This window comes from Micromys minutus (genome assembly GCF_963924665.1).
Source record: "Micromys minutus genome assembly, chromosome: 14".
NCBI classification, from domain to species: domain Eukaryota; kingdom Metazoa; phylum Chordata; class Mammalia; order Rodentia; family Muridae; genus Micromys; species Micromys minutus.
In genome coordinates, this window is record NC_137983.1 from 23,495,363 (window position 1) to 23,639,541 (window position 144,179).

General features: G+C 42.9%; 1 protein-coding gene and 1 pseudogene across 2 annotated transcripts; both read left to right on the forward strand.

Moving 5' to 3' along the window:
* Positions 1–14,708: 14,708 nt before the first annotated feature.
* Positions 14,709–109,666, forward strand: STOX2 (storkhead box 2; the record flags this gene model as incomplete). Its single annotated transcript, XM_080928704.1, has 4 exons — positions 14,709–14,874; positions 92,763–92,915; positions 102,134–104,399; positions 109,471–109,666. The coding sequence occupies 4 exons, from the start codon at positions 14,709–14,711 to the stop codon at positions 109,664–109,666; spliced, it is 2,781 nt and encodes a 926-aa protein (XP_080784830.1).
* A 32,076-nt stretch (positions 109,667–141,742) lies between these two features.
* LOC308429716 (large ribosomal subunit protein eL19-like) lies at positions 141,743–143,888 on the forward strand (annotated as a pseudogene). Its single transcript has 2 exons — positions 141,743–141,761; positions 143,302–143,888. The product of its transcript is annotated as a large ribosomal subunit protein eL19-like (transcript).
* The last annotated feature ends 291 nt before the right edge of the window (positions 143,889–144,179 follow it).

Below are 144,179 nucleotides of genomic sequence, written 5' to 3' on the forward strand. Positions count from 1 at the left end.
TAAGGTTCGAGCGCTTCTGAAGGATAACCATTGACAAATGCGCAGTGAGGAGCAGGTGTAGAAAAGAAACAGAATGTTTGACTTAGTGTGATAACATGGTAGGCAGAAAGGTACATATATGTTCAGTCCTGGACCAGGTAAAGACTTATCCGGAAAACAACTTTATTACTATTTACTGAGCATAGACTGATTGCCTGGCCACTATTCCAACCAGGACTGTTTTATAGTGAAAGTTGAATATTTTTCTTCTAGAGCCATGGAAGAAGGGGAGAAAAGAGAGTGGATAAACTTCAGGTCATCTAACTAGGAGGTAGACCAGTTGGATTTATATGCTGGTAGACATATTCCAGTTCTTATGCATTCCCTATGTCTTCTAAGCTACACGGAGTTAACAAAGGTTTTGTAGGGATAACAACCCTTGCTGAGCAAAATTCTGATGGTGTTGTCAAAAAGATGTATGCCCGTCCAAGGTAGAGAGACTGCAGCTTGGAGGACAGGAAGAAGGTGGTGCCCTCTTTGCACCTGTACTGTCTGGTCCCCTAAGGAAGCTGGGAAAGCAAGAGAGACTGGAATCATCTAGCAGCATGTGCAATTTCCTCACCCTCCCCTTTCCATGTTAAAGAAACAAAATTGTAGTGATACCTATTCAGTACGCATCTTACAAAGTCATTGCCCTTCTAATTAGGGGTAAAAGAAAGCAGACAGAGTTATCCCCCTGCCCCAAACACACACACACGCACACACACACACACACACACACACACACACACACACACACACACACACGGTGGTGGGAGAGATACACATAGACCCAGACAGACAGACACATAGAGAAACATATGCAGATAGACAGATACATGTAGACACACAAGCACATATACACACACACAAACTTGATCTTATCGCTAATTTCTTTTATGTCCAAAATTTAAATGTACATATTTATCTTACAGAGATGTATTTTTGAACTCCTGTATCTTCCTATCTCACTGTGTATGTGTGTATGTGTGTGTGTGTGTGTGTGTGTGTGTGTGTGTGTGTATGTGTATGTGTCTATGTATACACATGGTTCTGGAGGTCAGAGGTCAGCCTTGGGTGCCCTTACTCAAATGCCAACCTCCTTGTTTTGTGGATATAGAATCTCTTGGAACTCACCTATTTGGCCATCTGGTCAAGGAGCTGCAGATCTTCCTGTTTCTGCCTTGCCTTACACTTCTGGTGGTGGGATTACCACTAGACAGAATTCACTATTATTCTTGGTGTTCTTTCTGTGTGATCTGGAGTTCAGACTCATTCTCTCTCATGGTTGGGAACAATCATGTGAAGGTGCTTGCCTCAGGCCTGACAACCTGAATTCATCCAATGACTTACATGTTGGAAGGAGAAAACTGACCCCTCACCATTTGCCCTGTGACTTCCACAGGCACGCTGCGGCACGTGTGCGCTTGTAGACAGACACACGCAGATAAATAAATGTATTTACTTATCTTAGTTTAGCAAAAAGCACTAATACGGCACTTGACAAAATCTCCTGCAGACTGTGACTAGCTAGTAACCTTCTGTGCGAAAATACCAGGGAATCCAACTTCTGCCACACCTTCCTCTTATATGACTCCAGAACCTTAATATTTAAGCTGTTGAACGTGGGAGAAAAGTTTCAAACAAGCCGTTCAAGTCAACTCCTCAGATGTTATTAATGATGGCAGGGGTAGGTTTCGTTCTGTGTCAGTAGTGGAGATGTTAGCTGCCAGTCAGAACCGTGACCAATCCGTCTGAACATCACCGGAACTAATGAAGACGTTCCGTATTTCCCTTTTATTTTGTGTACGTGTTTTATGTGTATGTGAATGTGCACAGGTGGAGGCCACCGTCCTCCACATTCCCTTGAGTTAGGGCCTGTCAGTCAACCCTGTTTTTCAGCTAGGCTGGCAGCCAGCTTTGTGAACCTTCTGTCTGTGAAGATAAAGGCCACACCAGGTTTTTACATGGGTGCTGGGGATTCGATCTCGTGTCTTCGGTTTTGCATTCTTACCACCGAGCCATCTCTCCAGACCTAGAGATCTTTACACAATCGGGTCTTAAGGATGTAAATACCCGGAGTTCTAAAAACAAGCAAGCAATGAACACTGTGAGTGAAGTTGGATAAGACAGGAAGTATTTGAACTTTGCCTCTTTTAAATTGTCCCTGTAAAATACGTCCTCAATCACTGGAAGCTACACATCGAAGAAATGATCCATCCCTTCAAATCCGGGAATGTAGGAGTTTGGGCTTTTATCAGTCAGGGGAGAAGCTCTGTGCTGGCCTACAAACAGAATGAGAAAAGAAAATGCTCAAGACTGACTAGTCTGTCTGAAGGAAATGTGTGCTTAAGTTCTCCTTCCTTGTGCCCCATTTGTGGAAGTGAGTGGGGTATTGGAGGGCAGCTGGGGTGGGGGCGGGGGCAGGTTGTTGGGGCATCTGAGCAAATCTGTCTCCTAGCATTCTCATGTATGTACGCATAGTGCTTACCTATAAGATCGCTTCAACACTGGAAGGTAGTCCTACTGAGACAACGGTTTGTGTGAACTTCATCACACATGGGGCATAGTAACAGCTCTTATTAGGTCTTACAGAGGCGGTGGAGGCAGGGCGGGGAAACATCCTGGATAGTGAAATTTTAGTTCTTCCATCTCTGGACCAATTGCTTAGTGCCTCTGAGCTTTAGAGGTGTAACTCCCGCTTTTGTTACTTTGTTCAGCTAGGTTGTCCTATTTCTCAAAAGGGTTTATCTTCTCCCCCGGGGCCTCCATAAAGGGTCATTTATGTTTTCCTTAAGTACAAGTGTTGGGAGTTGGTGGGTAAGATCACTTGCCACGCAAAGCATGAGGAGCTGAGTTTGGATTTGTAGTGTAAAATGTCAGGTGTGGCCACATGCGCCTAGACTTCTAATTCTAGTGTGTGTGTGTGTGTGTGTGTGTGTGTGTTTCTGTACACAGGAAGAATGTTGGGCTTTGTTTACCAGCCAGTCTAACCAAAAGATGTAAAGGTTCAGTGAAGAGACCCCGTCCCAAGGGAATAAGGCAGAGTGGTGATAGACCAGGATATCCCATATCTTCCTCTGGCTTCAAGACAACCAAAGACAGGAAGTGGTGTTGGAAGACGGATGTATTTTGTGTTTTGTATCCACAGTGACAGGAGCCCCGGGTGATGTTGCCCTGGGATCTCAGGAGAACAGATATGTGGGAACCTGTGCTTATAGTGATCTTTTAAGTAAAAAGCACAAAGTCTCAAAACTGGAACTGGGAGAATTGCAGGTTAGGGGTGTCTGGTGGCAGCGTGCCCCACAGAGTTGGGGGGTATCTGTGTGAGCAGATTGTTATCTTGTACTTCAGTGGTTCATTTCTCATTATTGTTATGCCAGTGTTTATTTCTGGACTTACCACTCTATTTGTATGTATGAGTGTGTTTGTGTTCGTGTTTGTGTGTGTGTGTGTGTGTGTGTGTGTGTGTGTGTGTGTGTGTGTGTGTATGTATGTAAGGGGGGGTGCACAATGTGCCAAGTGGAGGTCAGAGGACAACTCTCAGGAGTCAGTTTCTCCTTCTGCCCTGTGTATTCTAGGGCTCACACTCAGGTTGTCAGGCTTGGTGGCAGGATTCTTCACCTGCTGAGCCATTTCACCGGTCCCATCCTAATTTTTTTAATGAGAGAGGGAGGCAGCCATGAATATATTTTCTACGATGGAAAAATCCCCTGGCAGTGTTGTAGCAAAATATGTTAGGGGTTTGCTGAATATAAATACAAAGTATGCATTTTTAAAACATGAAATGGTGAAAGTCACACACACACTCGTTTTTTGGTTTTGTTTTTTTAAGTACATCAAGGTCAGTATCAGTCATGATTACCCAAGGGACTCACAGAACCCAAGGGATGGTGACGAGTCTTTGCAGGCCGGGTGAGGGAGGAACCTTAGGGACCGTGAAGAAGCTATGGAGAAAGTCTTGCTCTGCTTCTTAGAGCTTGGCAGGATAAACAAATGCTAATCTCTGCATTTCCACAGCAGAAGCCAGAGATGTAAAAAGAGGAGGGCGGGTTTAAAGTTGTCAGCCATGTATCTGAGGTAACTGAATTTCTTCCTCTTCTGCCGTCTCTGACTTCTGTTTTATCTTGTCTCATTCTCTAGTTCAGAGAGAGAACATGGTGCTGGCCATTTGGGCCTCAGACAAACTGGGTTTCTCTAGAGCAGTGGTTCTCAAGCTTCCTAACGCTCCGACCCTTTAATAGAGTTCCTCAGGTTGTGGTAACCCCCAAGCATAAAATTACTGTTGTTGACAATGCATAACTAATTTCACCGCTGTTATGAATGGTGACACCAGTATCTTATATGCTGGATAGTCTTAGGTGACCCCGGAAAGGGTCGTTTGGGTGCCTCTTGTCTCACAAAGGGGTTGTTACCACACGTTGAGAACCATGGCTCTAGAGCAACCCTGTTCTTTGTGGGAGGATTCTGGATTGCTCCAGGCTTCATAAGAGATTAAATTATGTGTTATTTTTGCTTACCCGAGTTAATATTTGCTTCTTCAAATATGTAGATGTAGCTTCAGTATGAGCCAATATATGAAAACAGCATTTCAAAAAAAGACAGATTTTTTTTTTTAAATGGTGATATATGGGGCAGGAAAGATGGCCTCATTGCTAGCAGGCTTGCTCTGCAGGTTTGAGCCTCTGTTTTCAAGTTTAGAAAAAAAGCAGGAGTGTGTTAGGGTGAAATTCCACCGCTGGCTCTGTGGCACACATCCCCAGCCTTATCTTTGAACATCGGGGCTCAGTGAGAGACCCTTTGTCAAACGGAGTTCCAAAGAATAATGCCTGAGGTTGAGCTCTGACTCTACACGTATTTATACACACATACACACGCACCCACACATGCATGTACATCTGCACACACATACACACATCGGAAGAAATAAACGTGACTCAATTATATATGGGCTCACAGGGCATACATGAAAAAAGCAAAAACTGTTGTCTTTGAGTTAGGGACTCTTCAGATTTCATTGGAAATCAAATAAAAAACATCCATTTATTGCGTGAGAGCAGGACACAAAAGGGTCACACCAGTGTCCTGCATGCATGTGCTATCTAGAAGAAAACTTTTGGGACTCAGCTCTTTCTTTGTCAGGGATTGAACTCATGTCCTTAGACTTGCTTGGTGGCAAGCTCCTTCACCTGCTGAGCCATCTTGCTGGCAGTGAAAACCTATGTTAATAATGTTGAAGAGCATTTTGTAGCTTGATACAACCCTCCAGGTGTATTATCTCAAAGAAGAATGTGTAGCTGTTCTTAAATACTTACCCTATGCAGAATCACTTCTGGTAACAAAGTTCACTGAACAAAACTATGTACTTTCACCACTACTGCCTTATCTTGCCAGAGAAGATGGTTCAATATTTTCCATTATCTCAGACTGCATTCCCTTGTACATTGGGGCTGCTCCATGCTAGTTAATATACAAACCGAAATATCTAATTATTTTTGCTAGACAGTCCAATGATGGCTTTAAACTATTTAATATTGAACTGAATTACTGATTCTCAAGTTTGCTTTTCAAACTAAGAAGCTCGTTTTGGAAGCTCTTCTAACAAATAAGTTGAGCTTACAATTGCATGAAGTTTGCCCCTTACCTTACTCTCTCTCTCTCTCTCTCTCTCTCTCTCTCTCTCTCTCTCTCTCTCTCTCTCTCTGTGTGTGTGTGTGTGTGTGTGTGTGTGCGCGCACGTTGTGTGTGTATGCGCGCACACGTGTGTACATAGGAGCTCATAAAGACTGGTGGTGTCTCTAACCCTGTGGCCTCTGTCTGTCTCTCCTTCTCTCCCACCAACACTTGCAAAGCTCTGTCTTGACAGTGCTTCCTGTTTTCCCTCCTCACCCTGTTTCTGCTAGAGTTCAAGTTCAAACTTCAATCCGTCCTCTCAGTTGGGCCATCTTGTCCTCTTAGACTGCCCTCCCTAGAATGGCTCAGTGGTTCTGCCTCCAACAGCAGTTGGAGGTATGGTTTTCATGGCAGATACTATAGAGCGTTGCCTTTAATCTTTAAGGTTCATTATTTTTGAGAGGAAGTTCACACAACTGGCAGCCTACTGCCACGGTCCCTTTTTGACAGGTTGCCACCATCTCAGCATTCCCTCTCTCATGTCTATAGCCACCTGACTGTACTGTCTCTCGAACACATGTCCTCTTATCCCCTCCATTAAGGGATATTCAGTCTACCTCCAACCAGTTGAAGGCTTCCCCATGAGAAGTCATACTGTTGTAGAACAGGGTCTTCCTGTGTTTTAGAAGCTAGGAAGAGATGACAGGCTAGCCTTGCTCCCCCAAAGTGACAAACCCTCTTCCTTCCACTAAACAGTGAGCTCCATCTTGGCCAAAGAATAAGTAGGTGTGGGTTCTCACCAACGAGAACAACCACAGTGAGGTAGCCTCCAAGGGCAAGTGGGTGACGTTGGTGACACCAGTTGACCACAGTTCTGTTTCTCTCCTCCTCATCTTTTTCTTTCATTTGATATTTTTAATACAGAAAAAGCAACATTTAATCTCTCAGGGGTTCCCAGGCCTTTCCCCCAAACTGGGCAGAGAATGTGTCTGTGACCATATCTGTATTTGGCGTCTCATCTCATGCACAGAGCTTCTGAAGACCTCATTCAGCCTCCGGAACACTTGACCACACTCTGAAGAGGAAGAATCACAGATTCGAAGGGCTGGAGACTGGTTTACCAGTTGGCCAGCTCAGCAAACACAGTGCTCAGGAATCGACCATAGGAGCCCTGGAGATAAACCAGCAATGGGAATCTGGGATGAGCTTGTCTTAGGACTCATGAAGTGATATCCACATTATTTCCAAAGCCTTTGTGTGGCCTTTGGGTGGATACAGTCGCCGGGTTGACTCCTGGCTAGGCTTCTGTGCCCTGTGTCGGGGCTCACCTTGCTGTGAGTTTACTCAAACACTGGATCCTTGTGAAATTTATCCAGCTCAGCCTGAAGCTGCTACCTGGAATCATAGACGCCACCTTGCTTGACAGACCTCTCTGTTCTGTTATTTCCTATGCTGGCACATAGCAACTGATGTCTTCTCTGAAGCTTGCGGTGGAATGACTTCCTTCTCCCATCATGTGGTGGTTTGAATGGGCATTCCTGTTCCCCCATAGTCTCATGTTTTGAATGCTTGGCTCATAGGGAGTAACACTATTAGGAGGTGTGGCCTTGATGAATAACGATGGCCTTGTTGGAGGAAGTGTGTCACTGTGCTGGTAGGCTTTGAAGTCTCCTATGCTCAAGCTGCACCCAGTGTGACACACAGTCTCTTTCTGCTGCCTGCAGATCAAGATATAGACCTCTCAGTTCCTTTTCTAGTGCTGTGTCTGCCTGTGCTCTGCCATGCTTTCTGCCACCATGATAATGGACTAAACCCCCGAAACTGTAAGCCAACCCCAATTAATTGGTTGCTGTGGTCATGGTGTCTCTTCACATCAATGGAAACCCTAACTAAGATACATCACCTAGCTGATGTGGAGGCTTCATCTTGCAGCCTGAATACTTGCACACCTACAATTCTTAAAGAAGGCAAGAACTTGACCAGAAGTGAAGCCTCGGCACACGTGGAGAACTGCTCCCTCTTCAGGTCAGAGGTCACAGGCAAAGCACCCTTCTATTTTTATCTGTCTGAAATCTTGACAAGAACCTGTTTGGACCTGCAGAGTGGTTCCATGTGGCCCCATATGCAAAGTTTCAGGCAGAATTTGATTGGCCATGGAGAAAAGTTTGATTTGGGTCATTAAAAAAAAAAAGAAATCTAATAATGAAGATTTGGACTTCAGGTTTTAAAAATAGTGGTGTATTAAGTAACAGTATATCAAATTTAAATAAAAGCTAGTTTTTTTTTTTTTTATGAGTTTGTTGCACGGTCTGCTTGTCTAAGATGGCTGCTGCTTTCTGGTTTTTCAGTGCAGCATTTCGTTAATAGATTTGTAATGACATTGAAAGAGAAATGATGTAGGGGTGTTAGTGATCAGGTTAAATGAAAATCTGAATTTCCTTTATTGAATAGTTAGACCCATGTAGGAGCATAAGAAATACACGTTCTGAACTTGATTTTGGTATATTTAATAAGACCTTCAAGTTTGGTATATTTAATTAGAAAGTATTATTATTGTTATTAAATTTATTATATTTCATATAATGCCCCTTTCCCTCCAGTACTTTAGTTGTCTTTCCCCCTCTCAAATTTCTGGCATCTTTTTTGTGAATTATTATCATTAAATATATTTTTATAAATTAGTAAACATACAAATACAACCAGCTGAGCCTATTTAATGTTGCTTGTATGTACATGTTTTGGGGGCTGACCACTTGGTATTGGTAGCTAGTTATGGGGCTCCTCCCTGGGGGAAGACTGGTGATCTTCCTCTCTCATCGGATATTATCTATGGGTTTTCCTTTAGGGGTGGGGCTTTGTGAGACTTCTGCATCTATGTTGGGATGATCTCAGGGGTGTTATCATTATTCAGCTCCTGTTTAGGCAACTCTGTTCTTAAGATTTCATGACTGTAGCTTCCCTTTCATATACAGAAGACATCAGTCTTTCAGGAGAGGTCCTGGTCCTGTACTCTTACAATCACTATGGTTCTTGGGTAGAGCATTATCACTCTTAGCTGGGTACCTTCATTAAATACACAAGCACACGCACACACACACACACACACACTATATATATACCCACACACACTTATATATATTATATGTAATGTTACGCAGCAATAAATTCATATGATTCCCTATGGCTTCAAGCATCCTTAGTACTATGAAATTATTATGTTGCCAGGTGCACATACAAGTTCCATCTTAGCCTTTGGAAGGTTCCCTGTAAGATGAAGTACACTAGAAAGTTGTTACTCATCACCACTGTCCATTTCCATGGCCTTCTTCATGGAAGTTCTCCACGGACAGTTAAGCTGAAAACTGTCCATTACACAGTAGCTCCCGAGCTCTGCCCGCTCAGCGCCGGAAACCACTCGTTTTCCATTGGCTCTTGGGATTTTGATTGTTTTACTTCATGTAAGCGGAAGACTGACAATCATTTTGCACGGTGTCCTCCAGATTCGTCTGCGTTGTAGCAGATTTTAAAACGCCCTTCTTCTTGGAGGCAGAGTAATATTCCCCTGTATGAATTAGCTACATTTTGTTTATTCACAGATGGAAACCAGTTGCTTTAGCATTTTGATGTAGATGAATAAAGCTGTTATGAACATTGCTTGCAAATCTCTCATACCTTGCATTCAGTGCATGTGGGTGCATATTCAGAGGTGGAATTACTGGATCATATTTTAATCCTGTTTCTAACTTTTTGAAGTATTGAAATGTTGCAGTAAATATTAAAAATAAAAATGCTTATCTCTTTTCTGGCCCCGAGGTCTCACTCCTCAGCCCTGACCCTGATACGGAGCCACACACACCTCTGGCGGAGTCCTACGAACCTCTGGTCTGAGCCACCATGGCCTAACTTGTCCATGCAACTCCCTTCCCTTGGCGCCTGTTCTTTATCACCGGACCGGGGTGTTTCCCTACCCCCAAAATCCCACAAACACAACTCTACAGCCCTATAGCTTTTCATACAGGGCTATATATCCAACTCTCAATCCATAAACCCTCTACATCACAAGATTGCATTAAATAGACAAAGATACAAACTGCCTTTTTATATGAGATACTAGACTTGTAAAATCCTTAATGTTCATAGCTTTTTCACACCAATCAATCTCACCTGGTTCTAGCTGGTTCTTGGGAAGTTCCATGAGCCACATCTTCATGTTCCGTCCTTTGACCTGCTCTCTGACCTCCTCAGCCCTCTCAGCCCTCTCTACTTCCCCTGGTCCCGCCCAGTCACTGGCTTTCCTTTATTTTACTAATTAAAATAGGAAGGTTCAGTTGGAGTCATATGACTAGGCAGCCCTTCTTGGAGACGTGGAATTAACATTAAAATACTAACAGCTTCAGGACAATCTACATTGATATACTGTTTATTCAATCTTGCCTACCATACATAGGGGCTCTAATGTCTCTACACATTGGAGAGCTTTCTTTCTCTCCCTCTCTCTCTCTCTCTCTCTCTCTCTCTCTCTCTCTCTCTCTCTCTCTCTCTCTCTCTTGAGAATGGCCTTCCTAAAGGTTACAAGGGTATAAGGGGACCTTATAATACTTTTGATAAGCATTTTGATAAATACATGGATTTTTCTGATGATTAGTGATGCTGAGGATTTTGATGTGATTATACTTATATTTTCGTTTGTGAGTCTAGTGTTTAATAGCTGAGCCATCTCTCCGGCCCTTATGTGCTTATTATTAATGGCTGTGTGTCTACTTTGAAGCTTTTGGATTAGGTTACTTGCTGTGTGTGTGTGTGTGTGTGTGTGTGTGTGTGTGTTGTTGTTGTTGTTGTTGTTGTTGTTGTTGCTTTGAGTTTTACTAGTTCTCTCTGTATTGGGGATATTAATTTCTTATTAGACTTATGGTTTTTATTTTTCTCCCATTCTGTAGAAGGTATTTTTCTTCTGAAAATAGTGCTTTTAATAAAAAAAATCAGAAAATTCATTTGAGTTTTTCCTTTTATTTTTAATACTGAATAGTTGGTATATTCAAATATTTAAAAACAGTTGACAAATCTGTTTGGGAAAGACTTCAGCTCCAAATTTCCCAAGTGGTTAATAACCTTTCCTAGTCACTGAGTTAGAACTCCGAGCAACAGTGACTAGAACAAGATGTCCCCACTGTCTGGGGCACACACTTCCGTGCCTCTTTAATTCACTCAATGGTGACAAATCTGACATTTTTAAATGATTCAAATTTTAGAGGAGAATCTCAGTCAAACTTGTCTAAAAACAATGACACAATTGAAGTCAACTTAAAAAACAGATCTAATTAGTATTTATGATCTCATACATAAATCTAAATATGCAGATGCTTCTTAAACTGTATTTAAAAACTTTTATTTTAGAAAATGGACTCGCTTAGCCATTGCTATGTGTGTGGGTATGCATATGTATCTGTGTATGTCTGTATGTGTGTGTAAATGTGTATATGGGTTTTGTATGTGTGTTTGTGTGGGTGGGGTTGGGAGCCCACAGGTGTACCTGTGGTGAGAGGCCGGAGGGTCATTTTAGGTATCGTTCTTTAGGTGCTGGTCATTTTTCTCTTTTTAAAAGACAGTGTCTCTGGTCTGACCTGTGTCTGATCTTACACAACCTGTGTTTGTGTCTGGAGATCTCTGTTATGACAGACTGGCGGACAGGGAGCCACAGAGATTTTCTAGTGTCTGCCCCTCCGGTGCTGGATTCACAAGCGTGCGCTTCGCCTCTTTTTATGTAGGCTGTGGTTGTTTAACTCAGCTTCCCATTCTTTCAACTGAACTGTCTCCCCAGCAACTAGCTTTTAGTTGTGGATTTCCCGGGTTGAATATTGAGTTCCCAGCAGTGGGTTGATTTGGTGGCTAGTTCATGACTAGGATACACTAGTGTCTTAGGAGGGCTTGACCATTAGAAGTTGTGGCTAGGGATGCAGGGGTCACATGCACAAAGCAGACTTTTCCATAGCACAAATGGGTGGACGTGGTGAACCTGACTTTCAGGTGGCTGCGCTCATCCGTTCTCTTGGAATGACCACTGCACATTGATTGTTAGCTGATGTGGGTGAGTCAGCTACTGACCGTGGTGAGGGTGGGTGGTGACTACCATACCTGCTCCGTGCACCATCTGGGCTCCGAGAGCCCTGGGCTATTTACTGCCTGCTTCTTACGCATCTGGTCTGGCTGCTTGGCCACTGGATGCTCCCACTCCCCTGCAAGGTTTGTTGTCACAAGCGAATGAGCCCAGCTGTAGCCCTCCTCTTCAAATATACACCAACCCACTCATCCTTCCACAGTGTGAGCACAAACACTTCTTTTCTACACAGTACATGTAATTCGCAACCAGCCCCCCACACCTTATATTACACCCTCTAAACTCCTTCTACATAGAAATGATAAAATATGGCTGGGGTTTTGCTTTGAGCCTTCCTGTGGGCCCCCGGTTCATCAAGAGTAGAAAATAAAACCTTGAGCATGGCCAGCAAGTCCCTGCACGATCTGCTCTCCCTGCCTCTATGACCTCATCGCCCACGGCTTTCTGGTTCAGCTCTGACTCCAGCCATACTGGCCTTGCATTTCTTCCAACAGAAACCAAGATTCATTTTGACTCCAGGACCTTTGTGTTGTTTCCACGGTCCCGGATACAATCGCCTTCACCCTTTGAGGGGTGCTCTTCATTCCCAGCTCCTGGCGTACCCCCATAAAGGTTAATGTTTCCTCACAAAACATGGCACAAATTTTGGCTTTAACTCAGCTTTCTGCGTTTCTTTTCCACTAGACCTGTCATCGCATGGGGCCATCTTTGGTATTTTGCCTACTTAATCTGCCCAGTGAATGAATAGGAAAGTTGTCACATGACCACGATCACTCTTAAGTCATAATTATTGCAAATATTTGTGTGACCATTTTAGCTTCATGAGAATTGTTGATTTGAGATATCTGAACGTCAATATCTCCCATTCGTGAAAACGTTAGCAAAAATCACCTCTATGGCCCGTCTTTTTGTTCCTTGACATTATAGCAAAGGGTGCCTTTTAAGGGCTTGTCTTGAGTTTAAAAGGAGGTCACTGAACATTATTAGCTAATAGGTTTGTAGTTAGTAATTAATACTGTTTGATGTTATGGGTTTTATATGCGACTTGTGGCTTTTTATCCCCGTCCCCTTGGTATCTACAGAGAGGTTATTCTGACTGTTCTTTACCAAGAGCATACTAGAGATGGGTGATGGCCTCTCTTCTAGGTCTCATTGCCGTTCTGCCTCCTGGATATCTTGTCAGGGCTTCCCGGATCTTAACCTTTTAGGGTCCTCCAACTGCTGAGCACACATCTCCATGAAGGCTTCCTATTGCTGGCTCTGCATCTTGTCACCCACCAGCGTGGAATGCCACCTTTAAAATGATTGGGAACGTCTCGTTGTCACAGATGCATTAAAAAAAAAAAAAAAAAAAAAAAAAACCAGCACAAACGGGAAATGACAGATCACCTCCAGAGGCAATCAGGTTTATTTTCCATGTTTATAGCTCAAAACGCATTTTTGGCAACCCAGATGGGGAGGTGAGAGTGGCGGATAAGAATGGGAGTGGCGGCGCGTGGCGGGGCTGGCGGCCAGGCCGGGCGCCTTTAACTCGGCGTGACCTCGCGTCTGGCCCGCGCCCCCTCCTCCGCGCGCACCGCTGTCCTGCAGCGATTGGTGCTTGGACCATAAACAGCTGTGCAGGGCCCGGCGGTGCAGAGGCCCCGGGCCCGCCAGCGTAGCCAGGCCACTGGGGAGTGACTTCCACTCAGGATCGCGGAGGGCGCAGGCCGTTGGCGCGTGGCAGTCGGTGTGGGCCTGGCGTCCCCGCGCGTTCGCGGCGCCCCGTGTCTCCGGCTGGGCGCAGGTGGGCCAGGCCGGGCGCCGCAGATCGGCGCGTTCCCACGAAGGCTAGCCCTCGGAGCGAGGGGGAGGGACCATCGGAAAGACGTGGAACGATCCGCGCGGTGTCATCTGCAGGGCCCGGGCCCCGCGCCGCCGCCGCCGCCGCCGTCGCCGCCGCTGGGGCTTTGCTGCGGGCATCCACGCAGAGCCTCCGCGCAGCCCCGAGATTAGCATGACACTGGGTAGCCGTCCCGCTTCCGGCGGTGCCAGGGCGCAACGCTCTAGTCCCCGAGCCGCGATGGCCCCGCGCGGGGGCCGATCGCCGGGCTCCGCAGCCGCTGCGGCCCGTGAGTAGGAGTATGCCTGCGGCGGGGGACCCACGCGTGTCGGCACGCGCCCCCACCCTTCCGCGCCCCCGCCAGCCTCGGAAGGAGGAAGCCTAAAGCCGCGCCGCGATCGCCAGCACCCAACGGGGCTCTTCCTGCGTTTTCGCAGCGGCGGTCCCGGTGCTTCCGCGCGCCCCCCGTTCGAGCCTCTGGAATGAAGACTGCCTCCCGAGGACTGCGAGAGAGAAGCAGAGGCTGCGGGCGCCGGAGACTGCGGGCCTCGCGGCTGGGAGGTCCTGGGGGACGCAATTCGGACGCTGTCATCCCCACGCCTCGCGCTGAAACCTCCTAGTGCGGTTGGGGCTGCCGCCCACCGGTCAAGCTGCCGGGGCGTACGATCCTGGGTCGGCCCCCGGAGGCCTCGGCTTCCTCATTTGTTTGGGTCTTTTGTGCAGTGGCGCACAGTTGGCTAAGCACTCCTGCGCTGAATCGGGCCATTGTCTGCGCTCCCATTGCTTCCACGCTGCAAGTCTCGGCGCCCCCACCCGGGCCGCCCCCTCCCGGCCGCCGAGCCTCCCAACGTGCCTTCCCCCCCAGGAATCTGGAAGCTGAAAGCCGGGCGGATTGCAAATGAAGTGGAATGCATTGTGGGACGGGTGTAAAATCCGAGCCTTCTCCGTGGGGGTGTGGGGGGGCGTGGGGAGGGCCGGACCTGCCGCCGGCGGTGTAGACGCCGACGAGAAGAGGGGCTGGGGGAAAAAATGTGCGCAGAGTCCTCCCGGGTCGTGGCCTCGGTAGACGGATGAAGCTGCGCGCTGCGCCCTGGCGCTAAGGCCCCCACTATTGGGGCACCAGGGTTGCCCTTCCCCACCATGAAGAAGACCCGGAGCACAACCTTGCGGCGAGCCTGGCCTAGCTCGGATTTCTCGGACCGGGCCTCGGACCGCATGAGGTCCCGCAGCGAGAAGGACTACCGCCTGCACAAGCGCTTCCCCGCGGCCTTCGCGCCCCAGGCTTCTAGGGGCTACATGACATCAGGTTGGTAACCACGGTTCAGCCGCTGGCTGTGATCGGTGCGCCGCGGCCAGTTGGGGGTTTGGGGTAGAGGACCTGCGGTGATGGATGTGCCCAGGTATGGGGAGAGCAGGGAAAAATTAGCTCCCATCCACCATTTTGTACCTCTGTAAGAACCACAGCAGGCCCTCTCAATATGGGGTTGGAGAGCTATTCGGTAGGTAAAATCGGGGAGGGGGATTGAGCCGAGCATCTGGTCTGCAGGGAGACAGGATGGCTGCAGTTTTCCCTGAGCTTTGTGAAAGGCGAGCCTGCGTCCAGGGTTGCCCGCAGTACCAGGTTCGCCTGTGCCTGCTTGCATTATGGCTAGTTACCTTAGAGGGTATTTAAACACCCTTCTCCCCCCCCCCCCCCCTTTCAAAAAAGGAACAGGTTCTCTGCACCGTTTTGGAAATTCGAGGCACGGGAACGCTCTGCCCGCCCATGTCCGTCTGAGGCTGCTTCAATTTGTACGCAGGAGCTATGCTGTGGAGCTCATTGAATGCTTGGGAGGGGGTCGTGGTGTGTTTGCATATGGAACGCTCGCACGATTGCGCGTGGACTTAGCATAGGTTGCATCAGTGCTGTGGATGGAATGGAGGCTGTATCGTGTTTTGCATGCCGGATGGGAAGGACAAATACAATCGTCGTAGAACTGGAGGCTTCAAAATAGGTTTCTTGTGAAAAAGCGAGAGGTGACTGCTCTGAGTCCCCTAGAAAGAGCTGGTTCTCTCTGAATCCCATTCACCGGCTTTGCTTTCTGGCTTGTGTACGGGAGATGCTGGGGGAGGGGAGCGGGGGGGGGCGGATTTCTGCGAACCTTGCATTTTGTGTTCCTTACAAGTAAGGGTGTGAAAAAAATGTTTTCATTCCGGAAAGAATTTGCTTTTAAATGCGATGTAATGGAACAGTGAAGACGTGATTCTAAAACCAAGTCCCTTTACCAAATCACCCTCAACCCTGTTTTAACTGAGGAGATTGTTGTAAGCTTGTGGTTGGTACTTACACTCAAGCTTGACTTTCTCCCCACACAGCAAATCCTTTTAAACCGAAATCAGCATCTCACACTTTAAAAACGTACCGTGATTGTCTCCATTCCCAGAAAAGCCTCAATAAAAGTAACCATCCTTTTTATTGCAAAATCGGGCGACATAAGGATGTTGAGTGCTATGTTGGCAATCATACTCTCCGGATTTTCTCTTTCATGGCAAACCAGATTTGGAAAGGAAGTAACAACCACAGTTTAGGCTTAAGTAATTTAAGTAGTGGCTGTGGTTGGCTCTATTCTTTAGGCTCATGGTTGGCTCTATTCTTTAGGCTCATGGCAGTAACTGTACCGCACACCTAGATCCAACTGTACTCGAGAAACACCATGGACAGACATATAAACCTTTCGTACACAAGAGTGTTCAGCTAATCCCAGGCTGCCCTCACTGAGGGTTTTGGATGCTTTTCACTGCATCCTCAGCAAGTCTCTTTCCTGCCCTCCACCCCCACCCCGGAAATCAGAATTGACACTAAATGCAAAGCTGTTGGGGGGGGGGCAGGTGGCTATCAGTTCTCCCACAAGCCTGCAAGACTCCTTAATAATGTCAGGCACATTTCCGAGGAGTCTATTTTTATCTCATCATCCCTTCCTTGTGATCACATCTTCAGACTTTGCAAAAGAAGTCCGTGATTACCCAGCGCTGTGAGACATTTTTTTTTTTTTTAAGGGCACAAGGAAGAGGCTTCCAATTTTACACGATTCGCTCATTTCATCCCGTGTGCGACCCACAGATGGTCAGGTGGTCTTCCCGGGACAATCTATTTAGAGTTGGTGGTTGAATTCAATGTCAGGTTGCTGCTGAGAACAGAGGAGCCCAAGGAGAGAGCTGTGTCATTCATTCAGCGTTTGATGGAGTGTTCCCTAAGTGTCTTGCTAGATGCTTTTGAGGACACAGGGTTGGACAGAACATGGCTTTTGCCTAGGAAGGAGAACTGTTATTTATTGCTTTATTGTGAATGTTAGCTAGTCCATGGAATGAAAAGCAGGTCTTGTGTTCATTGAGAGAAATAATGGTTACTAAGGCACTGAGAGGTCTGAGGGCCCTTCCTTTCTCCTGTGTAAATTTTGGGGTGCTGATTGCATATGAGAACAAGTACCTTATCATTCCCTTCCCCTTTCAGCATGTGGGAGGTGCTGGAAGCTAACACTGTGTGAGACCCAGGGAGATCATTTGGAGAAAAGCTCCCCCCACAGATGGGAAGGGAATGTATTTGTGTCAAGTCAGTTGTCCTGGGTGCAGGCTGAGCCCTTGCCTCCTGTTTCATATGAACTAAGGAGTGGAGGGGCTTAGGGACATGAAGGCCTTTGACACGTTCTCCTGTTAGCCCTGTCACTGGCTTCACCATTTCCTGTCACCATACTCCATTTTTAGTCAAGAAGAGTTTTGTTGTAGGTAAATTATTTGGATTCGGAGGACACAATAAGCCTCTTTTTTTTTTTTTTTTTTTTTTTAAATGTGCTAAGTAATCTACAATAACTTCAGCTTGGAGACTTTAGAAATTCCTCCAGAAAATATGAAAATTAAGGGAAATGATTAAAAAAATAACATTTGGGAAATGAAAACAATCCTAGGACATTTTAAAAGAAGCACATTGATAGCCATCCTGGATTTAGTGCAACTTTCTAGCACACAGTAGGAGCTTCAAGTATAGTTGTGGTGATTTTTTTTTTTTTTTTTTACTTTTTAAGTTTTCCTAAGGCAGCACCATTTCTAACCAGTAATGAGTAATCACCAGTGTAGAATGTGATTTACAGCAGTGAGCTTGACCTTTGGCCTTGTCTTTTTCTGCTTCCTTCAGGCTTCCAAGGTCAGACCAGACACATAGAGTGGTAATTAGGTCTTGCTAGAAGACAGCTGCATAGAAGACTGAAAATTTTGGTTGTGAAGACCATGGTTTCTCTCAGCGTCCCTTCTCAGTTATCAAGTCTAGGGCAACCCTGAGGGTCCCCCAGCCTCCTAGCAACCAGGGAGTTCACAGGTCTGCAGAAGAGTTCACTGTTCCTCTTCCACATTCATTTCCTAACAGTGCCTTCTGGGCAGGAGTGGGGGAATCTTGCTTTTTGTTCAAACCAAGTTGAATAGAAAATGCGCACAGCCTTCCAAGAAGAAAGGGGATTGGGTCAAATGGCTGCGGGACCATTCTGCCCCATTTTTCTAGCACTGGATAGATATGACGGTGTTAACTGGAGACCAGAGTCAAACTCCCACGAGCAAAGAACTTTTTAATATCCAGAGCCGAACATTTGCAGCCACGATCGTGGGTCAACTGTGAAATGATTGGAGGGTTTTAAGCATTCTGTGGGCAAAGCCCTGAGAGTCTTCTCTGTTTTTGTGTGAGCATCCTTTCAGCAGGTCATTCATATGGTGCCAAGCCTCTTATTTCTTTTGCTTTCCCCTTGGGCTGATGTGTCATTTTCCATGTATAATGCTGCCAGAATTTTGGTGAGGAATCTCACATCGATCAAGACTGCAAGTTAACTTTTCTAGTCTTCAGACTCTACGGAGTATGCCCGTAAAAGACTTCATAAGCGAACGGGAAGGCAGAGCAATGTTAGGTTTTAGGCCAATTCTTGTGTTTTTAAAGTAATGCCTTTAAGGAAGAACGCCGACATTTTTCATTCTATGAACCCTAAGGAATCTGAAGAGAAAGACAAAATAAAAACCTAAACTGACATTCTCAAGCACGTAGGTTAGCTTTGTCTGAAGATGATTTAAGGGTCTTAATTAAGGGAGGAGATGTGGCTGGCTCATCACCCTATTAGGTTATTGGCTTTCATTTGACAGAATTTAGTTCTGGGCCCTTTAGTATGAGCTGGTTCCTCATGCTCTCCTATTGTAGGACACCTGAGAGTAGACAATAGACCGGCAGGTCCTAATCATGGCCTGCCAGAGCCAGCTGTGTCCCCTGCGAGTCAGATGGCCTCCCTCTGTCCACAATGAGTCCTTTGGCTCCATGCCTCCATTACAGAGGTCTTATAATGAGCACGCTCATAATGCGCAAGCTTCAGACATCTGAACTTAGCACCTGATCCTTAGGAGAGCCCTTTGCTCTTCCTTCTCCGTACACTGGAGCCATGGACTTCTGGATACAGGAGCTGTGCTCCTGTTGGAACTCTGCTCCCTGCCATTTTTAGGCCTTCCGTTAACTGTCTGCCCATTGTGACCAGGTGAAGGACTTTAATAAATAGCATCCTGTTCTTCCCTCTTTCCTCTTTGGCTCTTCTCTTCCAACTGTTTTGATTTGCAGCTACTGGTATTGACTGCTCTCAGCAAGCCAGTGGAGGGAAGGGATGGTACACTCAGAGGCAAATGACTTCATTGTTTCCCAAGGGAACACAGGCAGTTTACAAAGGCCACCTCTCCTGGTATTTCAGTATCTTCTACAGTGTTTCTAAAAAATTTTTTTGGAAAAAAAAAGAAAAAGAAAAAAAAGAATAAAGAAAAGAAAAGAAAAAGAGTATGCTGTCCTAAACCTTAGAAGATTTACAACTATAACTCCTGGCCATTTGAGGCCTTAAATTCCCTGTAACCCCAGAAGTTTGGAGTAGATTGGACTATGATGCATTCTTTGGTACAAGGTTGTTTATGCTGAATGCATGACTTGAGAGTAAAGTCTGGTTTGGCTCTTGCTATTGGGACAGTGCACAAACTCTGGGGTTTAGTATAGTCTTCCTTACTCAGCCTTAAAACTATGGTGTCTCAGCTATAAGGGTCTTGTGGTAGTGAGAGCAGAGTCTAGTCAAGTCTGAATTTACTCTGGCCACAGTCACACAAGAATGAAATGACAAGGGGGGATTTTTCTTCTAAAAGGATGTAATAAACTTTCCCTAAGTAGTAAATCCCCAAACTGTTTTTATGTGATGTTGGAATGTGTAACCAGCTGGCCAGAAGGATCCTATTGATTTCTCCTACTTAAATATCTTAAATTCGTCTTCCATCCCAGCTCCTCACATCGCCTGCTCTTCTCTATCAGTGTCCAAAGGGTCCAGCTTTCCACACCAGCCATTCTTCCTGGGCCCAGAAGGCTTTTACTTTTGTTCCCCCTTTTTTTTTCACTCAGCCCAAAGCAAAACTGGAGAAGTTGTTTCACTTTGTAATGCCTCCCATGCATGCGGTTGGAGTCCTGTGTGGACTGCAGGTCTAGGAAGTCTTCACAGCGGTGTGACTGTCCCAACAGTTTCCACATCTTTCTAACCTCCCCTTTAACCCTGTGCTCTAGATTCTATCTGGGAGCTCATGCCTCCAGACTTTCCATAACATTGTTTAGAATGTGCCCCCTCTTCAGGTCTGACAGAATTCCATTGCCTTCTCCAGAGCCAACACGTCTTGCCTGACCCCTTCAGTCTGAGCTTAGCTCTCCTAACTCAGGCTGACTTGAATTTTTAACCCTTTTGCCTCAGCCCCCACCATAGCCAAGGGTGCAGGTGCATCCCAATGTGCCCGACTCGCCCCCTTCTCACTCTCTTCCCCCAGATCCTTTCTGTGACGGTTGTTTTATGTTTGTGTCATAACAGCTCTGCTCTGTGCCTCCAGCTCACCCAGTCCCATTCTTTACTGGACATCCAGCTGTTAACTGACGACACCTGTTTTATTTGCATCCCTCTTGTGCCACCATCCTTGAGCTTGGTACACATCAGGACTCAGATGTCTCTTAGAGGAGTGACTTTTCTTAAGAGGGGGAAAGGAGGGATGTCTGGAAGTCTGGATGTGAGTCATCCTCTATAACGGGAAGTTACTACAGTTAAAATTCTATAGACAATCTATTATTGTACCAGATATGTTTATTATATACTATACAATCTTAAGATCTTACCTTTAACTCATCTCCTTCTTATGGGGGAAATCCAACAAAGCCTTAGCTGTTCACAAGTGAGCCTTTGGGTACTGGAAGTTGAAATATGCAGTCAGGAGTCAAGTAGAGCAGTTAGTCTGGATTGGTGGAGGCTGAACAGGATTCAGAGAAGAGGAAGATGCCAGTTAGCACCCGGAGGGAGGGCTTATTAGGGTCTTGAGAAGTAGCTAGGATTTCAGGAGATGGAGAAGGAGAAGGATTGGGGAAAGGATGGGGAGACAGTATTAGCGAGGTACAAAGCTGTGTGGAGTTTATCACACTGTAACTTTGGAATGGGAGAACACCATAACCAGGCAAGGAAGGAGACTGAACTTTGGGCGAATCCTGAGTTTGAGGCAGGTAATGGATTTGTGGCTTTTGGAGGGTGCTAGTGAGCAAACAAATTGAGGAAGGGGTGCCTCGCGGTGGCTTGGAGAGGAGATGGGTATCAGGCATGAATAGTACTTTGGAGATCTGCATGGAAGGGATCCATGTAGTGATTCTGCAGAAGATGATAAAAGGCCACCTTCGAATCACATTTCTGTACACTGGCATGCTACACTGTATCTTCTTCTTCTTCTTTTTAACCCTATACAACTTGTCTTAGGCTGTTTTATCTGGGGCTGAGAAGTTTATGTGGCTTGCAATTTCTAGTGACTGTAACGTCTGAATAACATAATGTAGCTATCCTTGGGGGATTGCTCTCCCTCACTTTCCAGAGCCCCAGTACAGCTGCTCACAAGCGGAAGGGAGTGAAGATGTGATCTGGCCTTACTATATAACAGCTCATTGTAATGAGAACTGGGCCAGTTACATCCGACCAAACTTCCTTCCTCCGCGAGGGCATCGATCCCCTCCACAGAGCAGCATCCCTTTGTCTAGTTATCTGGCTCCATCTAGCACACGTTGCTGCTGTAACAGGGAAGAGGCTCTCAGCACAGCCAAAATGACCCCACCTGGACTGTCCAGGTTGCCTTTCAACTTGACTCGATTTTTAGTCAAACGAATTAAAAAGAAAACACCCTTTTCTGTAAAATTACAGGTTTCGCTCCTTAATTATATTTTTTCTAATTCTCATTAAAACGAGTCCATAACTCTTTTTGCTAAAAGCATTTAACCAGATAACCAGCTGGAAAGGAACTCACAGGCCTGACTGGCCCTGGAGCTGTGTACTTGAACAGGGACTTGTATAGGCCAAGGAGGAAGGGATGGGAGAAAGATGCAAGGGAGGGCCTGGCAGACAGGGGAGCTAGCTCTTTGGAGCTAGTTGGTTTTAAGAAGTAAGAGAAAATAAAAGGCACCCTTATGTCTTGCTGGTGGAACCCAATGATCCAACTATACCTCTTCTTGAGAATATTTCTAGAGAATCCAAATCAGCATACCACAGAGATACTTGCTTATCTGTCCCAGCACAGTACTGTCCTTAGTAACCAAGTTAGAGGATCAACCTAGCTGTCCAACAACATGACCTGTAAAGAAGACACACTATGTGCACTCACAGTGGGGGTTTATCTAGCTGTAAAGAAAGAGGGTGTTTGCAGGAGGATGTGTGGGATTGGAGATCAGCTTAATAAGGGAGAGAAACCAGGCCTAGAAAGGCATCTATGTTTTTATTCATATGTGGAGCCTAGACTGTGTATATCCACATGTATACACGCACACACACACACACACACACACACACACACACACACACACACGGCATAGTAACAATAGAAGGATTGTTTGGGATGGGGAACTAGCAAGAGGGGCCACAGGAGAGGGTAATGAGCGAATGTGGTTAAAGTACATGATATACTTGATTAAAACCACCACAGAAAACCTCCATTGCTTTGTATAGCAAATCCACACTAATTTAAAAAGATGCATCAAGGTGTTGCTTTTGAAGAATATTGTGAACCATCAGGAAGCTGGGGAAAGTGGAACAGATGATGATTTCTATTTTGGATAAGCAAATGTGTTCTCAGAGCTAGGAGGTTCTTTAGGAATGCTTGTGTATAGAGGAGGTTAGAGGGCTGAAGGTCATCTGTGCAGAGGAGCCACTGAGGACACCAGAATAACCCAGTCCTTTTGTACTCTCTGGTCTGGTTTTGAGGTGGCTTCAGTTATTTTTATTTCTGGCAGATGGAGGTTGAGCTGGATTTCACAGACCGAGTTCTCCTTAGCTTTCCAAAAGCCTGGAGAAGCATCATTAGGACTGCTTGTAGGTTACTCCCTGGCCTTTAGAACCGAAGTCCGGTGTGATGCTTAGCTTTACGTTATTGGTGTTTACATGGAATTGGTAGCTGTTTCGTTGGCAGCAGGAGAATGCTTTGGGTATCCGTAATGCTGATTTGGAAAGGGGAGCGACACAAGTGACTTCACAAAAGATGAGATCAGCTATGTAAATAATGTATGTTTCAAACATATGTCACATACCTATTCAGCGGAAAAATTATGGCTTAGGTAACTCACTCTCACAGTTAAAAAAAAAAATCTCCATTCATCTTCCCACTTTAATCCATGACGACTCCTCCAGGCCAAGTTTTCTCTTTTTGAAGATAAAAGAGAGCTATTTGGCAGATGCCCGCAAGCATTTGGGTAGAGAACGGATGGGATGCCTGGCCTCATGCTTCTGATGGCCACAGTTTCCCATGGAGGGACTGTCTGCCAATTAACACCCTACTTCAGCCCTGCTGCACATTCCTGTCTGGTCCCTTCCTCTAGGAAAGCCCTTAGCATCCCCACTGCTTCTTGTGCACCCACCTTTTGCTTTGAAATTATTTCCTCAGTTGCTGAAATGATGCTCAGCATGGTGACTTAGGTGCATCTGCCATTTTTTGTTGCTGCACATTTGAGCGACACTTTTAACTCTGTCATGGCCCCCAACTGTTCTGTGTCTGACAAGGCCTTTCAAAATATCCATTCAAGCTCCAGCTTCTAATGCCCATGAGTATGACTGTATTTGGAAATAAGGTGTGGATGAAGTCTTGTTGAGGTGCTGTAAATAGAAGAAAAGATTGGGGGGGGGGGCATCATGTGGGAGTATCCATAAGCCAAGGAAGGAGTATCCATAAGCCAAGGAAAGAGTATCTATAAGCCGAGTGATTGCTAACCATGATCAGAGGCTAGAGAGTCCTGGATATATTCTTCCTCAGTGTCTTGGAAGGAACTAGCTTTACCTACGTCTGTAATCCAACTTTAGGAACCAGAATTCTTTTCTTTTGCTCTGTGCCAGTTTGTGTCGCTGATTACAGGGGCCTTAGGACAAGAATCTTTTCACCATTGGGTCATTGGGGGGTGGCAGAGTCTGCCATCTCTATGGAGATGCTCAGTGGCTGCATGATTTCTCTTCACTCCCCCTCCTCTCTCTCCCCTCCCCCCTCCCCTTATCTTTCCTCTTCTCCTTTTTTTCTTTTTGAGTTGTACACACCCTTCCCCTTACCTTGCTCTGCTGGGACAAACTGGTGGGCCCAAGAGATGCAGACTTTGGGCTTGCAGTAGGGTAGCAATCCCAAGATGGTGGTGGCCCATAGTAGTTTGTATCTATGTGGCTGTGCTTTTTAAAGAGCCAGTGCTGACTTGTGGTGCATCCAGTTAGAGTGGCAACATTAGTAGTTGTTACTTTATATCTAAGGGTTGATCTAAAAAAAAGAAAAGAATTACATGGAAACTATACAACTGAATACAGCTTTGGGTTTCACTTTGCAACAATGTTGCTTTCATTTCTGAAAAGTTTCCACTCTTATGTGTCTGATGATAGCCCCTCCTGCTTCTCATGTGGCTTCCTCTTGGTGTTTTTGACTTTTCTGGAGCAGTGGTTCTTAACCTGCAGGCCGAGACCACTCTGGGGGTTGCATATCAGCTATCCTGCATATCAGATTTTTATATTTCATAAGAGTAGCAAATTATGATTCTGAAGTGACAACCAAAATAATAGTATGGTTGGGAATCACCCCAACATGAGGAACTGGATTAAAGGGCTGCAGTATTAGGAAGGCTGAGAACCACTGTCCTAGAGGAAGCCTGATTGTGTTTGAAATGCTGGCTTGAGTTCTCATAGTATCCTTATAAATCTATGTGAGCATTGACTATTACTCATCATTTTCCTGTGTGACCCCCCTATTTTAGGTCTGGAAGCTTGGTAGCTAATTTGCATGTATATATAGGACACACAATCTTGTTCAGATACCTGGTAGTCACAGTATAGATTTGGGAGTCTAATTCTCTCTTTAACCGAGGCACAGTTAACACCCAGGAGTGATGTGAAGACCTTGCTGTGTAATTGTGGGTGTTTGTCTTTTTACTGCAGTCTCTGAACCTAAAGGGCAAACAGGGAAGATGGAGCTATCTCTATGGTCAATAGGCTGAACTGGTAGAGTAGAGCCTCTGTCTGAGGGAAAGCAAGCAAACCAAACCAATCCAATCCAATCCAATCCAATCCAATCCAATCCAATCCAATCCAATCCAACCCAATCCAATCCAACCCAATCCAATATAGATCGTTTGGCAGTGTTGCAAAGCAAACTCACTTTCTTGACTCCACCAATTATCTGAAAGAAAGCATCCTTTCAGATTAGATGCTGGTATTCCTAAATGTAACAGATTTCCAGTAAACCAGTGAACTCATCTGAACTTTCATTTCAAATTGGCTTTCAAATATTTGAAAGAAGTATTTAGACACACTTCCTCCCTGTTTATCAACACGCTCTTTATACTGTAGACAAAGAACATATGCTGATAAACTTAAAAAAAAAACTTTTAAAAGTCTGCTGGAGAAAGTGAATAATCCAACCTTAAGTAGAAGAGTAATGATAATCAAATTTTGTGTAGATTTTTCCACATCCGTGGACACAGAACTTTGCACAGCAGCAGAACACTGTGAGTTAAGGCTCTGAAATCAGCAAAAGCTGGAGATACAGCCCAGCGGTTAGAGCACTGCTGCACCAGTATGAAGACCAGATTTGGATCCTTGGTATAAATGCCACTTGCATATGGTGGCCTGACTGTAATTCCAGCATTTGCAAGGCAGAACAGTTGAGCCCCGAGTCAGCTGGCTTTTGAGACTAGTTGTATCAGAAAGCTCTGGGTTTGATTTAGAGACTCTGCCTCAATGAATACTAATAAAAAAGCTGTCAAGGAAGCCTCTTGATGTCAGCTTCAGGCCCTGTATGTATATTGCATGTACTCATTCACACATGCACATACATACATACATGCATGTGCACACACCCAAGAGAGAAAGAAGAAAAAGAAGGTCAAACAGTTGGCATAGGGTGCTCTGGTATCCACTTACTGACTGAACGGTACTGGCAATTTATATATTCAGATTGCTTTTTATTTTCTTATCTATATACTGAGAGTGAAGTGGTTTCTAAGTGAGTTTCTGTGGAGATCAAAGGAGCAGATGCTTGGAAGAGAGCTGGTAGAGTACCTCGTGCAGGATAAGGTCTGCTGGACTATCTTTTGGAACACAGCTATGCGGTATGGGTGCTTCACAACAGAACAGGCAGGAGAATGCCAGCAACAACGTGTCCAAGGTCATCCCAAGGTCACGGGTCTATTTAAGTCAGATTCTTAGCCTCTTACATAGTATCCATTTAATCAGAAATCGAATATTCCATTCCTGGTTGATTTTGATACGTGATCCAAGGAAGCCCGCAGAATTAGTCATTTATCTAAGTAGGCTCCTTGTTCTCATATTTCCAACTTAGAGAAAAAATGATCAAGAATCACCGTGAAGTCAACATTCCTGTGAAATATGAATCCAAGGGAACTTGACCTCACTTAGAAATCATCTAATCAGATGCAGTTTAACCGGAGATTCTTATTTTGACTTTTCAGTAGACGGTAAATGCAGAAAATAATAAAAATAAAAAAAGGCCTCTTTGGGGGTGGGAGCTGGGCTGTGGGTACGCATTTCTATATACAACAAAATTGGGTCTCACTGAAGCTCACTCTGAAAAAGAAAACAAAGGCCAACTTAGAGGGAGAGCCTAGTGATTTTCCTCCTTTGAACCAAGTGCATTTTCTCATTTTTAATGGGTCTTAAAAAGTGGGGATGGTTCTGTGTGTGTGGCCCAGTTCAGGCCCATTTTCTCTGTTGAAGCTCTGGGACTTTCCCTCTTCCTGAGTTCATAGCCCGATCGGAACTCTGACGTGGCAGTTGAGCTGGAGACGACTAAGTGATGAGTCCCGCTTAGCTTTCAAAGCTCCATGAGGACCCCACCCAGCTAAGGGTCTGGGAGCTCAGACACCTACATAGTTGCATCCACCCGAGTCACTCACGCTCACTTTCAGTGCTTTATCTGGTCAGGTCTCCGTGGTCCCAGGGGGAATCATATAAAGAAAACCTGAAGGTGGAAGTAATCTACTTCCCGCGCTCCTGGCTAAGGAGTTAAACTTTGAAGGCTGCCGATGTCTGTGAGCAGGCAAGGTCTAGCTAGGTTTTGCCAGTGAAGGCTTAGTTTCTTTAGAATACAGACCATATTCTGTGTGTCAATACCTCTCTCTCTCTCTCTCTCTCTCTCTCTCTCTCTCTCTCTCTCTCTCTCTCTCTCTCTCTTCTCTCTCTCTCTCTCTGTGTGTGTGTGTGTGTGTTAGAGTGGGTGGGGAACGGGGTGAGGGGAAGAGGGAGAGAGACTTACTCATGGAGAGAAGTCAAAGCACTTGAGATGCTAGGTTATTTTCTTTCTCAGCGTGTGATCAAATACCTGACAAGAAGCTCCTTAAGGGAAGCAGGGTTACTTTGGCTCACAGTTGGACGGATACAGTCCTTCCTGGCGGTGGGCAAGGCTTGGCAGGGATATACAGCAGCTGATCATTTTGCCTCAGTAACCAAAAGGAAGAGAAAGACAGGAAGTGAGGCTAGCCATAAAGCATCAAGGCCTACTTCTAGTGACCTACTTCCTTCAGTAAGAACTCACCAAACAAGGCCTCATCTGGGGACCCGGTATTGAAACACATGAACCTACCTACAGGGGACATTTCCATCCAAACTATGACAGGTGCTGCTAAGTAGTCCATGCCATCCAACCCATGGGCAAGACAACAAGGCTGTGGTTATCAAATGCAGCCACATGTGTGGAAGACCCCTAGGCATTGGTCCTTTGGCTGGAACTGATGCTGTCGGCCTATCGGAGGTGTGGCTAACAGTTGTAAAGTGTCTTGGAGACTGGTTGTTGGGAGACAGATTCTTGGAAGCTAGAGCTGGTCTTGGCAGCACCAGGGGTCATTAGGCCTCCTCTGTTTTCCTTCAGTCTGACTACGTCACCCCTTATCCAACAACAAAGCTCCTGAAATTGAGGTGTCCAGACAGGCTCCTCATGTTTTATTCACAGTGCTCCCAAGTCAGCGACCTACTTTTCATTGGTACCCCATCTAGAGTGTGTATCTGCTAGACAGTTCAATGCTATTACCTCACTGGGGCCTCAGACCAAGCCTGCATGGCAGCTACCGGTGACTATTTTAAGTGGGACCAATGATAGGCTTTGTACATATGCACACAGTGTGCTGACTCTCAAGTCTGCCCGTCGCACACCTTTAATCACGAGCGCTCAGCTGAGACTTTATGTTTAAACAATGCTAACATTAACTTTAAAGATTACTTGTATGTTTGTTTGGTCTATGTGTCTGCCCACGTATGGGTAGGTGTGCTCTCTTCTTTCACATGTGTGTATTGACATGTGCACATGGGTGCCCTCGGAGGCCAGAAGGGAGTGTCCGATGCCCTGAGCCTGGAGTTTGATACAGGAGCTTCAGAGCTAGCTGACATGTGTGATGGGATTAAATTCCACTCTTCAGTAAGAACACAAGTGCCCCTAACTCTGAGTCACCTCCGTAGCCTCACTGCCACAGCTTTGGAGACAAGGTCTGTAGTTGCATCTAGAGCCTACCTTTTAGATGAGCCCCTGGGATTCTTCTGTCTCTACCCCAGAAATGGAGCCATAGGCATGGGCTATCCTATGTGGGTTCTGGGGATTTGAACTCAGGTCTTCTTACTTGCTCTATATATACTTTACCCTAAGAGCCATCTTCCCTGTATAGAACTAAGTTTTAAATTTTATTTTAAATAGAGCTCTTTTTATTCTCTAAGCGGTTTAACTTGTACTTCCTGTAAGGTGGGTGAAGTGGATTCTGCTCTAGACGTCTATGTTGAAGTGAGTGGAACAAATTTTTAAGGTTGTTCTGAACCCATCTTAATGAGTTTTAACTTAAATAGTTACGTGTGTTATTTGAGAACGACCTTTCTTTGGCCCACACGAGCTGTGTGGATCATCTTGTTTTCTCCCAGGCAGAGCCGTCAGGGATGGGGTGGAGAGCTGATTTCGCCCTTCCTCTTTTTATACCTGGAGTGGGTTTCTTCACACCCTCCTGAGCACCTCTAATGCCTTAATTGGCTTGATGTTATCAGCTGTCAGTCACAAGGGATAGCCCTGATGCTTAGGGGAGATCAGCCTCGACTTTGCTCAAGTCCTAGGTCTTAACTCGTTTAGCACAAAGGTGCCTGACAGACACATGTGCAACCTTGACAGAAGGAATTCCCATGCAAATGTGCAAGCTCATGTGCAAACTCACAATCGTGTTCATTTGCAAAGCATTTTTCTTTGTGTTCATTAATATATGATATCATACATTTATAGTGTGTGTTTATGTATGTATATATGTGTGTATGTATGCATGTGTGAGTGTAATGTGTTTGTGTGGTATGTTTATGTACCCACATGTTTGTGAGTGCTTTTGCCTGAGTGCATGCAGAGGCCACAGATAGAAGTAGGTCAGTGGTTCTCAACCCAGTCTGTGGTCAAACGACCCTTTCACAGAGGTCACCTACGACCATTCAGCACACCAGATATTTAAATCATGACTCGTCACAGCAGCAGAATTGTGATTAGGAGGTAGCAGCAAAAATGATTTTATAGTTGAGGGTTACCATAACACGAGGGGCCATAGGAAAGGGTTGCAGCATTAGGAAGGTGAAGAAGCGTTGATGTGGGATGCCCCGCTCTCTCACCTTCACCTTGAACCTTTGTCAGGCTGGTGACCGTCATCCACACACCCATGATCCTCCTGTCTCCGCTCCTCCCAGAGCTGGGATGATAGACATAGACATCACTATACCCAGATTTTCTGTATGGATGCTGGGGATGAGAGCTCAGCTAGGCTCTTCTGCTTGCCATCTCCTGAGGCTGGGCAACACACTCTCTTCTACTGTCTGATTTTTCCCTGTACTCTTATAGAGTCTTTTGGCTGTGAAAACGACCGAAGAGAAATGTTGAGTGTAGCCTTAACTTCTGCCACGTGTTTTTGGAGGCACTGTGACTGAACATCCTCCGAGGATCACCACAGGCCAAATCACTAAGGGAGCTGACAGGACCTGATGCTATAATTCAAGATGACGTTATCAGGCAAAGAAGGCCTTGTGTAGGCCTGTAGGTGTAAGATAAGATTAAATCCAACATAATGAAGAAGTTAATAAAATAGGGATCTGGGTGAATCCTAGATGATATAGGATGATAAAGTTATAGATGGCTAAAACTGGATACATGAATGATGTCCTTGCCAATCAGTTAACTGGCTTAGAATATATTACACTAAATGTGCATTAGAAAGTCTTCACTTTGGGTGGGGGTGGGCAGGACCTGTGACTCCTTGTAGGAGAGAGATTCTATCAGAGCAAACTCTTCTCAGTTCCAAGTCCTCCGACTTTCTCAGCAGTGGGAGGATGGGTTCTGTTCTCCTTGGTAACCGGGTGAATGCCAACAGAAGGGGGGATAATCTTTATTTAGTTTTTCTATTGGTAAAAACTTCTGCAAAATCTAGAACCTATAAGATCCCTGAAGTATATAACACTGAAAATAATTCAAATATTGAAAACCCCCACTGTTCAGGTGCAAGGTTTTAATCATATATTTTTCTAAAAATGTCTCCAATTTTAAGTAAAAGTAGTTGGAATTGTTTTTTCATTACTAACACTAAAGTTCTCTATAAACAAAAAATATTGGAGAAATAAAATACAAAGTTTGGTAGGTCTTAACTAGAAAAATGTGATTTATAACCATAAACACACACATACACACACACAAACACATACATACACAAACACACATACACACACATACACATACATACATACACACATACACACATACATACACACACATACACACACACACACACACACACACACACACACACACACACACACACACACACACACGGATAGCCATCAGTACTTTCACCATGTTATTTGTTTATAGGAAAGCTTCAGTTGCCCAGTACTGACCATGATAGAGGGTAGAGCTAAGGGGAAGGGCTTGTTTTTTTTAATATGACCACTCTTTTCTTAACCTTATTTAAATGAAAGGTGTGTTTAAATATGGGTATTGTTTTAGTTAGGGCTTTATTGCTTTGAAGAGACACTATGACCAAAGTAACTCATATAAAGAAAAAAACGTTTAACGAGAGCTGGCTTACAGTTCAGAGGTTCAGTCTACTATCATCATGGCAAGAAGCATGGGGGTGTGCAGGCAGACATGGTGCTGGAGAAGGAGTTGAGAGTTCTGCATCTTGATCCGCAGGCAGCAGAGGGGGACTGTGTGCCACACTGAGTGTGACTTGAGCATAAGAGAACACAAAGCCTGCTGCCACAGTGACACACTTCCTTCAACAAGGCCATACCTCCTAATAATGCCATTCCCTATGGGTCTACGGGAACTGTACCTGTTCAAACCACCATAGGCATAATTAACTTCTAATTACTCAGGATCCCCATTTACGGTGCACACCGTGAGAGGGTGTTGGAACGCAAGGACATGAAGCCCTTGAGCCCTGGCCTTCAATATACTTAAGATCATAGCGTGTAGTGCAGAAAACAAAATGCTGCACTCCGCAGAGTCCCAGAGCCTCACCCAGGGGCTTCAGGAGGTGTGGTGTGACATCCTTGGGCTCTGTTCCACCGAGTCGTCACTGACATTGCCTTCTAGCTCCACGCAGCAGGAAATAGCTGTGGCAGGAACATTCTGTGTAGACTGCAGTTCCTAGACACCATCTGGGGAGCAGCGTCAGCTTCGTTCCTTCTGCAGTGTCGTCCAGGGAGCTTGTTAAGCAGCCGCACATCTTGGCCTCATTCTCGAAGTGTTTGTAGGTTTGGGATGAGGCCCAGAACTTTATGTTTTAAAACACTCTCTAGGTAATTTTGGGTCTGGGAGCCTCTGATTTGCCAGTGTCTCAGACTGCGGGCTTCCCGGTGCCTTTGTTTATTACTTCTTTACTGTCTGATAAACCAGTATCAGTGCCTGCAGGGAGGGAGGACCTTGAAGTTTGCGTTCCTCCCGAAGGTTCACTTCTGTACTTAGATTCTGGAAGCCCACAACTTCCTGGAGACTCATAGGAACAATTGCAGAGCTGCGGCCCAGAGTGAGGAATAGTTAGGAGTGAGTGATGTCATCGATTTGTAGCCTCAGCAGAACTGGAGGAGCCGAAGAGGGGCACAGAGAGCTCCCAGGCAGCAGCAGAGGCTCACTGGAGTCACCCCTGCAATGTGAGGGCTGTAGAGATTGGGGGGGAGGAGAGGCAGGAGACAGGAGGGTTCACAATGAGCAGTTTGGTCCCTTTGGAAACTAGCTAGGTGTGGTGAGAGATGAAATACACAAGAGAGGAGAGGCCAGAATTGAGAAGGACCTTATATTTTAAGCTGGGAGCTGTAATTTTGTTCTTAGTATAAAATGTCACCCAAGAATTTTAAGTAGGGGTATAGCGTGCTGGGATTTGCAGTTACAGAAAGGTAACCCGGGTGCAGGCAGATCTAGGTCAAGCAGCCAAGAGGAAGAAACTGATAGGCAGGAAAGGGTGTGCGGAACAGGGCAGTCCACGCCCAATGTGTCCGAAGCACAAAACATCTGTCCACTGGGAGAGTTGGAAGAGGGAGGTGTTAAGGTCACTGTGAAGACACTGGTCAGCTGAAAGTTGTGTGTGTGTGTGTGTGTGTGTGTGTGTGTGTGTGTGTGTAGTTTTGGTGGCATCCAACTTGCCTGAAGTAGGAGATTTTATAAAATTCTCAAGACAGGGACAGGAGCAGGGGTGTGTTGGTAGAATGCTTGTCTGGCATGTGCAGTGCTCTGAAGGCAAAGGTGAGAAAGCAGAAGTTTGATATGCAGGTGAATCTAGAGTGATATGGACATTCCCTTCTTTTCAGTGTGACCTGCAGATGAGGCTGTTGGGGGTTTGTTCTTTGTAGATAAATATCCTCAAGGTACCTTGTGTGAAAAGGTTCTGCCTCATTTTCTAGATAGTTCTGAGCATGTTATTCTGAATACCCAGAAAGGGGATCTAACGTAAGGTGAAAATTCTCAAACCAAGTCACCCGGATTTACTTCTAATGTTGCCTTAAGAATAATTCAAATCAGACTCTGTCATCGTTAAGGGCTATTTCCTCAGGACAGTCAGGGCTCCTTGCTAGCTGCAGTCAAGAAAAATTGATCATTGAATTAAGCCTTTGTCAGGCGTGACTTGCTGTGTATATAAAATGTTCCACGGACAGTGTGTAATCCATCTAACTTGGACTGAACCACACTAATTTGAGATAATTGGGAGAAAGACCTGTCTAAGGAAGTGAAAGATTTAGATGTTATGGAATATTTAATGAAAGGAAGCCATTCCTCTTATGTCCTTAGGCTATGTAACGAATGGATAAATTATTTATAATTAGCATATCAATTGTTGCCTTGGTGGAAGTTCCTTAGCATTTGAAAACGGGCTATTTCTTCCCATCCCCAATAATAGATATAGGCCTGTCAAATCTTATTTACACCGCTTAATTGCACCAACTGAAGGAAAAGTTATTGCTGTCCCGGCCCTCCCCCATAATCCCTGAGCTCAAAAATGATAGGTTGCTTTGCTATACAGAGGAATCAGGCAATTCTCCTTAAAGACAAGGCAACCATATTTTTGTACCCTACCATCTGTGTGAGAACAGATGCGCTTCTGAAGTGTAAAAGGAAACGATACTTATGTAAATATTCAAGATAAACAGGCAATAATATTCAAGGTAGATTACAAAATAAAAATCGAAACTTTAGGAAAAATTCTCAAGACAGGGCGGAGGACATGGGTGTGGTGGTAGAATGCTTGTCTAGCATGCACAGTGCCCTGGGTTTGATCCCCAGCGTCATATAAAACATAGTATGGTGGCACGTACTTATATGAGAGGGAGGCAGGGGCATCAAGAGTCCTCCGCAGTGTGTTGAGTTTGAAGGCCAGCCTATCTACATGAGACCTTGCCTCAAAAACAAACAAACAAACAAACAAACAGTAGGACTATCAAGATAAAATAATAATTATATAAAGGGATCAGTTGACACAAGCACCCTAATTGATCAATGTTTCTGAGATAACTGATAAATGTTCTTCTTCCCCAAGGGATATTTTAGAATTTGTGGTAATGATGCCTTCCTTGTCCTGAAGGCCAATTAGGTGAAGTTTACATTTCTTCTTATGGCACAACCACCGTAAGTATGGAACTGCTGGTATCTTCCTGTCTATATATGGATGAAGAATTTCTGGTTGAACATTTTACATCACTGATGCTCAACAGAGCTGGGATTTGAATTTGAGGCCAACAACGTTTTCTTGCCAGAAACTGTTTGTACTTCATCCTTTGACTTAGAATTAGGATGGAGAAGGTGGAGTTTTTAACGAGATTCCCCTAAGAGATGCAGAGGTCGGAAACTGGTCCGTGCGTGAAAGAAAGATCAGCTGACTGTGGAAGCCATGGAAGAAGGGGCTGGTGTCCTGGAGGCAGCCGTAAGCCATGAGAATCCAAACAGTGCATTCCCGGAGCCTCACTCACAGCTCCAGTTGCTTTGTCAGCCCCTTTGTTACGGATCCTCTGCACATGCGCAGACTGTTTCTGTTGATTTAGCGGAGTCCACGCTGAGTCATCACCCGGGCTTGGGAATGCGAGGGGAAGGCTGCCTGAGTTGGGACACATACAGGCTCAGCATATAGCCAACTCTATAGCCTGGCTCAGCCCTGGCTCCTCTGTGTCTCGTGTGAAAAGTGGGACAGTAACAGTACCTACTTCCTGGTTAAATGCCTTCCTAACTATAGACCCTGAGACCATTAACTGGTCTACCGTTTATGCTTAGTCATAGTCAAAAGTTATTGTTACTAATATGCTGATAATCTAAGATTGGGGGTAATGGAGGTTTTGGGTTTCTAAGAAGGGGCCGTTTGTTTCAGAACTTTGTTCTTTTCAGAGTTAGGACTTAACTGGCTGTAATTACAGTGGCCCCTGACCTATAGGAGGGAATCTGAAAGACGGTTTAAAATAGATGGGCTTTGCAGCGTAGACGTGGAATTTTTCAGCGCCCATGTTGCCGATGTGGAAATAGCAGTTAAGACTAATGGTTGTGAGGTCCCACCAACGTTGTTTGGTAGCAGGCAGGAGTGTGCGTGTGTGTTGGTGAACCACCCTAATTTATCGTCTTGTTTTGCCCTTTCTGAGACAGACTGTGGCATTAGATCTGTGAGGAGCTGCCGTCACCTGGCCCTCTCCTCTTTAGGCGACGCTCTTCTTTCTAGCTGGAGAGAAGTGAGCTGAACTCAGCAGGGCTTGGGTGCCATCTAAAGATGGATGGGGCTCTGCTATGGACTGATATTCTTGCAGACACCATGGTGGGATCAGCAGAGCAGCCAGGATGCATCTTCTGCAGACAGAACACAAGTGAAAATCCCCTTCCAGGTTCTCAGGGGCTCATAGGGTCTTAGGACAGTCACTTCATTATGCAGTTTGCTGATCCGGTTTGTGGCAGGTTTTTTGTTTTTTTCTAATAGATTGGTTCAGGTCATCTGGTGTCTGGAGTGCATGTGTTTCGGTTACCAAGGTTAGAAAACAAGGCAGATCTAGTGCTGGGACATCAGTGTATCTTGTCCCCCTGTTCATCTCTGAATCTTCACCAGTTTAGCTACCAAATTTGTGGAGCTTCAATAGCTGCCCTTACAGAAGAGCAAATTGTTGGGAGTAAAAACCAAACAAAACCTGTCCATGCATGAAAAGGCACTTGAGTGTCTTCAGGAGTTTGTCTCGTCCGGATGCCTTGAGGAATTTTTCTTCCTACCTGGCTTCAAAAGCACAGGGGAGAAAATGGCAGCGGAGAGCCTCAAGGTTCAAGAATAGACTGGAGACTTCATTTATTAATGTGTGCCCAGGAAGGAGGTCTGGGATAGTGTGAAATCCTGCTGAGGAAGATTTTGATTCTCTGTCCCATCAACGTGGACATAGGCCAGTGATTCCGTTGGTGTCTGAGCTTGTCACTCAATGTGGCTCCCTGGGCTTGTCTTTGTCAAGTGGCTTCTCTTTTGGAAAATGATCCCCCAAAGGTGCTAACTCCTGCTGTTGGTCATAGGAACAAGAGACAACAAAGAAACCTGACAAAATCATAGTTTTGTTTGTTTCTTTGCTTGTTTTCTAATATCCAGAGTGGAAAATGCTTTGATAATGTGAGTAATGGTTCTGGGCTCACCAAAGAAGCTGTTACCTTCCTGAATGTCCTTGGGTGAATATGTCACCGTGCTGTCATAAATTTCATACCCTCAGACTTTAAAGATCTAAAATGATAGCTCAAAATTTTAGTTATAGGGCAGTTCCACAATCAATACCACAGAAGTTGGCTGGAGTCTTGGGGCCTCTTTGTTGCCAATGACTTATTTCATCTGTGCTGTCTACAGGATGCGGCCCAGACTGTCCAGAGCTGCCTGCAAAGTTAGTTCAGAGCAATTGTTAAGTCAAATACAGCATGCTCCTTTTTTGATTCGCCAGCCTTCCCTTGAATAATCAGATACAGATTTAGATAAATGCTTTGGGAATTCAGGGAATTGTGGTTATCTGTCTTTTGAATTTGGAAGGAATACACATTCTCTCTTCATAGTATGTAAAGTTTTGTGTGTTGGGTTGTTGCCAAAGCTGAGTATTTTAGGGACTTAAGTTATATCAATAACCAATTAATTGTTGGGTACAATTCAAGCATTGTAAGAAAAACAGAGAAAGTGATTGGCGTTTTGGCATAGATCCTGTCAGGTTCTTCTGAATTGTCTATAAGTATTAAAATCAAATAAGCAAAGGGGCCCCTGCAAAGAATTCCTAACTCAGTCCCTGCAGCTACCCTCACACAATACCAAAAAAAAAAAAAAAAAAGGTCAAGGCCATAATGCAGAGAAAAACTAATTATGATCCAGGATCAGTTAGACCCATCTCTATATATAGCAACACATCCCCTTCACCAGAGGCCCAAAGAGGAGATGGGAAGATTATAACAGACAGGGGACCAATAATGCTGTCAGATTGTATCTCCTAAAGTGCCAGGGAATCCTCACTCATGACACCACATCAGTGTAGTCAGGGTAGGACCACACAGGGCATGTAAACAAAATAGGGAGAAATCTCACAAGGCCCTACCCTTACACAAGGAACTATGGGCAAGGGGTTCCGAGGGCTGGAGAAGTAGTCTTTCCCCAAAGGAAGGAGCCCCCTAATTAGCTTCTCAGCACTAAGTGGTCCATCCTGAACCCCTGAACATGCAAACAGCACCCAGAGGACTCAGCAAGGCTGTACTGACAGAAGTCGAAATAACAGAGAAGAGGAGGCCATGAACTTGAGACGGAGGTGAGAAGGAGGAGCTCGGGAGGAGTTGGAGGGAGGAAAGGGAATGGGGGGGGGGTGATGTAATTATATTCAAAAACAAAAAGAGATCAAGGCAGCAGCATCTGGGAAGGCAGCAGAATCAGGGGTGGTAGTCCTTTGTGTTTCTGAAATCCAGCATTTAGGGTCAGGGCTCTGTGACTGTTTGCACAGCTAGGAGCTATTACAAGGAACTCAGTTTTGTTTTTAAGGTGGAAACATTTCCTAATGCCAGGCATAAAGGGCTTACTGTAGGGAGCTGGGGCAGTGGCCTAGCAAGTGTCCACTGCACTGGCATGAGGGCCTGAGTTTGCCTCCTAGAGCCCTGCGTCTGTGTCCTAGAACCTATGTAAGAAAAGGGAGGGTTTGTAATCTTAGTACCGGAGAGATAGAGACAGTGCCATTCCTGGGTCCTGGAATCCAGTTCTGAGCCAATAAGGGATCCTGCCCCTCCCCCCTCTTCCCCCCCCCCAAATGGACACAGAACTAAGTGTAAAGGTGCTGAATGTGATCTCTGGCATGTACACACACACACACACACACACACACACACACACTCCCCTTCCTCAAATAATATGCAATTCTATCTTCTATCTTGTGGGAAGCCATTGTTTAAATGTTTATTATGTTTCCAAACACTGATCTAGATGTACCGTCCTTGTCTTCCTTCCTGCCCGATATCCTAGCATCTTATGTGGCTTCTCTAGGTGTCTTCACACAAAAGAGATGGAGCACAAACCACATGGGTTGAAGAAGAATTTTCTTTACAGGCTGAATACAAGTGTTTTTTTTATCAGTATCTGACCAGCCTGCGACAGGCATTCATCTAGAAGCGACATGCTACTGCTGCTGTCATTGTCACAAGCCCCCCCCCCCCCAGCCTACGAAGTAACCTTTTCCTTTTAACTTCATAAGCATCTTTAGTTTTGTGTCCCACCACAAGGCATGGTGGAGACGGCAGCTATGCCGAGCTTGTTTCTGTTGATTGATTTGATGCTGGCTGGTCCCCGCAGAGGGCAGGTGTCTAGGGACAGTGAAGGACAAAGGTCTTCTGTTGCTATTCCTGTGGATGGTGGGCAAAGATCTTGAACAGGGTTAACTGTGATTGGAAAGACATGCTATCTGGGAGAGGACAGCTCAGGAGGTGCCTTTAGGTAGACATGTGGATGCTCTGCTTATAGGGGCGGAGGTGTGCCTGCTACTCAAAGGGCTGAAACAAGAAAGCGGAGGTTTTAAACCTAGAGCGTGGTGTAGCAATGAACTGTAGAAGCCATGTCAAATTGGAGAGGGCAGCAGGGGGTAGCATTGTAAGGACTGTTCCTGGAGTTGGGGCACGAGACAGTGACGGCCTGGTGTAAATGATGTCAGTGGAGACCACAGGGGCCACCAACGTGTTCTCTAGAACAGAGAGTTCTGCAGCAGAGATGCAAGGGGAGGAGTCAGTGGGGATGCCTCCCCCAGGCAGAGAGGGCTGTCATTTACTGAGAAGCAGATTGAGCAGAGAGAGTCGCTGGGGGTGGGGCAGACCTTGGTGGGTTCCCCTTGCGGGTATGTAGAGTCTGAAGTTCTCACACAGGTAAGGCAGGTAGAGCTGTCTGCCGGCTGCTTCGTTTCCCTTGATGTGTTCATCTGAAAATCTGCTTGCTCATCCCCATCCTGTTCCTTATTACTTTTAATCCCTATAAAGATCTGCTGTGATTCACCGAAGGGCTCTCCGTCAATCTCGAATAATTAGCTACTGTTTCAAGCCTGGTAGAAAAAGTAGTGTGGCTGCACCCCCCAACCCCGGCGCACCCTCCCACCCCCTCTGCATTCCCTCCCCCTGAACCCCACCCCTCAAGCAGCTTAAATTTGGCTCTGACTCTGGGGAAGCCAGCCCTCCCAGCTCCTTGTCAGAACATGGAAGGTGTGGGTGGATCTGCAGCTTCAGGCCGCAAGAAATGTCCCACACAAGGGCTCCTCATCTCAGCAATATTTATAGCTCCGTGTAAAGTAGTAGTCCAAAGTCGCTGTGTTTATGAGGCACGTGTTCTAAAGCCCCTGCTTTCCTACCATCCCTTGGGTTATCCATGGGAGAGGGTAAGAGACAGACAGGTTTTTACTCTGAGTGGCAACAGGAAGTACTGAAACAGAATATGACTCTCTGAATGATTTATTAGTTGGCGTTTCTATTAGCCTACTGTTTACATTTTTAATGTGCATTCAATTGACAGCAATTCTCGTTAAGCTGTTGGATAATTTCCCAAGCAGATTATCAGGTTCACACTCAGTGTTTATTTGAGTTTGTGGACAGATGCAAATAGCATGTTAATACCTCTCCCCAAAGTGTTCTCAGTGATACTGATTGAATTTGGTACCGCAGCCATGCAGAGGACATGACTGGGAATGGCTTCCCTTCATCATGTCTAAGTCCTGTAGAAACTGAAGGTTCTGGATAAAAATCCGTACCGAGCACACAACCAAAACCCCAGGGAAGGTATGTAAGAACTGCATCTAACTCAGGTGTTTCCATTTCCAATGTGGTTTCTAGGATGACAGCATTTTACGATTGGAAGAGCATTTATGATTCATTCATATGCTATGTGTGGATGTTCTTTCTCCAAAACAGTTTAAGATGTCCTAGGGAGAGGTGCATAGATATTATATGATCCAAAAATTAAGTAAGTAAAACATGGAAAGGAGAAAATAATAACAATGGTGATAATTTTAATTAGGAGCCGGACTTGACGGGCAATAACGGTAATTATAGCGCTGCGAAGGCAGACACAGTAGGTTAAAGGCCAGCCTGGGCTACATGTCTGGCTGAGTTGGAAAGCAGTTGTGTGCAATGCACAAGACTGTAGGTTAGAGTCTCGGTCCTCAAACAGAAACAAGCAAAACATTTAACATATGTTTTACTTTATTTTATTTAAAAAATGTGCTGGGAGGTATCACTGGGAGGTATCCGATCTCAACTGAAAGATTAAAATATAAATATTATGTTTTATTGAAAATGTTCTCTCCTGAGTAGCTGGCTTCACTGTCTTCTACATCAGGACAAAAGGACTCACTGAGCCCCCTGGATCTATGAATATAGACTTTAACACTTTTACTCCATGTTTTATATACACTATCTTCTATTACTTATATGCCTTTTGTTCTTGTGTCTTGCTCCAACTTATCCAGTAATACAGCAGATAGTGCCACAATTAATTAAAACAACCCCACCCCTAGCTTCCCCTCCTCTCCCCACCCCTAGCCTCCCCTCTCCTCCCCACCCCTATCCTTCCCTCCCCTAGATTCCCTTCGCCTCCCCTAGCCTCCATTCCCCTCCCCTAGCCTCCACTCAAGTAACTGTTCACTGAAGGAGTGTGGTGGGTTCTCACCTGTTTGGCCTCAACAAACCTTTAAAGAACAGCTTTTCTTTTTCAGAAACACTTCGGCAGCACCTTTTAGCCTGTTCTGACATGTAGCTGACCTACACACGTGCTTGCTGACAGTTGGCATGTCGTTTGCCAGGACTCTACTTAGGAGTCATAAAGAGGTTTCTTCGTGGTAACCCCCGGTAGCAGCACCACAATAGCTCACGAGCACGCGTCTAGCTGGGTTTTGTGGATGGATCCTGTCATTTCTGTTGCCTCTGGCGACTTTGATGTATGAAATGCGCTGTCTCTTGAGGAACTGTTTTGCAAGTCCAGTATCGCCCTACACAGTTCTGCTTCCTTGAACCAAGGCCAGTTTCCTGCTTATCTGTAAAATGGAATTCTAAACTCAGATAATCACAGATTCCCAGCAAGATACCGGCAAGTCTTCTCAGAAACCATTAATTGGACCAGAAGTGGCTTTAACTCCAGCACTCTGGTGGCAGAGGCAGGGGGATCTCTGTGAGTTCAATACCAGCCTGGTCTAGTTCTAGGTCAGGCCAGGACTGCACAGTTGGATTCTGCCTCAAACAAACAAACAAACAAACAAATAAACATCAAACAACAGAAGGAAATCACATAGCAGGGGTGATGAGTCTTTCCTAATGAAAACAGAACCTGAAATGACTGGGAGCCTTAGCTGCTAAGGGTTAGTGACAGCTTCAAGCAAGGCTCATGCACTGGGCAAGGCTCACCCACATCCCAGTGAAAATCTGCCGTCCCACTGACCCTTGAGAAGAGATGGTGATACAACCAACCGCAGTCTCATTATTTAGGGTCACCTTTCCCTCAGGCCAACCCTGTAGTTCACGGAAACAAATTCTATAGGAAATTGTAGGGCTAAATCCGTCTCCCTGTTGTGGGAGAGGCAGAGGGAAACTGAGGTAAAGGGGGAAAATGGTGGCTGAGACAATTATAGGCAGGGCATGGGGGATGAATGATTCAGTACTGTGGAGAAACTAGATCAAATGTTGAATCCTTTGTATTTTGCAATCCTGGTCTTGGAATAAAGCCTTTCAAATCCTTGGAGTCTTTCTTCACCTGTAAACATAAATACTATGCCTGATACGTGGGGTTATATAAATAGATGGAATGGTAATGTGTTTAAATGCCTCATCCATTGTGGGCTTAAGAGTACACTTCAAAATGGCAGCTTTCTTCCCCCTTCTGAACAGACTGCGTTATGATGGTGTAGGTATTTAAAGAGGGAGAGACAGAGAACTGACCAGAGCGAAGTTTCTTTGTACTTGATTTTTAAGGTAGAGAACTTTATATTCAGTGCATTCTGATCCCAGTTGGTATGAACCCCTTTGCCTTTGAGATCCAGGTCCAATTCTGGTTTGAAACATTTCATCTAGGACAAAGGAGTACAGTCTGAGAATTCAAAATAAGTAATTTATTCTAGGAATTACAAACAATACACACATAGGTAAATTTTAATCTGAACCTTCACTACAACAATCTAATGTCTTATGAGTAATTGCTTCTGTGTCTTCAAGCTTAGGCAAACAAGGTTTTCTCAGAACTCCTAAACTCCCTCCCTCCCTCCTTCTCTACCTCTCCTTCTCTCCCTCCCTTCCCTTTTTCCCTCCTTCCTTCCTTCTTTTCCCTCCCTTCCTCCCCCTTCCCCTCCCTCCCTCCCCTCCCCCATCCTTCCTCCTTCTCTCTCTCTTTCCCTCCCTTCTTTCCTTCTTTGCTGAACCTGGAGCTTGTCTAGTGACTAGCAAGCCTCAGCTATTCTCTGTTAAACAGAGCTGGAAGTTACTATGTAGACCAAGCTAGCTTTGAATTCACAGAGATCTCCCTGCCTCTTCCTCTCAAGTAATGGGACTAAATGTGCTTATTATAGGCATATAATGGGGGGGGGCATTTTTCTTTTGGTTTGTCATTACAATCTAATGAGTAGTTTCTATTGTATTTTACAGTGACGTCTTTCTTCATATGCAGTTTGAGACATGTTGGAAAAATGACTTCATCTAAAACTGCTGCAACAAGAGGCCACTGGGTTGGCAGATCAGTCTAAAAACTTCCTAACTATGAGCTTTTAGCACATGTGTGTGCCTTGTGGATTTCTTCATGTGAGATACACATATTTTAACTATCCCCCTTTTCCATTTTTCTTAAAGAATTGTACCCTGCCCCCATGCAATTTAGGCCTTTTTTTTTTGCCCCACCTCACCTCCCAGGGATCTTTCCTCTTCGTTTGCTTTTTCAAATGTAAAAGCTTTCCCATGATCATTTTGGCTTTTTAAACTAATGACTGTTTTGGAGACAACAGAAAGATTATTTAAAAAATGTGTTTTCTGGGTTGGTGAGGTGGCTCACTGGGTAGAAAGGTGTTTGCTGTCAAACCTGAGAAGCTGAGTTCAGTCCTGGAATCTGACTCCAGAAAGTTGTTCTTTGATCTCCACAGGAGCAGCTCTCTCCCTCTCCCCCACACACACAAGGAAAATTTTAAATGCATTTTCCTTCTTTCGTTGCTTCTTCCTTTCTTCCTTCCTTTCTTTCTCTAGCTTTCTTCTTTTCTCTTGCCTTGAACTTTTAACCTCAGTTGTTACAGGAAGTCAACTGTTAGCAAAACAATGGTCCTGAAGTCTTGGTCATTACAAGTGTTTCTTTTTCTTCTTTCTTTAGTGACTTGTTTTAAAAATGAGAGCCACAAGATAAAACTGATCAAAAGATGTAGTTCTTTGGGATGTATTGTATAGGGAGTGGTTTCACATTTGGGGCGTACAAAAGCCATCAGTACTTAATCAGGCAGTTTGGATTTTGAAGTAACTTATGACGAGGTCATCATGGCCGGAACAGAGGATGGGGCATTGTTTCATAATCTGGTGTAATGAAGCCCGGGCAGGCTATCTACGTGGCTTGCGCAACCACAGAGCTTGCTTTATTTCTCTTGAAGTTCTGGAGACAAACTTGAAGAGAGAATTCTTTCTGTCACCTCTGCTGTGGCTCTGGGTACTATTTGTCCTGTGGCTGTGTTACTCTAGAGAGAAGTTCTCAATTTGTGGGTCATGACACTTTTGTGGGGGTTGAACCACCATTTCAGAGGGGGTTGCCTAAGACCATCGGAAAACACAGCTATTTACATTATGATTCCTAACAGTAGCAAACTACACTTATGACGTAGCAACAACACAATGTAATGGGTGGAGGGGGGAGTCACCACAACATGAGGAACAGTATAAAAGGGTTAGGAGGGCTGAGAACCCTCCGAGCCCTAGAGGTCATGCTGTATTTCTCTCCTGTGTCTTCTCATCTTTTCACTGGGGCAACCCCCATCTTCAGCTCTCTTATCTGCAAAGACCCCATCTTTGAATTAAGGTTATGTTCATAGGTTCTGGGATTAAGACTTAACGGAATCCATTTGAGTACCATGTGTATGTTTCTTAGTTTCTGGGCTGCTCAGTTTCCTCATTGGCAAAAAGACATCATGATGAAAAGGTATTATGTTAAAAATACTAGGCTGGCTACATCAGGCACACATGAACTCTAATTTGGGCATTTATAATAATTTCTGAAACCACATTTCCACAATCACGTTTTTGACTTTGCCCATGATGCCACTTGTACAGAAGAAATACCTAACTGCTCTATTTGCTTACTAGTAAATGCCAAATAATGATAAAAACACGTTTTTCTATAAACTTATATTAGCAATTTGGCAAATATTTTGTTACTAGTCCATAAAAGTCCAAAAATAAAAAAAACCCCAAAAAGATGTATGCACCATATGCAGTGTCCCTCAGACCTAGGACTAGAGGGGTCATGGCCATCCTTGCCTCTGCCCCACTCAATTATTTGTATTTTTTTTTTTTATCCCAAAGACAAAACATCACAAAGGCATTGCCATCAAAAGAGGATTCATACCCAGTGCTCTTCCCGAATTGCCAGACTTACTCATCTTAGTGTTTAAGACTGCAGGGTCACCCAAGGTGGTCATTCTCCTGATGCCATGCAATGGCCAAGTATCCTTTTCTGGCTCTGCTGTCCTTAACTGAGCTTCTAATCAGAACAATTTAGAAGGCTAACTTCCTTTTTGTGGTGGTTAGTATAGTCAACTTGCCAGCATCCAGAATCACCCAGGAGACGGGTGTGTGTATGTGTGTGTGTTTGTATGTGTGTGTGTGTATGTGTGTGTGTGTGTGTGTGTGTGTGTGTATGTGTGTGTGTATTGTATCTGGTATGGCGGACTGGCCACTTTATAAAACAAAGTTAGATCTAACTTACAACTTATTCTACATGGTAAGGGATGAGGATAATGAATTAGGTAAAAAATAATTCACTCAACTTTATCTTTTCATGTACCAACTCATTTTACCACATAAAATGGCGTGGTTGGATTAGGGATTCTATGTGCAGGCAGAGTCTTGAGTAATACATGTTCACTCATTGATGATAACAATTCTTACTCATTCCCCAAACTCTTAAATCCACTCTTCAGCTCTTTATTGACTCACAAGATATAGTCCTTTTCTTTCTTCTTTTGTTTTCTTTGTCTTTCTTTAATTTAGGGTTTTTCCAGGTGGTGACTTTGGCTGGACCAGAAGTCACTATGGTAGAAATTTAGAGCAGGCTGGCCTCTTACTCACAGAGATCTGCCTCTTCCTCTGAAGCAATGGCATGAAAAGTGTATGCCATCCCACGGAACCCTAAGATATTTCTTGGATGCCACATTTATGTTTCAAGCGCCCACTGAGGAGACTTGGGCGTATAGTGATGGGTGAGGAGGTGTCAAGCATATTTATGTCATGTGGTTAAAGTAGTCACACAGTACATTTTGCCACAGAAAGCCATTGGCACATACTATGTAGAAGCAATGTTAGCATCATTAAATGTATATTCTATGTCAGAAGGCTCAATGGGAAAGAACATGGGGATAACATGTAAATCAATGGATTGTGGATTTTCATTTCTACAACTCGTCACTTAGAGGAGGTGTATGGCATTTCTGTGACGTGAACAATTCTGTTGACACTCGCTATATTATGCTCCCTGCCAACCTATCTTATTCTTAAGCTATTAGACTGCATGTATTGAATACTTTGTCCCCAACCCATTACAAAATATGGCTGGTCCTCAGGGGTATTTAGTGCATCAAAAGTGTTTCAAACCATCAAGAATTGATAAGTAATTAGCCTTCATGCCTAATGTGTAAACAACAGAGGGATTTTTTGATTTGGGTTCAATGTAATTTTAATGCTAACAGCCCCTGAGAAAGCAGCCAGCAGTTAGCTAAACTTTGACCCTTGGTACAGACATGTCATCAAAGGCACAATCCACTTTAATATTGATTGATCACTTAATTTCCTTTCAGTTGAGACATTTGCAAAACACTTGTTTTATACAGGCATGGTATGTGCATGTGAGGAGCTTCTTGCTTTGGCCATTCTAAGGGGGAAATAATAGAAATAGGGGAAAGGTAAGAAAGATTCTTGGGTCATTGAAGAACTCTGTCACCCACTCCGTTGACCAGTTCGCTGATGTCATCTGTGTGTCCTTGGGATGGAAGAATCATTCCAGACGCTGACCTTCTGGGAGACGCCTGTGAGACTCCTCTGGCTCTCAGGGATCTCGTCGGTGTGTTCTTTCTCTTATAAACAAAACATTTCATGTTTCATGAAGCACTTTTGTAAATTGACTTTTCAGGCACTCTCAAAAGAGGTTAGAAGATATAGTTGTTTGCACAATTGGGGACAATTATTGTGTCGGCATGACCCGGCAGAGAGGACCTTTCTAGAAGGGCAAAGCCAGAGCCAGTTCATAGGGAAGCCAGATATATCCCACTTACAAAGATTTTGCTTGTGTGTGTGTGTGTTTGTGTGTGTGTGTGTGTGTTTAAATACATTTTTGTATGGTTTGAAATAAGGAGTTTTTCTTACTCTCCTTTCCACCCAGAAGAAAAAGAATCCTGTGTTCTGTATTGCTAGGAAGGCATCACCGAGCCTTATTGGGCCTTTAAATTCCAGCTACAACAGCAGTGTGTACCAGTGGCTTTCAACCTGTGGGTCTCGACCCCTTGGGGTGGCTACATGACTTCTTTCACAGGAGTCACTGAAGCCCATCAGAAATCACAGATATTTACACTAAGCTTTATAACAGCAAAATTACAGTTACACTGTAGCAACAAAAATAGCATAAAACCATACATCATTTTTGTGAGGGTCACCAGAACACGAGGGACCGTATTAAAAGGTTGCAGTGTCAGGAAAGTTAAGAACCACCAGTTTCAGATATAGTCAGCTTTTAGAATGAGAGAAACCACGGGTTACAAATCTTCTAAAATTCATTAATCCAGATGAAAATAGAGACAGGAAGAGAACGCTGATCTTGCAGTAGTAAGTCATTCCGCCATTAAGAAGGACTCTGTTTATAAATTCGACAGTACAGGGACAGTGAGGGATGTTTTCTAAAATAAATAAGTGAAGAAACAGTTAAGGAAGATACCCCATGTCAGCCTTTTCTTCCATGTGTGCAAGAAGCACCCGTGAGTGCTTTCACACACACACAGACACATGCACACACACATATACACATACACACATATACACACATGTACACACACATGCAAACACATATACATATACACACATACACACATATACACATGTACACACACAGACACACAAACAATACTGTACAACACTGTGCTATTACAGATTCAAAGTTGTCTCAAATCCTTGAGAAGCCCATGTGCTGATACACAGAACACAAACATGTTAAACGCATTTTAAAAATATGGTTTAAGCAGATATAGGAAGCAGAGAAAAGGGAATTGTCCTAGGAAGCTGGGAATATGTGACAGAAAGGTTGCCAGTACTAAACTGAGGTATAATTATAATTACTTTATCAGCTCTTCCTTACTGCTGAGCTAGCCTTTTTACTCAGAGGTGCACAGTGGAGACAGGCCCATGTCCTGGAATACATGCCTTTCAGTTTTACAGCTGGAATAGTTCACCCTTTGCTGGCAGCTGAGTCCTCCAAACTACTGAGTAGCATATTCCGATACAACTTTAAGAATATATCACTACTCATCAGATGTTTATTGAGCACACATTTAAGACAAACGGGTGAAGGTGTCTTCTGGGTTTAAATTCTCTATTTGCATCTGGGCACCTCAAGATGCCAAGTAATAAAGAATATTTGGAGGAATATATTTATTCAGCAAATTATGGAACTTCTCCCTATCACAAACCTATCTTTTATTCATTTAACAAATATTTATCTGCTATCTACCATGCCCAGGCCTCGTGCTCAGTGCTACATCAACAAAAAGAGATCGCTACAGTTACACAGTGATGTATGATAGAATGCCGTCAGTTTAGCATTTGGATCTGTGCACATAAAAAAAAAACACCACAGGTAGTTTGTACATCACGTTTTGCAAATGTCAGAGTATTTAAAAAAGCCCGAGGAAGATCAACGGGCGCGATTTCATTTCACCAGGACGATTGATGATGGCGGCGGACCCGGGTGCCGTTGCCTTTACCTAAAGCTTTCACTCCCTAATATGGAAAAAAAAATTAAAACATTTCGGCAATTATTCTGACATGGCGGCTAGGTAGGTATCGTCCAGGAATGCTTCTGAATGCTTTTATAGTTGTATCGTATTTTCCAACTGCGGAACACATAGCAGAGTCGCAGTTGTAGTATTAGGGTGACAGAGCTCGAAGAGGCGTGGGCAGACATCATGCTAGCATGCAGTCTTTCTGAGTCAACAACCCTCACTACAGTCGTTCACCATGGAGAAAGCAAAGAGAGAAGTAGGCTGACAGATTATTGATTATCCTGTTTCGTTTGGTTGGCTTTGTACCATTTTCAGGTCGCCTCCCTATAGCAGCAAAACTCAGAGGTGCTGCCTGGGTGCATACCAATGCCCGAGGTGACATTTGCTTATGAGAGACTTAGCCTTTCTCCAAGGGAACAAGTTTTTTCGTGAAAGCAAAACAATTGCATTTTCTCAGGGGATTATGAGTGCTGCAAAGCACTGAGCAGTTCCGTTTAGCGTGCTATATGGCAAGGTTGTTTTACATTCTTGAAACCAAAGCACACCATTCTAGTGGACACAAAGGACACTTGTCCTGTAGGCTTGTCCCCATTCAGAATGCACTTTTATCCTCAGTGTGCTTCCTTAGGACACACCATTTTTTTCTTTTCTTGGTAAAAATTATAGTCATTTTATCCCCCTGAAGAATAGATTTCCTCAAACAAAAAAACAAAACAAACTTAAAAAACAAAACAAAAGAAAACAAAACCAACTCCTGTCATGAAATGCTTACTGTTTTAAATCCAAATAAATTATTTCTAGTGTAGCCGCACAGTTCCCATAGGACAGTATTTTAAATGGTTGATTTTTCAGACCCTTTCCACGTAAATGGGTGCTTGGGGTTGGCAGTTTTGGGAAGAACCAGCTACTGTTCCCTAGGAATAGCCAGTCTTGTTCTAAAACAAGACTGTATCATGGAATACGTGATGTTGGCGGGACCCAAGCCCAAGCACGTGTTTACTAGTGTCAGATGGCTGTTTAGTCTTTGAGTTTGTACTAGTTGCTTTCTTGTTACTCTGACCCATTACCCAACACAATCGTCTTACGGGAGGTGAGGCTTACTCGGGCTCACAGTTTAGAGTCCACGACACACTGTGGGAAGGTGTGGTGGCTTGTTTCAAGGAGGGTGGTACGTACAGATGTGACTTTTCCTGTCTTGGTAGATCAAGAGGCAGACAGGACCAAAAAGAAATAGGTCAACCCCCATTGCTGTTCTTTAGTAGCTTCTGTCCATCAGCTAGGCCCTCCTCCCAAAGGTACCCCAACCTTCCAAAACAGCTCCTCCCACTTGGGACCAAATGTTCAAACACTCCAGCCTGTGGGGGAGAGGCGGTCCACATTTAAGATTGTAGCATCAAGGTAAACTAGTCGTTAAAACCCTTGAGTTTCTCCTCAGACTGACGTGGATCCAGGTTCTCCATCCAGCCTTCATTTACTGTGTCACTTACTTAAATGACATCATTTCTCCTCACTTCAGTTTTCGCACTTGTTGGCGGCCATTGTAGAAACTTCCCCAGTGAAGAATAAATGTGATTTTGTGTGCAAAAAGTGCCAGCTCGTGGGAGGGCTACAGTAGTAAGTAATCCTTACGGATTGGCTTCAGCGTTTGCTGGCTCCTTTGTGAAGTAGTTAGGGAACTGGGCTTGCATTTGTACCTCAGAAAACACTCAGCCCCAGGTCCAACCTGTATGGGCTCCTTGGTTATGGGCAGAGCTCTGTTCTCTGCTCTGTCAGCTTTGGGCCTCTGTCCTTCTGTTGCGCCATCTGTAAAAAGCACATAAGATATTTTGTGAGGATAAAGGAGTAATTGCTGCTTTATTGTTCAGTTTTTAAGGAAGGCTCACCCTCCTACCTCTGTGGCCTCCCCCTTACTCCCCCTCCACTTTCTTTCTCATTTGGCATTCTAGTTTCCTAGCTTGGAAGGCCTTTTCCACTTCTTCCTTCAGATATCTTTCTCATCACTCTTGTGTTTCCATAGTCTTTGAACGGAGTGTAGTGGCCCCAGCCTGGGTCCCAGTGCAGGTAAACTGAGATAGTATTAGTATCTGCAAAACTGTATTATTTGTTCTGTTTTGAGCATTTATAGTCAGGAGATAGATATGGGGGAGGGGTAGAGGTAATTGGCAGGTATAAGCAGTCGAGTCTTATTTCTCTTCAAAACTGAGAAGCCAGTAAATTATTTTGAAGCTACATGTATGTTATTTGCCCTTAAATTAATAAAGAAATAAAGTTCCTTTTCTCCTTCCCCCTTTCTTCTGCTTTGCTCCTTGAAACAGGGTTTCACTGTGCAGCCCTGGGTAGGTTTCTGGCCACATCTCATTTCTTCACCCCGAGATCTGGGATTGTAGGCATGTACCACCATGCCCAGCCCATACATAGTCTTTTCAAATTGGCAGATGGAATATTTTTCAATTTACCTTTATGTTACTGTTAGTTCAACACAGTTTGAGGGGGATAATCACTAGACAAGGAGCCACTGCTCTTGAGGCTGTTGGTTAAATAATTCCTTAGCCTCTAGACAAGCTATTAACTTTTTAATGCTTTATGCTTAAGACTGGTGTAATGAGGGATGGCTCACAGGGTTGCTGCTGGGATCAGAGTTAGCCGAAGGGAAGTGGTAACTCAGGTACCTAGACTTGCTCAGCAGCCACATTGCATCTTTTCTTTGTCCCTGGTGGAGCCATGGCTGAAACAATGGTGGTCATGGGAGATGATGAACACAGAAGTGAGTGCTGCCTGAAAACTAACGTTCTATACTGTGATGTGATCATGGTTTTGTGAAAAATGTTTAAGTGTTTTCAAGGAGGCACTAAAGTTTCTGGTATCAGAGTCAGAGTGAGACAGTATTCACAGCCGCCCTAAAGAACTGAAGACCAGGTAAAATAGAAAAAGAAAGATCAACAGAGCTGGAAATCTGGCTCAGTGGTAGAGTGCTTGCCTAGCATGTACGAGGCCCTGGGTTTGGTCCCACACATAAAATGGAACTCAAGTTAAAGACCTAGGAGACAAGTTCCCAAGTCCACATAAGCATGCTTTTAATCAGTCACACCACTGATTCTACACACAAATTCACGAGTATTTTCTATCCTTTTGTTTTGGCTTCAGTTAAAAACTATGAAAACCCTAATATTTGGGTTTTGGGACTTCTGTACTTTCTTAATTTTAGTACCAGTAGTACATTTCATGTTCTTTAGAGGACTCTGTTACTGATATTTTATTATAAAGTGGCTTGTCACAGGCTGACTGCCTCACCCTTTGTACAGGGTGCTTCGTGCTTCTATATATAGCTTTTTATGTCCCACATCACCATGCCACCTTTGTCCACCTCTCATAGTGTCCCTCCAAAGTTTAAGGTCTTCCTTAGTGTCAAAAGGTTTTCACTTTAGTCAGAACTCACCAGCACATGGTATTTTTATTCTATTTAATTAATGTGATAAGTGTATTGCATTCTTACTACATTATGTTGTGTCCTAGTGAAACTGACATTCAATTTTTATTTATTCATGCAGATTCAGACCTTTGTTTTCTCATTTATCCATCCATCCATCACCCATCCATCCATCATCATCCATACATCATCCATCCACCATTCATTCATCATCCATCCATCCATCCATCCATCCATCCATCCATCCATCACCCATCCATCCATCATCCATCATCTATCCATCTTCCATCCATCATCCATCCATCCATCATCCATCCATCATTCATTCATCATCCATCCATCATTCATTCATCATCCATCCACCCATCATCTATCTATCCATCCATCCATCCATCCATCCATCCATCCATCATCCATCCATCATCCATCCACCATTCATTCATCATCCATCCATCCATCATCTATCCATTCATCCATCCATCCATCCATCATCATCCATCCATCATCCATCCATCCATCCATCCATCCATCCATCCATCATCTATCTATCCATCCATCCATCCATCATCATCCATCCATCATCCATCCATCCATCCATCCATCCATCCATCATCATCCATCCATCATCCATCCATCCATCCATCCACCAACCATCCATCCATCCATCTCATTCAGCTTATGTTTATGGAGACTTACTGTGTATTGGGCAGTGGTGTAAAGGTGAAAGTTATTTGAGTGTACCCTCTTGTCAGCAAAGTGGAAATGGTGCCTGCCTTCACAGGCTGACATTGTCATTGGGTTGGGAGTTTAGAGAGAGGGAAGCACTTGGCCAGAGCTCCTCAAGAGATATGGGGTGATGAGAAGTCCCTGAAAGTCTTCAGTAGGAGAAACGGCACCAGTGGGCCCAGTTGGCGACGGGCACTATGGAGTACAAAAGGGGATCTTATGGAGCCACACGGCACACGAAACCTTGCATCCCAGGATCTTATAACGTGTAGCGGGAACACCCAGACAGCACAGGGCAACATCAGTGTCCCAGGAGAGGAGGCATAACTGGGGAAGGCCGAGGAGGCTTTGTCTTCCCGGTGGCTACTAAGTGCGATCCTCTGCTGCTGCTGCTGTTGGCTTGCTTTCTCCATTCCCTTTCCTTCTGTATAAAACGGGACTCTGTGGAAGTCTTGAGACTGTAAAACGGCTTGTTCTCTGACCGTCTGTCACCTGATGCTCTGACCATTCATCCATCGGAGATTCCTGCCTAAGCTGCACTTCCCAACAATGCCAGCTCCTTCAGCAGGAGGCTCTAACAGCAGTTTTATCTAAAATTGGGAATTGCGGTTGGATTATTTTTTAATGGGCTGCCCATTTGGGCACAGCCCACCATGTCTTGTTTATTTTTACACCACAGTGGAGTTACAGGTACTTCTTATTTCAAGATGCTGAGTCTTCTGAGGGAATCCTGTTCATGTTCAGTCTCTTCACAGCCAGAGAAACCCTCTTCAGTTGGTCCTGCCTTATTTTTTCCCCTCTGTCTTCAGTTTTGATACATGAAGTCCAAGGTTGACTTGTACTCTTTCTGTAGTCCCGGCCTATATGTGAGATTCAGTTATTTCTCAGAGAGCGTCTGGTTTCTTATAGTAGAGATTATTTAAGACCCTAGATGGTGAGTGCTTTGTTCATCCTGACTGGGGTCCTTTTACTTAAGGGTTTTCAGCAAACAGAACTGGTAACGTATGTGAACATAGACACAAATGTTCCTAGGATTTAGAGATAACTGTATTCTATAGGCCTCTCCTCCCCACCCTACATTCCTTTCCCACACGGTGTTTACTAACTTTCTCGGCTTCACCACACACACAGAGTTCTCTCAGAAGCACCACGCCCACACCTCCACCCGCGGTCGGCTTGTATTATTTAAAGTTCTCGTCTCCTCTCATCCATCTGCTCTGCCAACTTCCAAAATTATTTGCCGGCTTCATGTGCTTTCATTTCTCTTTTGTTTTCTTCTCCCTTTAAAATCCCTCTCGCTGTCATCTGGGTGGGAGTTGGGAGGCTCTGTTTGCACTTTACCGTGGTTAACTGAGAAATCCATTCTACGTGCTCCTCGGTTAGTTCCTCGAACAGAACTCGAAACCTGGAAGGAAGAAAACAGCCTTCACCTGTGCTAGCTAAGATGGCTCCGGCAGTCACCTGTGCCTCGATCTCCCATCCTGCGTTCCTCCCTTACTGTTTCCAGAGGGCAACGCAGATCCTTGTTTAGTGAGTGTCCTTGACCTCTGACTATCTCAGTGGGCGGGGCTTCTTTCCTTTGGTCCTTGGAAGTAGATCTTCAGGGATGCTGGCCGGACTGCAGAGGGTACAGCCACCCTGTCTGAGGAGATCTTTATTTTGTATTACCCGGTGCCTACAAATCTGCCCATTGTGGATTATTTCACTCTGAGAGGAATGATCAGCCGGCTCAACCATGGAGAAACAGTATCCCAGCCTCCCTAGGCTGTCTTTGCTCTCCCGCTCTCCTCATTTGATTCAGTGCGGACTCATGTGCAGTAGCACTTGTGCCTTCTGAACTTCTGTGTCTGTTGTCTTGCGTAGGCACCCTGCGCAGAGCTACTTGTGTCGGTGATGGGCTCAGATAACCTTCAAATTTAAGATGCTTACCTCAAGGATGCCTTGGGTATCATCCCCCATCACAAAGGTTTGGCTAAGGACGCAGAGGGAATTTTCAGAAAGGTGATGGAAGGGAGGAGCCATCAGCTTTGAAGCAGTTTGGAATGTTGGATTTATTTCTCTTTGATGGCATTTCTTTCCATGGGTGCTCTGCCGCGGGGCTGCAGCCTTGGTAGAGTTTGGTGGTCAAATGAAACCCATGTGGTAGGTTACCAGCGTGGTGATTTCTGCCAGAACTTCTTTAAGCACTTGCCATATTGGCAGTCCCCCCTCCCCCCATCCTCTCTGCTTATTTATTAATTAATTAATTTCTTTATTTACTTACCCTGCTTGTATCATGGAATTCTGGGTAAAGCTGTTTTAAATCAGAGTCATGTTAAATGACAACATTAAGAGAACATTTTGACTAAGAACAATGCAAATATTGCAACATAAATAATCTATGCCAAATTGGCTTACAGATTTCAAAACAGGAAGAATGTCGTTAGCGATGTTCACGGTTTGGTTTTGCTTTGCTGCAGATTAGGTTTAGCGACAAATTCCATCTGGCTACAGCTACATGCAGTCTCTCCATTGATTGGTTATATTGGGACTTCATGGGAGTGTCTTTCAGTTAGCTTTTCCCAGCATTTTTTAAAGCTCCATTGAAGAAAAAAAGGGGGGGGGGGAGGAGAAGGACCCTGCATTGTTTCAATTTGCGTCCAACATGCAAAACATAGTTCTAAAATTTTAATTAGCTAAGTGAGCGGTGAAAAGAGAAAGTAATATAACAAGCCTCGGTGAGCAGCTGGGATGTGTTGCCATGACGACAAGTTCAGCAGGCTGCCAGCGAGCATGTCAATGGGTAATATTGGGAGAGGGCTTTGAAACAGTGCCTGCTAGCCACAATGTGATTGGTCACGCCTCTGTTGTCTTTGTGTGAACCGGTGGATTCTGGGTAAGACCTAGAGTGAATGCTCAGCTTGTCTCAAGGCTGCAATGAGGTAATGCTTCTGAATCTTTGGGGATTATGAGCTCCTGCCTCTAAAAGACTGCAGTTTAGAGTGCTTTCCTTTTTTTTTTTTTTCTTTTCGTTAATTACTGACTGTAACACATGAGGAAGTTTTACGGCTGCCTTTATTTGTTCTTTTATATGTGCTTGCCTGTATTACATGTAACACGTGCAGACGTGGCATATAGAATCTTGAGCGTATTCTAAAAAAGAGAGATAACCCTCCATGTTATTCATTCCGCCCAGAGTCAACATTCATTTGATTTCTGGCATCCGTGACAATATCTTTTGGTGGATCAGTGATATATTAGAGTGCATTTGTATTGGGTAAGCAAACTTGTTCCTATCTGGAGACTATTTTGACATTGATTACTTCTTAAAGTCTTTTGTATGATCGGTGTTTATGGTAGCCATGAGGGGGCTGCAGAAAGTGACAGCTTCACCCGTGGGCTTAGCTCGGTTTTTGATTCCTTGAGATCGGCTAGTTTCTGCCCTGATAATTATCCTACAGGGATTTTTTTTTCGTTAATCGAACAGAATATCTGACTGCTTCAGAATGATCTACTGAATGATGCTTTGACCGTTCAAACTCGAATCTAAAAAGGGAAGCCGTCTTTACAGATGACTATGGATGGGTGGATTGTGAAACATGGGGTTGCTGGTGACAGAGACACAGGAGCCAAACCCCTAAGGCCCGACCCTGGTTCTCTGTGACGCCATGACTCAGATCCTCTCTGGAGTCTGTTCAGGTAGTCTGGGGATGTTTTGTCAGATTTGTTGGTAGTAAACTGGTGCCCCATGATGGTCAGGGCAGACAGCATCTACAACGGTGGCATCCCTAGCTAGTGGGGGGTGGGGCTGCACTGGATGATCAGGTTCATCCTAAAGATGGAAGTCTTTAAATGAATAAACAGAATAAAACCACCTCAGCTACAGGAATGGCTTTTTCTGCCCCTGAAGAGCATGGTGAACTCTTCCAGTTGCCCAGCTTTATCTGAGGTCAGGCCACAGGCGTGTCTCGGAAGCTCGTTGATTATCCAGAGGGACCGTCACCTCAGGAAATTCAAAGCTCTAAGCAGTCAATAGAAGGTTCCGCTGTGCACCATACTTCTGTATTCACTTAAAGACTTGAAAGTCTGGCTGAATTTCACTCAGTTTATATGTCTTTGAAAATATAGTCCTTACTAAAGAGAAGTAGAGGGAACGTTGCAACTGGCCTTTTAAATAATTAATTCAAAATACAGTGGCAAGAGTGCCATCTTGCAGTGTGACTTTTTCCAATGTATTGATTCTCTCCAGTGGCACAGATCCTGGAACCAGACAGCAGGTTCTTAGATGAGGAGTGGAGAGGCCCTTGAGCTATGCAGGCTTGGAGCCCTTTGTCTAAACAAAGCAGAATGCAGGGACCTCGAGAGGAAAAATCCACCTGTTGGCAAGACTGGCACCTCTTCATTAGAAACACGTGAATGTTCTGTAGCCTGCCTTTCCCTGGGGAGAGGACAGTTGCAGTTCCAAATCTCAGGCATGCTTTGCCTATTTAAACACTTTTGGAGTTCATGAATAATTCAGAGTTTGCGTAAGATTGGATGCTATGTAGTACACAGTCCAGTGAGTAAATGCAGGCTTTCTCTTAACTCCCACCTCTGTGCAGGCTACAGGTTCTCCTTTGCTTTAAGCTTGAGCAGTAATGTGTATTTATCAGCACAGGCAGGCATGTTCTATTTCATTCAATGGGCTGACTGGTTTTCTTTAATCAACTGACAAAATTCAAATATTTGTATTTGTAAGACTGGTGGGTCCCATTTGATTTAGAAAAAAAAAACATTATGTAGCTCACCTAGTACTTTTAAGATATGGAAAATTAATATGGGAAAGACAGAGTGAAATAAAAAGGCTAGGAAACAGTGTGTTGCTTATACTGCATTTTGCAAGGTTCTTAACGATTTTGAAAACCCTCTTCAGGAGGAGTTACTGCAAGTTCCAACTGGTGTGAGCCATTGTGTCTTGTGACAGGTCCCACAATGAGTGACTTGTGATTGATGTGAAGCCCGATGTCTGGGGATGAATCCCAAAGGCGGCACTGCTGGGTTCCTACTCCACCACTAATGTCAGCAAGTGAGCCCAGTAGCTTAGCGCAGGGCTTCGCTCAGAAAGAATGTATGTGTTAGTGCCTCCGCTCTGTAAGTCTCTTCAGACGTGATCCTTCAGGGCTGTCTAGAGAAACAGAAGTGGGACTGTAGATAGTCTGAGTCGTTCAGGACCAAAAATGCCTTTCATGACAAATTCCCCATTAGAAACAAGTCTCAACCCTTGCCCTATGTTTACAAAAGGGGTTTAGTTGTAATAGGCAATGCTTTTTTTTTGTGGAAAATGCAAAAGTTAAAGAAGAGAATTGAAGACTAACCTGAGGAATCTGGGAGGCAGAATGTCAAGAGAATTAAAGCTTTGGGGGCAGACGAAAATACTAATTCTTAAGTTCTTGGGTGTAGCTCTGGGCAACTTGTTTTTAAATCGACATTTGCACAACCCCTCCCCTCCCCCTTCTTCTCACTTCCTCCTTTTCCTCCTCCTGCTCCTCTTTCTCTCCCTCCTTCTCCTGCTCTCCCCCTCCTCCTCTTCTTCATCCTTCTCTTCCTCCTCCTGCTCCTCCTCCTTCTCCCCCTCCCTCTTCCCCCTCCTCCTCCTCTTCTTCCTCCTCCTCTTCCTTCTCTTCTTTCTCCTTCCCCTCCAGTCACCACCCCAGGTATGGGCAAGGGACCTGGAGGCCGACTGCCCACTGGGTCCCTCCTGTTCATGCAGTCACCCCTCCTGAGAAAATCATGGTGGTTTTTATGTGAACTTTTATTGTGGCACCCAAAGGTCACATTTGGGAACTTCATTCACAAAATGTGTCTTTGATTGTTTGCGTGTTCCATTTTTTTTTTTTATGTCGTCCAAATTTGCAGTCCTCCTGCTTCAGCCTTTCAAGTGCTCAGACCATAGTACTATGACACCATGCATGGGACAAAAATATTTTTTTCAGTGATATTGATTATCAACTTTGTCAAATTGATTAAGAAGACCTGTATCTGTGTTGCTCATCATATTTCTGATATGATGTAAACAAACTTGTACGGTGCCAATCCAGAGTCTTAATCATTGAAGTAGGAGTTAGTTTGAAAGACTGGTTTGTTTGTGAAGGAGGGATTTTCTTTTAATTGTTACTGTTTTGGTTGTTGGGTGAATGGCCTGAAAGAGAACTTGCTGTTGAGAATGGATTTGGCTGCACTCTCTTTAGGTTGGGCTTCCGGTCAGTATTTAGTTGTTGTGTTTGGAAAGGACCCATCTTCAGAACCCCATGACCCAGAGTCTCCCTAAATATGGTATGCTTGACATGTTTACGTGGTTTTCGTATGTCAAAGGTTTTATATTGGAGCTGCTTTTATTTATATCAATGTGATGAGGTTGTATTTATTTCAACCTATAACACTGGTTCCACGGGTCCTGTCTTTGTCAATTATAGTTAGTTTTCTGTACTTATCCTGGGTTGGAAGTTTGTTCCTCATAGGTCAACAGCGCTGTGTTTTGGTCTTTCTTTTGCCCTCAAAGCCTTGAGACCAGCACTAACTGCCAACCAGATTCTGACTAATGTATCACAGATGTTTTTAAAAAGAGGTTTTTATTTGTAATTCTTACCAAAAACCATTTCTGATCTCAGAAACACCGAGTGGAAGTGTTTTGTGATCTCCAAGATGTGTTGTCTGTTGAAGTTCCCCATGGCATTACCTTTTATCTACCTCTCCTTTTGGCTCACCTAAGCATTTGTAGTCTTGAAATTTTAAATCAGACGAAAGGGGCGGGAAGATGTTATGATTGATTAGTAATCAAAGCGGTTTTTCTTGTCCTTGTCTTTCTTGACCGTTCACTGTGCTCACACTGTGTTCTCAGTGTGCTGAGACGTGGGTTTGGGATATGGACAGAGTCACATGTGAGTCAGACTAGATTTCGTCTATAATGTGGCATTAATGTTATAAACATCATATGGTTGCTCTGATTATCAAATGACACAAGTAAAGCCCCTTGAGCGATGCTTGGTTTACACCAACACTCAGTTCAGGACAGTTGTTAGCAGCAGGTAGGGGACGAGGAATAACAGAGGTCCTGGGTAGGGATGAGAAGGGAGGGTATGTGGTTAGAGGTGGTGAGGGATCATGGATGTATTTGGGAACCAGAAGGATAGAGGAAGAAAAGGAGAGGAGACATTAGAACTTACACTGTCAACCCAGGGGTTGGGGTTCACATCAGTTATATGCTTGGCCTTCAAGCTACACAGGACTAATGGCACTGAAGGTGTGCCTAACTCACAGTGCCATACAAGTCAAGATATATCCAACTTAAAGTTCTGTAGGAGACTCAACATAAACTGACTGCCGTATGACACTGAACACGCACCCAACTCACGGTGCTGTATATACACACACAGTGCTGTAAACAGGCATGCATACACTCTTACATACCTACATACACTCATACCTGCATATACTCATACATACCTGCATACACTCATACATGCCTGCATACAATCATAAATACCTGCATACACTCATACATACCTGCATACATTCATACATACCTGCAGAAAATTGTGAGAAGTGGGAAAACTAGGAGAAAAAATTGCCAGACTTATAGCAGATTAAAAATACCATTTTGGGATTAGGGAAGAGACCAGAGCTGGAGAGATGGCTCCATCAGTAAAAGTGCTCATTGCCCAAGCATGAGTTTACTTCTCCAGAGCCCACAAGCAAAACAGGGTGTGCAGCGTGGCTGTCATTCCAGCACTGGGGACCAGAGACAGGATGATACCTTGGACTTTCTGTCTAGCCAGTCTAGCTAATCACTGGGTCCAGATTCAACTAAGAGATCCTGTCTCAAAAATAAGGTGGTGATTGGTTGAAGAAGACACTCAATGCTGACCTTTAGTCTTGACATTCATGCACACATATGTGTGCACATCCACCCACACACATGTGCACTACCAACAGAAATGTAACGTACACATAAATTGAAGAAAATATATGAAAATGTTAAGCTTATAAACATAAACCAATGGTGTTTTAATGTTTTCATTTTAAAAGAATAATGGTCTTTTTTCGCTTCTTTCTTTTTCTTTGATGGTCTTTTTGTCTTTTTGTCTGGGCTTTACTGATTACCTCTGGCTAGCCTGGAGCTCTGAGTAGACTAGGGTGTCCTCAGATTTATAGAGATCCTCCTGCCTCTGACTCTCACATAGGCACTAAAGACATGCTCTTCAAACCTGGTGAAAGGTACCCCCACCTTTTAAAGTAGGAGACGATAAAAGAAGAAATATAAAGTAAGATATTCTTGAAAAATAAACTAATACACACTAAAAAGATTTTCCCCAAACCAAAAGGAGTTGGAAAGAAAATGTTGATGCCCTTTGTTAATGAAAAGTTATCGGGGTGTACCAGTGTTTTAAAAAGTCTAGACATCACAGTAGAGCTAGCATATGGTTCAGGATGTGTTAGCACTGCAATGACCAAAGACTAACCCCATCGCCTCACACTACATTAAAAGAAAGAACATTTACACACACACACAGACAAACTCTCTCTCTCTCTCTCTCTCTCTCTCTCTCTCTCTCTCTCTCTCTCTCGGAATATAATTATAATGAAAGATTTTTTTTTGATGCAGGTAACTTACCTTTATGAAAACTTTTTATTTTGTTCTAATAATTTTGTTTCCCACCGGTGAGATAATTGTCCACACATTACACATCCATCTACCAGAATTTGAGAAGTTCTAGTTTGGCTTCTAGGTGGCCAGCACAGGACCGCCCCGGAGACAGAAATCCTGACACCTCTAATGGCAACAACCCTACTGATGACAAGACCAACTCTTTTCCTGGGGCACTTGTGACCCTTCCCTTCCCTTCCCTTCCCTTCCCTTCCCTTCCCTTCCCTTCCCTTCCCTTCCCTTCCCTTCCCTCCCCTCCCCTCCCCTCCCCTTCCCTCCCCTCCCCTCCCCTCCCCTCCCCTCCATTCTCCTCCTCTCCTTCCCTCCCTCCCTCCTTCCCTCCCTCCCTTCCTTCCTTCCTTCCTTCCTTCCTTCCTTCCTTCCTTCCTTCCCCTCTTTCATTCTTTTTCTTCTCTTTCTTTTTGTAGGTTGGTGTAGAGGGATAAAGGGTGGATAGTATATCATAAGAAACTGGAACATCCTCACATGCAGAAAAACTTACTAATGGGCAGAGGTCATTGTGGTCTCTTTATAAATGTACGGGCTGCTTGAAATGACATTAAAAACTTGGTTTAGTAAAGAAAGACTCAAAGGATAAAACTAGGAGAAAAAGATATCTAATATGATGCTTACCCATTATGTCTATGGCTGAGCTTTATATATTTAGTATTTACAGACATTTACTATGAGAATTCAGTGTGTGCTGTACTCATTCCTAATTCGTATTAGCCCTGGACTTGAAATATGTAGTTCTGCAGTTCTTAGATGTTGAATTGATGTATCTGGTGTTGAAGAACTATTGACTGGTGGCCATAGTTCTGATCAAGCTAAAGTTGCAGATCAATGACCTTGTAGAATTAAGTGGCACAGAAATTAAGCCCAGTGAAAGTGTTTTCCATCCTAGTATTGGTTGTTGAATTTCACCTATAACTCATGTGTGCTGTGCTGTGTGTGTGGGTGTGTGTAGGTGTGTATAGGGCATGTGATTATGTGGATGAGTTTTGGTTGTATATGGTATCTGAGTATGAGTGTGTGTGTGCATAAGGGATGTGTGTGTTTGTGTGTATGGTGTAAGAATATGGTGTGTGTGTATGAGGCATGTGTGTGAGGTGTGTATGTGTATATGTGTGTGTGTGAGTGTGAAGGCATGTGGGTGTGTAGATGTGTTGTGTATATATATGGTATATGAGGGTATGTGTGTATGTGAGAGATATAGATGTTTGTATGTGTGTTTGTGTATGTGAGGGATGTGTGTGTAGTATATATTTGTATGTGGATGAGTTGTGTGTGTATATGGTGTGTGAGGGTGTGTATATGGTGTGAGTTATGTGTGTGAGGGGTATGTATGTGAGGGATGTATGTGTGTGAGGGTTTTGTGTGTGATATGTGAGTTGTGTGTATGGGGGCATTGCTTAATGTGTGTGTGATGTGCTTTCAATGTGTGAGTTCTGTGTGTGTATGATGAAAGTTTTGTGTGTGTGTGTGTGTGTGTGTGTGTGTGATATAGTGTAGGAGCTGTGTATGTTTGAGGGGTGTGTGTATACATGTATACATTTCACCCAACTTTCTCCTGACTTTGAATTAGAAATGGGTTTTTGCTCACATTACAATAGCCCAAGCATCCATAAATGTTGTTATGTACAATACTTCTAACATAACCATAGTTCACTGAATACCTGCCTGTGACGGTTTCTCAGCTGGTCTGAGTGATTTCAGGAGCCCTGCTGTCTTGAACAGACTGAGTTCATCTTAATTAACTGAGAAAGCCCCATTTCCTGACCCAGGTTTCATCACTGTCCCTCAGCAAACTTTAAGAGTGCTGAGTATTTACGGCAGAAGCATTCTCAAGGAAAAGTGGTCATCACATTCATACACGAAAGTGTCTGCCAGACGGGAGAGCTACCTCAGGACTCACTGTTCCTGCCTATGACCCGAGTTCGGTTCCCAGCACCCAGCTTCCCATGAGTCAACTTACAACCACCTGTAACTTTAGTTCAGGGGCTCCGACATCTTCTTGTGTCCCCATTTTAGGCACCAGCATGTATGCGGTACACATAAACTCAGGCAGCCTCACATACGCATACAGAAGTAAAGAGTCTTTTCAAAAAGTGTTTGTGGTGCTCCCGAGGACAGCAGGAGGCGTTGATAAAGAGCCCAGATGCTGCCTGCTTACTCTGCTTCCCTGTCCCCACTGGGAGGGGCTTGTAGATGGAAGTGAAGATTTCCCACCCATCCAAGTTGGAACATCTATCTGTTGCATGCAGCCTTTCTGCAGAGCTGTCTGTGTTCAATGTATAACTTTCCATTCCCCCCGCTGACACAGTAGAATTCCAAAAATAACCTTGCCCACTTAAACCTGATGTCTACACGAAGCTTCTGGCCCACAGGGATGTCACTGCCCTGTTATAAAAAAAAGGTCTTCGCGTATGTCATGTGAACATGTTCTCTGTGGACTCCTTCTTTAGATCACTACTGGCTCACATGCTTCCATGGGAAGGCCGTTAGAATTTGGGGTTTGTGATGTATGCATGCGAGTGTCGCTTACTGAGATGCAAGGTTTGCAGGTTAAGCTTGGGATGGAATTTGTTTGTTTTATTTTGAAGCAGGGTTTTTCTATGTAGCCCTGGCTCTTCTGGAATTCACTTCATAGTCTAGGCTGGCCTCAAACTCACGAGATCTACCTGCCTTTGTCTCCTGAGTTCTGGGATTCAAGGCACGCGCCCACCACTGACTGGTAGGATGGAATTTCTTGGGCTGGTGGACCAAAGAAGTCTAGCTTATATGTTAAGCATCTTTGAGTGACCGGCAGGTCATAGTAGCAGTAACTTGAGGCAGAAGAACTAGAAATCCTCAGGAGAAAGTCTAGGCGCCTACCTATTTCTCCTCTACTTGGCCTGAGCCCAGGAGAAGGTGAGAGTCTTCGAAAGCACACAGGACTCTTCCCCGTGCCCTGTAGATGAAAGGGTGGGGGTTAAAATGGAAAGGGATGGTCTCCATAGTTACAGATGGTGCTGATGATAGGGTTTGTGGGAGCCTGATTTCTCTGTCTATCGACTACTGCTGACAAAGCTCATTAGGGCTGCACCAGGCTGGGCGTGGGGAGAGGGCAGTTGGCAGCTGTCCATCAGTTTGGCCTCCTCATCAGTTAGTCCAGAGAACACATTATGCCAGAGAAGCCAGAATCACAGCAAAGCAGGCAATGTCTAGTTATCTGCAACTTCCCACCATCATCCCAGAAGTGGAGAAAGAAGCATTGGGAATGTGGGAAACAGGGGAACTGCAGTGGGGTTTTTTTTAAAACAGGCACAAAACTTAACGAGCACACAGATAAAAATGACCCCTCAGCCACACCAGCCCTAGGTCAGAGTCAATCTTCTTTGTAAATAAGAGCTGAGATCAGCAGCAGCAGCAGTGCCACCTGAAACAATGAAAAGCCCCTGCAGATTCATTTCCAAGAGAGACTGAGCAGTCTCCCTGGGTCCTGTCCCGGTGACTGAGTGCAGCTGCAGAGCCGGAAGGAGTGTGTGCCGGGGCTGCTCCAAGACTCTAAAAAGAGGGTGGGTGCTAGCACTCGGGGGTGGGGTGGAGAATCAAAATCTGAAACACAGCCCAGTTAGCGAATGCTTTGTGTATGGTGTTCTTCCATGAAGATCAGACTCAAAGGTAGAAAACCCAGAGGACACACTGGTGTGGGCAGGATGATCTCCAGGTTTATCTACACGTTCTCACCTGAACTTCAGGAAAGGAGATGACGGTCTTTGAACAGAGCGGAGTTCAAGCTGTGTCTTATGTTCTTCTGTGTGTGCATGCATGCATGTGTGTCTGTGTGCGTGTGTGTGTGTGTGTGTGTCTGTCTGTCTGTCTGTCTGTCTCTCTCTCTCTGTGTTTTCCCTCACATTGGTATTCAGACTTGTTGCAGGCACTTAAGTCTGTGGAGGGTGGTGTCTTAGTTTCCTTTCTGTTACTATTATATAAGACATTGACTTTAAGGAAGAAAGGGCTCATTTGGCAGATTCCGTCATTGAAGGGAAACCACAGAGGAGGTGGCTTTAGATCTTTTGCCACCGCACATCCACAGCCACGAGCAGACAGAAAAGCAAATGCTCACTTGCTTTTTCTCAACTAGCTCCCCACTCACTCTCTTGAACAGTTCAAGACTCAGCCCATAAAACAGTGTCTCTCAGAGTGGATGGGATCTTCCTACATCAATGAACAATCAAGACCATTCCTTACAGACATGCCCACAGGCCAGCCGGAGCTAGATAACTCCTCATTAAGACTCTCAGGTGATTCCAGGTTGTGTCAAGTTGACAACGAACACTAATCATCAGGGCTGGCAAGGTGGCTCAGCAGTTCAAAGCCCCGGCTGCACTTCCTGTAGGACCTGGGTTCATTTCCCAGCACCCACATGGCAGTTCAGAACTGTCTGTAACTCCTGTTCTAGGGATCTGATACAGACATATATTTGGGCAAAACAACAATATACAGAAAAAAAAATTAATGGATTAATTAAAAAAGCCTAATTATCACTTCTTGTAATCGATAAAAAGAACTATGGTGCCAATGAATTACATCTTGTTTATTTTTTTCTCCTTTTTCTCATCATTTGGCACCAGACTGGGAAGCAGTTACTAGGAGTATCTGTGTGGTCTCACTTCTGCACATGCTCATATGGCTCAGACTCCACTCTGAGAGCTGAGACATGAGCTAGACCCATGGCATAGGCCTTAGACAGACCATATATACATATATGATGGTATATACATAGTGGAGAGACATCAACAGTGCTCTAATGGCCTTTAGCCCTGAACTGACTTTTTAGCCACACCAGCAAGGTAGCCGAGACTTCTCATCCTGAACTTAACCTTGTTGACCATCTGTTTCTAAAATTATCTTCAATACTACTCTTGGGATTTAAATGTTCAGAGTCTTATAATAATCATAACTCAGTTGCTTGTCATCTGAGGAAGTCACGGTGATCTCAGTTCACATAGAAAGAGACAGTGAACAGTCACAGTCATGGCACAGTCATAGATACGGGATTTTTCAGACTAAGATTCGACTATTACAACCACTGTTCAGAATTGTGGGAATAGAACAATGTGGAGATTATTTAATAATCAAAATTAGAAATGTGTGAATGTCCCCAATGCTAATGCAGTTAATGGAAGAGATTGTGGATGTGAAAATAGATAGAAATTATTCAGGCTTACTCAAAGAGATAAGAAAACACTTAAAAAGTAAATAGAGCATCACAGATGTATATGATAACATAAAGGCCACCATTTTGGACAGATCAGTTTAACTGGAAGGAATAACGCACAAACATTAAATTTGATAAAACATAGAAACTTTAAGAGTCAAGAAACCGAACAAACTCAAAAAGGAGAAACTCAAGGAAATCTGGACCAGACCTAATGATAAACTACTTAAAATCCAACTTCTTAAACTGGAACTTAATTCTTCATCTTAAAAAAACAAAAACAAAAAACAAAAAAACAAAAACAAAAAAAAAAACAAAGAAAAACCAGTGAACACATCATCTTATTAGTAGGCAAATTTGTTTTAATCTTAATATTGAAAAATTATATTAGACCAAATAATTGCTTTAAAATAAATTTCTTTAAGTTTATTATTATCATTAAATTTAGTAGATGCATTTGTTTTACCTGCATGAATGTCAATGCACTGTACCTACTAAGGACAGAAGGTGTCAGATGCCCCACATTTGGATTTTTAGACAATTACGATTGTGGACAGCTTTGTGGGGTCTGAGAATCAAATCCAGGACTTGTGGAAGAATTGCCAGTGTTCTTAACCACTGAGCCATTGCTTCAACCCCTAAAATACACTTCTTAATGACTTCTTATGAGGACATATTTAATTTGTATACTTATTTTATATATCTAGGGTCATATAAGAATGTCTTATATGCAAAAGTCTATGAATGGGAAAATTTTAAGAAACCCTGGGTTCAAAACAAGGCAATATCAATCTTACAAACAACTAGATCGAAAACGAAGCATTGTATGTAGTGAAAGCTGAATGCTATGCATGTGAAGTTTTTCATCGGAAGCCTTAGTGGCTGGAATAAGATCTGCATACTCTCCAGACATGAAGTCAAAATGATGACGTTCTTAGATTCTTAAAGGACAAATGACTCACTAAGGGAAAACTTGCCCTAGAAGACATGTTGATGACAGAAAATAACGCAGGGTATCATGGAAAGGAAATGAACTCAACAGTGGCCAGTATTTTGTATACACCAGTATTCTTAAGTTCTCCAACATGTGAATCATCAGGAGGCAGCACATGTTGGGTAACCTATACAGTCTTCTTTACGTACATTGAACGCATGTGGCAGTCACAGCGTAAAGGGCGAAGGGATCAGTGTGGCGGTAAGGTTCACCACTCAAAGGAATAAAATGTCAGTTTTAAGGGTACCTGACAGAGTCAAAACATAAGAAAGAAAAGACCTGTTTCCGCTCATGGTTTCAGGTCCCAATCATCTGTACGGTGGTGGAGGGAGGGTTATGAAGGAGGGCTCTTCACCTCAGGGCTGCAAACAAAACAGTGAACAAGACAGAAAGTGCACAGAGAGGACACATCCTCTGGGGCCCATGCGGGGAGACCTCCTTCCTCCTGCTAGGCCTCTTCTTCCAAAGCATCCAGGATGAAATAACATTATCAATGAGAGACCAGGAATTTCATATTTGGTCTGAAACACTGTTATAATTTAGTGCCTACATTAAGATGTGAAGGACAACAGCTAAAAGCACTGTCCCAAAATATAACAAAACCTCATTAAGTAGAATAATAAAAGCATTCCAAATATTTAAATGAAAGCAGGAAAGGAAAAAAATGGTGTAATAAAAATCAGGGGAAAAGAAACAAAGTAATAAATGGTTTATCTAAATCTCATCATATAATTAATTACATTAAATATTAATTATCTACCTAGCAGTTCATAGAAATAATCAGGATGTTCTTAAATGATTGAATACACCATGTATAAGTAATGTCTTTTAAATGTAATAAGTAGTTTTAAAGCATCATTATCCTGATGCAGAGCCAAAGACAGTACGGTAAAGTATAGATCCAGATCCTTTATGAACAGAGGTAGAAAAAAAAACCCTACAAAACATTCGTAAGTTCAATCCTACAATATATAAAAATGAGTAATAGGTAATGACCACATGGTTTAAACCTTAGAGTCGAAGGCTAATTCAGTGCTTGAAAAATCGAGTGAAATCACCACATTGGCACAATAAAGAAAAAAAAACTCAAATAACTGATCCACACAAAGCAACCAACAAAATTAACATAATAGCTTTTAAAAATGTCTGAATAAAAGACAAATTTCTTGACATGATAATAAAAGCTTGAGACCAGCAGAATAGTTCCTGGGAAAGACCCAATACCCTGCCTTCAAGACTCAGAGCAGGGCAGAATAGCCTTGTTTCTCTTTGACATCGGGGTGGAATCCCTAACCATTGCAACAAGGCAAGGGATGTATGTTTAATAGAAACTAACCTTATGTAAATAGCTTGGTGGACTAGGGAGAAACCTCACAAGAAATCTACCCAAACACGGCTAGAGCTACTTTGCTACTTGGACCACAAAATTGTACTGTCAGCCGGCTGACTAGTTCAGCAGTTCCATTGAGGTTAATTGTGTCTGTACCATAAAACCCAGAGGCTTCCTTCCGACTACGCACAACATTGTGGATGAATTTCCACACTGTGCTCGTGAAAGCAGCCAGTCTGGGAGAGATGAGACCACACCCTGGGACATTCGAGAAAAGGCAAAATGGTTTGATGGTTTCTAGAGATTAGAAGGATGTGAGACACAATATAAGGAAAGTGGTTTTTTTTTTGTTTTGTTTTTTTGTTTTTGTTTTTTTAAGTGATGGAATGGTTTTACAGCTGGCTGCACCTTCCTTGGCTGTGATGTTCTGTATACATAACTACTTATTTATTTGTTTATATTTGCAGAACTCCAAACATCAAAAGGCCTCAGTTTTGTTTCAGTCAATTTTTAAATATTATGTTTGGCAATGATGGTTTTCGTGGTTGGAAAGTAAATGGTTTCTGGTTTTCTTAGGATCACCTGCTGATTAACTAGACCAGAGCTGTTAAACAGAAATGTCCAAGATGCTGAAAATGTTCCAGTTTGCCAAATAATAGCCCTTGTGGTCATTGAGCATTTAACAGAGGAATTAACTGTTTAATCTGGTTTATTTAAGTTGGCATCAGCCATACATGAATGCTAGCTTTTCCTACTGGACTGCACAAATGTAGGCAAATCCTATTACCGGGCCAGACAACAAAGGAATTCTAATATTTATTTAGTTGGATTTTTAAAAGACAACTTTATACTATAGGTAACCTAGTTTGACCAGAAACTCATGATCCTCCTGCCTCTGTATCTTGAGTACATCACCATGCCTAGCTTGTAATTTTATTTGAATCAGTCAGCTGACTGATTAATTTATTTGTTTATGTGTATATACTGAAAACAGTATTGGTTCAGTATAAATGTGTTTTTGGGTGAGTAATTTGTGCTAGCAAAGGTATACAGCAGACCAAATCCCAGATAATAGCTTAAGTCAACAAATATAACAGATTCTTCTTATCTATTGAAGCTACTCACATGATTGATAGCATTGTGTTTTCCTACACATTACCTACGATAAAATTTAACTTATGAAACAGATGTAATTATATTTTATTAATAATGATTGAAGAGTTATAGGTCCTTTCAAAAATCTTAATGTATTTCCACCCAAAGGAAGCAATTTACAGCCTGTCTTTAACACATCTGAAAAAAAAAAGAGTCACTACTACTCTTGTTCATTGGGGCACTTAAGTAAACAAAGGTTGAACACAAGACTATAGTCTAAAATCTTGGTAACAGAGACCCCTGCTAAGTGCTTAACAGGCAGGTAGTATATACAGAGTGGAAACACGGGACAGAGAGACAATTCACATCCCGGTCGAACACATCATCACATTATGCAAAACAGTGTGAGGTGTAAAACATACAAACCATTCATTTCTAGAATTTTTCCACATACCCTCCTCAGATCATGAGTGACTGTAACTGAAACCCCCAAGGGGAAACTGAAGATGAACATTAGCTACTGTTTTGCGTGTTGGTAGGTGGTGAAAAATGGTGGCGGGCACAACCGTCTGGACCTGTGCCATACTAGGTAGTAGGAATAATGACCAGATAGATTTAGGAAGCAGTCATAGGACATCTTGAGGCACCAGGAAAGCAGCAGCCTCCTGAGGTAAAGGTGTTTGGATAGTGGCTTGCTCTTTCTGGCAAGCAGTTGAGAGAAGTCACAGGGCCCGGGAAGATGGCTCAGTAGGTAAAGCACTTGGTCTAGGAACCAAGGTTTGGACTCTTAGAATTCTTGTAAATACAGGCAGGTTGAAGCTCACTTTGAATTCCAGTGCTTGGAACTCAGAGACAGAGTCAGGTAACAAATCTATCAGCAAGTTCTGAGTTCAGTGAGAGTCTTTGTCTAGAAGAGAGACACAGACACATACAATTTAAAAAAACCATGCAGTGTGCATACTGTGTGTATTCAACCGCGGTCATGCTAAGTTCAACTTCACGATGGAACCTTCTGGCCAGTCGTCTTTACACTTAGCTTGGACTTGCTTTGTGATGACCTTTCCCCGTTAGCCGGAGCTGGGTGGGAAAGTGTCCCATGCCTTCTTAACATGTGTGCTTACTTCTCATTCCTCACTTAATTGGAAGCACCTTGAGGTCAGAGGTCACTTCCATAGCTGTGTCTTTTCAAAAGCATGGGCAGCATTTGCATCCTTCCTTTGTCCCCGAGGCTCAGCTTTATAGATAAGGAAAGCCTCCGCCCACCGAGCGGTAACTCAGCCATGATTAAATGAGCCAGTGATAAAGTAATTCAGTTTCTCTGTTCTTTGACCTTATAACTAATTCCAGCTAAAAGAGCTCCAGGCCTCCATAATGCTAGATCTTTAAAGCAAGAGAAACTAATTGGGAAATACCATTTAAGGTCGGCTCTCGGGTGGATTTGCTGCTTGTCCAACCTGGAAGATAATTGTCCTCCATGACTGGGATTATACACTGACTGGCTTCAGCTGTCACGTCAGAGTAAGCCTAGACACTCCCCAAAGTGGAGCTTTGAAAAAGCTGGAAAATTCTGGAAGCCCGCATAAGAATGCAAAGAATTTTCAAAGGTTTTATAGTCCAGACGGCTGTCTGTTATGAAGTGCCATGAGTCTAGAGAACGGAATCCAGAGGCTTGAGAGATGGCTCAGTTGGTCAAGTCTCACTGAGTAGGCATAAGGGTCCCACTTAGAACCCCTTGCATCGCTACAAAGAGCTGGCGGCCACGTGCCTGCCGTTACACATGTGCTTCTGGGCTCTTATCCCTGGCCTGTTTCTTGAGGCAGTGAACTTCAGAATCAGTGAGAGATCTTGCCTCAAAAGTTACAGTGGAGAGGAATCAAGGAAGATGGCTGGCAAGGACTTCCGGCCTCCACAATGTATGCTCTTTCCCTACCGCTTTCAGTGGTAAATAAATCGATAGAATCTCACTTTTACCCTTTACAAAGTATAGGCTTCTAAAAACTTGCCTTCACTCTCCTTGCAGCTGGAAGCAGTTGGTAGGAGTGTCTGAGAGTTATTCTCAGGTGAGGTTTAGCTCAGTTGGTCACAGATGTAATCCCCACGAACTCGAGCACTGGATGCTAATAGTCTCACAGTGCGCGCTGGCTCAGCTTCTCTCTTTCCTGAGGTTTTTTTTTTTTGTTTGTTTGTTTTGTTTTGTTTTGTTTTTTTGTTTTTTGTTTAACTATAAAACAAAACTTGACTTTTTCCATTTTCACCAAAAATAAAAAGAAAATTGTGCGGGCTCTTAGCTTTTTAAACTTTGCTTTCTTTGTCTGAACTTTTCTTGGCCTCTGTAGCCATCTGCCCATGAACCTAGGATCCTCCTGCCTCAGCTTCCCAAGAGGTAGGACTATAGGTCTGCTTCCCCTGGCTCAGCCCAGTGACTTCCGCTTTTCCTTTCTTGTCTTCTGACATCGGTTAGAGGAACCAAGAGCAGAGAGAAAGGAAGGGAAGTTGGCATTATGCAGTCCTTTGGAATCTTCATGTTTTATTTGTATTTTCTTATAGGGCATCTGGAGAAGCCTTAGAGTGTAGGTAACAGGTATCACATTTCATTTAACTTATTTATAAATTAATAGAGTAACACATGTTCAAGAGACAGGGAAGTGGCTTTGGCTTAGCTCTTAACTCTGTCACCTGACCAAGCCAGCTTTCTCATTTAGGCCATGGCCTCATCCCATCCAAAGACAATGTCCTGAATCTCTTGGGATTCGAGCCATCCTTACTCTGGTCTGATGTTGTGGCAAACATTTTGATGACAGGCCTGCTGCAAAGACGTGAGAACCACAGTGGCCCAGCACCTTGTTTGGTCTCCTACCTGGAGTCATACCAAGGATGTTTGTTCTTTATTTCATTGCCTTGCCCATCCTCTGCTGCATCTAATCTGGCTTTAATTGAAATTGGTTTTTTCTCTCATGATAAGAATGCCCTTAACTCAGTAAATCTGGAGTAAGAGAGACCCCATAAACTCTGGAAATTTCTGGGGGTTTTTTGTTTGTTTGTTTGTTTTGCTTTTAACTGTGTTTGTTGAGTTTTTACTTTGTGGCTTCTTATTGGCTTTTGTATAGTCAGGGAACTCTGATCTACTGCTGGTACACAGGGATTTCTCTCTGGAATGATTCTCCAGCTCAAATCACATTTCTGGTAGTTCTTAATTTCTTCGTTCTGGATGATTTCATGAAATATAGATAAATTCTTACATACATTGGTTTCTTTCTTCCCTGGGTAAGCGGTCTGCATCTTGTCTGGTCTCTTGAAATAGGTGAAAGTAAAAACCACCTCTCCACAGTTATTTGCTGCTTTTGAACTGTTTATCTTATCTATCATCTATCTATCTATCTATCTATCTATCTATCTATCATCTATCTTTCTTTCTTTCTTTCTTTCTTTCTTTCTATCTCCCTCTTTCTGCTGATCTCTCTCACATTTGTGTATATGTATGTCTGCATGCATTCATATATGTATACATGTATGTGTGCATTTTTGTATGTAAATGAATGAATACCACTTCATCTTAGCCAGTCTAGACAGGCATCTAGCTCTTATCTAAAACTCCATGATACTTCTAACCACATCACCTCTGTTGTTTTGCTTTGCTGCCTGGTAAGCCATCTCTGGCTTTCCTCGTCTCCCATTCCTTAACCAGCTGTGCCGACACGCCCTATCTGCCTCACTCTCCCTGAAGCTCTGCCCAGGTCTCACCATGCTTCTTTGGTGTCTCCTCAGTTCAGATATTATCACCATCCTTCATTTTTGTGGCTCAGTTTCCCTCTCCTTTGAATGGCCAAACTGTAAGTCAAGGAATATATATATATATGTGTGTGTGTGTGTGTGTGTGTGTGTGTGTGTGTGTGTGTGTGTGTGTATGCCTAGCTCATGTACTCAACTTGAACAAGACTTTTGTAGACTAGCAGTTTCCTTTCCAGCCTATTGGAATAGTCTTGTGTAAGGCGGGAAGTGTTGGCATTAAAGACTCCTGGGTGGTAAGGGAAACAAAGGCAGCCCTAGGAAAGTCTCTTTGAGAGTATCAGCCTATCTTTATCTTTAGCCAGTTGTCGGACACTTAGTGATGATTTTGTTTTAAAAGTGTAGGTTTATGTAGGCGAGATGCTTCCAATGAATAAAGCCTAACTAATAGCTTTAACAAATGCTGACTGGAAGTCTCGGCAACTGTAAGGTGAATACTTTCCTGACCCTGTTGGATCTTCTTACCCTGACCTCATACCAACCTTTTTGTCTGCTCTTTACTTCTCAGAATGAATGCTTATTCTAGGAGGTCTATCCCCTACCTCTAGGCCCTCAGTAACTCTACATCTTGGCTCATACTTCTTGTTTCCAGGTCACCTTGTCCCTTCCTTCAGTGTCTGTTGCTTAGGCATTTTGAGCTAGCATGTTCAGGGAACAGACTTTTAACACAAAGCCTTCAGAAGTCCCTCCTGCTGTCTAGGGTGGACGCCTGTCAGGTTCTAAAAGAAATTCCACTCTCCTTTGACACACCTCCTTCAAACCCAGTTCTTTTCACCCTGCCTTGGCAGACCCCACCCTATATCTCTTTGTACTGAGGTGTGAGTACCCTTTCTTCTCCAGGTGTATTTTGAACTTCTCGAAGGTAGAAGTCAGTTGCTTCATTTGCTCGTGGGAAAAAAAAATGCACACCTGGGTATACACACCAGCAACTATGTACGTGACCTTACACATATTTAAATCATCCCAAGTAACCATACCACATTACAGTTAGGCACCTCGTAGGGACCGCTCTCAACCGTTCCAAATGTAGCAGTTCCAAAGACTTTGCCAGACCATTAGTCATCCAAATGTTTATGACAATTCTGTGTGACTGTGTCACTCTCTCTGCTGCCAGGGAGCACTCCAGGTGCCAGGCACCGCCTCTCTTTCACACCTCATCAACTGAGCAGGTCACCTGTGGGACCCTCTTCGTGATGTTTGTAAATCTTCACTGTCACCAAAGCTGATACCAAAGGGACTGAAGGCAGGCAGAGGAGGAGACTGTTCATTACGGCTGGAGTTGACTTTTGGTCCTCATGCTCACAAAGTCTAAAACTTGCAAATGTCTTTCTTGCCTGTGTTATTTTTCTTTGTGTGTGTGTGTGTGTGTGTGTGTGTGTGTGTGTAGGTGCATACATACTTGTGAAAACTGGAGGACAACCTCAGGTATCATTGCTCAGGCATTATACAATTTTAAAACAAAACAACACATTTTTTTTTTTTTTTGAGACGGGATTTGTTATTAGTCTGGAGTTAAAGTAAGCTAGTGGGTCAGTGCATCCAAAGATCTGATCTGCCTGTCTCTGCCTCTCAGAGAATTATGTAAGACAACACCACCTTGCTCAGATTAAAAAATAAAATAGATTCTTTCTGGGGATTGTACTTGGATCATTGTGCCTGCAAAGCAATTGCTTGTTCACATGAGATACAACCCAGCCTCTCTTGCCTATGTTTCTGAATAGGAGGATAGATACCTACCATACAACTCATCTTGCTAATAGCAGGATGGCAGGGGAAGTCTGTATTTGTTGTGTTGACTGGCGTTTTAAATTCTTCTGCATGGTCATCCAGTGAAAGTTAGCCATCAAGCAGAGGACAGCTGGTCAGGATCTCCTGATCCAGATAGAGCAATGGCTTCCAGAGGGATCTGTGACATTAACCACAGTAGTTTAGCTTCATGTGCTAAGTTACCATCTGACTTTGATGTTAATTTAAAATTTGAGGTACATATTCTTTAAATGTTTTATTTTCTATGGTTATGTTATTATAGTGGAGGACTCTGTGTGTGTGTGTGTGTGTGTGTGTGTGTGTGTGTGATCAAGTGCAGACTCGGGAATAAACTCTCTGGGCTTCAGATTCAGCCTTGCGCTTAGTGGCTGTGCCATCTGGAAGAAGGAAGGTTGATTCTTTTAACAACAGGAATGGTAATGGGGGTTGTTTTTCAGGTTCACTGTGAAGGTTAGCTACCGTGAGCAGAACAGGCCTATCTCAGGGTAGAAATGTGTATGCTTAGATATTGAAAACTTCAGACACATCTTTAATTGTCATTTTCTAGTCCTTTGAACTCTTGAGCTTCTGTTTCTCTCTATTTTGTTAAAGGTTTAACCTTTAACAAAAGAAACTGAAATCTTTAGCCGTTAAAGGTAGTACAATGAGGTGGTACTTCCCTGGAGGACCTTAAGTTGCTAGGGCTAATGATATTGTCATGGAGACAGAAAGGAAGGCAGCTGCATCAAATCTATAGCCATCAAGGGGAAAGACAAATACTGGTGTTTAGTTGGCCCGCCATATTCAGTGGTCATCTCTCCCCAGTTGAGCCTCTTTGGAAACATCTCACAGACACACACAGTCTCCTAGGTGATTTCAGACAATGAAAACTGACCTTCATGGATGCATTGGGTAGATTTGGGTGAATTTATAATCAAGGTTCCAGCCACAGTGAAAGAGAATTAACTAGTTTGGGGGTGCATAGGTAGAAGGCTCCACTCCTGAGCCCACATTCAATCTACAGTGACCAGCCATGAGGAGAGAGTTAAGAATGCATTGGAAAGGAAATTCACAACTGAGACATTTCTTAAAAAGTACAAAAGTGCATAAAGCCACGATTTTCAAAGCATTACCTGGTTTAGTAAGAACTGTGGAAGGATTGTCAGTGATATGCGACGGCTAATGTCTATTACATTCATACATTAGTGGATGCAGAGTCTGTGTCATAGCCAAAGTAGCATGACAAGGAGAATCCTGGTGTCCACAGCTTGGAAAGAGTAAGCTTGATGGCCCAGATCAGTAAAAGAAAAGACATGTAGGGGCTGAGGATTGAAAGGAACCAGAAGATGACACCAAACAGTTGTGAGCATTTTTGGAGAGGAATTTGTTTGTGCTTGTTTGTTTGTTTTGTAACATTAGAACCAAACATATCAATCAACCAACAAATAAATACATAAGTAATCAGCATGCTAGCTAGGCATCTACAACTGCAGGCAACTGGAGATGGGATGATCTGGCACCTGGAGACCAGGTTAATGCATATTTGTAGCTATTGGATGTGTTGACGGGCCAAAGACTTGAAAATTTTATCAGCTTTCCAAGGCCATACCATGAATCACTATCAGGGAGGAGGTGATTGGGACTCACCAGAGGGCAGTGACTGGCTTGGGACAGGGCCTGAGAGTTTTATGGTGGTGTGCCTTAGAAAAGGCTGAACCAGAGGAATTGCATGAGGTCTAAGTTATGTCGAGATCTGAGCATGGTAATCCACTGAGTTCTACCAACCCAGCAAATTTGGATGAACTGCCAGATGTGGAGACTGATGTCTACCATCCTCACTATCACAGCACTTTTGAGGCCGAGGCAGGAGGATTTCAGGAAGTAGGGGACCAGCCTAGGATACAGAATAAGACACTGTCTCAAGAAAGGAAGGGTGAAAACAAATTGGAAGAGCCCTGGTGAGGACCTTCCTGTGTTTATAGTACCTGGCTTCAGCTCTGGCTTTCCTTTGGAGTGAGGCTACTGTGATCATGAGGATGTGGTGAGTTTATTGTGTCCACATCATCTGCTGTCCAGATCTATGTGGTCTCTGAGTGTGGGTCGTGGATGTGTCTGTTTGGTCCTGAGGTGAGAGAGTAAGGCTGCCTGTTGTATGCTCTGTTGAGACTACTGGGTGATGCTATTTAAATCCAGTAGAATCATTTCACACTTCTTTTCTCCCAGTTTTGTGTGATGGCTAACGTTCCTGTCTTCTGTCTTCTGCCAACCTTTTCTCCCCTTTCTTCTTCCTGAGGATGCTGTGATGGTTAATCTGTCAACACAAAGCTGAATGTTTTCTGCATACTTCTGCCCTATGGAGCCTGGTGTGTGTGTGTGTGTGTGTGTGTGTGTGTGTGTGTACTTGTATATGTTTATACACAACACATATACACATAGATGTAGGATGTGTTCAGCGTGGGCTAATAATGAGCCTGGTGCAGATGGTGCAGTAAGCAAGGCAATTTTGCATAGATACGTAACTGGTTTGGTTTTATTTTCTCTTTTCCTTACTGATAGTAGACATAGAATTTGTTGTTTAAAATTTCAGAAAAGCAGACAAAGCTTCGACATAAAACCACAAATCCCGTGACTCCCACTGGTTGTGCCGTAAGCTCTGGAGAGCCTGTCGCTGACAGCCAGTTCTGACATAGTGACCTCATTCCCCACACTGCCTTTAAGGGCAGTGGTGGAGCTGTTCTGCTGCCAGGGCCGCCAGCCTGTAGGGGTGATGAGCCCGGGGCTTGCAAAGACTTGCAGGGCAACTGGGATCCATGATAGACAGCTCACTGCAGCTAAACTTTGATCCCGTGTACTGCCCGCCGTCACACACAGGTGGGAGATTCGTCCTCTGTGAAAATTAAAAACCCAGCCTTCAAACCAGACTAAAAGAAGGGAAATGTGTCAGGTCTGTGATTGTCCTGTGTTGTGTGTACCATACCAGATGAAATCTAACGTGTGTTCTTTCTTCAAGCCTTTTGGAGGTATGTGCCCTTTTTACTCTTTCCGTGGTTTAAAAATATGTGTGTATGTGAGGGGACTAACGCATGTGATGGCGCCTGGGTCCCTTAGAAACACCTGGGGTCTGTCCTACCCTCAAAGTCTCTGCACTGCACAGACAAAGGAGCTGACAGACACACGCAGGCTGTGGCTTTTCTCGGAGCTATGACTCATTTCGTCTCACAAAGGATTCTGGGCAGGGGAGTGAGAAGTCAGGTTGGCTGATTGGTCCCTGTGACTTCACTTTGCAGAGAAGAATCAGAAGGGGAGTGACACTGCAGATTCCCGAGACACTGCAGTGGGATATCAGCTCAGTGATCACGGCTGTGATCTAAGGGCCGGGCATGATTGGGATCCAGCTGCTTTGAGCAAACAGGATAAAAGGATGGTGAATACGCTTCCCCGCCCCAACTCCGGGTCGTAAAATCATCACTAGCAAAGTACATTCACAGAGCCCCTTTGAGGTGCTTTGGACAAGTGTCAGTGTCACAAACCCTGGTTTGTAAGAAGAGAACCCTTTAGTCCATATATGTATATATATGTATGTATATATATATGTGTGTGTGTGTATATATATATATATATATATATATATATATATGTATATATATTCTCAACAAGGTAAAGTCCCAGACTGTCACTGTATTCCACAGGCCTGCAGTAACATATCTGAAATGTTCATTTAGGATACTATTGCTCGAACACTTACTCTTTCTTCTTATTCCAGATTCTAGGACGTCCATTTCTGTTACTGGCTCCTTCTTGTGCTTGGATGCATTCCCCTAGCATGCACCAGGCTTTAGCATCAAAGCTACCTGGGGAATGGAGCCAGTCCAGAAAGGGTCAGGTAGGTTTCCCCTGCTTTTATTTCAAAATTTGTTGTATGAAAAAAAAAAATTATATATGTTAAAAGTATCAACACCCCCTGCGACCAGGGCGAGCAGACCGCTGGTGAGTGGTCTTGCTGTTAGCGTGCTCTTGGCTTGTATGGTGGGCAGTCGAAACTCTCCAGGAGAGGCCACCCACTGCATGTGACCATATCAATCATTGCCACATCGGGGTGAGCCATCAGGAGCTGTGGCGTCAAGGCTCAGACATAACCACTGCTTCATGTTCATTATCTGCATGTTTCTTCCGCTTCTCCAAGAGAAAAAAAAAAAAAACATTCCTTGGATTTTTTTTCTCTTTAACTAATATACAGTCCATGAAAATGTGTGTAATTTGACCTTGGAACCTATGTGTGTCACACTCAACAGCTGAAGGAGTCCAAATACACACTCAGAGACTCACTAAGAGGAGTACCACACTGAAGCTTCTGTGAACTGAGAAAGGCTAGGGTCTGGTTTAGGGTTTTGATTATGACAGAACTTTTTTTTTTTTTTTAAATAGCATCTATAACCTTCTCACATAAAAATCTTTTAAAAATGATAATAAAATGGTCAAAGTCTCTTCCAAGCTTGCATTCGACATGAAAATGGCATCTCTGAAAACATAATTTTACTCCCTCCCACAACATACTGTCGGTGTTGTTGTTTAGTAAAAGTATGTCTTAGGGTATTGGGTCCTTCGTGCAATTTGCATAATTGGAACATTTAAAAAAAATGATCCAAAATCTACCTTGACAGGGCCCTCAAGCTCCTCTTCTTTCTAAGTGGCTTCATCCATACTCACAGCTGCCCCCTTCCACTGTGGGACAGAAAGCATGTTGGCCTTGTGTTCATTGCTAAGAATGTTTTTGTCCGCAGGACTTTGCAGCTTTGCATTTGAGGGTACCAAGTCGGTTTCAAAGGATGCTTGGCCAGGAAAAGCATACGCCTAATCTGTTGTGTCCTTGAGTTCACTGTAACCCCACACCCTCCTGCTGCTGCCATTCTTGGAGACCCCATTTAAAAATCTCTCTTCCACATAAACTCACCCAATGGAGGAACAGGAAGTGTGATCATCCACCTGATCTTCATCCATCTTGGTTTCCCCTGGATATAGTCCTTGTACAGGCCCTGTATCACACAAGGACACCTTCATACAAAAGTAAATAATGCTGTGTCTACACTTTGCTCGAGCATCCTTACCTCCCTCTGACTCACCCTTCTCCCTTCCATTATTCTTTGTGCAGTCTTTCTCCTAATGTCATGTCATATGTACATATATGATTCTATGTGTCTATATGAAATCTAGCCACCATGTAAGAGAAAAAAAAATTGTTGTTTTTCTGAGGTTGGTTTAATTATCTGTATATGATTGTCTCCAGGGGTATCTATTTTCCTGCAAATGATGTAACTTCATTCTTTATGTCCTAGGGTGTGTGTGTGTGTGTGTGTGTGTGTGTGTTTGAGAACTCTCATTTTTGTCATCTCGTTTATTAATTAGTTTGCTTAATTTTTTTTGTTTTGGTTTTTTGGCAGGGTTTGTATATTGAAGATAGTCATCCTATGTCATATGTATAGCTAAGCAAAGATGTTTCTTTTATTTCTAATGTTGCTTCCTCCAGCTAACTTCCCTTTGCCACAGTGAGACTTCTTAAGTCCACGAGGCCACGGTTGTCATTTATTCGCATTTCCTCAGCAACTGAAGTTTCATTTAGAGGGTTTTGTTTTGTCTTTGTATTTGAAAGAGTGTCCTATGATTTCAAGGCTGCCCTTGAACTTCCAATCCTCCTACTTCCATCTCCCGAGTATGTGTGCCAACATTTCACATTTGATGTCTAAACTGTACTCATTGACAACTAGATGTATGATTTTTCTGTATTTCACATCCCCTTTTAACTGTTCACATGTGGAGTATACTCAGTAGAGAGTTGGAGGGAAGCTACTGAAAAGCATTAATTTATCGTGTATACAAAATAATCACTCGTTAATTTTAATAAAATCAGAAGTCATCCTGTTAAGTGAAACAAGCCGCTCAGATAAGGACAAATGAAATACATTCTAACACATTAGTAGAGACTGAAAGAATCAATCTCTTGGAAAGAGAATAGACTTAAAATCATGGACGACCAGAAAGGAGAGAGGGAGGGGAGATATGAGAGAAGTCATACAATAAATACCAAAATACAGTTGTTAGGGGGAAATCACTCCTGACATAGTCTGTAACATTTTATGATAGATCTAAAACAACTGGAAAAGAAGAATCCACGAGACACGATATAGAAGTGATGCTTATCAGTCCCTTCAGTTGATTATTATTACACATTATAAATTTATGCCTCCCACATACTCAAAAATATGCACAACTCAGTACATTGTAAAGACAGTTAAATTTTAAAATGGATCTTCACAAGGCATGTGAATGCTAAGGTGAACCTCAGGAGTTATGTGAGGCTCAGGAAATTATGATTTTTTTTTTCCCAGCGAGTTGCCATTATAGCTGCAAAAGCCATGCAAGTCGCCTGGTAGAGGACTCATTTACCATTAAGAACAAATGTGAGTGTATGGCTCTTAAATGTGAGCATTAATAGCAGCCCGCTTGGATTTTATTGGGATAGTTAAGGATATTTAAGCTATCCTTAAGTAAGGAGAGAACAAAATTCCCAATATTAGTGTCACTCCTGCAGGACATGTTTCCTGAGAAGACATGGCCATCGTGGGAATGAGAACCCCAGGGTCCATCGCCCTAACTCCTAGTGTCACATATCTTTAGTACTAAGAAGTGTTTCTTAGGCCGTGTGTGTGAGACTTGGCCCAGTCACTGTTCTGAAATCAGGCCAACTGTTTTACTATCCTTATAACTGTTTGCACACACCCTTCCCTGGCTTCTGGTGCCCCAGTGAAATCCATGTGTTCTCTTTGCTCTAAAGCCATTGTCTCCCAGCCCCAAATTTTTAAGTCCCCCTGTATTTCAATGGAAGCATCGCATTCCCTCTGGGAAGGTGCTCTTGGCTGAGCATCAGGAAGATACTCTATGTCTTAGTTTAGAGAGGACAATCTCCTTCCTAAGTGTGGGCTAAGATTGTCTAAATGGCTTCTTTTTAATGACTAAATTAAGCTGAAAAAGATACATTATTTTTTTAAATTAAATTAATTTCTATTGGGATGAATTTTAAGTTCTGGTGAAAAAGAAATAGATTAGATTTAGACAGGTTTGGAAACTGTATGTTTTGCATACTAGCTACTGTTTATTAGCTATTAGGTCCCAAAGCTAATAATGATGAACACCCATGGTCTCACCTAATTCCCACAATCACTGCAAGGTCAGCATCACTATTGGCCAGTGGTTCTCAATCTGTGGGTTGTGACCCCCTTGGGGGTCACAAATCAGATATCCTGCACATCATGTATTTACTTTACAATTCACAACAGTATAAAAGCTACAGTTACAAAGGAGTAGAATGGGGGTCACCACAGTATGAGGATCACAGCATTAGGAAGAGAGAGTTGCTGCTGTAGACATTATTGGGGGTGGGGGCAGAAATTGAGACACAAAATTTAAACCATTTTTCCCCGGTGATGTCACTAATGAAGTCCAGACCTGGGCGCCCAACCTCATGGTGTACTAGCAAAGTTGCTCGGACTTGTCACTGTTGTGACGTCACATTCGGGACAGGAAAGTGACTTAAGGGTACAGTGAGTCAGAGTGTTCTCTGTGAGTCTGCTAAAGGCTCCTTGACTTTCCCCTGTCCTTTGCTATTCTCACAGAGTTCTTTCAGAGCCACCTCCTTAACTGTTGGAAGGGGTGGTAGGGTAACAGTTAGAGTTTCCTGTGACAGGTGTTCAGTAAAGGTTGTTAAAAATCCAGGTTCTGCCCCTCTGACCACATTTGACCTGTATTTAATTAGGATTGATTGTTGAGGTACACTTGTGTTTCACAGAGATTAGCCACAGCATAGACCTGATGCCTCAGCAGATGAAGCCAGAATGCAGAGGCTGAGACACAGCCCTGGGGATTTTAGCTCTGAGAACAGCCCTGCAAATGTCAGGCCACTTTATTAAATTATCATTGAAAAATGTTATGTTTATTTACAAATAGGCGGGGGGGGGTGCTGGGTTGGTGAAAATGGCTATATGGATGGTGGCTTCCACTAGGAGTTTGGATCTGATTCTACTCCAGGTACTCGCTCTCAAGGAAGACCCACCTTTCACTAGCTATGGGTCTTCTAGAGCTATATGATATTCAAGAGACTGTATCGGTTGTTGTTGGCCAAGATTAGTATTTTATCATGATTTTTATCTCAGGTGGCGAATGACTTCAATTTAATTCTGGGCCAGGGAGTAGAGAACAGGAGAGCGGCTCTTGTCACCAACATCTTGGTAGAAGGCAGAGCCAAGCTGGAACTTGTCCTTGTGTGTGGGCCCTTCCATCCATGAAATACTCTAGCCCCTGGTATGTAAGCAGCAGTCTGCTGGTTTCTACTCCTTGCTTTCTCCCTCATACTCAGTGGGTGTGGTTGGCTCCCAACTTGGAGTTTTAGCAAAGATGTGATGTACTGAAGTGTGTAGTGCTTCTGATAGCTCATGGTTCCACTCTAGTTCTTGACACACACACACACACACACACACACACACATTTATACAGCAAATGGCCAAGTGGCCCAAATTTTAGGTGCCAGCAATGCCTCTCTTTATGTGGAGGGGGTTTTCACCCACTGCTCTCCCCTAGTTGCTTTTATCTACTTTTTTTTTTTTTTTTTTACCTCTCTGTATTCTATGATAGTTTTCAAACAATAGCCAAGTCTAAGTAGAAAGAAGTAACTTATGGAAAATCAGAAACCAGGAAGGCAATGGTTTCTCCTGAATTAGTCTTCTCTATGAGCTATGCCTTTCTATAGCATACAGACATGAGCTGGACATTCTGAATAGCGTGAGACATCAACTCGTTTTGGTGCGTGTGCTCTTGAGTCGCCATGAAGATGCTCACCTCTGCTCTCATAGGAAGTGTCTAAGGAAGCCATAGCCAAGGGCAAGATTAACTCCAGCATTAGCAATAGGCACCTCCTCTTTATAGCAACTTTGAGTTCAAACATTTCCTTGAATAATAACCTTAGAATTGGATTTTGGGTCAGAGAACGATTAGGGTTGAAATTAATCATTAGAGGCTTCTAGAGAGGCTGTCATAGAAGTTCTAAAAACTCTAGACCTTTTCCTGTTGTTAAATGTCAACTTTCCTTCATTGCCTGTTGCAATGAGGGCCCAGCCTCACAGTTTTGAAGTCGGTGGTGTTTTAAAGCAAACTTAGACTAAACTAGTAAAAGTGCCGTTTTCAATGCCCGTTTTCTTTCAGATTTCAGCACAAACAGTTGAAAAGTCAAGTGTAGTAATCTGGTTTCAAAGAAACTTTCGTAGCCGGCTGTGCGCTAATGGAAGCCATATGCTCTGTCCCCTCCGAAGGTCTTGGAGATCATACATAAGAAAGGGATACGTGTTTTCCAAAAGAACTTTTGAGACAATGTTGTAGTAGACCTTCTGTTAAAAGAACCAAGCAGCGTTTATACATAAAATTAAGGTTAATAAATTGAATTAAACTGTAAAACACAAGATTTGTCTGATGCTTTGGGTATTGGTATTCATTTAACTGTAACTTTGGAGAGCGGATGATTCTCCCACACCTAGGGGCATCTGAGATAAAACTTGGCAAAGGTAGCGCAATTTACTGAAGGGAGTCGAGCTGTCTCGTCCCTGTGGGCTCTGAGCATCTCAGAAGCACATTTCAGATGTTTCATGAGGAGTCGCCATTTCTGCGGCATGTGGTAGTTTTACTGGTACCCATAATTTTAACTCTGATGTTAATTTTGGCAGACCGGAGGAGGGGGAAAGAAAGCACTTTAGTCCCGAGGAGCAAACCTCAGTCAGACCGAAGTTAGAATGAACTATGAAGGCTTTGTTATGCAAGGGGAAAATAGGATGGCCAACACATTTAGCTATTTCTTTAAAAATGAAAGCCTCTTCCAGGTCAGATAACTATGGAAGTAATTTTTACAACACCTTGATATATTTTTGGGTATTGTTTTTTTCTTTTGTTGTTTTTTTCCCAAAATCCTGCTGAATTAATAGATAATCATAGACTTTTGGAGCATGAAGAAATTGTTATAGTTCCCCCAACCCTTGTTTTACAAACAGGGAAACAGGCTCCTAGACAATTAACTATATCTGCCATAAGAGACTGGACAGTAAAGTGGCTCAGGTGGTAAAAGCCCTTGCCACCAATGCTGACGGTCTCAGTTCAATCCCAGGGACCACTCGGAGGAAAGGGAAAATTGGCTCCTGGAGTTTGTCCTATGATCTCTCTATGTGTGGACACTGAGGTATAGATGCCCTCCCAGCATATATCAGGTAACTATGAAGACATGCATTTTTAAAATAAAGAAGTCAAGTAAATGTTTAGCTGTGTATCTCCTGGTGCCGTCAGAGAATAGGAGTGTCTCAATTCTTAACAGCTTAGTTTCCCAACTAAGGATTTAGAATTGGAATGTGGTATATGAATTTAAAACCTGGGATATGAATTATATGAAAGATAGAAGCAGCTCTTTGACTCACAGTAGAATTAAATGAGCATTTACACTGAAAAGTAGGACATGGAGAAACAGAATAATTGATACCAAATAAAGTTTCTCTCTCTCTCTCTCTCTCTCTCTCTCTCTCTGTGTGTGTGTGTGTGTGTGTGTGAGCATGCTCACACATGTGTGTGCATGCATGGTGGTGAACCAACTATACACAAACATGGAGGCTGGTATATATATTTTTTAAAGATTGCCATTTATTATGATAAGATAGCTGCTCCTTGGAAAATGACAACTTTGCTTGTCTTACACAGTTGCATGGAGAGGGTTTTTAAAGTCATACTGAGATAGGTGTATATGCTTTTGGCATAGGGTTTTTTTTTTTTGAAAACCTTTTTTTATTGTATCAGCAGGTGGTAAATGTAAGTTGTTATAAATATCACAAGAGTTACGTAGTTTTTCTCATATGCAAAGGTCATGAGTGGGACAAACTTGAACCTAATGTCTGAAAAGAAGAAAATGCCATTCATAAAAGATAGGATTTTATTGTAGTGTGTTGTGTATTATTTTTAAGTTTGTACCACCTCACCCTGAAATAAAACCCAGATAGGAACCCTTTTGGAGCTCAAGTACCTAAAGGTATTTGATAGGCACTGCATAGTTCTTGAATAGATGATTACTTGGGGGAGAAATTAGGGTGTGGAGGAGGGGGAGTAATCCCAACTTTAGTAACTGGCCAGAAGTTGGGAGATAAAACAGAGTAAAAGTGTATTTGCTAGTCAATGACATTCTCCAAGGGGGAAGTGAGAAATGTAGACAAGTAGACAGAAGATGCAACCAGCGTGTATCGAAGGTGTCCTGTGTCAGGCCTTTCTTTTTGGTGGCAGTAGTCAGCACCACTTTATTCTTCAGTTACCCAAGAATGATTTTCTCGCACTTGTATGTCACAGTATGACCCCCATGGAACACAGGAAATACCTAGATTAGTAAGAGTAAGTTCTAAGCCTTCTGGTCTACCAGGATCTGGTTTCAGCTTTTCTTTTTATCTCAACCTGGCTGCCCATGTTGGTCAGCATGCCCCTTCATGCTCTGCAGGTTTCCTCTTGCCTCTAATGGTAGAAGGGGCATCTTTTGCTCTCATCATCCATCCCATTAACTTATCTTTCTCATGCTACCGAACTCACAGAGTAATTTATTAGAAAGCAGTGTCCACAATTTGACTGACCGACTTTAAATGTTAAACGCTCTTCTTTCCTTACGACTGGAACATTTTCCAGTCTTTGCACATTTTCAGTTCACTCAGGAGAAATACATTGAATGCTTACTCTAAGTTTGATAGTATCTGAATTATCCTTGTTTGGGCATTTGTACCCCAAAGACTGTCTAAATATTTAAGTAGATTTTTTTTAAAAAGAAAATAAAGCTACAATAAAGCCTAGTTGCTCATTTTGTTTTGTTTTGTTTTGTTTTTTTTGGGGTATGGTAGGGTGAAACAGTAGCTTCTCAGAAAGAATTCTTTAACCCACAAAGTACCTATGAGCTCATGGTTGACTTTCTCTAACTATGTTCAAACACATTCTGACAGTAGAAAAATCTATCCTATGAATTATAGGCAAGTAGGGCTCTGGAGAGATGGCCCAGTGGTTAATAGCACTTACTCTTCTTCCAGAGATTCAAGTTCCATTTCTAATACCCAAGTCAAGTGGCTTGCAACTGTCCTTAACAGCTCCATAGATTCTAAACATTCTTTTCTGGCTTCTTGGGGTAGCCACACATGTAACAAACATACATACACATCCATAACTAAAGTAAAAATAAAAATACAGACAAACATAGTTACAATTCATAGTTTATGCAAAATGCTGGTATCTTTGAGTCATATATTTTAACAGTTTTTGTGGTTTCTTGTATTCTTTGGGGGAAAAAACTGTGGAGTAGTTATTGAAAGAATTTTCCTTTTTTTCTTTAAAATGCGATTCATTTTTATTTTATGTGTATGTGTTTTGTCTGCATGAGTCAATGTGTAGTGCACATGTGCTTGGTACTCACAGAGACAAGAAGAGGGTGTCAGAACCCTTGAAACTTGAATTAAAGATGGTGCTTGGACTTATGCATGGGTCATCTGCAAGAGCTGCAAGCACTCTTAACTGCTAAGCTACCTCTCCAGCCCTTGGAAGAATTTTCCAGTGGCATACTTTAAGTTGACTGGTTGGTTCATCAATCATGTTGATATAAGATCCACCGAAATTCTTGATAACTTTGAAGGCACTCTGCTGTGTTGAGATCCAAAGGATGATCTCTTTAACAGACCTTAAACACATATCTAAACCTCACTTAATTTATGATATTTTTCTATGATAAATACTGTTTGAAGGCTATTTGTCATGAAATTAATTAAGGAGAGTCTTTTAAAAAAGACAATAGTTTAGTGTATTTGGTCTCTGTTCTGTAATTGCTTACTAGAATCTAAATTAAAATAGTTTTTTTTTAAAAAAAATACTCCTTATATTATTACATTACTTTAAAAAAGTATTTGTTTACTAAACATGTAGTGGTGTCTAGGATAAGCCGTGCATTGTTGTGGGTACTGGGAACTAACGGGGTGTTCATGTTTCCTTCCTCGTGGAGCGTATATTTAGTGGGTGAGACAGATAGTAATTGGTAAATCTGAGCACAAGTATGCATACACACACACACACACACACACACACACACACACACACACAAACACACATGGAGAGATACACTTTCAAAGAGCAAAAACAGTACTGCCAAGGGTGGTCTGAGTGGGGCTTCCCGAGGCTACAGCTTTTCACTTGTGATGCACGTGATGACAAGGGTCGAGTCTGGGAAAAGTCCACCCAAGAACCACCTGTGGCCAAAAGCACTGGCACACATAGACACAGACACAGACACACACACACACACACACACACACACACACACACACAAATACACACATAGAAAAACACACAGACACAAGCAGACACACACAGACACACAATCATACAGACACACAGAAACACACACACAGAGATACAGACCCATACACACAGTCACATACACACAGACACACACACAAACACACACACAAAGAGACTTTGCCTAAGTTCAGAAACATTCTGGCAGGACGCAAGAACAAGAGGTTGTGAGCCTGTCGTGAGAAAAAAAAGGTGGTGAGTGAATGGGGTGGTGGTTGATCCCACAGAGGTGGGTAGACGGAACTCTGCAGATCCTGTAGAACTCATAAGGAATCAGATTTCTCTGCAAGTGTCAAAGGCAGTGCTGTGGGGTTTAGTGTAGGGAAATGGCATGTTTTATGATTTCTTACGAGAGGACCTTGGCTGCTCTGTAGACAGGGGCTATTAAAAACCAAGGAAGAAAGGCTGAGCACCATGAAGCTATTATAACACACCAGGTGAGAGATGACGGGAGTCTGCAGTAGGAGTGGGCATGTGGGAGAGGAGGCTCTGCAGCTGGTACAGATGATGCTGTGGTCTGACCTGGGAATGGATGAGGAGGGGGAAGTGAAGCTCTTAGAGCAGGATAACAATGAGTCGGCCAGTATCCCACTTTAAAAGTTGCTGTACCGATTCATTGTTTATAGTGAAATAAGCTTCTTCTTCTTCTTCTTCTTTTTCTTCTTTTTCTTCTTCTTCTTCTTCTTCTTCTTCTTCTTCTTCTTCTTCTTCTTCTTCTTCTTCTTCTTCTTCTTCTTCTTCTTCTTCTTCTTCTTCTTCTTCTTCTTCGTTTTGCAAACATACTTGAAGCATGCTCACAGTTTCTGCTTCTCACAGTGGGGCTCAGCAAATGAGGAGAAGAAGATGCTACTAAGGATCTACTGTAATACAGAAGGACAAGCAAAAACTTGGTTGATTTTGCTAATCTGCGTCAGAGTAGGAAAGCCTTTTGTAGTGTATGCAAAACGACAGAGTATTCCAACCTAGATTTACAGCAATTATGTTTAGCATTTCTGTGACTTGGTCTTCTGAGAAAGATGGTCGGATCTGCGTTGGACTTTTCCTTCCTCCTTCCCACTGAGTGTTAGACTCATTCCAGAAGACTGTGAGGTCCCTGTGGCTAGAGTAGCAACTCAGGAAAGCAAGCTTCAGTACCTCTCAAGTCAGACTCAGATGAAAGCCAGCCTGAAGGGCCGAGCCCATCGCCCACCTGGGCTTTGCCGAATCAGTTCACGTGTGCTTTTGAATAATAACGTTTGAAAACTGTGTATCTTAAAAAAAAAAAAAGAGCTTAGACACACCGCTGTGTAACTGCCCACTCAGATAGTCCTCCACACAGTTCAGCAGGTTTTTTAGTTTGGGTTTAAGTTGCTTGTTGTTTGCTTGTTTGTTTGCTTTTGAGTCTTCAGGGTGGTCTGAGCATCCCCGCCCACTCAGTGCACAAAACTGACTTTCCCAGTAGAAACCGTAATTCCCTTCCATCCGTTCCTAACTGCTGCTTCTCCACCAGATATAATAGAAACTCTTCAGAGGGCTCTCCTTTAGAAGAGTTCCGGAGCCTGTGGGTTCTATGTTAGATCCGTTCCTAGATTCTGCCGATTCTTTGAAAAGTTACCCTGGACCTTTTTTAAATTCAGATTTGATCTATAAGTACTATCTCCTCCTCTCATGCCCATCTGAAGCCTTAGCAGAGCTGATGGAGTCCCCTAGTGATGCACCGGGGAGGAGAGACTAAACTAGACTAGGCTGGGGGAGGGACACAGCACCAAGTGTCAGACACTGTGTTTCTGCTGCTTTGACCAATACAGTTGCTGGATTTAGCCCAACACTCAGGGATCTCCAGCTCCGTTGCCTAATGTCATCCATGACATCATTTCAACGTTGAGATGAAGTTCTTTCCAACTGTATTCTTCTACAAACCTAGAGGATGTAGCTCAGCTCTCAGTGCCCCGACAGCAGGGAGGCTGATCTACCTTAGAGCACCCAGCCAGCTTCTGGAGAGGCTACCGTTCAATGTTACAGGCTGATCTGAGCCTTGGCTTGAGCCAGCTGGGTTAGCTTATTACTTGAGAAAGCAAGCTTCAGAAGCAACAATGAAAAGAAAGGGAGGGGCTGCAGAGATAGCTCAGTGTTACGACCAGTTAAGTTCTTCCAGCGGATCTGGATTCAGTTCCCAGCATCCACATTGGGTGGCTTGCAATGGTCTGTCACTCCAGCTCCAGAGGCCTCCACAGGCACTGCACACTTACATATACACAGAATCATATACGGGCATGCACACATAAACTAAAACAAGTCTTAAAAATAAGAGACAGGATGTTTTACGTGACTAGGATCAGTAACTGAAGTTAGGAAGTCACAGGAAGTCGATCCTACTGGTTGTCTCCATCCTTTTTGTAGAGCTTCTTTATCCATAACATCTTACCTAGTTATGGATAAAACAGGTGCCAATCAGCTGTCAGGAGCAGATGCCTGACTCTCTGTTCTCCCAGGCTCTTCCTCTCCCAAGGCCATCCTGATAGGGTATTTCTTCACCGCTGGTGAAATGAGCTAATTAGAGCCAGATTAGATTAAAGGCAGGTCTATTGGGAAGCATCTCTAGGGCTGGTTTGCTGGCCCCAAAGATTGAGGCCTGGGGGTTCACCATGGGGAGAAAGGGTTGGGAGGAGAGGAGAAAGAGAGAAAGGGCAAATGTGTATGTGGGGGGGGGGTCTAGATTATAAAGGGAGGAGTCTCTGGGGGAGGGGCAGCCTAGCCCCTGCATAGGAAAGTCCAGGGTTGGGTACAGGGTATGCCAGGCAGAGACTGAGGGATGCTGGGAAAACCTGGAGGCCAGGTCTGCTTTGGTATTTAAAATATGCACCTCAATCCCTTATCCTGGGGTCCAAAACCAAACAATCTCCACCCCAGAAATGTCTAGGAAATTCTAGAAATGCTTGGGACCCAGCTGGACCATCTGCAAATTGTAAATATTTTAGAGCCGGAAAGTCAATTTGTGATACTGGCTGATACTTAGGCAATCAGCATCTCTCATCCTTCAGTGTTACCTCTTCAGCCTCCCCTGTCTCCACCATCCCTCCTATCAGGCTACTACATAAAGCGGTCATGGTCTCTATCCCACTGTAAACCGCCCTGCCTTCTTCCAGGAGATCTTCTGCAGGGCCACCACGGCCTTCCTCAATTCACATCTGCTTTGTTAGCCTTTACATTTCTTCCACTGGCCATTGTTCCTCACAGGATAAAAGCCCTCAGCAACGGTTCCATGATTGTCCCTGCAGAGCTGTGCTCCTTCTCTACAGCTCCCCAGGAAAACACTTGCTTATAACAGCTCCTAAACCTTCCAGGCACCAACCACCCTCATGTCCTTTGACACCAGACACAGATCTCAAAGCCTTAGGAAAGCCAAGAGTCCCCTACATCTGAGACGGTATTGCTGCTGACTTGTCTTCTCTTCTGAGCTGCCTGTCCAGTTGTCTGCTGCACATCTGTCTGTCACACAACACCGTGACCTTGATCTCTGTGTCTGCCTCCTCCAAATAGAGCTGTTCAAGGGCAGAGACAGCTGTGGAAGGGGAACTTCTCTTTCTTTGTGAGCTCCCAATTCCTCTGGCAGATGCCGGACACAGGAGGACCCTCAACATTTGTATGAACGAATCACCATTACTCACCACAAATGCATTTCTGGAAATGTGAACCGTTGTTTCATCATAAATCATCCCCATGCTAATAAAAACAAAGCTTATTTTCCAGAGCCATGTTCGCTACTAGACGTTAGCATCCACACTATTACGAGATTGCAAGGGGAGTTTTGCCTGTAGAGATTATTTGAACATCCACCGTGTGTAGAAGTCTTTCTACCCGAGTGGAGTCTGCTGTAATCCCAGCATGTTTCAGTGTTCAAAACTGAGTGACTTCATAATGCCAGGCATAGAGGAAAGGCATGGGAGGGTGTGCACGTGTGAAGACCTGCGTGTGATAAATGGTGGGGTGTCCTAATGAACCCACTCACCTTCAAATTTGTCTCCCTGCAGGTGATGTGTCACCAATCAGTATGTCCCCCATCAGTCAGTCTCAGTTTATTCCACTCGGGGAAATCCTTTGCTTGGCCATCTCGGCAATGAACTCTGCGAGAAAGCCTGTCACCCAGGAGGCGCTGATGGAACACCTGACGACGTGTTTCCCAGGTAATGAGAAAGAATGGAGCTCTTTCCAAATGGATTTGGTCTGTGGGTGTGGGCTGTGGGTGTAGACTGTGTGTGCAGGCTGTGGGTGTAGGCTGTGGGTATGGGTGTAGGCTGTGGGTGTAAGCTGTGTGTGCAGGCTGTGGGTGTAGGCTGTGGGTGTAGGCTGTGTGTGTAGGCTGTGGGTGTGGGCTGTGGGTGTAAGCTGTGGGTGTGGGCTGTGGGTGTAGGCTGTGGGTGTAAGCTGTGGATGTGTGTTGTAAGTGTGGGCTGTGGGTGTGGGTGTAAGCTGTGGGTGTGGGCTGTGGGTGTAGGCTGTGGCTGTAAGCTGTGGATGTGGGTTGTAAGTGTGGGCTGTGGGTGTGGGTGTAAGCTGTGGGTGTGGGTGTAGGCTGTGTGTGTGGGCTGTGGGTATAGGCTGTGTGTGTGGGCTGTGGGTGTGGACTGTGGGTGTGGCTGTGCATGTGGCTGTGGGTCTAGGCTGTTGGATACAGGCTGTGGTGTGGGCTTCAGGGCTTTAAAGGAGCACTGTGGGGAAAAACCTTACAATGGCAGTCCTTTACTTATAGTGTCTTTTATAATACTGTAGGAATAGTACCTTTTATTTTATTTTAATTTATTTTTATAAGTTGATATAATACTTTTTAACTTGATACTTAAGGAAAAAGTTAAGTCAACTTCATTTCATAGGACACTGGTGAAAATGACCAGAATTCTGCTCATTGTGTGCAGCTGAGCCTTCCTTAAACGTACACACCCAGGGCTCTCAGAAACAGAACGGGACGCTTAGTCCTAAGGGTCTGACTACAGGAATGAATAATATCAAAAATAAATATGTGCCCCATGTTTGTGTTATGAACCAATAAGCCTTATAAAATGTTACTCCATGAATCAAGACTTCTTTTTAAAAGGAAAAAAAAAATACTTCTTTTTCTTTTCTTTCGATTTACTTTAAAAAGTTTTTCTGTGCATTGGTGTTTTGCCTGCGTATTATATCTGTGTGAGCGTGTCTAATCTTGGAATTCAGACAGTTGTGTGCTGCTATGTGTGGGCTGGGAGTTGAACCTGGGTTATCTGGATGAGCAGGTGGTGTTCTTAGATACTGAGCCATCTCTCCAGCCCCGACATTTCCCCCTTAAACAGTACAAACTGAAGACAACAGTACGGCTGCAATACAAGCAGTCCTTCGTGATTCTGGTGAGGAAATTATTTGGAGTGGTATATACTGGACAGCCAGGCCCCATCTCGGGGGGGGGGGTGCTTCATTCTTATCCTCAAGTGCCCCCCCCAGCCATCCATGCAAAGTCTAATGTTACAAGAGAATCTCAAAATCCCATGTGATGTGCAATCTGTCAAGCGACTTTCTGAGTGTGCACATGTCTAGATGGACAGTGTGCAACTCTCTGGAACTGCCTGTTGGTTCACCAACTTGATGATGACCTATACCTCTTTCTACACTGAAATAGGAATCACATTAAAAATGACTGCACGGCACACTTGATGCTCATTCAGCTTTTCAAAGAGACTTTAGGACATATACGCTGTTGGCAGAATCAGCTTTGGCTACAGTAATACCGGATGATAAGCAGCCACAGACAGCCAGAGGTATGAAACAGTAAGCGCTTACTTAGGTCCTCGGTCTGAGGGTGTCCAAGGAGTCAGCTGGGACTTAGAAGGGAGCTGCACATCTTTGGAAGAAAACCTTTTGGTCATATCTTATACCCTAATATTGCATTGATAAAGCAATCTTGCCTTGGCCTGAAGTCAAGGCGCGCGCACGAGCACACACACACACACACAAAGAGAGAGAGAGAGAGAGACAGAGACAGAGACAGAGACAGAGACAGAGAGACAGAGACAGAGAGACAGAGAGAGAGAGAGAGACAGAGAGAGAGACAGAGAGAGAGACAGAGAGAGAGACAGAGAGAGAGAAAGGAGGAAGAACCAACTCTATGAAGATTAATGACATAACCCTCCGTCATTGGCCTCCATACTTGTCTTTTTGTCTCAAAGAAACTTTTGCATTTCCTTCCCATTAATTTTCCCCCTCCTTTTACCCACTAACATTCCCTGTTTCGTTATTGTTTTGTTTTTAGTTTCTCAAGACAGGGTTTCTCTGTGTAGCCCTGGCTGTCCTGGAACTCACACTATAGACCAGGTTGGCCTCAAAATCCTCCTGCCTTAGCCTCCCACCATGCCTCCCCCACTTTTTAAATATCAGTGTTTTATATTATATGTGCTATTTTAACACGAATGTCAACCTAGCCTTCCAACTTATGAGTAATCTTAAATGTTACAGCATTTCATTATCCCCTAATTTCCTCCCCTTTTCTAGCGGCCAGACACCTTTTCTCAATGGCAGTGAGGTATACAGATGTACAGATCCCCGGGGAAGGGGGAAGCGATGCTCTCAGCCAATGCTGCACTCTGGGATTCTAAAACCCTGCTTCCTGCAGCACACCTAAGCTCCTGCTTCAGACATCAAACAGCCCAGCTGCTTTTAAAGTATTCAGGTTGCTAGTGATACAGCTTCGCAGGAAGCCTCTGGTCCTTCTCAGAAGCGGTTCAAGAATGCGGAGCTGGTACGCAGCCGTAAACTGTTCATCCCCACTGAGAAACAAACGGTACCACAAAGTTACTGTGCATCCTAGTAAAAAGGAATCGGTGAAGCTTAAAGTAGTACCTGCTCTGCCAGCCTCTGTGGTTACACCACACTAATGACTATCAGCCAGACCAAGACATGTGCAAGGACACCATGTGGATTTTACAAAGCGTGGCTTCCTGGGCTGGGACTTCATTCACACTTGTCTTTGTGAATAAAGTTTTATTGGAACTCAGATATCTCTGAGTTATCTTTGGCTCCTCGGACATAGTGGTAGGGCAGAGTTGCCAACAGAGGTCACATGGCTCACAAAGCCCACAAGATTTACTAGTTGGCACTTCATAGAAAACTGACAAATCCAGGTCCAGGACATAGTCCTAATTGTTTACACTTTTCTTTAGTAATAGCTCTTTTTGTTTTCTTTAGTTTTGTTTTAAATTTTTGTTTTTTTCTTTTTGAGACATAGTGTCACTGTGTAGGTCAAGCTGGCCTTGAATGTTCTTTAATCACCTGCCTCTACAGATGTACACCACTGTGCCTGACCTAATAGCTCTAAACATTTAACTAGTATTTCATAAAAAAAAAAATGACATTTTCTTGTCCTACCTGCCCTCTTTCCTTTCTTCTCCTTCTTTTATTGTTGCTTTTTGTTAGCTATGTCAGGACAAAACATCATTGAGAACTTAACATTGTTTAAACTCTCCTTGAAAAAAGAAATCTATTTTCAGTGACAATACTAGAAGTTTGGAGGGTTTTTAATACCTTCTTTGTTTTAAAGGTAAGACTGTTTACTTCTCTTGTAGTTTACTATTTGAAGAAAAAAGGGGAGGTGAAGTCTAGCAAAGTATTATTAAAATATTTGAATTCTTATATCCCATGCATGTTTTATGAATAAACTAAAAGAATAGTTTAGAATGTGATCTTCCAGTACTTTGGACGTTGGTATTCCAAAGGGTAAAGATTCCTAATAAAACAGTAAACTGAAACAAATTATAGTATATGTTTCTGTTTTTGTTTTGTTGGTTTTTTTTTTTCCAAAGTCCTGCTCCCCTCCCAGAACTGACTTTTCATGGGCGGGCTCCTCATCCTCTCTTCCCCTTCACCTCCTCCAAGAAAGAACCTCACACCCCAAGTACCAACCCACCCAAGCACCTCAAAGCACTGCAGGACTAAGAATATCCTCTCCCATGGAGGTCAAACAAGGCAGCCCAGTTAGGGCTCAAAATCTACAAGGCAGGTGACAGAGTCAGGGTAGACTCCTGACTCATTGCTGTAGTTGCAGGAAGACCAAGCTGCGTATCTGCTACCTATGTGCTGGGGTGGGAAGAATGGCTAAGTTCATCTCTTGTATGTTCTTTGGTTGGTGGTTCATCTTCTGGGAGCCCCCAAAGGTCTAGGTTAGTTGACTCTGTTGGTTTTCCTGCGGAGTCCTGATCCACTCCAGGTTCCTCACTCCTTCCCTCAACTCTTCCACAACACTCCTGAGCGCCATCTAATATTTGGCTGTGGGTTTCTGTATCTGTTTCCTTTGACGGCTGGGTGGAACCTCTCAGAAGACAGCCAATTAATAAGAGTATCATTAATAGTGTCAGGGACTGGTTCTTGCCTGTGAGATGGATCTCAAGTTGGACCAGTCAAGGTTGGCCATTCCTCCAGTCTTTGCTCCATCTTTGTCCCGGCACTTCTTGAGGCAGGAGAGATTTGGGGTCGAAGGTTTGGTGTGATTTGGTGTCTTCATCCCTTCACTGAGAGTCCTGCCTGGATACAGGAGCTCCATTTCCCCCACTGCTATGAGCTGAACTTCGAAAATCACTCAACAAATTTTATGCACTAGTCTTCAATACAGAATTACATGTCTGTGTTTGCTTTTATGTGTGTTGCTGTGTGTGTGTGTGTGTGTGTGTGTGTCCATACTGTAGACTGGAACCAGGGCCTTGTGCATGCTAAGCAAGTTTTCCACCCCAGAACTACACCCTCCACCTAAGAATTTTTTTTTTTAAAGATCTTAAGAGAATACTTTTTTTTCAGATTTCTAAAGAACTAGTCATCCTTTCATCCAGAATAAGTACTCAGTTACATTGGGCTAATTCTTGTTAGGTTGTTAGAATTGGGTCTTTCTGAAAGCAAGGCTGACTCACATCAGGCACATAGAGGACTGTGAAACTGGATGTGGGTTGAAGCTGTCTTAGCCTTAGCTGTAGAGCATTCCATGTTCTCTCTGATTCATCTTCCTGAATTCTCACGCAGCCAGTGTTCCTTACAAATAAGAATGATAACACAATGAAGGCCATCAAACATGCCAATCTAAAGCTGGGCATGACGTCATGTGCCTGGAGTCCCAGGTTCTCTTGAAGGTGAATGGACAAAGATTGTGTGAGCCCATGGCCTTCAGGCCTGTTAGAACAATGGACACAGGTCCTATGTCAAAATAAAAATACCTTTTAATCTAAAATGTTCAACATTCTCTGTTCTGAGAATTAATCAGATTTTCAGGGTTAAAGCAAAATTTGGCTCTGAGAAATAACATGTAGTCATAATGCATCCTTAACTGTCAAGCTTTGCTTTGGAAGCTGGAAAGGTGTGGAAAGGGGAGGGGTACAGCTTTAGCTCCATTAGATTACAGAGTTTATTTTTGTTCTTGGTCCTCTCAAGTCCTGATTCATAACAAACTACAGGTGTGGTGTCTGGAAATGATAAAGCATGCATGCGATCAGCCCTTTGTCAGGTTAACCCTGAAAGTGCCTAATAGAAGAACTAGTAGGCTTAGGGTCATCGAGATGCCTGAAAATATCCATTACTGTGCTAAGGCTTGTTAGTAACCTAAGTACAAATATTGTCAACTTACAGTTGAACCAGGAAAATCAAGGTAGAAATGTGTAAATAGATTGGATCTCAAGGGGAAAATGTTCTGTGGGTTTTTGTTGTTTTCAAAGTAAATGTTTATTGACAGGTAGTTCTTGTCCCTTTATTTGGGAGTAAGTAAAGAAAATTTTCTTAATGGTAAATAGCATATATTATGTTGTGCTCCTGATTCTATATGAATCTGTGAGTTTTCCAAGACCAACAGTAATGACTATTCTTAATATGAATCATAGGTTAGAGAGATGGCTTGGCAGTAGAAAATGCTTGTTCTTCTTCTAAAAGACCCAAGTTAGGTCCTCAGCATACACGTTAGGCTCCTCTCCACCACATGACTCTCTAGACCCAGATGATCTGAAGTCCTCTTCTGGCTTCTGGGGCACTCTTACACACATGGTGTTCCTCTCTCTCTCTCTCTCTCTCTCTCTCTCTCTCTCTCTCTCTCTCTCTCTCTTCCTTCCTTCCTGCCTCCCTCCTTTCCTCCCTCCCTCTCTCTGAAAAAAAAGTAGCTCAGCTTCCTTTAATAACACAAGATAAATTAGTTAATCAAAAAGAAACTACATTAAGCAATATGTTGTATATGAGCCTCTACTTCCTTGCTAAGGATGCCTTCCAAAGAGAGCACAAGTAGATTTGGATGCTCTTTTGTGCCCACAGACTTCCTCTCCCTGAGAATGCCAAAGCAGCTCTATTGTATTAGATCCCATTTTCATTGTTTGGCCAGACTGAGGGCACACAGATTTCTCAGTTCACCCAGATGTTCCAGTTACTACACCACATAATTGGAAGGTAATCTGGGTTTCCAAAGGTTCTGACCCAAAGTAAAGACTTCTAATGGCTAGTGTTTATTGAGCATGTGCTCTCTGGAACACACTGTTGCAAATGCCCGGCAGCTCCTTGAGAATAGATGCCCCAGAAATTAAGTTGCCAGCTGCGTTAATACCACCACCTTCTAGGGCTGCTAAGATGGTCTGTGGAGAACAGCAAAAAAGTTGTCATGCAATTCTAGAAACCAGAAATCCTAAGTCGAGATGTCTGCAGGAGTGTCTGTTTCCTTTCAAAAGCTGTGAGTGAAGACTGTGTTCTGAGCATCTCTCCTTGACTTGTGGATGGCCATCTTTGACCTGTGTCTCTTCACGTCGTTCTCGTCCACCTATGCCTCTCTCTGTGTCGTTTTCCCCTTTTCAGAAGGACATTACTCCCAGTGGATTATGGCCCACTCTAATGACCTCATTTTAACTTGACTACTCCTGCAAAGACCCTATCTCCAAAAAAGGAAAAGGTCAGTTGGAGGGGACCACTGGGGGTGTGAGGATGTTAAGACTTGCAGAGGCATAAACTTTGTATTACAGTTAAAGCTTGCAAAAGGAAAAGGTTCATTTAGGTCCATTGCTGGAAAGGGTTCAGCCTGTAGTTAGAGGGACCCATTACTTTTAGGTCTGTGGTGAGTCTGCTTTTTGTGCAATATCACAGCCTAGAAGCAAAAGAGGGGAAAGAGGCCTAATTCACATCTTGCCCTTCAAGGGCCCCAGTGACCTAAAGACCTTGCCTTAAGCTTCATTGTATAAAAGTACCACTTCTTCTCATTAACAACAAGCCAAGGACCAAGCTCTTAACACATGAGTCTTAGGGAACATTCTAGATCTAACCATAATAGGGAATGAGGAAATGAGCAATCCAACCAATAAATCAGTTACTAAGTTGGACTAGGCTTCTAATACAGCAGTCTGGCCTTAGAACCTAAGCTTTCAGCCCCCACTCCCTACTGCTTTGACTGTGGTGGCTGGCCCATGTGAAACTGCCATTTTGTGGGTCAGACACTGGCCGTATTTATATGATTTGATCCGGTCTGTTTCTAAATTATAACACTTGGATCAATTCTGTAAATATTGTCACCCTCGATGTGCCTAACACTGATGAAGGCAGAATACCCAAAGAATAAAGTAAGCAGCATGCAGCCGGGGGAATCTCTGCTCTTCTGAGGACGTCTCTCCTTGGTTCTGTCTGTTCAGGTAGGAAAGGCCTAAGCATCCACACAAATACTCATTAAAGTACGATGAGGCATGCGTTCCACCCTGCTTTTATGTTAAAGCGAATGTAGATGTTGGTCTTAGTGATCAAACTGCTAGTGTGTGGACACCTACTAGGGACACTTAATAGGGCTCAACAGTTAGACATTAGGAAAGCCACCTCTGTCGGCTAACTCTTGCCAAAGACAAAAAGTTCTTATCTGACTGCCACTACACAACAGACAGTTTCAACATGCAGAGTAGTGGACTTCAAAGTCTCAAGGCATGGTGGAGTGGTCCAGTCCTGTGTGTAGTGTTGAGAGACCTCATGTTTTGCACCCCATCCACTTTGGCATGTCTTTTGTTGCTGCCCTTGTTCAACTCAAGCTTGGGTAGTATTGCTGAGAATGGGAGAAATGGTGTCTCCTGGGAAAGAGCAACCAATTGTTTACCCAGCACCAAAAGTCACTTCTGAAAACATACATATGAATAGCATTATAGGGACTGGAAATCTTACATTAAGTGTAAATGTATGCACACACACACACACACACACACACACACACACACACACACACTTGCAGTAAATGAAAACAGAGAGCATGGATTTGGTTTTTTTTTTTTTTTCTGTTGTTGTTTTCTCTTTACATCCCAATCGCAGCTTCCTCCTCTCCTCCCAGCCCCACCCTCACATCCTTCCTCTCCCCGATTTCCTCTTCCCCTTCCCCTTCTCTGAGGAGGGAAGGCTTCCCCTCCTTGGGTACCAACTGACCCTGGCACATCAGGTTATATAACAGGACTAGTCACATCCTCTCCCACAAAAGCCAGACAAGACAGCCCAGCTAGGGTAAAGGGATCCAAAGGGAAGCAAGAGAGTCAAAGTCAGCCCCCTGCTCCACTTGTTAGGGAACCCATATGCACATTTGCTACATATGTATAGAAGGCCTGGGTCCAGCCCATGCATGTCCTTTGGTTGGTGGTTCAGTCTCTGTAAGCCCCCATGGAGGCCATGGATTTGAAAAAGAGCAAGGTGTGGTATACAGAAAGGCTTGGGGGGATGAAGCAAAAGGGGGAGATCATATAATTAAATTATAATCTCAAACTTAAAAGAAGTTTTGAAAAGGAATGGTCACATGTAGTTGCCCTCTTATAAAATGTATAAAACTTAACTTTAAAGTAATTCCATATATGTGTATATACGTAAAGGTTTCAGCCTGTGGTATATGTATGTATATGATGTATATGTATATGTATATGTATATGTATGATATTGAGCTGTTTTAACCTCCCTTCTCTGGTGATCTTTGAACAAAATATTTTCTGAAAATGTATGTTACTTTTCATCATTTTCCTGTCCTTTACAAAATACTCTCTTTCATGATGCTCCAGAAAGGTCTAGTGGCAGTAAGAATCTAACGCTCTGACTTCCATCTCTCTCTTGCAGCAGTTGCCTCGATGTTGGGGATGGAACCCAAAGAAGGTCTCACACATGCTGGGCAAAGAGTCCTTCCACCATCTCATCCCCAAGTCTCTTCCTGTTTTTAACACCCTTTCCCTCTCTAGGTGGTAATATTTGTAGGAGTCAGCAGAGAAACCCGGGATTCACACTAAACATAATAAACACCTTTGAAGCCTGTTACATGCCATGAGGTGATACTTTAAATCTGGCAATGTTAATAGGACTCTGAAAATCCGGGATCCATAGCCTGTCCTTTCTTTCCTCTCACAAGCGTCTCTGTTCTTGCTCTTAGGTGTTCCAACCCCAAGCCAAGAAATTCTACGGCATACCCTAAACACACTGGTACGGGAGAGGAAAATCTATCCGACTCCGGATGGCTATTTTATTGTGACCCCACAGACTTATTTCATTACTCCCTCCCTCATAAGAACTAACAGTAAGTGGTACCACTTGGACGAGAGGGTACCTGACAGGTCTCAGTGTACCTCTCCACAACCAGGAACCATAACGCCCTCTGCCTCAGGCTGTGTCAGGGAAAGGACATTACCCAGAAAGCACTGCGACTCTTGCCACTGCTGCCGAGAAGACTTGCACAGCATGCATGCCTCCACTCTGCAGAGGAAGCCCGCCAAGGACTGCAAAGACCCTTACTGCCCTCCTCCGCTGTGCCAGGTGCCACCCACGGAAAAAAGCAAAAGTACTATAAATTTCTCCTATAAGACGGAAACGCTCTCGAAACCTAAAGAGGGTGAAAAGCAGTCCAAAAAATTCGGCCTTAAGTTATTCAGGCTGAGTTTTAAGAAAGACAAGACCAAACAGCTGGCCAATTTCTCTGCCCAGTTTCCTCCCGAGGAGTGGCCTCTGCGAGACGAGGACACGCCCACGACTATCCCCCGGGAAGTGGAGATGGAGATCATCCGGCGTATCAACCCGGACTTGACAGTGGAAAACGTCATGAGGCACACTGCACTGATGAAGAAACTTGAAGAAGAGAAAGCTCACCGGAGCAAAGCCGGGTCCTCCGCCCACCACAGTGGAAGGAGTAAAAAGAGCCGGACTCACCGAAAGTCCCACGGGAAGTCTCGGTCACACAGCAAGACGCGAGTGTCCAAAGGAGATCCTTCGGATGGCTCGCATCTGGATATCCTAGGTGAGAGGGAGTATGAATTTTGCGACCCTCTAACCAGGGCCCCCAGAGAGGGCTGCTTCATCATTGAACACAAAGGAGACAACTTCATCACGTACAGCAACACGAACGTGATCGAGTCCCATTTCCCCATGACGCCAGAATGGGATGTGTCTGGCGAACTGGCCAAAAGGAGAACGGAGATGCCCTTTCCCGAACCTTCCAGGGGAAGCTCCCACTCCAAAGTGCACAGAAGCCACAGCCATACCCAGGACCGGAGGTCCAGGAATGAGAGGTCCAACAAGGCCAAGGAGAGATCCAGGTCAATGGATAACTCCAAAGGCCCCCTGGGCGCTTCTTCTCTCGGGACTCCGGAAGATCTGGCTGAAGGCTGCAGCCAAGATGACCAGACACCCAGCCAATCATACATTGACGACAGTACTTTAAGGCCTGCGCAAACGATTGGTCATCAAAGGACTCATATTCCTTCTGCCAGCTATAAAGAGGTGTGCATTCCAGAAATAGTTGGTGGCAGCAAGGAACCTTCCAGTGCTTGTAGCCTTTTGGAACCAGGCAAACCTCCTGAGAGTATGGCGTCCTATGGGGAACTCAGCCCTTGCCCCGCAAAAACAGCTGTGGATGACTATTTTCAGTGTAACACTTCTAGCGAGACTGTGCTCACAGCACCGTCTCCTTTAGGGAAGAATGCGGAGGATCATGACACTTTGACCTTGGTTGAGGGGGTAAAAAAGCTGTCTCCGTCTGAGAGGCAGACCCCCCATTCTTCCAGGGAACCTGTTGGGCCCAAGGAGGAGTCACCGAAAGGGCCAGGTGGGGGCCCTGCAGCCTCTGGTGGTGTGGCAGAGGGGTTGGCCAATGCCCGTCTTGTCCAACATCATAGTGCAGAACCCAGCAGCCTGGACAAGAGGAAAGAAATATTTAGCAAAGACACACTGTTCAAACCTCTACACAGCACCTTGTCTGTAAACAGCTATCACAAATCTAGTTTGTCCCTCCTCAAATCTCACCCGAAGTCACCGGTTGACACACTGCCAGGCCGATGTGAGAAACTGGAACCTTCCCTTGGGACATCCTCGGCCCAAGCCATGCCTCCATCCCAGCGTCAGCAGGAGTCTGGAGGGAACCAGGAGGCCTCTTTTGACTATTACAATGTCTCCGACGATGACGACTCCGAGGAGGGGGCCCACAAAAACGCGGAGGAGGAGAAAAACAGAGATGATGTGGGCACCATGCAGTGGCTCCTCGAGAGGGAGAAGGAAAGGGATTTGCAGAGGAAGTTTGAGAAGAACCTCACCCTCCTCGCCCCTAAAGAAACCGATAGCAACAGCAGCCAGAGAGCCACCCACTCAGCTCGGCTGGACAGCATGGACAGCAGCAGTATCACCGTGGACAGTGGATTCAACTCCCCACGGTAGGGCCAAGCTGTCCTTTGTGCGCGCATAGACCTGCCAGGGCCCGGGGCTTTATGCAGATAACTGGTTTCACGGTCTCGGGTTGTGAATGAGGGGCTGCGAGGTGTGTGTGGCTAGTGTTGTTAACGGTCTGTTTCTAACTTCTTTTACAGGAATTGAAAAAAAAAATGTTTCTGCAGCTGTAGAGATCACCAATCTGGACTGGTGGGTTGGTCCCTTCCCTAACACTCGCATCAGAGTCGAATCTGAGACCAACACATCCCAGTGGTTCTTTTTTTTCTTTTTTTCTATCGTATTGACAACCAGGAAAAGGGATTTGTTTTTTTTAAGTCCTTCCCAAAAAGAAAAAAGGGAAATTCAGAATAGGATGAATATAGTCAGTGGGAAGGAAGCAGTGGAAAGTGGTTTGGTGCCAGGGTAATGGCCCCTTTAATGAGGAAATAGTGGGTTTTACAGTCTTTCCAAAGGACCTAGAAGTTCCTTATCACTTTAATTCCTATGCCGTGCGTGGTCTATTCTACTTGCTTAGATGTCTTCTTCTATCTCTGTGTGGTCAGAGACATGGACGCTTGTTCCTTTCACAAAAATTAGGGACCTCAGCTCTGTTAGATCAAAACAGTTGTCCACACCTTTATCCCCCATCTGTAGAACTGTCTCTGTGGACACTGTCCTTTAGTGTCCTGAAACTTCAGCAAGACTGACAGTTCTGAGTTTAAAAAACCTGATGGCACTCTCCCATGCACTGACATTGTTTAGGGGTGACACACACACCCAGGGATGTCTCACTTCCTGTTTTTCTCCATAACGCTTTCTTCTCATTAAACAGCAACATGGGATCTAAGTCTTGCTTCTAAATCCCGCTCCAGATTGGTGACTCTTAAGATGTAGAAATGCTTCTGAAAGATGTACACATCCTCATTTCCAATTCCCAAGATCTCATAATATTTATAATCACAGTAGGTACTTCATTCATGTTATTAAGAATCATAATGAATGTCATTGTGATTATTTCACCCTATTTCTGGGTGTCTTGGGGACATGCTATCCCAAAGTCAGACATGGAAATTATTATAATGTTAATTCCACAATTGGCATTTGATATTTCTTAAAGAACCAGTTCTTGACTTTTTATTATTTTGGTCATAAAGCTGTGTTTCCAAGTTAGCACATAAATAGACGCTCTGATGTCTAGCAGACATCTATCAGAGTTGCAACTCTGGTAAACTGCATAGGACCAGGAGCCCAGGTCTGCCCTGGGACCTTAAGGGTCCTTGAGAAATCCCAGGGAGCAACGGCCCTGATCTTTTAAAAGAAAATGTAATTTTTCCTCCCAAGTCAGACTTCATTTTTCAATTAATTTCTCTGTCTCCATCCACTTGTTTTCCTGTTCTACACTTGTTTCCTCTCTTGAAAACTCTAGCAGGAGGAACCCGGCCATTGAAGGACTGTGATAAAAGCTAAAAGCCATTGCTTATAGAAAAGATGGCTTACTTGCCTGTGTCTTTATGTTCCTTTTTTACCATGTAGACTTCTTTGCCTAATGCCTTTCTTTCTCTACGCTCAAGCCCTTCACATTTTCTCCTCAGCACCAGGACTTAGGCAGTAAACAGTGGTACTCCCAAGACTGTTTTGAGAGAGATGTTGCGAGTGAGTGGGTTCTAACCCAAAGCCTTATGTAATATGAAAACTTTTGTTTGTTTAGGAGTAAAAAGACATGTTCATGAGATAGTTGAACCATTATCTTCACAGAATACATTATCATGCAACATGGACTCTGTAACAGAATTTGTAAGTAGGGTTGCTTCTGGAAGCTGTGTTTCTATTTTTTAAGTAAGGTACTTAAAAGTTAAATACCTTGTCACTGTAGAAGGAAAAATTTGTTCTGAAGAGAGAGAACCTTTCCCCACCAATATGGGTCTGTCTATTAGCAACTGATTGAATTTCTTCTCCTGGAACATGTGGATCTCCCACAACCTTAGGCAGGGAATGCACTGTTTTATATTTAAGACCCTTTGGTCAGAAGTGAGGTGACAGCTTACTCTCCATACAGTTCTCTAGGTTCACCGAGCTACCTTCGTAATGCATGAAAGGGTATAAAAAACATGTTGGGCTCCCAGAGTTTTCAATGTGAGTGGTATTCCAGTGACATAACACTGTCATGTGGCTGTTGTGCCATTATTGTGAGGAGTATGAATTTGAAGTAGACCGTTTATGGCGATCTTCCTTTAAAATAATTCATTAAGTGATTATGATTATACCAAGAAAAATTGTTTCCCTGTCTGCATTTGAAGGCTTTAGTGCTTACCTGGAAGTTATTGTTAGCCATGTTTTTAGTCCAATTTTTGAAAACTAAAGAATATTAAAACATGCACATACGTGTGAGCAGGTGTGCGCACGTGCATGCACACACACACACACACAAACACACACACACACACACACACACACACACACACACAAAACTTGAACCATGCTGTGAAAAGTAAAGTCATATTTAAAATAAGAAATCTTGACATGGAAAAGTCACTGTTTCAAATGTGAGCCTTCCCCAAGGGACTGAGCAACGTCTACACAGCTACCAGAGTCTACAGGCAGCCATGGCGTGTGCTCTGGAGAGCTGTGTGCAAGAAAGAGGATGAACAGCAGAACCACCTAGTGAATCTCCCACTAGGACGTCCTAAATACCACCCCCTGTTTTAAGACAGAGTTTTCCACATAGTTCTGGGTTTCCTAGAACTCACTACATAGACCGGGCTAGACTCAAACGCATGAAATCTACCTGCTCTGCCTCCCAAGTGCTGGAATTAAAGATGTGCACCACCATTCCTTGCCTAAATAGCTCATTTTAATAGGTTCTGTTCCATTTGCTTTTTTTTCTTAAATTAAATTTGAGAAATATTTTTATTACTAAAATTCCATCTCTGTTAGATTTTTATTAGTATATCCAGATGCCTCTATATGAATGCCACAAACTGCTCATGATTACGGCTGTAATGAAATTTATTCTTTGCAGAAATTGGAGTACTCTGCCTATTTATCCCTGTGACTGCATTAGATGAAGCTCAGGGGTGATCAAGGGCATCTTATTCCAAAGACATAACTGATGTGTCGTGTTGGAACAATTTATGTTTCCAGTTCCAAGCACACTATCTGGAATACAACAGGTGCATAATAAATGTTAAGTTGATTCCTCGAAAGCTATTTTAGAAAATATATCCTTTGGACCTTAGAGTTCATTTTCCCATAGACTAATGTCCCTAGTGATGGCTTCTCAACCTAATCTACACTCGTTGTTACACTGATTGTATGACAGATGTGTAGCAGAAATGGCGGCTTCCTAGCTTTTTAATGCACCACTTCATCCCTGCTTACTTCTTCTTCACAGTCACTCTTAAGTAGTTAAGTCATGGCACAGTTCTCCCACAATAGACATGAGGAAGTTAGATGCTGTTAAGAGTTATTACCATGGACCAGTAAGACAGCTTACTGTGTGAGACACTTGCCACCAAACTTGATCACAAGATTCATATGGTGGAAGACCAGAAACACCTTCCACATGTTGTTCTTGGATCTTTGCAGATGGGTCATGGTGTGCGAGCGCACATATACACCATTGTCTTTTAAAGTGGCTGCCATTATTTAAAGTGTAGTGAATGGAATGCACCATTAAAATCTTTGGGATGCAACATGTTCTTTGCCCTTCATCCTTCCTCCCCTGACCCCACACCTCCGTCACAGCTCTGGAAAACTACTGATGGATTTTCTGGGGAAAGTGGTCAGGCAGGTAAGTACATAAGGCTATCCTGAGTGGCATTTTGGAGTATTCGTTAGATGTGCCCATTCAATCAGAGGCTGAGTGGAAGAACTTGACTTAGCTTTTTAGGCATGTTGTTTCTCAACATCTAAAATGGAGTTTTTGTTCTTTGTTTGATAGTCATTGAACATATGGCCATTTAAACAATTAATTCTTGGCTTCTTGATGATGCAAACTCAAGTTGCTAAGGGATCAGGGTTAGATACCCAGTTGGAATTTTCTGCTAAGGCAGGAGATAGTTTCTAGATCTTGGTTGTTGATCTGATAACTGGTTTAGCTTAGAGTAGGTATGAAGAGGAACTCTTCCAATATGTTCTGAACTTTGAATTGTGCCAGTAGGGTGGGTATTTTGAGAATAATTCTGACCATTTTGCTCTATGTAAGTAGGTAAAAAAAAATTAAAGTCACTTTGAGGACCTTGAATATAGAAGCTTTTCCTTCCCCTTTGGCCCAGCTGAGCTGATTTCTCCTGCTGTTCTGCTCTTTTCAAACATGAATGTTTTAAATCTCCTATAGCAGTGAAATCAATTCAAATATTTCCAATTTAGAAAATTTAAATGGAAGTAATGAAGTTTTAAAATCACCTCATCCTTAAAAAATGAAAATATTTCTACCAAAGGGAAGCAGGAATGAATTGCGGCTTCTCAAATAAATGGGAGAGGGGAGATAAAAACATTCTTTATGTGAACATATAATTATGTTTTAACGGAAGTGTTCAGATAGAGACGGAGGTATGAAGGATTTACAAATAGTTTTATTCCTGTTTGTGTGGAGAAGTCAGCTAGTGGCATTCTGGGAGTCCATCTGCCCAATCAACATTAAAAGCAAACAAAAGGAATGGAATCTTTCGGTACAATGATGGAGCATTTTCAAGAGCCATGATGTCTGTGCATCCCCGGCTTTTGGCGCGATCACCACACAGGCATGCATTGTCACTGTTAAAGATAGTGTGGTAGCCGTCTCTGACATCACATTTTGAAGTCATTTTCTTGAAAATAATGAACAGTGAAAACCATTTCAAACCACATTTGGTAGTCAGAAAGCAGGTGAGCTGCAGCTCATGTCTCACATGAGTCCCAGGGCCGGGGCAGGATTAACTCATGCAGATAATCATTGGGATGCATGGTGATGTGACCTCATGGACCAACAGAGGAAATCCTTTAGCGCCGTCACTTGGTCTTCCCTCGGGGGCTCAACATATAACTGTTTATTTATGTTCAAAGCAAAACCAAAACCAACCCTTTTTACTCTTTTAGCACTCGGGAGAGCCTGGCTTCCAACACATCAAGCATTGTTGAAAGCAACCGCCGTCAGAATCCTGCTTTGAGTCCAGCCCATGGCGGAGCTGGTCCAAGCTTCAACTTCCGCGCCAGTACGGATCCCCCAACCAGCGAAGCTGAGAAATTACAGAAACCTTCCAACTGCTTGCAAGCTTCTGTTACTAGTGTATGATTGTCCTTCTGCCTCAGATCTTCTGTCTCATTTGATACAGCAACGTGTATGAGGATTGGGGCTGATGTTTACATCTCTGCAAAGGCAAACATCTCAAGCACAGGTTGGGGGTTCCTTGAACTGTGCTGCCAAGTAGGCTAGGGCAAAAAAAAAAAAAAAAATCTTCATTTTGGAGTATTGCTTTTCACACGTATGGCTCTGTAGCAACCGAATAGCAGTGTGGGGGATATGCACACTTCTGCTTCACTAACTGTATCTGAGCACACATAGAAAAGTCCAAACACTGTAAGTGGAACATGCATTTTTCAATGTCATGCAGTTGCCAATTTCATTCTGAAATGCCACAGAGATGTGTTGCTCCCTGCCGGCCTATGGGGTATGGGACCATGGAACTAATCCTTGATAGCCCCCCCACCGCAAAAAAAAAAAAAAAACAAAAAACAAAAACAAAAACCAAGCCGCCACAAAATGTAAATGTAGGGGTGTCCATTGTAAGAAAAAAAAAATCAATGCCAAACTGGGCAGAAAGGACCCCAGCCCTTTGTGTGTGAGTCCTTTAAGTACCAGTCATTGTTCACTGTGAGTTTTCACGACACTCTTGCAGGACGCCATGGAAGTGGGTCAGAGGTCCTGATGGAGGTCGTTAGGGCATTTGTTTTCACTGTTTTCCAGCTCACTCAATGCTTGTCTTCCGGTTTTTGTTTTGTTTTTTTAACTTTCCCTTATCACAAACAGGAATATAGGCCTTTGAGGTGGACAAAGGAAGGGAAACGTGGTCTCACGGACACAGCACTGAGTGTGGATGACCCGGAGGGATGAATCAGATACTGGAGAAGGATGCCTTCCTCCTTGGAACATTTAGGATGAGCGAGCTTACTATACTAGATGCAGTGATTAGTTTGTTGGGAAGCAAAATGTTCTTTATGAAACAAGTGAAGAATGTGGCCTGAGGGTGTTATTCTTTCTAATGGAAGGGACATAAATCTATTTTATGTAGTTTTAAATAGAATGCCTAAATTAGGCTTTGGGAGATGATTTTTAGTGGTTGTAGGAAAAGAGCAAATTTAGGGAGAGTTGAACTTCAGGCCTTTTATTCCTGGGAAGATATCTATAGAGACAACATTTAAAGTAATTTTTGATTAGAAAAATACATGGGCCCATGTAATAAATAGCGGAATGTCCTCATTCTGCTAGTGTGGTATATTCTTAATTTGTACTCCCGTAAAATGTATCAGAATGACAATTATGCATTCATGAACTATGCCAGAGTAATGTTTACAGATACTTTGTAGTGATTTCAGGAGCGCGTTTTGGGCGGATCTGGGGCAGTCCTTTTCATTGACATCACCTTTTCAATGACTCCTCCATGCTCAGCTTTGGTTTATGACGTCATGCTCAGCTTTGGTTTATGACGTCATGCTCAGTATCAACAAGGCTTTGCAGGAGGGAGACAACTAACCATCACACTTCGGTCCTACAGGAAAAAGTCTTTTTATCTTATTTTCTGAGAAGCATTGCATACATCTGTAGATGCTGGAAATGTAGATGCTGCCCAAGGATTAGGTCTGATCCCAGAAAATAATCTGAAATAACGTTATGTTCAGTTTAATGTCACATAATTTTTGGAGCCATATATATAAAATGAATTCATAGATAAATAACTTGAAATCAATATAAAATGTTTTCACTCAAGATTTCAGCAAGGAGCATAAATTTGTGAGCTACTTCTTGCTCCCCACCAGGCTTAATCACTAGCAATGTGTCTAAGGGATCACAGTCAGATGAGGTAGTTGGAAACGTGTAGTCACATTTTATCTGCTATTTGGACGTTGTATTGGGTCAAGCTGGGCTCCTTAAGTTTGGTATAAATGTCTTTTTGTGCTTATTGTAGGGAAGCCTAAGCACAGTTCTCAACATACTGCTATATTGTTGAAATGCTTAAGGCAACTGGCTTTGCATTTCATACTTAACTTCCTACCAGGCATGGCTCAGTTGTCAGGAAACACATTGTCTATCTCATTACTTAATGATGTCCAGAAAGAGCAACCATGAATCTGGTGTACTACACAGTCTGTTTGCTTAAGGAGCCATATACCATATGATCCCTAGATCTGCTCTAAATTAATTTCCCCCCCCAAAAAAAACCTGCTCTGAAATTTTTGGCATACTCAGTTCATAAATAATAGGACCATTAAAACAATCCATTAGTCTCTGATTGACCCTCTGAACATAGCCATTGAAAGAATTGAGTGCTGTGGAAGCCAGAAAGGACATAATTGTTTTCAGTGAAGCTTTAAAATATGAATTTTTGATAGTTCACAAGAAACAGGTTTACAGAAGACGTTATTCTAAAATGTGACATGATTTGCCTAATCACTATGGAGTACATGATTAAAAAAATAATAAACAAAAGAACCTCCCTTAGACCAGCAGCCATTAGCATAGAATGATAGGCTTTAAAGATGATATACCACGTAAACAGACATTCCATGGAGAAACTCTCTTGTCTGAATCTAATGGGATTCTTGGATGGAGGGGCATCGGTGGTGGGAAGCATGTGGCAGATGGGACACGCACATGTGTCTAAGATGGTCTCATCAAGATGGTGAGACCCTTGACTCTCACAGCCTCGAGACTCTCTCCAAGCCTTGCCAATTTCCTTCTCCACTGGAACCACAGCTTTGGGTTCCATGATGGCTTGTCTAGTTTTAGAGTTTATCAACAGAAAGGTTTACAAAGCTGAATCTGGTTGAATCTCTGTGAGGCATTCAACTTTAAAGGGTCAACACATCTGTCGGCATTTTGCACACTTGTGTATTATTATGATACAGCATATTACTTTATGGTAATTTTTATTTTTACATATAACTACCTCCATGAATTTGATGAAATGGCAGCAGTGTGTTAAAGTGTGTTCTTAAGAAAAAGCAATGTTTCAAACATGTTTCAGCAGTAGGCCATGGCGTTGTGTGTGTGTGTCGGTGACTTACCCCTTGGGCTCATAACTCTTTCATTACCATGGTTGTCTTTCACAGCATTCTTTGGCTTCCAACTGTAAGCCTGTTGTCCCTTTTCTCTCTCTCCTTTCTCCCCCATGAAAACACATTTGATTTGTTACAAATGAATGAACATTTTAAAATTACTCTCTTCCCCAATTCTCCACTACTAGGGGGGAAAAAAAGTCTTTTTTTTTTTTTTTTTTTTTTTTTTTTTTTTGGCAAAGAGCCACTTGGTAAACATTTGGGAAGTTATTAATTCCTATAGAAATTGAATTTGATTGCTAGGGTTTTTCTTCCCCCCTGCAGTAACAAAAGACATGTGAAAAATTTGGACTGCCAACTTGAAGCACTTTGAGCCTGTCTGCCTCTATCATATGCTTCCCTGTGGAACCCAAACTTTCTTTTTATTAAAAGAACTGTGCCATGCATTCTGAGATGTCTACTAACTAATTTACCTGCCATTTGGTATATTTTGTGCATCTCAGGAGACCTTAATGAATGCAAGAATGGGGTGTAGGCACCCAATAGAGAAAACCAAGGGGAGAGCAGAAATGAGAGTAGCCAGGTAGAAATAAGAAATGGCGCCTGTGTCTTTGATGTTGGAGAATTCAAGTTCATGAAACAGGAATGGAAAGGGAATGTGGAGGAGCAGTGACTTGAACACCAGCTGTTCCTACATGTCTCCTTTTTGAAAACGCAGCCAATATTGTTACCATGTACATTGAAATTCTATTGCAGCCACTACCAAGACAGGAATGGTGGTACATAGGAGAGCATCCCTTTCTCTATTAGGTTAGCATAGCTTTGTAAAGATCTGCCTAGGATTAACCACTTGTCACCACAAAGTGTACTTGAAGATAAAGTCTGTAACTTCAGTGACAGGCACAGTTCTCACGAAACCGTTTGGGAGGGGTAGAGTTCTGAGCTGGCGCTAACGCCTCACGACTGGTGACGTTCGGCAGCTCCTCCGGGAATCTCAAAGTGCTTCCGAAGCATTCGCTGTACAATTGCAGGGTGGGTCCTGTTTGTCATATCCATGCTTGACAGGAGCAGACAAATGGAGTGACTCAAGATCACCCAGAAACACAGTGGCAGCTCTCGGTGACCTATTTTCTATCTGTTTGATAGGCCGTGGTGAGAAATCACTAAAATGCTATTTTTTATGATGTGTGTTAATAAAGAAAACAAATACAGCTTGACAGCTTGTCCATTTCATTCACAGAGGTGTGGGTGTTTGGAATCCCAGCACCCTTTGCTGGCACTGAGCTGTGAAGTGGGAGGGCAGTCCCATAACAATTCCACTGTCGTATGGTCAGTCCAGACACCCACCTTTGTTTACAGTTTCTTACTGGGTTCCTGTCATTTCTGTGCTAAAACCCTACCTTCAGGAACATTGGCTGCTCCAGGCAGTGGAAGGTGCTGAAACAGTTGTTTTTATTAGTAGTATTATATCATTACTATTTTCCTTTAATACATGTATCAAGCACTCTTTACAGTGCTCAGAAGCATCCACCCACTACACTATATCAAGCCCTGCTTCGTAGGATCTGGGAAGCCGATCTGGTTCCCAGAGTTTTGTCAAATTATGAGATAGAAGGTCTTTGACATCTGCTTTCTCCTTTCCCACAGACCAGTCCCACATCCAACCAGCAGCGCAGTGCAGACCACAGTAGGCTCCTGAAGTGGTGCTTCCTTTCCCCACCCCCACCCCCGGCCCATTGTCAAAGCCATCCAATAATGTCCTGTGAGCGAGGGACTCCTTGGCCCGTGTTTAAGGCTTGGAGAAATTAGAAACAAGAAAAATGAATGCAAAAACCATGGGAGGCATTGTTTTTCTTTGGGCTAGTTAAACATGGCGGGAAGGGATTGCTATTGTCTGAGCTTTGCCAAGAAATACAAAAGAATCAGCTGTCACCCCATCCTTCTTGAAGAAGGTTTTATAGTATTAATGACACACATGATATTTTCCCATGGAGTTTTCCTTAGGATATATTTCCTAAATTATACACATGAGACATTTTATTATTAGATCTCATGTGTTTGCAAAAGGCACTGGCTTCTCCCTGATTGGTGTCCATCCCCCTGCCTTGCATCCGTAAGGCAGAGGGGCTCCCCGGTGATGGCTTCCATAATACATATGCCTGTGCCTTCAGTATTGCCCACAGGCTTAACGTCTGCAAAGTTTAGAATTCGGCAAAGCTCCAGGGGAAGTAAGCGGTCTTGTGATTGTGCACAGGCAGTCAGAGGCCTTTAATGGCTCGTTGTGGCTTCACTTGTGAACACACACACACCCTGCCGACTAGGAGAAGGGTGTTTCCGAGTGAGGTAGCAATGGCTCTGTAAAGGCAGAAATGGAAGGTTAGAGCTTGGCTGGTCCTTGTGTACCTGCCTACCTCCCTGTCCAAAGGCTGACCTTGGTACCCCCCCCTCCCCATTCCCCTGCCCTCATTCCAAAAGAGGTACCAAAATCTGAGACCTGAGCTCTTCTCCAATCCCAGTTCCTTACAGCTCCAGGACCTTCATCCTATAGACCATTCTCTGCAACCCTGACTTCCTTTCCTCTGAGTATTACCTTCTCTGCCTCCTCCCCCTCCCCCCAGACACTCGCCCCACCACTACTGTTTCCTCATTGGAAGAGCAGAATACTGTGCAGTGTTGTGCACGCCTGCCAGTTAGGAATAGAACTGGCCCTACAGTCACCTTCATGTAAGTGTCAACAGCTACAGACGTAAAGTCCTTAGAGCAGTCACACCGATACTCTCTGGAAGAGAATTCGATTTGACTGTCCAAGTTCCAAGGGATCATAGCTCTGCAGGTGTCTTTCTCTGCGTAGCTGACTATTACATTAGGGCCAATAAATAAACAAGTACACGTGGGATTCACTCTGTTAGGAAGGAGTTTTGCAGCCAAGACTGCCTTGAATAAAATGTTTTTGCACTGAAAAAAAAAAAAAAAACTTTAAATGACTTGGTCTCTGGTTGCTGTAAAGGTCATCCGAGATGGATGTTCTGTTTATATTGTATAGTATTTCATAAGAAATAACTGCAGTTCATGAAACGTCTTCCCTAATGTTACTGATTTCTAACAGCACATTTGTAACATGGTTTTTATTGTGTCCGTGTACCATATTGTAAATGACGATTCCTTGTCATGCTTAGTATAATAAGTTAAAAGGAAAAAAAAAAAAAGGACAGGGATTTTTGTAAGTCTATATTTGAAAGTCCCTCCATATGGTAATATTGTGTTCATGTTGTTTATGTAGTGTTGTGTGAAATATCCATTTTGGATTGTGTTACTTTTTAAGATATTAAATAACATTTGGTTATATGTGTAAGTGGATTTTTTTTCTTTTTTGGCACTTGAGAGATAAATTACTTAGATGAGGTCAGTTTCTCTCTCTGGTTAATGTGATTTTTTTATTTTATTTTATTTTATTTTTTTTTGGTAACAGTTCTGTTGCACATCTTTTTTATTACAGTTTTTAAACTGATAACCAAACATGGAGTTCCTGTGTCAGAATTCTTTCCCTGTGGATTTTGAGAAGATCACATTCGGGGGTGGGGTTAGCAGAGCAATGGTTAGAGCTGCATGTGGTCCCATTTTATATGAAATTATAGCGCAACATGGTTCTTTGGGGGAAATTTCCCTTTTAAAACCACTCATTTCAAAAACTTGTAGCATGAGCTAAGCGTCTCTCAGGGAAATACCGGGATGCTTGTCCATGTAGTCAGAAGTGAGGAGTGCCTACGTGCTCAGTAAGTCTTCAGGATCTAGCCATGGATTTCCCATGGAATTTAACATAGAATCTGGCAGCGTTCAAACAGCCACGGATTGAAAAGAGTCTCTTCTAAGTTGTGTCTAGGGTTGAGGAGATGACTCCATAGAGTATTTGTTGTGCAAACATGAGGTCGTGAGTTCAGATCCCCAGGACCCCCATAAACCCGGGGTGTAATGGTGCCCCTCCACACTGAGGCTAAAGGATCAGAGGCAGGATCCCTGGAGTTTCCTGACTAGCATCTAACCAGATTGTTGAGCACCGGGTTAAGTGAGAGTCTTTCTTGAAAAATATGTCAGAGAGCGACTAAGAGAGACACCTTCCATCAACTCTAAGTCTTCATATACAAGCATGTCGGTATGCACATGTGTGTGCACACATAGACACCTATGCATACATCACACATGCACAAATGGTGTCTGTATTAAACACACATAGACTTCATCCTTGCCGGTCCCCCTTAAAGAATAAACCACATTTTCACAGCATTTACATTACAGTAGGTATTATAGTCATCGAGATAAATCTTAATGAACATCATCTTTAGATGTGCATTGGTTACATGTGAACATTGAAGGATTTTCTGTTCTACTTGAGGGTTTGAGTAACCATGGAGATCCTGGAGTCAATTCTCTGGGGGCAGGAACAAATGCCTTTAGATTCTTTTGAGTCCCCTTGGTGATAGGTCCCCTCCTTGGTGATGGGTCTTTGGACCCATAAAGTTTATCTTCTGAAACTAAAAGTGGTACTCTGTCAAATGAAGAACTAAGCTAAGAAACTGCCTATAAACCTCTGGACACTAGACCTCCACTGATGAGACCAAATTTCTTGGAAAAAGCAGAAGCTAACACAGACTTCCAAAAACTGCCTTGAATAATTATCTTGTCCTTTGAATGAATATGAAAAGCCCAAAGTGATGGCTTTAAGGGACAAGTCTCATTTTGTTGCTCTCAAGTTTGTCTCTATAGCCCGCCACAGTATCGTTTTGAGGGGTGAAATGGGGACAAGGCAGGGCATTGTTCTCCCTGCTTTAGAATCACTAGCTGCTGTGGTCAAGGAAAGGGTACTGTGTGTGCACTTCAGCGTGATCCAGTGAGCTGGAGGCATCGAGGAAATATGGAAATTTCACAAGAAGATCTACAGCAGGTTGTTGGCTTTTTTTTTTTTTTTTTTTGAGAGAATGGTCACATTTCATAAACGTCTTTTCATACCAAAGGAAATGGTATGGTTTTAACTTCTTTTTTAGGGTAGGGAGATATTTTTTTCCATAAAGAAAGTCCAAGTGGAGTATAATTGCCTCCTACCCCACTTGCTACTGTGAAATTGAGAAACACTGAGTGATAAAAAGGAGTTATTCACCTGACTTTCATAACTTATTTAACTGGAAAATCTTAGTCCTACTGTGGGAATACTTGGATTTGCTGATTGGCCTATTTTCAGGCTTAATGGCTCCAGACTCTTCCTGTCAAACTAGTAGTTCATCTTGTGACCCGTGGGACAGTGTGTGGTGAATGTATGTGCATAGCACATGGCCCCAGGCTGTGAGGAAAATCGAAGGTATCTGCACTCAGGAGAGGCAGGGTAGAGTTATTGATACATCTTAAAAGAATCACACCAGGAGGGTTGTGCAGCATAGGACATGTCTCTCATCAATATGAAAAGCAAGACAGAGTTAGTTCAGATCCATAGGGGCAAAAATCACTGTTGTTTCCTTCTTGATCATATCTAGGTGCTTAGGCCTGGACCTACTGCCCTCATAGGGGGCGAAGAACCTCAGATTTAGCCCCAGCTCATTAACAGATTGACCATTTAGGTGGTTATTTTAAGCCACCAGGTTTCATAAAACAGGTGCCTTTTTGGCCATGCCCCATCATGGTTTCCTTGTTTTTCTCTATTGCAAAAATTCCACACATTATTTTCTACTACCTCAGATTTCTTTGACTTAATTAGACTGCCTAAAGACAGTTTTTTGTGATTATTATTGTGCTCTTAAAATTTGATCATGGGACTAGAGATGACTCAGTAGGTTATGGCCTTTGACCTGAGTTTGATTCCTGAGACCCACACAGGAAAGAACTGGGATTCCTGCAAATTACCCAATGTCTTCAATACATGTGATGTGTGCACAAACACATACACATTCAAATACGTAAAAAAGATGTAAGACTTTTAAAAGATTTATTTATTCGCTGTTGTTGTTTTGTGTGTGTGTGTGTGTGTGTGTGTGTGTGTGTATACCAGTATGCATTTTCCTGTAATGGCCAAAGAAGACATCATATACCCTGGATCTAGAGTTGTAGCTGTCTGACATGCATATTAGGAACTGAACTCAGGTCTCTTGGAAAAGCAGGAAGCACTCTTGCCAGCTACCCAAAATATTTTTAAAAGAAAAAAAAATTTAACACTAATATGTTACTGGTCTAAATTATTTCTAACCACAATGGAACAGTTATAGTTTAAAATTCCTATTCACTGTGCCTCAGCCCAAGTCCACAGACAAGTATCTGTCTTTTTTTTTCTGCTAACCTTCACATTAAGAGCATCTGAACTGCCAGCTCTCCTTTGGGAATTGTCCGTAGGTGTTCACTAGGGTTAGATGACTAATCAGCTACATGCAAGCATGTCTAGGTAGGTATGGGGGTAGATTACTGGTAAGTAATTTCAGTGAATCAAATAGATTCCTCTAAAATTATGTTTCTTAGACTTACTCATTGGCAGTTCATGCACGCGTATAAGGCACTCTGACCCCACCCCTAGTTCTTACCCCGCCCCCTTGCGCATCTCCTCTTCTCCCTACAAGTCTCCCATTTTCAAGCTTTTCTGTCTGGATTTTGTCTTGTGACACAGGACATTTATATCACTCTCTCTAAGGCAAAAATTGTCAACATCGTGGGTTGTGACCCCTATGGGGGGGTCACATATCAGATGCCATGTATATCAGACATTTACAGTGAGATTCAGAACATTAGCAATGCTACAGTTATGAGACATCAATGAAACAAAGTTATGGTGGGGGTCACCCAACATGACGGACTATATTAAAGTGACACAGCATTAGGAAGGTTGGGAAGCGCTGGTCTAAGGCTTAGGGAACACCGGGGAGAGGGCAGACTGAGCAGGCACAGGAGGAGGGGGGAGATGACTTAGGGATATAACATGGTCGTTGGGATCTTGAATGCACAGCTCCCGTGGTTGCCTGCGCTGGGCCTGCACAAGCCTGGGCCTGTGGGTATTCAGTCAGAGACAGTCTTAACAAATAAGCAAGCAGGAATTCTATTGTGAAAACGGTAAAAAAATATTTTTATATGTACTTTCATTTCAAGTTTTCAAGAGGAAAGAATTATCTTTCTATTCAACAATGTTTCTTTTTCTTCTCTCCTTCCCTTCCTTCCTTCCTCCTCCCCTCTCTCCATCTTCACTACCTTTTCCTTCATTACCTCATCTCTCTTTCACGTCTTTCCTGCCTTCTTTCCATCTATCAAGTATCTACCAGTCACGTATCTATTATCTATGTATCTATCATCTATCTACCAATCATTTCTCTGTCTATCACCTACCTATCATCTCTCTGTCAACCTGTTTTGTAGCAACTACTATCTATTTATCATTGATCAGTCTGCCATCCCTGTGTTTTTTCCCAAAGATGTCTGTATGACTGACTCTGAAATATGCATCACCTTGGGAAATTATCCTGTACTTTTAACATCTCTGTGCTCCAAGCCAGTATCTTCCATTCTCTGCCCCGGCATCAGTGAGGAACCCTTCCTCTGTGGTTGTTTCGTGAGGGGAGTCAGCAGTCTCGGGGCACAGTGCAACATCATATCACGTATCACTACTGACGGTGCGTGTGTGATGGACAAGAACACTTCAAATTGCCTGGAGAAGACAGGCCTCTAGAATGGCACAGTCTTGGAGACAGGTATCCCTTCCATGTCTCCTTCTGTCAGTGAAATTAGTCCAGTGATGTGGACTGGGGAGGCTCCTGAGTGGTCACCTGAGAAGTCAGGCAAATGGGCATAATAGAGGACCTGCTTTCCAACTGGCTCATTTTCTTGTGAGTTGAGAGAATGATAAACAATTAGCAGAGACTTCCCTGAGCTCACCAGACAGGCTACTGCAGAATGCTTTAGAGCAAAGCACTAGAAAAATAATAAACCCATAGGACTGCAAAGGAATTACAGAAAGTTCTCTCTTGTCCTGTATCCAGTTTCCCTTTTTCTCACATCTCATTTTAATATGGTACATTGGTCCCTATTAATGAATCGGCACTAATTATTTTTTTTAACGATTGCTATTAAAGTACATCTTTAAAACTATTTTACTATGCTAATTTAGTGTGGTGCGTGTGTGTATAGAGCAGAAGGCAACATTCAAGAATAGGTACATTTCTTCCATATGTGGGTTCTGCGGATTGAACTCACGTTGTCAAGCTTAGCAGCAAGCACCTTTACCCACTGAGCCATCCTTCTGGACTTTGAGTGGTGTGAGCTGAAGTCTATAGTTCACTCACATTTTCTTACTTTGGACTTAGTATAATTTTCCTGTTCCAGGAGCCCATTTGAGATTCCATATTAAATTCATTTGCTTGTATCCTTTGTTCTTATTCTCTCCCTCCTTCCCCCCTTTCTTTCTCCCTTCTTTCTTCCTTCCCCTTTGTCATCTGTGTATGTGTGTATATGTTATATATATATATATATATATATATATACATATACATACATATATACACACAAACACGCACACACACACACACACACACACACACACACACACACACACACAGCCCCTTATGCTGATGCATTAAGCACTGCACTAAGTTCAGTACTATATAGCAGGTGGTAGTAAGCCCCTACCTCCTCCTCCATTTTTCCAGCCTCTGCATCTCTGTGTCTATATATCTCAAGGCTCAGATCACATGCCAGGCCTTTCACAGGGGCCTCTGAGCTCTTCTTCCCTTCCAAGCCTGATCAAAGCATGCTCTTGTAAACTCTGTATAGTTTCCAAACCCGTGTTCTCATGGCTTTTGTTTTGTCTTCATCTTAGAGACAAACACCATTTATCATCTCGTCGTCTGCAAAATCGTTCCTACAATTTTCATACCGTGATTCGGTTTGGAGGAGAGTCCCCCTTTATTCTGGTTTTGCAGTGCCCCTTTGAGCAACAAAAGCTTCAGGTGGACTCACTGGGAAAGACGTGGGCTCAGCGTGTTGTTTGTAAGGGGCAACTTCAGCATGAGGGACACAGTCTCATAGGCAGCCACTAAACAATGAAATCCTTGGAAATGTGTTCGCTGCAGAGGGCTGTCTCTTGGCTTCATTCATCTCCTTATCACCAAAGAAAACCAGGAAGGGAGAGCTGGCCCTTGGAATGTCATAAAGTTGTTAAAAGATTAGAAGATGAAGGGAAAATCTCTGGCCTTTCTTGGAAAAAAAAACTGGGGTCCATTGTCTTCGGACACTGTGGGTTTACTTTCTTCATGCAGTCTTTCGTGTGTGTGTGGGGGGGGGCTGTGCAGTGCAAGTTAGGCAGAGGGCATGCTAAAATAAATGGAATTTCTGGGGATGTAGCTCAGTTGGTAGAGCACTTTCATCAAACATCTACAAATCCCACCTTTAATCTCCAGCACCACATAGGTTTGTAACCCGATATCACAGATTCGGATGCAGGGACAATCAGATCATCTTCAGCTACACAACTGGCTCACCCTGGGCTGGCTTTACAAAAAAAAAAAATGAAAACAAAATAAAAGTGATGAAAACCCACAGAACCAGCTGTCTAGGCGAAGCTGTTGACCATTTGTTGCGTGGCTGGGTGTGTGTGTGGGGGACAGTCTAATGCTCTGCAAGATCCCTGCACTTAGGTGGGGGGAGGGGTTTCCGCGTGGTTGGAGTATTTATGGGCACAGGCGCAGTGTGTTTCCTTTTAGCTGTATCTTCCATCTAAAGACACTGTTTACGCCAAGTCTCCACAGAAGTATAACAAAAATTTATTCTCTCCCTCTTGATTTAGCCCCCTCCCATCTCAGCCACGTGTTTCTCTTTCTGTTTCTTGTCATTTCTCCTCCTGACCCCCTGCTCTTTCTCTTCGAGCATCTGTGGGAGTTTGGCCGCCAGCTAATATTTCACCTTAATGCTCCCATTTTTTTTCTCCATACATTGCACACTTTTCAAACAAGTCCTTGAATATGATTTCCTGATAACATTTGTCCTGTGGTCCTAATATAGTTGTGCTGGTCATTTGTGTGTGTGTGTGTGTGTGTGTGTGTGTGTGTGTGTGTGTGTGTGATATTTGGAACAGAGAATCCATATCCACACCGAGTCAAAGCCTTACCTCCAAGAAAGTGGCTCTCCTGGGCTTAAATGTTGGTGTGGTCCAATTTTCTACTATAAGCATGTTTATTTTAAGACCGTGGACAAAGACAATGTTGAAGAACAGGAAGTAATGACAGGGGGAAGAAGCCTGGGGAGAGGTTGAAGTCTGGAGTGGGTGTGTATTGTTATCATGAGCAAGATCATGCCAAGGACCCCTGTCTGGTTGATGGCAGGTGCAAAATTCAGCAACACTGCAAGGCCCCTCCTTAAGACTGTCTCACTCCTGCCCCCTGTGGCGGACATGATAAACAAGCTGGATTTCTGGGTGCTGTAGGGACCCTCCATGACAGTGAGCACAGCCCACTGGGTCCCATTTTTCTGTCCTCATCTGTCATTTCCTCCTCCCAGGTTTCCAGGACCAAGTGCACAATTTTATTTTAATGTTCTCAAGTGCCACAGCATGTCCCTTTGGTGAGGCTTCCCTTCTCCACAGGTGTCCTGGCTGCTTTACCCCTGGTGAAGGCTGAACTGGCTTTTCTTAAGTATAAAAAGGCTTACTGTGGGCTGAGTGGCACAGGATTGTAATCACAGCTTCTTGGGAGGCTGAAGCAGGGGGATTCCTGAAGTTGAGTCTAATCTGTGAGCCACAGGCGTTGAGAGACCCTGTGTCAAAAAAGTAGTGGGGACAGCTTCTGAGGAACACCTGAGATTGACCTTTGGGTTTCACATTCACACACACACACACACACACACACACACACACACACGAACGCATGCACGCACATACATGTATGTGCACATGCACAATGCATACAAGCATACACACAGGTACAAACACATATGTGTATACACACAAAGGTACACACACATGCACACATGCATGGATGCACAGAAGCACATAAAAAGAATCCTAACTTGTAGCTCAGTGACAGATTACTTCCTGTGCGTTCCATCCCCAGTAGCACTAAAGAAATAGATAACCTTATTATCGTTTTTTCAAAGTTGCAAATTGATGTGTCTCCTCTTAAACAGAGCAAACACATTCACATGGTCTTAACTAAACTCATCCAAGAACTTCTGAATGAGGTAGAGGGGAACACACTAGACAGAAATTTCTTCTCTTAGACTCAGAGAAAAACTACTGTATAAAAAAGTGATATATAAAAATCATTTATAACCAAATATAAACCAGTAGGTGCTCTTTTGTTATTTCTTTTTACTGTTTTTTAAATTTATTTTCTTATTCATTTGAGGAAGTGATCAGTATTGGCTCAGAATCCCAAGACCAAGTTCTCAGCACAAAGGAGATTTATTTGCTCCAGAGGGACAGAGGGCAAGGAATCAAAGACAAGACAAGAGATAAAGGATGAGGGAGAAGAGAAGGAGAGCAAGGGAGGCTGAGGAGAGGCAGTTAATTTGTCCCAGAGGAAAAAAGACTGCTTCTAGATAGAGAGGGAAAATGGCAGTTTATAATGGTAAAAGGGGAAGCCCCATGTTAGAATGAGGTATTTAATTTTAATTAAGCATGTTAATTAGGTAAACAAAGAGGGCTTCTGATTGCTGGAGTTCAATACTTTGAAAGCTGGACCTTGGTAGTCAGCCTCAGGAAGAGGAAGTAGTCAAGTAAGAGAACAGTCCTTGTTGGCTCACTTTAGGACCAAAATGTGGATGCCTCAGTTCTTTTTAGAGGAGGGGACAAAATATTCGTGGAAGGAGATACAGGGACAAAGAGTGGAGCAGAGACAAGGAAAGACCATCGAGAGACTGCCCCATCTGGCAGTCCATCCCATATACAGACACCAAAGCCAGTCACTATTACTGATGCCAAGAAGTGCTTGCTGACAGGAGCCTGATATGAATGTCTCCTGAGAGGCTCTGTCAGAGCCTTACTGATACTAATTAAGATGCTTGCAGCTAGCCATCGAATTGAGCATGGGAATCCCAATGGAGGAGTTAGAGAAAGGACTGAAGGAGCTGAAGGGGTTTGCAACCCCATAGGAAGAACAACATTATCAACCAACCTGACTCCTTAGAGCTCTCAGGGACTAAACCACCAATCAAATTTTACACATTGGAGGACCCATGGCTCCAGCTGCATATGTAACAGAGGATGGCCTTGTTGGGCATCAATAGGAGGAGAAGCTTTTGGTCCTGTGAAGGATCATTTCCCCAGTGTAGAAGAATATCAGGGTGTTGAGGTAGGAGTAGGTAGATGGGAGGGGGAACATCCTCATAAAAGAAGGGGAGGGGAAACAGGAGAGAGAAAACTGGGAAAAGGGCTGGCATTTGAAATGTAAATATATAAACAATTCAATAAAAAGTTTAATAAAAGGAATATAAACTAACAGTTTTTAGCAAGGCAGAGGGAATAGGGGAGAAGGGCGAGGCCTGCCAGAGCCATCTTTACCATGCGTGAGTTGGTTAGAGGCCCTTTACCTGATATGAAGGTCTCTCTCCATGTTGCTCACTCTGGATTTGAACTTTGAGACTGTGGGTTCAAGTCATTCTCCTGCCTCAGCCATGTGAGAAGCTTAAGCTACAGATGTACAGACTAATGCTTAAACTTCTTCTAATGACTTGTCACAGCTAAATCATCTCCCCTTAGAGTCCATATGAAAACCTTCCAACCATCTTCACACACTTGCTTAACAACCAGTCCCGTGCTTAATTCATTCTTACAATAATTTATGATACACTGAACAAGCCAGAGCTTCCAAAAGGTAGACCACTAAAATTTATGGACTGGTCATAGATGTTTAGAATGGTTTCAAAGGTTTTCTTCAAACACTAGACATGGGGGGGTGTAAATAATTTAAACTGAGTATCCTTTATCTCGATTGCTTGAGGCTAACAATGTGAAAATTTGGGGTCTCCAGACTAGGAGTGCTATAGTGGTTTGAATGAGGATGGTCCCCAAAGACTCAGATGCTTCGATGCTTGATCCCCACTTACTATTCCTCTTTGGGAAGGATGAGAAGGCATGGCCTTGTTGAAGGAAGCATATCATTAGGACTGGCTTTGAGTTCTAGAAGCCCATGGTATTCCCAGTGTGCTCTCTCTGCCTTATGGTTGCCTTTTAATATGTGAGCTCTCAGCTCCTGCTCCAGAGCCATGCCTGCTTGCCTTCTCCCATGCTCGCTGGCATTGTGCTCATGACTCACCCTCTGAAACTGGAAGCCCCAATAAACTGTTTCTCCTGAAGTTGCCTAGGTCGTGGTGTCTGCCCTGCAGTAGAAAAGTAACCAAGGAAAAGTTCTACTTGAAACTTGAATGCTGCCTTTTTAAACCTAGAATTGAAAGAATCTAGTCCATTAGGATATTTATACAAAGGTAGCCTCATGTACTATATTGTAATTTAATTTGAATATTCTTTTTTAAAGAAGGAGTAGCCCAGGCTGACCTTAAACTGGAGATCCCTCTGCCTCAGCCTACCAAGGGCTTTGATTACAGACATGAACCACCATGCCTCCTTTGACTACTGATTTGATACAATAACTGTTTAAAATAATAAATGTTCAGTGTTTTCCTTTCAGGAGATAATGAACCTGTGGGTTCTTCAAACACCAAGTAAAAGATACAGTAACTACCTCCCAAGGGGCTCAGAGGGGAAGGCCATCCCTGTGCGTGTGAAGTAGTGACCTGACAGGTGTGAAATGTCATGGAAAAGCACACCTGACTGGACCGGATCCCAGGTCGGAGCCTTCCTGCTTCGCTTCCCAACTGGAATTTGGCAGACAGCATCATTCACTGTGCTTCTGAAGCTCAGAGCTGTAACTAAATGCCTGTTACCAAATGGCTGTGGACCCTGACTTCTATGCCTCCTGATGCCCTCATGAGGATCACAAGGTATCCCTGAAAGACACACCGTGAGGTAAGACTCAAAACCATAAAGTGCCAGTATGTGCGTTTGGGGATTAGATCTCTTTTAGTTCCATTGTGTCAAGGGTGTTCTTACAGATACCTGGGATTCAAGCTAGCAAGTTATTGGCAAAACAGAGAGATTTGAAAGTTCAATGAAAGACTTAAAAGTAGGAGCAAACCTTAAACTAGGATGTAAGGTGAGTCAGGCTCACACCCCAGACTGGACCAGCTAGCCTAGCTCATGCAACATTCAACAGAGTTCCTGTCTTCCGTAAGGTGGAAACTGGAGATCAATACCTGCGGGTGTCCTTTAACCTCCACATTGACTGTGTTACAAGGCACATGCATGTCTTGACACACACCCATTCATGCATACAAACACTCATACACAGACATACACAGACCTTTTTTGAAGCAAGAACAACAAAGATAACATTTGTAAGAAGAAGTACAAGTGATTATTTTTCCTCTACTTAAGGCTTAAGATGTATGTGTATATGGGGGAAACATAATGAAGAAATTCAAGGGTACTTAAACCAAGGAGAGCTTTTTATTTGACATTTTCTTTCACAATGATGATCGGGCTGCAATATGTTTAACATATACCAGCTTATAAATGTACCTCCTTGAAAAAAAAGGTGGTTTGTTAAATCAAAAAAAAAAAAAAAAAAAAAAAAAAAAAAAAAAAAAAAAAGATGAAGAAGAAGAAAGAAAGCAATGCTCTATTTTCTCCCATGAAGAGCAGCTGCCCTGGTTCACTGGCTATTCATAAAGAGCCTGTCCCCTACAGAAAGCCATTCTTGGTTTATTAACAGACAATGGAAAGTGAAAACCCCACAGGAGGACATTAAAACATGGCTCTCAGAGTTTTGAGCACAGCCTTGTAATGGGGTGCACTTTTACTGAACCAGAAATTGTTAGTAATAAAAGAATACTGGGGGAAAATGTTTAGATTTCTGAAGAATTCTAGAACTTAGAGGAGCAGTCTGGCTTTGCTGTTAAAGGTTAATAGCTGGGAATATATCATCAGCTGCAATAAAATGGAAGTCTTAGTTATCTTGCTCCCAATAAACAGTTACAATTTTGAACTCTTGAAAGATTGAGAGCATTTTTTTCTTTAATTTAACTTAACAGTTAGATGAATTTCTTGGCAATAAGCAAATGATTACATTTTGAAATCTTGCAAATATTTTTTTAAGTCATCAAGAAGAACAGATCACTTATTTCAACTGCCTTTTTGACACAGACCCATCTCTTCTGTAGACACAGGAAATAAATATTATTGTTCTTGATGACAATGCTGATGTTGTTTCAGACTGTTCATTGTGTGTGTGTGTGTGTGTGTGTGTGTGTGTGTGTGTGTGTGTGGCATTGGCCATCTGTTACAACAAGCTGAACGGGCAGCTCCCATCTGTCCAAATCATTACAGACAGTTCCCAAGATCTTTTGAGAACAAGGTGAATTAGGAATGATCAGACCATGGTCTCAAGCTTGTCATTGGTCCTGACCTGAGACTGTCCACTTCATGGCCTGTTTCTGCCAGGCTTTAACTGCATCATAGTCTTCTTTATACTCTCTTCTAAGCTATGAACAACCACTGGTGTCTACAGATGAGAATCTCACTCATTAGTGCTTGAATCTGGAGAATGTCCTCACTCTAGCTGCCAGAAGCTCCAAGGACATGAGATGTTGCTTAGTTGATTGTGTTCAGGAAACAATAGGAGTTTGTTTTCTTGCTGCTTGGATGGTCCCTGAATAAGATAGATAGATGTTTATCTAGAGGTCAGCAGTTCCAAGGACTCCTACCTTGACATCACAAGAAAATGTTTCCCTCCCATTTCTGAATTCTCTCTCCTGACATAATACATTGAAAAAAACCTGCTTCCCTTTGGTGGCATATAGTGTTTCTGTGTTTGATTAATATCCATAAATCACACCTTGAGTGCTAGAGCAGAAGTCATATGATGGGTTCCAGATATTTTTATGGATCTGTCAATCCCAGACATAATAGACTATATCAGATAAAACAGTATGGAACTGAATATTCTTCTTCCTCCCCTCCTTTCTTTCACTCTATTTTTATCTTCTATCCCTCATTTCCCTTCCCTTTTAGGTTAACCAGACATCACATTTTTATGAAGTAACTCACTTCACAGTTTAGTAACTATAACTGGCTTTCAAGGCAGAAGGATTTGACAGAATAGAATGATTTCAGGTGACACAAACTTGGGCCATGCTAGAAATAGGAACCTTAACACTGGAAGCGGGGTAAGATTAAGAGTATCCTAATGAGTTTCCCTTGGCTCAGGTTGCTTTCAATAAATCTACTTGAAATGTCCACATGACATTGGTCAGACCCAGTTTCAGCATACATCTGTGAACTGTATCAACACCATTGTCTTTTGCTCTTCTGAACTTTGAAGTGCCTTGGTGTTACTTGTCATATATCTGAATATTTGTGTCCAGAATACTTGAGAATTCAAGAGGAAATCTTTTCTTCTCCCTTTTGGTACCATTCCACCCCCTGCCTTATATCATGTCTGGCCTTTCTTGTGCTTTTTTTTTTTTTTTTCAGGAATACTCACAGAGTCAGTTCCGAGCAATATAAGTTCATCACAGTGGGGAAGGCATAGTGAAATGATCAGGAGGCAACTGGTTAACTGGAATTCACAGTCAAGGAGCGGAGACTTGGGTAAACTACTCATCACAGATTAGAGATAATGACGGGCAAGAGGAATTCATCATCTGACTTCAAAAAAATCCTAAGGTCATGGACAGCATTTGATCCTACTAGTGTGAAGCCAAGGAAATAATAATAGCAGTCTATGAATCTCAATCTGTCCTCTGTGTGTGTGTTTCTTTTGTAGCATGTAGACTGATAATTAAACATTCCTATGTGCCTGGTTTCTGGCTCTCCACCAGACACCACTCAGTGCTGTGGATCTCGGTAGACACCAGCACAGTAGCTATGGGCTCTGTCTGTTTGAAGCCTACACTACATTGGCTGGGGGCGTCCGTGTACCATTGGATTCCACAGAACTCCTTATGGTGTGTGGGAAGAATATGGGTGGATGAATGATAGACTGTTGAACTTACTATGGCCACGGAGTTTAGAAAAAAAAAACAAACTTTTCTTATGGCAAAAAATCCTGCCTCATTACACTCAACCCTGGCTCCCTAAAAAATTCTTGAACTGATCAATTGTTCCCAGTGAAAGGTGACATAAAAACCTGAGAGAATTGGGTGCATTCTAGAGCTAAACACTAATTTCCTACTCTATGTGTTCTCACCGAGCTAAAGGAATCTCAGACATGACTGGAGGGTCACTATGTCTATATTTGAGTGAGCCCTATGGAGGAATTGGGGCTCAGAGAAGCAGAGAGGTGTGTAAGAGTATTCTCTTTCCACTAGCTGATTTTTGTTTATGACTTCATCCCTCAAGGATCATGGTTGATGGGGACTAGAAAATAAATGGACACTTTGGTTTTGTTTTGTTTTGCTTTTGCACAACCTTGCAGTGTTGGGGAAGAACTGAGTAACTCCTTGGTCCACTCCCCTGGTCCACTCTTCCTTCCAGAGCATAAAATGTATGACACCTAACATCAAGAGCTCCATCCTGGCTATGACTCTGAATCACTTTGAATAGTTCTGGACACACTAAAGACAACTGAAGGTTGTCAGCGATGTCCCCTTTTCCAATAGAGGACATTTGAGATCAGAAGTTAGCTGTGATGGTTTGTATATGCTTGGATCAGGGAGTGGCACTATTAAAATGTGTGACCCTTTTGGAGTAGGTGTGTCACTGTGGGTGTGGGCTATATGACCTTTATCCTAGCTGCCTGGAAGTCAATATTCTGCTAGCAGCCTTCAGATGAAGATGTAGAACTCCCAGCTCCTCCTGCACCATGTCTGCCTGGATGCTGCCATGCTCCCACCTTGATAATAATGGACTGAACCTCTGAACCTGTAAGCCAGCCCCAATTAAATGTTGTCCTTATAAGAGTTGTTCACCGCAATAAAACCCCAACTAAGACAACTTCCCAATATCATTTGACTAGAAGACAACAGACAGGGATCAAACACAGTTGCCTTACCCCAAAAGCTTTTGTGTCTCATAACACAATGCAATGCAGCAGAATGCCTCCCCATTCCTTTTTATTTATCTTACTGAATAGGAAATAGAGATCACTCCATCTGCGACTAAAGTGGGGGCCAAATAGAATGTTTCCACAGACCGGTACCCTCAGTACTGCTTACCAAAGACAGACTTTTGGGCCAAACTCCACAGAGCATGCTGAGCATGAGTCTTTGATTCCAAGTCATCAAGAAGATGTTTCCGAATAACATTTTCTAGTTTTTGCCTGACTATAGAAATGATACCCAATCATAGAGATGAAAGAGCCATAGGCAAATATAAGGAAAAAATGAAAACTCCCAGAACTCTGATGTTATAGTGCAGATACTTTCAATCTTATAATCGTATGCATGCATGTTTTTAAATAAAATCAAGTTAACATTATACACATGTGTAACACTATGCATGTATTAGATATATGGCAGGTATACTTAAAAATTATTCCATTATCTCTGGCCATATGGCCAAGTGTGAACCACTTAGTGGAACTCATCTCTTCTTACATCACCATATCCCCACAGGAAGGATTTCTTTCCTCTTGTGTTCAGGGCTTTGCTTAAGTAGAACTATCATGCTGTTCATTTTGAGATGGTTCTGGCATATGCTGAAGAACCATCTGTAAAGATGACCTCAAAGACTTGTGGTCACCAGGAGTTTGCCACGAGGACACGGAGGTGGGGGTGGGGGATGCAGTGCAGCTTTCTGGGCTTGTGAGCCTTTTACTCACTGCTTTGTCTGGAAGGGCTGCTAGATATTGACCTGCATGCATCATCTTTCTGTAATGATTGAGCCCTTTTTAGAATTCCCAACTTTATGGTCAAATAGGTCAGTAACACCCTATTTCTGACTAGTAAATGTGGGGCGTCATCAGATTTTTCATGGACAGTGGTATCGACCAAAATCTGGTGTCTAGCAAGAATTTATTATTCTCAGATGAAAGACAAGGCACTGCTAGAAGCATGATTTTTCACATAAATCTTAAAGGTATTCAGCTGTTTTTAACTGCATGTTATTGTGGTAATATATATATATATATATATATGTATATATATATATATATATATATATACACATATATGTATATGCATATATGAGCACACACACACACACACACACACACACACACACACACACACATGTTACAGTGGCCATTCTGAATCACCTGAGTATGTACAGTAACAGTTCATCTTTAGTCTTAGATAATCATCTGCCTATCTTATAGAACTGAAAATTTATACATTAAACAGCAATTCACCATTCTCCCTCCATAGCACATACCATCCCGTTTTATGTCTCTAGATTTACATGCATTAATGGAATCCTAAGATATCATTCTGTGAGCAGCAACTTCACAGAACACAGTGTTCTTCCATGTCATAGCCTGTGTCCGACACCTTCCTTTTGAAGGATGTGTCATGTTCTGTTGCATGTGTGTTCTCTTTGCTGTCTTAGTCAGGTACTGATGGACACCTGGGTTGCTTCCATTTCTGGATATCTTGAGGGCAGATCTCCTGAGTGAGTGTGGGCATACTCATGTCTCTTTATGATTCTACTGTCAATTCTTTGGATTTTATAACAAAAGTGAGATTGTTAAATCATATGCTACTCCTGATTTTACTTGAGGATCAGCCATACCAGTTTCTGCATTGACTAGCTCATTTTACATTCTCACCAAAGCATACACAAGATTCCAGTTTTTCCATATCCTTATCAAACCGTATTTTCTGTTGTAATGAGAGTAGACACTCATGTTGGGTGCTGGGAGTATATCACCATCATTTCTAATGGTCTTTCTTTTACAGGACTGGAGATAAAAACTAGGGCCTTGTGTATGATAGGCAAATATGCTTCCACCAAAATGTCCTCATTTCTTGTTATAGTGTTGGCTTGTGTTTCCTAGTGACTAATGGCATTGAACACCTTTTCATGTGCTTAGTGGCCATTTGTTTTTCTTTTTAAAAAAAATAATGGACTCTCACATGTGCCAGACCAGTCTCAAACTTCCTGGATAGATAACCATGGCTGACTTGTTAGGCCATCTGGTCCTTGAAAGTTCTGTGATTACAGGTAGGGGCCACCCCATCTGGTTTATGTGGTATTGGTGATGAGACTTGAAGTTCTGTGTGTGCTAGGCAAGCAGTCTACCACCTGGACTACATGCCCAGTTGCACATTTGTACATTTTCTTTGAGGATAAAGGTGTACCCAAGTCTTTCACTCTCTTGTGGTTGTTTGAATAGGTTCACCCCCATAGATTCATGTGTTTGAATGCTTGGACCATGGAGAATAGCTCTACTAAGAGGTGTGGCCTTGTTGGAGGAAGTGGAGGTGACCTTCCTTTAAGATCTCTATGCTAAAGCTCTGCCCAGTGTGTATATCTTGCAGAAGGTAGTCTCTTCCTGGCTGCCCTTGGATCAAGATTTAAAACTCTCAGCTCTTTCTCCAGCACCATGTCTGCCTGGATACTGCCATGATTCATACCTTGACAATAAGGGACTGAACCTCTGAAACTGTAAGCCAACCCCAAATAAGTGTCTTTTATAAGAGTTACCTTGGTCAGGGTGTTTCTCCACAGCAATAAAACCCTAAGACATTACTTTATAGCCAGGTTGGTTTTGATTGCTGAAGGCCTTTCTTCAACATCTGTTTATTGCTCTGCCATCAGAAGCTATCCCAGGAGCCATTTTGGATTCCAAGTCTCGCCTAAGGCCAGCAGTACATCATAGCACCACGAAAGGTACTGATTTAATTAGACTTATTTAAGCTGTTTTATATTTTTCTAATTAGATTTCACAAATTGTCAAACTCAAGAGTATGCATAATTTCCTGATTTCCTCAGTACCAAATGAAGAATCCAACTCATTAATGTTTCCTCGCTACCATTATCCACTTCAGCAATTATCCTTGTCCATGAAATTCCAGTTCCTAACTTCCTAAGTCATGAAATACTCTATATCTTTTTGACCTGTTAAGATGTAAATTTCATCTGCATCTACTTACTTAGCATGCTTTGTGATTTGGTGCTAGATAAATTAGCTTTAATGGCAATAGATAACTTTTTGGTTTTTTTTTTAACCAAACATTCATACAGGACTATAATTCTCTCTATAATCTTCTGTAATTGAGCATTAGATAAAGTCATAAGGATATATAGAAAAAAACATTTCCTGGGAAAGACAGTTTTCTGATGTTTTCATAAATAAGAGTAACTTGGTTGAAGATAAAGTTTATTATAACACAAGAGAACTACCCCAAACTTCTAAGAGCCTTATTTCTCAGCCATTCTGGAACAGAGAGAGTAAGGTAGAAAGAATGATCTCAGTTCAGCCTGTTGGTCCAGCTTGACTAGTGTTTATGCAGAACCATCTCATTTTGCGACTAAAGAAGATACAAACTGTTTTCCTTCTTAGATGAATTTTACAATATTTTTAACATTTTTAAAAAAGTAACATAAAATGTACCTAAAAAGTTATAAGAAAAGGTTCATATAAAGAACATCCATGTGGTCTTTACCCAGATTCACCTGTGGCTCAGGTCAGATCCTGTGTGCTTTTCTCTCTCCCTCTGCTTTCTCTCTTGATGCCTCTTTCATCTTCCCCACTCCATTTTCAAGCACATGTTTCTTTGAAACAATGAAGGTAAGCTATACATATCATGGCCCTTTACCTATAAATGTGGCAGTGTGTATTGCCTAAGACTAGGGAGTTTATTTTCAACTTCTGTAAAATTTAATGTTAAAAAGTGTTTTCCTTTCTTTTAAGATTTATTTACTCACACACACACACACACACACACACACACACACACACACAATGAAGACACCATGTCTTCAGACACACCACAAAAGGGCATCAGATTCCATTACAGATGGTTGTGAGCAACCATGCGGTTGCTGGGAATTGAACTTAGGACCTCTGGAAGAGCAGTCTCTTGACTGCTCTTGACTGCTGAGCCATCTCTCCAGCTCAAAAGGTGTTTTACAATCTAATATAACCATTCATTTCCTAATGTTGCCAGTTGATCCAATAATTCTAACATATTTTTCCTCTACCCTGGTGTCCAGTCCAGGGTCACACAATATGTTCTGTTCTCTGTATCTTAACAGTCATTCTCACTATAATATTCCAATATTTTATGATCTTGTTATCTTTACTGATATCAATGTATTATGATGATCACAGACCTTTCTCCCTTCTCTCTTAATTAAACATTTATCTTTTTTTAAATAACCAGAAATGTCAGATGGTTGAAAACCAGTTACACGTTCTTAGATGGAATGCCACATCCATGGTGTGTGCCTTCTAAAGAGTATCTCCCCAGAGGTAGCTTCTAGTGTTTTTCAATGATCATTAACCAATACTATCTTAGTGAATGATTTAAACATACTTTTTTTTTATATTGCTGGAAGTATGTTTCCAGAATAAATAGTTAAAAACTATGACTGATGAATTGAAAGAAACTATTTAGATATTTACATTTTCCCCTAAAACCTTCCAAAACATTTATATTCATTTGCTTTAGCACCAGTGATGTATGAAAGTGTCTGTGTCTTCATAGACTGGGCATGTAGAATACATCTTTTCACATACTAAGGTTGTTACAAATCTTTTTTTCAATTGCCTGTTCATGTATTTTGCATATTCTTATTTATGATTTTCTCTCCCCTCCCCCAGGTTTACTTTTCCTTGTTACTACGTATAGGAACTTTATGATTGTCTATTTGTTATTTGTTCATTTTTCCACAACAAATGGCATCCTTAGACTTTCATTTTTTTCTACTTTGCCATTTTCACCACTATTTTTCAACATTTCTTTGCTGTTGTATTATTTTTACTTTATCAGGATGTATACTTTCTATACTCTACCCTTTTATCCACATTGTCAGGCTTCCATATCCTTAGGTCTACGTTAACTATAAAAATCTCTTTCCCCAAAGCTTTCTCTTGTCAGCTTTGGGTTGGGGCATGCCCCTCTTTTGTTAGCCAGGAACAACCCATGCACATCAGTTCCTGAACTCTGCCATCTTTAAGTCACTTTTTGATCTCTCTTTACCCTGGGGAACAATTTGTTTAGGTATCATAGCCATGGCTCAAGTTTCTTTTCTGGGTTTCTTGAAAAATACTGCTCCTTTGATGCCATTTTGGTCTGTGCTATGTTTGAAGTTTGGTACTATTTTGGTGTTGCTGTTGTTTTGTCTTTGCATTTGAAGGTATTCTATCCCCCTCTCCCCCCTTGAAAGCCCTGAGAACATTTCCCTTGCCTTTATAAACTAATAATCTTACTAGACCATCTTTTGGGCTCTATCATTTAGGCCATCTTTCCTTACCACCTACTAGGTTCTTTATTGTATAGATTCAACTGTTCTTTTTATATCTGGACATTATTATTAGATGATAATTTCAAGGATGAATTCTATCTTATTTTTCTCTTTTCTTGGTTAGGGGTATGACAGCGCCTGTTTTCATCTATCTTCAACTTTAATCATTTTTTATAGAGACTCCTATTTTCTTTTTACATTTTAACTATGTAGGTATCTCTGTTATATGCTGACTTAGAGCTGGTATTTCTGTTTCTAGGTTTTGAAGAACTCTCTGTTAGGGTTTGAAAATCACTGAAGGAAGACCCCAGACTCAAATGGATCAAAGAATGTTTATTCTACAGAAATAACCAGTAATGCTCTTCATTCAGGATGGTGATGCAGGCAAAGACATTTGAGCCCCCTTTTCATAACAGAACTGCTTCATTGCTGACAACAGACTTCTAAAACACAGAGCACATTTCAAGGGGTTTTAAAAACCATTAACCAAAGGTCATAAAGAAGAAGCTAATGATATACACCACAGGTGCAAGAACAGGAGACAAAATATTGACTGTGTTTATCTATAAGAGACTTCAAGGACAACTTAGTTATGGCTTTTAACTTTCTATGAACCTGTAAGCTGCTAACAAATGGTGACTGTTTAGCCATAATTACGCCTAGTGGATATGCATATAGACATTCTCTATTACAAACCTCTTATTCAACTTATGACCTGAATTTATATATAAACTTGTAGTGAACTTTTTGCCACTCTGAAAGTCATACAAGTGCTGAGAACAAAGAGCAGAGACAGACCTCCCTCCCCTTTTCTTTCTGAGACTCCAACTTAGAGCCTCACAATTCCTGCTGAGATAGAGCAAAGGCCACTTTACCTAGCCTCACATTTTACTCTGAGATGCTAAACCAGGAGACTGTGGCTTCTTATCTCAGAGCAAGTCTTACACTTAGAATGGGTAGCAAATAGTTTATGGCCTCATTTCTGAGTAGAGACAAAATGGGATAAAAACGACCCATCATCCCATAGTGGTGGTTACAGCAGCTGTATTAATTTATGTTATTATCATATATAAATCCTTCCCTTGCCTCAGATTCTCCAGAGCAGTTGATAAGTTTCTCAACTTACCAACTTAAAGGCTGACATTCTGTCTGGGCAAGAAGCTCAGTGTATTTAAAGTCATATTTCTATGTTTCATTTATTTATTTGAGTGGGGAAGGTGAGGTTAGTGCACAAAATGGAGGTCAGAGAACAGTTTTGGAGAAGTCTCCATTCTTCCTACCATGTGAGTCCTAGGTATCAGACCCAGATGATGTGGACTGGCAGCAAATTCTATCCATTGAGCTATCTCATTTCTTTTGGTGTAGTTTTGACTTGTGCCTCCTTGCTAGCTAAACATGTCAAACATCCTGCATGTGTCAATGTGCCATTTGTTTTTTGTTGAAAAGTAGTCTGCAAATTCATTTACTCGTTATGAATTTGATTATCTGCTCTTTTGCTGTTTAATTTTAAGGTCTTTATATATTCTGGATACTAATGCCCTGTCAAATAAATAGTTTTAAAGTTTTTCTCACATTCTGTACAGAGACTGTCTCTGGTTTATTAACTGGTCCTTGTGCTGTGCATGAGCTTTAGAACCTAATGCACTCACCACTTGCAGTTCTTGACCTACGAGAATCCTATTTGGAAACATATTGCCTGTGCCTGTACCTTCAAGTGTTTTCTCTGGCCATTCCAGGGCTTCCAGTGTTACATTCAGGCATTTGGCCCATTTTGAATCTCCCCCTTATTCTTCTATGTGTGAATGTCCACCTTACTTAGCGCTCTTTTCTCTGTCGAATATTTTTGGCATTGTTGTTTGTCAAAAATCAGACAGCTGTAACTGTGACTGAGTCTTCAGTTTCATTTGGCTTGTACATGTTAATTCTGTAGTAGAGCCAGTGGTGTTTTTTGTTGCTGTGGTTCTGTAGTGTAGTTTGAAATGAAGTGTTGTGACAGTACTAGCATTCTGTTTTGCTTGTCTTTTATGCTTTGTATGAACCTTAGGATGTTCCCTAACCCCACGAAGAACATTGCAACCTTAGTAATACGAATATACTTTGCTGGAAACATGCAAAGTTCCAAAACTAACTCAAAAAGAAATGAAAGCTGTGGGTAGATCTGCCTCAAAGAGACTGAATTGTAAACAAAGAAAAGTTCAGGCCAGGTGGCTTCTCAAAGTTGTTTTTTTTTTTAAATATATAAACACGTAAAGAAAAATTACATGGGTTCCTCTGAAAGTCTTCTAAAATATTGCAGAAAAGGGGGTAAATGGCCTAATTCACTCTATCAGACTTCTAGTTCCGTGATAAGCAATCCAGGAGCACACAGGGCCCTAAATTTAATCCCTAATACTACAAAGAAAAACAAAACAAACAACACTCAAATCTCAAGGGAATGGAACAAACTTAACACAATCAGTGGCATTTGTAAGAATTTGCAAGTAATTTCGTATTCAATGATGGAATATTGAAAACTTTTTTTACTGAATATTTTTATTTACATTTCAAATGTTATTCCCTTTCCCAGTTTCCCTTCCATAAACCCTCTATCCCACCCCTCCTCCTGCTTCTATGAGAGTGCTCCCATACACACCCACTGCCTTCCACCTCCCTGTCCTGACATTCTCCTACACTGGGGCATCAAGCCTTGGCAGGATCAAAAGCTTCTCCTCCCATAGATTCCCTACAAAGCCATCCTCTGCTACTTATGCAGCTGGAGCCATGGATCTGTCCATGTGTGCTCTTTGGATAGTGATTTAGTCCCTGAGAGCTTGGGTTGTTTAGTATTGTTGTTCTCATGGGTTGCAAACCCCTTCAGCTCCTTCAATCCTTTCTTTAACTTCTCCACTGGGGATCCTGTTCTTAGAACAATGGTTGGCTGTGAGCACCCGACTCTGTATTTATCAGTCTCTGACAGAGCCTTTCAGGAGACAGCTACATCAGGCTCCTGTCAGTATGCACTTCTTGGCATCAGCAATACTGTCTGGCTTTCGTAGCTTTAGTGTCTGTATATGGGATAAATATCAAGGTGGGGCTGTCCCATGATGGCTTTTCCTTCGGTCTCTGCTCCAAATTTTGGCTCTGTATTTACTCCTGTGAATATTTTTGTTTCCCCTTCTAAGAAGGATCGAAGCATCCACACTTTGGTTGTCCTTCTTGAGCTTCATGTAATCTGTGAATTGTACCTTGGGTAACCCACACTTTTGGGTTAATATACACTTATCAGTGAGTGCATACCATGTGTGTTTTTGTGATAGGGTTACCTCACTCAGGATGATATTTTCTAGTTCCATCTATTTGCCTAAGAATTTTATGAAGTCATTGTTTCTAATAGCTGAGTAGTACTCCATTGTGCAAATGTACCACATTTTCTGTATTCATTCTTTTGTTCAGGGACATCTGTGTTCTTTCCAGATTCTGGCCATTATAAATAAGGCTACTACGGAAACAGTGGAGCATGTGTCCTTGTTATATGTTGGTGCATCTTTTGGGTACATGTTCAGGAGTGGTATATCTGGGTCCTAAGGTAGTCCAATTTTATGAGGAACCTCCAGACTGATTTCCAGAATGATTGTACCAGCTTGCAATTCCATCAACAATTGAGGAGTGTTTTTCTTTCTCCACATCTTTGCCAGCATCTGTTGTGACCTGAGTTTTTGATCTTAGCCATTCTGACTAGTGTGAGATGGAATCTCAGGGCTGTTTTGATTTGCATTTCCCTGATGACTAAGGATGTTGAACATTTCTTTAGGTGCTTCTCAACCATTCAAGTTTCCTCAGTTGAGAATTCTGTTTAGCTCTGTACCCCATTTTTTAATAGAATTATTTGGTTCTCTAGAGTCTAACTTCTTAAATTCTTTTCATATATTAAATACTAGCCTCTATTACAATTAGGTTTGGTAACAATCTTTTCCCAGTCTGTTGGTTGGCATTTTGTCCTCTTGACAGTGTCCTTTGCCTTACAGAAACTTTGCACTTTTATGAGATCCCATTTGTTAACTCTTGATCTTAGAGCATAAGCCACTGGTGTTCTGTTCAGGAAAATTTTCCCAGTGCCCATGTATCCAAGGCTCTTCCCCATATTCTCTTCTATTAGTTTGAGTATATTTGGTTTTATGTGGAGGACTTTGATACCTTTGGACTTGAGCTTTGTATTCTTGAGATAAGAAAGGATTGATTTGCATTCTTCTGCATGCTAACTGCCAGTTGAACAAGCACCATTTGTTGAAGAGCCTGTTCTTTTTCCACTGAATGTTTTAGCTCCTTTGTCAAAAATCAAGTGACCGTAGGTGTGTGGGTTCAACTCTGGGTCCTCAATTCTATTTCATTGATCTACCTGCCTGTCTCTGTACCAGTACCATGCAGTTTTTATTATAATTGATCTGTAATACAGCTTGAGGTCAGGGATGGTGATTCCCCTGGAAGTGTTTTTTTATTGTTGAGAATAGTTTTTGCTATCCTGTTTTTTTTTTTTTTTTGTTGTTGTTGTTTGTTTGTTTCTTTGTTTTTAATTTCAGATAAATTTGCGAATTGCTCATTCTAACTCTATGAATTGAGTTGAAACTTTGATGGGAATTGCATTGTAGATTGCCCTAGGCAAGATGGTCACTTTTACCATGTTGATGATCTTTTCAATCCATGAGCCTGGAAGATCTTTCCACCTTCAGAGATTTTCTTGAATTTCCTTCTTCAAAGACTTGAAGTTCTTGTCATACAGATCTTCACTTGCTTCGTTAGGGTCACACCAAAGTATTTTATATTCTTTGTTAAGGGTGTCAGTTCTCATTTTTTTTTTTCTCAGCCTGTTTATCCTTTGTGTAGAAGAACGCTATTGATTTGTTTGAGTTAATTTTATATCCAGCCACTTTACTGAAGTTGTCTATCAGCTGTAAAAGTTCTCTGGTATAAATTTTGGGGTCACTTAAATATACTACCATATCACCTGAAAATAGTGATATTTTGACTTCTTCCTTTCCAATTTGTATTCCTTTGGTCTCTTTTTGCTGTTGATTGCTCTAGCTATTTATTAAAACTAATAAATAGATTCTGCAAAGATACAGGAAACAAGATAAAAATCAATTGTATAATCATACACCAGGTATGAACAATCTGGAAGCTAAGTTAGGAAAAATTTCAACTATAATTATATATTATATTATATATATATATTATATATAACTATATATATATATTATATATATTTTTGCTAATAATATATAATATATATATTAGCAAAAAATACTTGAAAATGAGTTTAAAAGTGCCCAAAATTTGTGCGAAAACAAACAAACAAACAAACAAACAAAAAAACTGTTGAAATAAATGGAATGAGACCCAAATGACCATTTCGATGTGCACCAGAAACTTCATACTGATGATGGTAGTACTATTCAATGAGACCTTAGGACTGAAGTAAATTTCTAGAAAAATCCAAATGATGTTTTCTTCCTGGAAATAAAGACGTTAATCCCAAAATTTAGATTGCAAAAGATAATGCAAAATCAAAGAATAATCCATGGTTCAAAAGTTATATATATATATATATATATATGTGTGTGTGTGTGTGTGTATAATTTTATTATTATTAATTTTTCATGCATGTATATTTGTCCATGACATGTGTGCAGCACATTCTGAGGCATGGGGATGATTTTGGATCGTATGGAACTGTAGTAACAGGTGGCTTTCAGCTGTCATGTGGGTGCTAGGAGTCAAACTCAGGTCCTCTGAAAGAGCAGCCAGTGCTCTTAAGTGCTGAGCTGCCTCTTTAGACTGCAAGTCTACTTTTCAATATTACTGGGTCTTTATGTTTAATGTGGTTTCACTTGCTGCTGATCTTCTGTTTTATGCCATTATAAGGTGATAAAATACAAGACAAGTATTTTTTAACTTGTTAAGATTTTCTTTATTGCCTAAAACATAATTTTTTTTGAAAAACGTTCCAAAAGATGCTGAAAACAATTCATATGCTATGACAATTGTGTGGGATATTCTGTTAAATTTATTTGATTTATGGCTTGATTTAATTTTCAGGTTTCATGGCTAATCTTTTTTGTTTAGCTTATTTATCTATTGTCAAGACTTGTGTATGTTATCCTTGCTATTGTATCTGGACCTATCTGTTTCTGTAAGCCCTTAGTATTTGTTAAATTGGATATATAAAAAGTCAGTGTTCATTACATTTTTATAATCATCACATCTCAGTGAATTGCTTCCTTTCCTTATATGCAGTAGATTTTTTGTTTTATTTTTATTTTTTACTTCCATTTATTTATTTATTTATTTATTTATTTATTTATTTATTTATTCCCTTTATGTCCAGATTGCAACCTCCCCTTCCCCTCTCCTTCCAATTCTGCCCTTACAAATTCCTCTCCCTCTCCCCCTTCTCCATACAGAAGAGGAAGCCTCCCTTGGGTACTACTCTGCCAGGACCATCTAGTCCAAGAAAGACTAAGGACATCTTTTTCTAAATATGTTTTTAATGTGTAAGGTCTATTCTAAATTCTTCTACACTTAAGAATTGACACACAAGTTCTCAGAAGACATCCCCAGATTTCTGAAGATTTCAATTTGTTTTTATCTGCTCCATGATCTGCTAGAGGTGTTTGAAAAGGCACTGACTGGTGTCAAATATGGCTTCCTGTCCCCTCTGACATGGCTTCCTTGTCCCCTCTTACCTGGGTCAGCCTATGCAGGGTGCTCATACAAAAACAACTTGAGAACAAGTCAGTAGCTGTAATGAGGGATGTGGGACCTCATAATTCACAGCTCAGGTTTCAGGTTCAAAATGACTCTGTTTTCCTTTCTTTAACATTTTAAAAGCTATGTCCCATCTCTTTCAAATTTCACAAGTCATTTTTTTTTTGTATTCAAGATTTTGCTAGGCTGAGCATTCGCTGCCCATCATTTCGATGTTATTTTGAACTTTTCCAAAGTGAATTTTGACCACATCACTGATTTCATAATTAGGTTTGGTCACTCCAAATTTGGTGAAAACACATGCATACATTTTCTCCAATGCAGATGTGATTATGTAATATTTTATTCATTATCATATTGACAAATGCCACTTGTAAAATAAAATAATGCCATACCGACTTAAATTAAACATATTTGTTTGTGATATAATCTATTCAGAATAAATATAGGCAGCACTTAGAAAGGCCTTGCTAGCCCTGTTGCCGCTGCATCTGCAGCCCTGAGTACGCTCAGGCTACAGAAGAGGCTTGCCTCTCGTGCTCTCCGCTGTGCTAAAAAGAAGGTCTGGTTGGACCCCAGTGAGACCAATGAAATCGCCAAGGCCAACTCCTTCAGCAGATCAGGAAGCTGATCTAAGATGGGCTGCTCATTCGGAAGCCTGTGACTGTCCATTCCCGGGCTTGCTGCCAGAAAAACATCTTGGCCCGACGGAAGGGTGGACATATGGGCATAGGGAAGGGGAAGGGCACTTCCAACGCTCGGATGCCAGAGAAGGTGATCTGGTTGAGGATGAGGATCCTGCGCCGGCTTCTCAGGAGATACCGGGAATCTAAGAAGATTGACCGCCATATGCATCACAGGTGTACCTGAAGGTCAAAGGGAATGTGTCAAAAACAAGGGGATTCTCTTGGAGCACATCTACAAACTGAAGGCAGATAAGGCCCGCAAGAAGCTACTGGCTGACCAGGCTGAGGCTCAAAGGTCTAAGACCAAAGAAGCAGGAACGCTCTGGGAGGAGCGCTTCCAGGCCAAGAAGAAAGATATCATCAAGACTCTGTCCAAGGAGAAAGAGAGCAAAAAATAAAGCTTCCCTCATGCCTGTACATAGTGGCCTGGCTGTGGCCTCACATGGATCAGTCATTAAAATAAAACAAGTCTTAAAAAAAAAAGAAAAAAGAAAGGCTACATACGCACTGACCTGGAATTTGTAGTGAGGAATTGTTTGGACCTCACTGAACTCCATGGGGTATCTACAATCCCTGGTTTTCTCTACAGACGAGGAAAGCAAGACCTCAGTACTAACCCAGACTGCTTTAGATCAGATGGGTACTTTTACCGAAAGCTATTTTCTTATAGAAATTGTTCAGAAAATACT